At 40.6% G+C, this 144,179-nt stretch overlaps 1 protein-coding gene across 1 annotated transcript; it reads left to right on the forward strand.

The window, feature by feature from the left end:
• The first annotated feature begins 47,384 nt into the window (after positions 1-47,384).
• Positions 47,385-51,535, forward strand: LOC142985933 (uncharacterized). The gene is made up of 5 exons (XM_076134174.1): positions 47,385-48,181; positions 48,740-48,966; positions 49,417-49,531; positions 49,646-49,873; positions 51,283-51,535. The coding sequence occupies exons 1-5, from the start codon at positions 47,385-47,387 to the stop codon at positions 51,533-51,535; spliced, it is 1,620 nt and encodes a 539-aa protein (XP_075990289.1).
• Positions 51,536-144,179: the final 92,644 nt, after the last annotated feature.

Here is a 144,179-nt window from a genome sequence, read left to right on the forward strand (position 1 = left end):
CAGTTACCCCAGAACATAATGCCATACTTCAATAGAGGATAAACATAACCATGATATGCTGTTAAGACAGCCGGTTGGTTAGCAGTCTTTGACAAATTATAGAGTGCGTAAGAATGCTGACTAAGTTTTTTACAAAGCAACTCTGCATGAGATTTCCAATTTAAATTACAATCAATGTTTAGTCCTAAAAATTTTGTTACCTCTACACTTTCTATTACATGTCCGTCATAATTAATGTCAATAGTATTATTTATATTTAGTCTGTTATTAAATGTCATTAAATTAGTTTTGTCTATATTCAATTTTAAATTATTTAATGTCAACCAATTATTGCTGTCATGTAAAGTTTGTATGATGTCATTTTTTATTTGTATTTTGTCAGTACCTGTAAAGACTATAGTGCTATCATCAGCAAAAAGAAAAGTTTCATGGTTGGTCGCCCTAGGAAAGTCATTAATATAAATAATAAATAAGAGAGGACCTAGGACACTGCCCTGAGGCACACCAAATGTGACATTTTTGCACTCAGAATCATAGTCCTCAACCATTTGGCTCTCGACACACAATTTTGTTATTCGGGTGATTTGTTTTCTGTTGCGTAAATACGAATTAAGAAGATCTAAGACGTTGCCCCTTATGCCGTAATTATAAAGTTTATTTATCAAAATATCATGATCCACAAAGTCGAACGCTTTAGATAAATCCATAAATATGGCACTGGTTTTACATTTTCTATCCATATTAGTCATTACTGTTTTCAAAAAGTTAAATATTGCCATGTTGATGCTTTTATTTTTACGAAACCCGACCTGTTCTGTTGCAAATAAATTATTGGTTTCAAAATAATCATACAAAGAATTATGAATAACTCTCTCGAATACTTTAGAAAAGATCGGTATTAATGCTATAGGTCTGTAACATCCCATGTCCATCCTATCATTTTTCTTAAATAGAGGTTTAGTTACTGTTATCTTCAGTTTTTCAGGGTACACTCCATGAGAGATACATAAATTGACAATGTGGCTTAACACTATCGATATTTTTGATGACACATGTTTTAAAATTCGAGTAGATATATCATCATACCCAGTGCTATTAGTCATTTTTAGATTTAAAATAATTCTATTAATGTCATCAGGTATCGTGGGTTTCATAAAAAGTGATTTAATTGTTTTGTCTATTTTTGAAAAGTGCGGGCCATTAGCTAATTTTGTAGCTTGATTTATATAATAATTATTGAAACAGTTGGCTATTTGTAAAGGGTCCGTTATGATGTTACCATTATTGTTAATTTGTACTATTTGTTTTTCAGGAGCCTTTATACTGTTTTTATTTATTATATTCCAAGTAGCTTTGGACTTATTTTTAGAATTTTTTATGTAAAAATCATTCTGGGCTTTTTGTGTCAAATTTATGATCCGTCTTAATCTAGCTGATAGTTGTTTAAAATTGGCCTTATTAGTTTTGGTTCGGTTTTTACGATATTTCCACAAAAGTTTCCGTTTTCGTTTACAACACAGTTTGATTCCTTGTGAAATCCACTTGGGTCGTGGTTTGGCATATACTTTTCTTTTTACTACAGGAAAGCATAAATAATAAAATAGACTGAATAACTCGTAAAAAGTATTAAAAGCATATTCAGGATCATCACTATCAAATACATCTTGGAAAGAAAGGGAACTTATGCACTCCTGAAATTTCTCGATATTTTCTCTACTATAGTCACGCCGTTTAATATACCAGAATTTTAATAAGCATGTGGGTTTTACAGGACATTTCAACAGAATCGCCTTATGATCCGATAATGCAAACTCATGAGTCTCAGCTACACAACCTCGTAAATTAAAAAGAAAATTATCAATGCACGTTCCGCTAGCGAGACGAGTGGGTGCGTTTACACCAATTTTTAAATTGTATGACCAAACTGTCTGCATAAACTCATTTGTGGAGAATGATTTTTCTAAAATGTTTATGTTAAAATCACCACAAATTATGACCTTCTTTTTGCTAAGGCACACACGAGATAGTAGCGATTTAAGATTTTTAAAAAAATTATTTAGATCGTGTAGACTAGATTTCGGTGGTCTATAAATGCATATAACAAAAAGTTTATGTTGCAGGAGCTCAATACCCGAGCACTCAAAAATGTTCTCTATGCAATATTTGTCGATGTCTGGAATGGGTAAGAACTCAAGTGAGTTATTTACTAAAATACATGAACCACCATATCGATTCTTCCTACAGTAAGTCGAACCTATAGTGTAGTTCGGAAGTGTTAATACTGCTTTGTCATCACCAACCATATTGTGCTCAGTAATACACAATACTCCGATGGGCTTATTCATATCGTTTAATGATTCTAGAGCTAATATTAATTGACTAGATTTGGACATAAGGCCAGCTATGTTCTGATGAAGTATGTATATTTCATTATACACGAAAAAAATTATGTCCTTCCCTATTTGTATGTGTAGGTGTTGTACTCGTATATGTAGAAGTGTCATTCGTATTAAAGTCACATGAAATACCATTACATGTCATATCAGTTTGTACACCCTTATCAATTAAAGTTAAATTATGTTTAGTAATGAACATATTCTTAGCACTGTAAGTTTCATATTTATGTTTATAATCAATATGCAAAAGTTCCTTTAGAAGCGCCTGACATATATGAAGAGGAAAAGAAGCACGCCGTGGCAAAAAACTGCTATACCTCATGTCAACAAAGTCAATATTTACATATTTAGAACATACACTCCTTAATTCATAGTTTAGTTTACGTTCGTTTAAGTGACGGTTGTATGGAACCTCACTTACAATAATATTAGTGTTGGTCATTTTATCCACAAAACGTCTAAAAGAAAATAAAGCATCATAAGGAGATTTGTCATTAATCCCTCCAAGAATAATAATAAAGTCGTGTTTATTGAAGCTAGATATTTCATTCTTGTCATTCAGGATTTCTGACAAGGGTGCTCCAGATTTCCAGTAGCAGGATACTATAAACTTGTCACCTATAAGCCTTTGAAGAATACTTCTTACTTTGTAACCTTGTTCGTCTCCTAGAATTAAAATTCGTCTTGTGTTCACTGGAGGTTTCGACTCTTGGTGGGTTAAATCTGGTATTTTTCGTGATGTTAAGCTATTCTCTGGTAGAGTACATTCTAAGCTCGACAATTGTACTGGTTTTTCACTCTGTTTTGGTGTTAAAGTTTCTATGTCCTGTTGTTGTTTGTTTGAAGAAGTTTGTATATTTTCGGTCACAGTAGTAGGTTGTTTAGTTAAGTAAGTTTTCTTCTTTCTCTTATTGCATGATCGTGGGGTTAAATTTGTTTTGTCTAATGGTGTAGTAATTTTCTTAAGTGTTTCAATTAATTTATAAGATTTTTCTAAATCGTTTTTAAGGCGACAATTCTCAGTATTTAGATTTTCAATTTCCGTATGAGCACTCAATAGTTCATTATTTAATGTATCAATTTTATGGGTGAGATCATTGATCACTTGGGAATTATTGTGTGAGGGATCGGGTAGGCTCATCATGGTAGAATCAAACAAAGATGAATGCTCCGATAAATTGCAGATATCCTCTTCAGAGTTTACTCTGTTGGTGTTACGGAAAGTGACATTGCTCGTATCCATCGTTATTATAAATTTGTATGGTAACGCCCTCTTGTATTAAATCAAATTCCTGTATGTAATGAACTAGTTAGTTAGATCACGTAGTCCAGACAGTTGTCAATAGATGTCACTCAGTTAAGTCAAGGGGTAGTGAACTTGACCAGGTGGTTTAGTTACTTGTCACTAGATGTCACTTTTAACTAATTATACGAAAATACTCATCAAGTTCTGCTATCTCTCTATATAAACAGCTGCCCTCTCTTATGGGTTATATGTCAACTTTTGGCTTCAACGGTGGGATTTTCAAAAGTTATAGTTCGGCTATTGGACACTGGAGGTGTAGTGTTTTATTTATATTATTTCTAAATGTTGGATGATATTAACACTTCAAATCATTTATTATGATAGCCTTTTAAATCAAGATAAGCCGTCTTGTTTGGTTCTTCAGTTATTTTTGGTTAATAGTAATTATAATGGTAAATACATACAGTAGTTAGCGCAGTGATTGTGCCTTGTCATCCACTTTTGAAATTGCTTCTAATTGCTTCGTAGGTTCCAATGAGTGTAGATAACGTTTGTGCACAGGGTTTCACTTATAATTGACACTTTTATATACTTGTTACAAGAGTTTTTGTAGTATTTATATTTATAAGAGATTATTTTAAGATACACTGATAGGAGTCGATGTTTACTTAATCGCGCCCTCTAGCGGAGTTCATCGTATCATCACAGTATGTCCTTGCAAACTTGTTGTATATAAAACAAAATTTAGGGACTTTCACAACAAATAGCGATAGACACAATTATAACACTAGAAACAGACACAAATTAGTAGGTCCCCATCATCGTTTACACAAGGTGCACAATTCGTTTGTGGGTCTCGGCATTCGTTTCTTCAACAAGCTTCCCAAGCACATCATTGATTTACCCCTGCCTAAATTCAAAGTTGCAGTTAAGGAACATCTCGTTAGGAAAGCTTATTACAGAATTGATGAGTTTCTAAACGACAATAGCTCTTGGGATTAGTCGCTCGCTTGATTAGGATTCTTTGAAATTAGGGAACTTTGCTATAAATTGTATAAACTCAGTAGAAGTAGGTCTAAATATTGTAAAATATGGGCAATTAATGATGCAAATAGGTGATGTTACGTACAACTTGATTTTAATCATAAAACTGACACTTTTTTCTTCTATAATGTTACAACCAATGTGCTCACTTGCTGCCCATATTCTTATTATCACATGCTAGTAGGTGCTCCCAACATACGGTATGATCAGAGACTAATTAATAACCTTGCTATATTCATTTTCCTTAATAATTGACTATTAGTCTATATCGCTGATTGTTGGCAGCTCCTCGCATGATCAATTATTGTATCAACCACATTGTAAAACTTTTGGCGATTGAAAAGAGTGGCCGTGAGTTTCTCGCTAGCTCTTCTCATAAGGCTCTACCCCCTTTCCGAGCTAGTGGTAGATTCAGTAATTGTAACGACTATCATAAGTGTCAATATTTGACCTAAATGAATAAATGATTTGATTTTGATTTTGATATATTTCGAACGTTTCAACTGAATTTCATCATTAGTATGTATAACTATGTCACGAATCATATCCTTAGTTATAAAAATCGAAAAGCAGTCAACTGGTTCCATAATGTCCCTCACGCTATTAGTTGGTCCCTGTATTACATGCACGATATTTCTAGCTGGGGTTCTTGTATTCAACGATTCAAAAGGTTTCGAAGACCATTTATGTCCATTTTTCCCTCTAAGATTACGAGCTGGTGGAACAATTATACGTCGCGAATCTGTAGAACTGTTAGATGTACCTGGTATTTCTTCAGTTTCTGAATCAGACGATAAGATGACACCGCTTCGGCGCTGCTGTTGTCGTAAACCAATTGGTTGGACGTCATCATCACTGTCGGAATCTGTCGGAGCCGTTTCCTCAAATTCCACGTGATCCTCGACATCACTAAGCCCTCATCTCCTTGCTGAGTGCTAAAATTATCATTGTCCGAATCAAATGAATTATTCAAATAGTCCTCAATTAGCCGATCATCCATTCTGAAATAAAATAAAACAATATGTAGTAAAATACACGTAATTATACACTTTGAACAATAAAATAAAATGTATCTAAAAATAATAACTTATGTATAATGCTATTACATACTTACTTTCAGTTTATAAAACCAGAAATTGTCAAAAACTGTGTTTCAAAAATAATGTCCAATCTCGTCAATAGTAACACTATTCATAACTATTCGTCTCTCAGACGATCAAAGGTCTATAACTTATTTATTAGACGTCACCGCGAGGCAAGTGCGCTCGCAACACTAGCCGTCGAATGATCTAGGAAGGTACTTGAGAGGACAGCTTTCTATCTCTTTCACTCGAAACAATCGAAACAAATTTTTGTTTGGTGCGGTCTGTGAGACGAATGGTTATGAATCTAGGGTTAATGCTATCCGTCGCTACTAAAGGAATATTATTTAAATATATCTGAACATTTTGCCTTCTATGTCCCCTACTGAATAAGCAAATCTGTGATTTAGACGCTGATAATTCTAAGCCTATTTTAGATATCAGCTCTACAATATGATTTAAAGATAATTGCATAATATTGATATCGTCACCTATTTTCCCTGAACTAACAAAAAGTGCAAAATCGTCGGCGTATTGACATATTTTTATCAAATTACTACTCTAGAAAAAAAAAAAGATTTCATGAGTTACAATATTGAATAGCAAGGGTGAGATCGGATCTCCCTGTGCAAGCCCTCTATTCGTCCATCTTATGAGATCACCCTTCTCATCCGTGTCATTTTTAACAATTAAATGTCTTTCCTTAAGAAATTCCCACAAATAGTTACATATTCGCGAAACACAGGTTCAGACAAGTATGAAACGAACGACAAGTGCCGGGCGGCGCGTGGCAGCGCGTGAATGAAACAAAAACAAAACTAGATATATTTTGCCGGCACGTGCGAGTGAGAAAACTGCGAAGATATTTTTTCGTTTGATCATTTCATTACTTAGCGCCAGTGCCGCCAGTGCTTAGAGTGACGAATGTTTTGTTTGTTGTTATTATAAATTACTGTCAGTGATCATTTGCGTGTTGATAAAGAAGAGTGAATGTAATTTAGTTAGAAAAAGTGTACTTTGCAGTGTAGTAATTAAAACCATATCATGGAAGACATGGAAACGGATTCCAGCGGTCCTGATGTGAATCCATGGCCACATTTGACTGAGTATGTGGAATTTGCATCCAGATCGGGCCAGCAAATACTTTTTGCGTGTAAGCGGTGCTTGCCGAAAGACACCAAAATAAAAGTTCATTTATCAAGCCTGAATAATTTGAAACAACATGTAAGAAGGGTACCTACATGAGTCACAGTACGTACAGTTTGAAGAGATTGTTAAGGCGGGCTCTAACCGGGGCATGATAAAAAGGAGAACTCATTCTAACGATGATGATAGCACAAGTAGCAGTAATCCTACTAATCCCGTTAAAAGAAGAATACAACAGGGTCGACAGCTGAACATCGGGGAATCGTTCGGGATTGCAGCTACTGGCAGCGGTGTACCCCAAGCCAAAGTGGAAAAATGTATAGTAAAGGAGAATGCTCAAAAAAAACCCAGGCTGTACACAAAAGTTATGTAACTCAAAAAATTAGTTATACTGTGTAATTGAATTCCCAATGTTTACCTCTATCAAATTCGATGGCTGAACATACTATTTTGCTATAACTTTTCAGTAGGGGTTTTCAATATATTTTTATATTTTTTAAATAAGTTACCTATATAAATGTTTAATCTTTTTTGAGTCACACATTTTTAATATAGGTATGTAACTGAGTTACAAATTAAAAATATTAAAAAATATATTTTTGAAAAATGAGTCATCATCACCAGGTCATATATGTCCCCACCGAGGGGCACGAGCCCCCCCTCTTAACAAAGAGGGGGATCAGGTCTTAGTACACCACACTGGTCTAATGCGGGTTGGCAGACAATTGGAGGGCTATTATAAGGTAGAAAAGTGTTGTCATGGTGGTAGATTGCTAGCCTATAGCCTATGAAGCACCAAACCCTTCCATCCCTCTACTGACTTTTGCAGTATGCACGGGAAGAAATGCAGCTGGTACCTTCTATGTACTATGTAGTGATAGAATATAATTATTTTATTGTTAATTATTTAAAAAAAATCACAGTTCCATTAAAATTAATTATTTATTAGTATAAGATATTTACTTATACAATTATATTATTCAAAAAATAATCATTGTGATGAATGTTTGAAAAATATTTATATTTAAATTCACCTTTTAAATAGTAGATAATAGCAAAAAATAGTATTTAGCCATCGAATTTGATAGAGGCGAATATCTGGAATTGAATCACTCAGTATCACTAAAATTCTGAGTTACACACCGTTTGTGTACGGCCTGGGTTTTTTTCCCATACATTTTGAGCATTCTCCTTTATTTGTTTCAAACATGATTCCTTTACATGTTGTCGAAAGCAAGTCTTTTGGTGCGTTGATAAAAACGTTAAACCCGAGCAAAAATTCAATTTCAAGAAGAACTTTGGGTAGACGCATTACTGACGAACACATTAAATTGAAGCAACACCTGATTAGGTGAGTAACTAAAATAAATACCTATTTTCTATTTATTTTTAACAGATAAACGTCGCCTTACGTATACCTACGTAGGTATAATTTTATTTGAAAAAAGTTAAAATAATTAGGGGTTCATAAAATAGGTATGCATGCATATGTTACGGCTAAAGGTAGGTGTGAACATAAACTTAAGATTAGCTGGCTAAACTTAGGTTTATATTCGAGAAGCAGCTAAAGTTCGATATCATGTTAGCTTACGTCGTAATATTCCATCATTAGCCGGCTAATGTGCACATTAACCGAAACGAAACGGATAAAAACGTACTTGATGGACGCGCCGGGCCGGCGGAGGGCTTGAGGGGGCGGTGGGGAGACAACGCGCGCACACGTGGCAATGTTTGTGTTTAGTATTGCGTCATCTTTCGTTGCGGTTGATTGTACGTACTTGCAATGTCGGCGTCGCACAATCTCGAAACGCTTAAAACGAAGTTTGACAGTAAGTTTCGTGAGTTACTAACATCAAAACGAACTGATAATAGTTTTTATTTGAGTGATGAACAGTACGATAATGTAATTCAAGAAGTCAGGTCAGCAAAACTCGCCGCTAAGCGTTCAACATTGCAGTATCGACGATTAAAAAGATTTGATGTTTGCACTATTGGCGGCGTAGAAAAGCTAATAGCACCAGTGGCAGGACAAGGCAATAGTATTTTGTATTATGTGAAAAATTCAGACCTGTTTGATGTGTTGCATACCATTCACATTGATACGGGTCATGGTGGGCGGAATCGCATGATAAATGAATCAAAAAGAAAGTACAAGAATGTGACACAAGAAGGAATATTATTGTATTTAAGTTTATGTGAATCCTGTCAAATGAAATTAAAAACTAACAAGAAAGGAATAGTCGTCAAACCAATAATATCATCCGAAATGAACAGCAGGTGTCAAGTTGATTTAATAGACATGCAGAGCAGTCCAGATGGTGAATTTAAATTTATTTTAGTTTACCAGGATCATTTAACTAAATTTGTTCAAATTCGCCCTCTACGTACAAAAACGGCAGTGGAAGTGTCAAACGTGCTTCTTGACATATTTTGCATATTTGGCGCACCATCAATTCTACAATCTGATAATGGGCGCGAATTTGCCAACAGCATTATAGCAGAATTATGCAGTAAGTGGTCAGGCTTGAAGATGGTACACGGCAAACCTCGACATAGCCAATCGCAAGGCAGCGTTGAACGTGCCAACCAAGATATTCAAAACATCTTGATGACGTGGATGAGTGATGCAAAATCCTCAAAATGGTCGGAGGGTCTTAAATTTGTACAATTAAAGAAAAATTTAGCCTATCACGACGGTATCAAGAGAACACCCTACAGAGCGATGTTTGGTAGTGAAATAAAAGTGAGTTTAAAATCATCATCTTTGCCTAATGAAGTAACAAACCAACTAACAACGGAAGAAGACCTACAAAAAGTGATAGGTAGATAACTTTAAAGAAAACGAGTTGAACGATGAACAACAGACCTCCGAAATTCATACCTCAGAAAATATCTGCACCCTTTGTGAAGAACATGGCATTTTAATTGACGACATGACATGCCCTCTTTGTTCAAAAGAAGCAGATATTGAACATAATCGTTTAGAAGCGAAATTAAATTTAGAGTACCAAGCCATTAAAATGAAACAAAATTCTGCAGCAAAGTTTCCAGAATGTAATATAGGAGATACAGTAAGAGTAAAGATACCGGAAGTAGACCGAGGCCGAGGTGATTTTAGGAACATTTTATTGACAGTCTTAGATAAAAATGAAGACGGACTTTATAAATTGGGCAACGAAAACGGTACGATCGAGCAGTTTTTTTCACGAAATCAGTTTACAGTTTGTGAACAAAAATTCGTAGAATTGGAAAAAGTGTCGTCAGTGAAAATGACTATTCGCCAGCTTGCTAATGAACAGTCAACATCAGATGGACAAGGATTTCAAAGATGTCATTGCAAGACAAAATGTGGTACACGCAAATGCCGCTGCCGAATAAATAATGTTCTTTGTAATTCGAAATGCCATTCTAGTTTATCATGTTCCAACAAATAGCTCCATATTATTTTATAATTGTGACTAGATATTGTTAAGTAATTAACACTGAAGAAGTTTTATTTTGTAATTTTAAATACCTACAGAAGTATCTGTAATGAACAAACAGTTCCTTATTATTTTATTTGAATGACTAAAATTTTAACTAATTAATACTGCAGAAGTTTTATTTTGTTATAAGTTACATTGAAGTGCTAGTACTAGTTGATGTTGTTATTAGTAATATTTGATTATTTTATTTTAATGATTGGGTAGATATTGTTTTAAGTAATTAATATTTTGTAATTGTAATTTTGAATACCTACATAGATAGGTACATTAAAGTTTGTGTATTGAGAGAGATTATTTTTTAATTAAAGATTCCGTGTCAAAATAGTAAACATTATTACATTGTTTCCTTTTTCATTTCCTTCTACATTTATAGCCAAGGGCCTGCAGTTACACTTAAGTTTAGCCGGCTAAAGATAGAAGAAACCAACATTAAGACCTCCTCGAAGATAAACCTAAGTTTAGCCGGCTAATCTTAAGTTTATGTTCACATCTACCTTTAGCCGTAACACATATAAATATGTATATAATTTTCATTTATTATTAGTGTCATTTTTTTACGTGATGTATTTATAATTTTAATTTCAGTTTACTTGGAAAAATTGATTGGGTGGCAACGACGGCTGACTGTTGGTCAGCTCACAACAAAAGTTATTTGGGTATGACAGTTCACTGGTTAGATGCTATCACAAGAGCCAGAATGCATGCAGTATAAACGTGCGTACGCCTAAAAGGTCATCATACATACGACATCCTGGCCCAAGCAATGATAGATATTCACTATGAATTTCACATAGATAAAAAAATCACAAGGTTAAGTCTATTTTTATCTCAAAAATTATATCTAGAGGTAATAATCCTGAAGTATTTATTTTATAGTAAAAAATAACATTGAATTATTAATATGTATGTATGTATTTATTTTTATACACGTTATTTTAATTATTATTATTAATTATTTTTTTTCGGAATGTAATGATCTTTATGATGAAGCAGCCGTAGGCTACCTTAAAAAGCAGGCCTTATTTTATTTTAGGACTACTACGGATAATGGCAGTAACTTTGTAAAGGCATTTGTGCAATTCGGCTCGGAGATCGACATACTTCCAGAGTTGCCATCATGTGATTTAGAGTCTGAGTTTGACCCTGATATTGCCAATCTTCTAAATACAAACTTAGAAGAAAATGATGATTTAGAATTTATTTCAGTAGAAAACATTCTGAATGCTCCTGATCGTCTCCAGTGCAATGAAATCAATGAACAGGTATTAGAAAACTTTAATACTTTGCCAGTTCACATGAGATGTGCTGCACATACGTTCAACCTGGTCGCTAGCAAAGATGCAGATGCTGCTCTACAAATAACTGTTTTCAAGACTCCCTACAGAAGTGCCTTATCCAAGGCACGTACTCTCTGGAATCAGCAATCACGCAGTACGGTAGCAGCAGATAGCATTCACGCTGAATTAGGCAGACGACTTGTCCTTCCAAATACGACGAGGTGGAACTCTCTGTATGATGCTATTGTCGTTCTCAACAGTATATTGGAAACAAAAAGGCCTTCTCTTCACAGGGTTATGACTCAACTAAAAATTATAACTTTCAATGACCAAGATGTGACTGTAATGAAGGAGTACGCAAAGGTAATTTCATATATGTATATAGTTTAATTTAACGTTTTAGTAATGTTATTTTCTTTCCACATTATATCAATACTTATATTAAATACTTATTTACAGGTTATGGCACCTGTCGCGAATGCCCTCGATCGTATCCAAGGAGAAGCTCAAGCATATCTCGGATCACTACTACCGACGATTGCAGCAACTGTCTATAAATTAAAAAATATTAAATCTAAGGGCCTAGTAAATTGCACACCTTTAGCCAATGCCTTATTAAATGGCATAGAGAAAAGGTTTGGTCCACTTCTGAATGATGAACAGTGCCTACTTGCCGCGGCATTTCACCCAAAGTTCCGGTTGATATGGCTGGAAACGTATGACAGCAGTAGAGTGGATGCAGTAAGAAAGGGTATGGAAAAAAAAATAGAAGATGCTTTAAGACAAGAAGCAGCGGAAAATTCGAAGGACAGAGATAGTTTAACTGGCGGAGGGAGCAATGCGAGTAACAACGATGATGACGAGGAGGAAAACTTTTTCAATTCTGTGACTCAGTCTATAGAAAAACCAAAGAGCTCCAACTCTTTAAAGAGTAAAGCGCAAAGTCTCGTTAAAATGTGGCTGGACATGAAAACAATAGACTCGTTCAACGATGCTGCATTTCTCGGGGAACAGATATTTATAAATCTATTTATGAAATACAATACTGCTATACCCTCAAGCGCTGCAGTTGAACGTCTGTTTTCCACGGGTAAAGACATTTTAACACCAAAACGAGCGTCGCTTTCAGACGAGAACTTCAACATGTTAATGTTCATGAAGGGGAATATGCACCTTATGCCCGACGATTAAATTACACATTTGAATTATACAAGTATTTTGTTTTATTCCTAACCTGTTAACTTCCAGAACCTAAACCAACAAGTTTTATAAGTTCACTAACGCAACGACATAAAAATGCAATTTTACACATATTAACGGATAAATGATTAACGTCAACTTGCGTTAATTCTTCCGAAATGTAACGCTTTAACGTTTAACGAAGCTAACTTTTTTTGTAGCGGATTAACGATTAACGAAGTTAACTATTTGATTAACGGTGCCCAGCTATGCTAGTGAGTCTAAGGCTGACGGCTGTGTGCGTAATCGTGTCTGTGTGGCGCGCGTAGGTACGCGGCGTGACGTCGACCGCCGCCGGCGCGGTGTCGTTGGCCGCGCGCGAATCGCTGATAGCGAATTTATACGTTGTTTTAATCCATTGCTGTTTTTTGTGAAAAACAGTAATATGACGGATTTTTTTTTCATATTCATGTTGCATTGTGTAGTATTAACGAAATAATACCAAAAAAAAATTAAAAAAGCGCGTAAAAAATCGGAAAAATCAAGAAAAAAGCGATGAAAATTTTCAACGCCATAAGTACCAGAATCGTGTCTAAAATCATTTTTTTTCGTTTTCGGTAGACCGTCTGTTACACCCTGTATATAAAGATATAAAAGTGTATATAAAATGTATAGGTGTGTAAATGTGTATATCGCTTAAGACAAGTAAATATTACGAGAGTAGCCTACAAGTTTAATGACTATTTTGAATGTTTGTCGAAATTGAATGTAAATAAAATTGTACTGTTTGCACTTCCTCTTTGTAAAGGTTTGCCACAGGAAGAAATTAATATTAGGTCTAATTTAAATGTGTTTATGCATAATCTGACATTTCAAATTAATGGTATTAATTATAATAAATTTTGACACTAACAGGATTGTTAGTAATCTATGCTAATATAATAAAGCTCAAGAGTTTGTTTGTTTGTTTGTTTGTTTGTTTGAACACGCTAATCTCAGGAACTACTGGTCCGATTTGAAAAATTCTTTCAGTGTTAGATAGTCCATTTATCGAGAAAGGTTATAGGCTATATATCATCACGCTACTAACAATAGGAGCAGAGTATCAGAGAAAAATGTTTAAAAAAATTTGACCCATTCTCTCTTAATATTATATGATGCAAGCGAAGTTGCGCGGGTCAGCTAGTCTATACTAATATTATAAAGCTGAAGAGTTTGTTTGTTTGTTTGAACGCGCTAATCTCAGGAACTACGGGTCTGATTTGAAAAATTCTTTCAGTGTTAGATAACCCATTTATCGAGGAAGGTTATAGGCTATATATCATCACGCTACTACCAATAGGAGCAGAATACCAGTAAAAAATGTTTCGGAAACGGGGAAAATTTTGACCCATTCTCTCTTATGTGACGCACGAATTAAGTAAGCGACAACGAAAGTATTAAAAAAAATAACTTTATTGCGACAGAGTTACAGCTAAACAGTAATTAATTTAATCTTATGAAACATTGATCTTATATACTAACTTATTGCTAACGTAGTTCATCTTCCAACGTATTCGGATATGACGCACGTCCTAGATAATCGATAATGCTGACCAAGCAATCGAATCTTCTAGAAATATTAATTATAATACATAAGCTAAATACTTATTGGCTGACAAAGCTAATCTTAGTAGATTGGGGTTCCTGAACTCCTCCCTCCCTAAGAGAGAAATTATCCGAAGGTGTCGCAGACGGTTTCGGAGAATTTCGACAAAAATTTATAAACTGAAATTTATACAATATTAAGAAAATTATTATTATTATAATAACTATATATATACTCGAAAATGGTCCATACACTAATTTTTATTGTTACTATTTGCGTTGTATTGTCTATTTCACTGAATTTTGCACTTTGTAACACTTCTCTTACGTCACTAAAGTCCACATTTGTTAGGTCCACCTTCTTTGATCCTGTCTGGATATCCTGTTGCAGTTCCGGCATTTGGATGAATGGCAACTGAAGACTGGAATCTGTAGCGTTTGTGGTAGCGGTAACGATGACTTCACCTATTTGTGTCTCGCATTGTTGACCAGGTGTCACGATGTAAGTCCCAAGAACATTGTACTTCATAATTTCCGCATTGCAATTCTCGGTGATGATGAGATTTTCTTCTGAGTAAACCAACCATTGGTTATCAGTTACTTTTTGTACCTTAGTTTTCTCAATTTCAATCCGGTTCTGTATGCAGTTTTTGTAGTTGTTCTTCATCAACATTATTTGTTCGATGCAGGTCTCAGTTGGATATTGTGCAAAATTCGTTTCATCGCAGAGAAATCTGTCATTTTCAATCTCGGAACAAGGGCTTACCACGGGCATGTATTTCAATCTATTCACCATTAGATAAGGGTATTTGGGTATAATAAAACTAACTTATTCTTATTTATATATGACTTAAGTATGATATTACGTTCTAATTTTATTAAATTACTTTTACTAACTGGATTTATTGTCCTAGAATGTTTAGCAATTACTTCTAACGTATTAAATAATTCTGTACTATTCATGATAGATTGGTGCAATGTATTTAATTTGCTGAAGGCTATTGCCGTCTCAATCATTTGAATAAATTCATAACAAGTTCGAAAGTTACTTAAAATTTGATACATGGTATTTAATATTTGGAAAAGTTTGTTAAACCTAAATTCCCGTTCAACTATTTTTTCCATATCATTAGTATGTAAACTCAAGTTTTTGATATTTGAATTTATTATTTCAGAAGCATTTACTAATTTATCAAAATGCATTTATTTTTGCATTGATGATACTTTTCGTTCGACAACATGCTCTTTATTTTGTAACATTTTAATTTCACTGTCATATTTAATTGCATCATCTTCGTCTAAATTACCAGAAATTGCTTTTACAAATGAACCTAATGGATTAAACAAAGCGCGTTTACTTTTATAATGAAAAGGTAAAATGTGGTAAAATCTATCCTTGGTTAGTTTAGCTAGATATTTTATTTGACGCTCTATTCCTGCGGTTTCATTACTTACTCTATATTCTTTAATATGTATTTTTAAATTACTAAAATCCCGAATGTTATTATCTATTTGAACTCCTACTGATTCTAAATCTATAGTTTTGTATATAGTCCAATAACTATTCCTCTTCACTGCTACTCCATCTTTAGCGATGCTATCCCCGGACTCTGACCGAGGTTTTGGAGGTCCAGCGTGAATGCTGACACCACTAGTACCAGAAGTACCAGGCACGATCTGTGGAGGACGTTTCACATTTTTTATCGCTACTCTAGTTGTCCTTTTCTTTAATTCTACGGGTACTATATTACGTTCAATTTCACCAATAACTTTTGCCTTTTCATAGCGCGGTATCCTTAGCTTTCCTAATTCTAGTATCTTTCATATAAATATCATCGCCCGTCTTAAAGTCTGGGATTACTTCACCACCTTTTTTATTTATTACTTTAATTTTGTCTGATTCTAATTTTTCTGTTACTAATTCATACAGTACTTTAAGGCGTTTTCTATGATCTAACATTAGTTTCTGAGTTAAATTCTTTTCTCTATCAACATTAAATACATTATCTGAATAAGTGTGACCAAATACTAACTCAAAAGGTGTAAAATCTGTAGCTGAATGGATAGTATTGTTATACGCCATAATAGCATAAGTCATAACGGATGCAGCATCCTAATCGCTTTTATCATATTTTGCTAACCGATAGATCTCAATAATGGTGGAATGAAATCTTTCCACTACTGCCATTGAACTGGGATTATTTGGAGTCCCTATATGAAGTTCAATTTTATATAAGCTTAGCATTTCTTTGATCAAAGCGTTATTAAATTCTGTACCCGAATCACAACATTTTTTTCTAGGCAAACCATACATACTAAAATACTTAATTAATGCCCTAACTATCTCTGGTGTACTGTAGGGAAGAGAGTAATGGAAACAACGAATGATTTAATAATACTGTTTATTTATTAGGAAGCATTTGATTTATATACTCTTACAACTATACACACTTACATCTACATTACATCTCCCATATAAAAAAAAAAAGAAAAAATACTGTGTTACATTTTTTTTTCTGAACATTCTTAGGTACTACATACTATTAATAACAAAGCTTCGTTACATTTAAATTATTATTCATTTATTCAACTTATTATCAAGACAATCATACGATGAACTAAAAATAATATTATAAGTATACTGACATACTATTACATTATAAGTTTACTAACTATTTAGAAACAAAACAAATTAATTACAATTAAATGCTACTATAATATAAATTCGTCCTATTCTTATGGACTAAATCTATTTTACCTTTTTTTATTATTTCTACATTAGGTGACAAATCTCTTACAACTACATATGGACCAGAATATATTGGACTCAACTTATTTCCTGTTTCCTCTTTTAACAAAATCTGGTCATTAGGCTTATAAATTATAGGTTTTATATTTAAATCATATTTCATTTTTCTATTGACCTTTTGCTGTAATAATGTTTTACGGGCTTTATTCTGAGAAACTTGTAGCCTATATTTTAACTCTAGTGGATAATTGTCATGGTTATAAAGTGGTTCAACAGATGCTGATAAATTACTCGGCAGATTACATTTCTTTCCGTATACCAGTTCAAATGGAGTATAATTAGTAGCACTATGCACTGAAGTGTTATACGAGAAGCACCAGTAGAGTAACCACGTGCTCCACGTTTCAGGATAATTATCGCACTGTATTCTCAAAAATGCCCCCAAATTTTTGTAAGCATTTTCCAAGGCTCCAATACTCTCATGATGATACGCTGTGGAATTTAGTTTTTTTATATTTAACAATTTACAAACCTCTGACATTGTTGTGTTGATGAATTCCGCTCCTCTGTCGGTCGCAATACTTGTAGGAACACCATGCTTAAGAATACAATTTTCTATGAAAGCTTTTGCAATTTCGTTAGAACTTTTCGAAACGAGTGGACATCTATACTTATACTTATACTTATTACTTATTACTTATATAATTATATAATTATAATATTATTAATAATTTATAATATTATTAATAATTTATAATATAATATAATATAATATAATATAATATAATATAATATAATATAATATAATATAATATAATATAATATAATATAATATAATATAATATAATATAATATAATATAATATAATATAATATAATATAATATAATATAATATAATATAATATAATATAATATAATATAATATAATATAATATAATATAATTATATTATTATTATTATATTATTATATTATTATATTATTATTATTATAATATTATAAAGCTGAAGAGTTTGTTTGTTTGTTTGTTTGTTTGTTTGTTTGAACGCGCTAATCTCAGGAACTACTGGTCCGATTTGAAAAATTCTTTCAGTGTTAGATAGTCCATTTATCGAGGAAGGTTATAGGCTATATATCATCACGCTACTACCAATAGGAGCAGAGTACCAGTGAAAAATGTTACAAAAACGGGGAAAATTTTTAACGCTTATGTAACGCAAGCGAAGTTGCGCGGGTCAGCTAGTGCTAATATAAATTTTGATAGCTCACATTGCATAGTTAATATAAACTAGTCCCAAAAATTAAGGGATATAAAAAAAGAATCCAAATTTTTGGGTGATTTTCAACAAGCTGTAACTCCGAGGAAAATGGTCGTACAGAAAAAAATAAAAACAACAAATTGTAGCTCCAAGTGTCTAGTTTTTAGATATGACCATGAAATTTTTTTGTCATCGCCAGGTCTGGAGAAATCCTACGAAAACTACCAAAAAAAAGTTTTTCCAAATTTTTTCCCTCCTAAAAAAAGGTCCACGGGCTTCAACATTTTTTTTTTGATTCTTTCGTTCTAAAGTTCTTTTAGAAAATTTAATCTTCTTTAATTTGCCGTATTCAAAAAGCCTGTACGACGATTTGTCACGGAGTTATCGTCAATCAAAGCAAAAAAGTTATTTTTGACTTTGATATTCAATAACTCCGGAAATAATGATTGTATAGGAAATCAAAGGAGGGTTTTGAAAACTGCACAATATTCTCTATAAGAAAATGTAAACATCTTTTAAGAAGCAATCGCAAAGCAAATCGCGTGCCTATGCTCACTCCACGACATCGTCGAGCCCGATTGGCTTATGCGCATGACCATCACGATTGGGGTCGTAGACAGTGGACCAGTGTCTTATGGTATTATTTTGGTAGTTTTCGTAGGATTTCTCCAGACCTGGCGATGACAAAAAAATTTCATGGTCATATCTAAAAACTAGACACTTGGAGCTACAATTTGTTGTTTTTATTTTTTCTGTACGACCATTTTCCTCGGAGTTACAGCTTGTTGAAAATCACCCAAAAATTTGGATTCTTTTTTTATATCCCTTAATTTTTGGGACTAGTGTATATGAATAATTATATCTATCCTTATCTAATGGTCCTACAATATCTAAGTATATTTTTTCAAAGGCCGTATGTGCTGTGCTAGTTACAACCATCGGCTCTTTGGTATAAGTACTATGTTTCTGTGTCTGACATTTGAGACACTTTTTGACAAAATCTTGTACATCTCGCTCCATATTGGGCCAGAAATAATATTGTTTAATAGTATTTAACATTCTTCTAATACCCGCGTGGCCACTCGTGGGTAATAAATGAAAGTCATTGATAATAACTTTTATATCATCTTTATCGATAATTCTTTTGACATCTTTTAAAACACAAATTCGCGGTCCGGACCACATTAAATCATTTTTTATTTCTTTGATAACTTTTCCTATATTATGTGTGTATTATTGTATTATTTTTAATAAAATAAATCTCATCAATATCATATGAGTTACAATATTCCCCGAGCTCCCTTACAAATGCGGCTGGCGTCAATTGTAATCGGGCTGCCGGGTTTATAAACAATGTCATTTGAGACGACACATAACAAAATGTACCTACGCTACTTAATCGCGTGTTATCATTATCAATAAGTAATTTATTCCACTGAGACCTACTAATGAATCTCATTTCTATACATTCTTTTGACTTACTATGCGTTTCCACGACTTTTGGGTGATCAGACCAATTATCAGTAGAAACCATATCGTCCGAAGGAATGTTTTCTAACAATTTCCTTTTTTGTCCTCTCGTCATTACGTTTATAACACATTCATGCATCTCTTTCAATTCTTTTGATAATGCGTCTGCAGCCGCATTAACTTTCCCAGGCACATAATTTATTTCATAATCATATTCATCCAAAATTAGTCTAAACTTTAATAATCTACTTGAGGGATCTTTAAGATTAAATAGATCGACGGTCCCTACGTACAATAACCTAATTGCAAAACGCAAATTTTACAGGAGAGCGGTTTGAAGTTTCAAACACTTGTATCTCAAGTTCTATCAATCGCAGAGCTATGAAATTTTGCACGAAGTCTTTATTTGTTGTCTTTTATGAGAAAATAAAATAAAAACGTTTAAATATATTCATTTTATGTTCCATTGGTCACAACCGTCGTTTTAGATCGGAAACATTCCGACTAGCATTTACCTAAGTGGTACTTACTGATCTTTACATGGGGGATTGAACAACGATCTAAATTGTAACTGCCTTTTACTAAATTTTACGTTGAGTATAATATTAAATTACGGTGTTTTCATACTGGAAGCCATGAGGTATGGGCTGATAATAAAATAAAAAGAAATATTTTATAAACTTTTTTTATTAAATTCACAATAGGCAACCTTTTTCTTCATCATAGAGATATAAAATATGACATAGTAATAATATTGAGCAATCATAATTAGGTACTTGTTGAATATGGTTGCTCGAGAAAAATGTTTCAAGTATACATCAACACTTCCAAAGAAGGAATATGAAGCGGAGATCGAGAAGGATCAAGAAGCATACACGTTAATATGCCTTTACTTAGAATCTCATCTCTATCCGTATGTTCAAAATCTTACTTACGCAAAAGAAGTGTGGGATGCATTGATAATAATTTTTGAAGACAAGGGAATAAATAGGCGCATAACTCTGATGAATTGTCTCTTGGATGAGAAGCTGGAAAACCACCGATCTGCTGTCATGAGTCACGCTCAAAAGCGTAAAGAAATCAATCAAAGTTTCGATGACGATTTGGTTGCCGTGGTACTTTTGCGAGGTATACCGACCATTACGGATGGCACTAGAGCATTCAGGAATGAAGATTACTTCTCAAAATGTTCGGCAAAAGCTTCTACAAGAAGATAGCGCTCAGAGCTCTTCAAATGAATCCTCGTCGAACTCGGCTTTAGTAGTGAAGAAACAAAACAAAACAAACAACTGCTTTTAATGTGGAAAGAAAGGTCATAAGAAGATTGCCCGATGCTGGACAAGGATGTGGTGCACGCTTACCAACGGTTTCCTCGAAGTCGAAGAAAGTTGCGTTATGCTGTTCAAGTGTTCACTGTCGGTGCACACATCCTTCAGCCCCTCGACGTTTTATCTCGATAGTGTAGCCTCGACACACATGAGTTTTCAGAAGCAGTGGTTTAGAGACTTTAAGGTTACTGATAAGAATGTTGTGACGTGTGCAAATTATGATAGAATGTCAAGTGAAGGCAAAGGTGATATTATAGTTAATGTGAAAGGAGTTTTGTTAACTGTAAAAGATTGTTCCTTTGTGCCCGGCTTGAAAGTTAATCTTTTGTCGGTATCTAAGTTGGTACAGAATGGATGGAGAGTTATTTTTGATTCTAATGGCTGTAGGATGTTTCACCAATCGATAAGCGAGATAACGAGTAAACTTGTGGTTACTGCTAGTGAAGTCTCAGGTTGTTGTTTTGCTATTTTAGATGGTGCTTTGGCTACGGTTCTAGTTGAACTAACATAAACAACATGCCTTAATCTACGATGCCAAAGTGCCAACGAGTCGGCACTTTGGCATCGTAGATTAATGTTAACTTGAATGATTTACGGAAGTTGCCTAACATCGAGGTTGGAGGTAAAAGTGTAATGGAACCTTGTGCTACTTGTATAAGAGGTAAGGCACATAGATTACCTTTTCCAAAGGGTGAAGCAAGGCGAGCGAAAGACAAACTCAGTTTATTACATGCTGATTTGTGTGGTCCCATGTCGGAAGGTTCTTATGGTGGAGCTCGTAACATGTTCGTAATAGTAGACGATTTCACTAGTAAATTTCTTTCTCAGGGAGAAGTCTTAAGCTTTAAACTTTTTCAAAGACTTCGTGAGGCATGTGGAGAACGAAACACATCTGACAGACCCAGACAGTATTGAAGATGCGGAGGAGAGCTCAGACTCAGCAAATGTGGATACAGATCCTTGTGTTGAATCTGTGGAGCCTGTAAATTCAAATGAATCTGATGCTGAACATTGTGATACAAGAGTCAGAACAGTAAGTGTGAATATCGAGGAAGAGCCTAGGTATCCTTTGAGGAATAGGCTTCGTAGCGTACAAAGTGGACTATATTGCTACAACAGTACATGCAAGTTAGAGGAAGAACCACGTTCGTACAAAGAAGTCCTTCGAAGACCTGATAGCCATGAGTGGATAGCAGCGATGAAGCGGGAGTTGGAGTCCATGAAGGAACACGATGTTCGGAAGGTGATTGAGAAACCCCCTGGAGCCAAAGAGAAGACGTCGGTTGTGGCGATTCCAATATTTCTGCTATACTTGAATCTGACAGTATTTTATCACCGAGCAAATTTGAAGCTAATGGAGCCGAGGGTGGCGTAGGACTCCTTTTTGCATGGATTTGAGCCAGATCTTAGTGTTCATCTTTTGATGCTAGCGAAAATGGACCCGAAAAAAATAACAAAAAACAACGTAAAATAACAGAAATGGTAATTACTTACATTTTAAATTAAATATTCCCGATGTAAAATAACTTAAGTGGCAGTTACTTAAAACAGTAGTATATGTTCTCCCACGTAATAACACTTATGTAACACTTAAGACTTTTTGATTCAAAACATTCCCAAGTAAAATAACGTCACTACCAAAAGCGACTAATAACGTCGGAATTGAATAAAGCTTGTTCAGATTACCAAAAAAGTAATTTAAGTTGATAATGTAATTAAAAATAAACTTTTTACTGACTAATAATTAAAGTTGAAGAAGGTACAATAAAATAAAACGTCAAATTCAACATACCTGATGATATTTTGATGGTTTTACCTTTATCTTTTACATTTTTCATTTTCTTTTTTGCGCGAGCGCAACAAGCCCGCATGTGGGAGTTACGGGGGAGGCGCGCGGGGGTGTTGTAGACTTGCCAATGTAAAATGTCTTAACTCTCACTAGTGACATTTTACACTGGAAGTGTTGTAGTTCTGGGGTTTGTCGAGTGTTGATTTAGGGTAGAATTAAAGCATTTTTACTAATTTTTCTTTAATCAATCGAAAGTATATGACAACCGGAAGGTCACGGAAACAAAAAAGGCAAATCCCGTAAGTACCACTTGAGAGAATGTACGTAGGGACCGTCGAGATATACTAACGGCTTATGGTCAGTATAAATCTTAAACTTACGCCCGTATAAGTAAGGTCGAAAATGTTTTACTCCCCATACTATAGCTAATAGCTCTTTCTCTATAGTTGGGTAATTCTTTTCGGCTTTATTTAAACTTCGGCTAGCATAAGCAACCGGTCGACCGTCCTTGTTAGACAATACGGCGCCTAAGGCATACCCTGATGCATCTGTTTGTAAGGTGAACATATTATCTTCGCTAAAATCAGGATATTGTAGTAATGGAGGTGATATTAAAGACTCTCTTAATTTTTCAAAGCTAATTTGACACTCTTTATCCCATTTAAATTTTATATTCTTCCGACATAAATTATTTCAAGGATGCGCTATCTGCGCAAAGTTTGTGATAAACTTTCTATAGTAATTCGAAAACGCGACAAAACGTTTCACCTCATCTACTGTCTGCGGAACTGGATAATTTTTAATTGTATTAATTTTTTCGGGGTCCGGCAGAATACCTTTATCTCAAATTACATGGCCTAAATATAGCATATCTTTCTTTAAAAACACGCATTTAGATGCATTTAGTTTTAAGTTTACTTTCCGAAGGCGTTCAAAAATATCTATTAAATTTTTATTATGTTGAAATAAAGAATTTCCATATACGGCCAAATCGTCTTGATACACGAGGCATTTTTCATAGTTCAGACCCGCCATTGCTATGGTCATCATTCTGGAAAATGAACTAGGACTAGTTTTCAGACCCATAGGCATCCTAGTCATTTGATACTGGCCATAACAAAAAGATGTATATTTTCGACTTTCTGGATCTAATTCTATATTATAAAATGCTCGATGAAGGTCCAAATGGCTAAAATAAATACACCCTGATAGAGAATCTAATATCTCTGTTATGTTGGGCAGTGGGAATTTATCATTTTCGATGACATTATTGAGTTTTCGGTAATCGATAACCAATCTCCATTTTTTCTCGCCACTCGCGTCTATCTTTTTGGGAACTAATAATATCGGACTGGACCAATCGCTTGTGCATTGTTCTATTATACCATCTGATAACATGCTATCAAGTTGTTTTTTCACTTCAGCCTTTTGTGAATGAGGTAATCTATAGGGTTTAACAAATACCGGTTCTGCATTAGGCTTCAAACGAATAGAATGTTGATATATGTGTGTAGTCGTTAATTTATCCCCTGGCAAAAAGAAAATATCGGGATACTTGGCACAAATATTTTCGATAGACATCTGTTCCTCTTTATTTAAATGACTAAGATTCAACGACGAAAATATCCTCTTTACTCGATCAGTCGTTTTGTCACACTTATCAAAACTACAAACATTGTAATCGGAGGCGCTATGTATAATAGGTTGTAATCTATTTATTACCAACTCTTTCTCGGTAGTATTTAAAATCTGTAAAGGTATCTTCCCATCTGTAGGTTTGACTAACGAGCTAGCTATATACACGCCTTCGCGTAACTCAGACGAACAAATTACGCATTCTTCTAACCTATTTGTTTGTATAAAGTGAATCGACTCTGACCTCGGTGGTATAATAAAAGAGTTCGCATAATTATTATCATTCGTACTAATAGGTAATGTTATAATGTTTCCATCTAAGTGATGCAAAGTTAGGCTGTTGTTATTGTAATCTAGTAATGATTTATGCTTTCGTAAGAAATCATCTCCAATGATTCCGTTCATCGAACATGGCAATGTTTTAAAAACATAGAATCTGTGACTAAAGGTGACATCATTTGTAACTAAATCTAAATACACATATCCTATGGCCTGTACTATGCCCCCAAGTCCATTTATGTCTGTAATTTTAGCGTAAAAGGGAATGTTTTGTTCAACAAGATGTTTATGCTTGATGGCCGAAATTGACGCACCGGAATCAAGTAACCAACGATATGGGCAACCATTTACGGATAGTAATATGGTCGTGTTATTATTACATGAAAAAATAGTTTTTACGTCTTTATTCACGAAAAAACTGATTTGGGCTTTTAGACGCATTTTCGTCAGTCATGACACGCATAGAGCCTGAATTTTGTGTCCACTTGTTTCGATCATTAAAACGAAAAGAACACCTACCTCGATTGGGTCGATTATTTGATGTGTTGCGCCACGAACCTCGTGATTGTTGACCTCGGCCGGCTCCCTGTTGATTCACGTACTGTCTCAACGGCACGTGACCTCTGTTGGTGTGTCCCCTGAAAGTCCGACTACGCTGAAAGTAGTTACCCCTAGCTTGCATGTAATTTTGATTATATTTGTGTAACGTTCTAATATCACCATGCGACGTAGAAGGCGTCGAAACCTCCTGCTCTACAGCCATCTGGATGGCATCCTTGAGGGAGTTAAAATTTCGGGCTGTAACAATAGTACTCAATCGACGGTTTCGCAATCCGCCGGCAAATTGCTTTACAGCTTGTTTCTCATTAATAGTCTTTAAAATTTTATATGTTTCTGGTTTCCCTTCTGATTGCGAAATGGTCAAATCTACAAACAACTCAGTTATAGCTTTACCATAGTCATCAATTGACATATTATTTTGGGACAAATTGTGTAACTTAGATTGCAATGCCGCGGAAGACTTAGTCGGCAAAAGTTGACATTTCATATCCTTAAGCAGTTCATCCACTGAGTCATAGGAAGGACACAGTTTTAATTTTGCAGCCTGAGACAAGCGACTTTTTAGCACAAATGTAATTAATAGCAGCTTTTTCGATTCTTCGTCTAACATAGTGCTGTAATAATCTATGCTATCAATCATTTGTTTGATAGTAGATTCTTCACTATTACTAAGAACAGGAATTAAGTTAAGTGCAATTTTAAGCTCAAATTTAGCCATTTTTGACAAATTTTCTTCCTCACTTAAACTTTCAAAATCAGAGCTATGACTACTACTTCACATAATTCTCTTATCTCTAAATACAATCTGTTAATTTTAATACGAAATTCATAAATTAAATTTAATTCTTCACTTTTGAAATCTTTAACTTTACCTTGAATTTCTTGTATAATTTTTTCAAAACATGAATATATATATATCTTGATTCGCTTAATTTCTTATAACATACCTTAGATTCTTGTCTCCGCTTAGGAACAATTTTAACTAAATATTGTCTTATTTTACGTAAGTCTTTGTATATTTTATTTAGTTCTTCAGCCATATACCACTCATTGTTTGCACTCGTATATAAACGCAACGCAATTACACTTTTCCGTTTCAAAATTACGATTTACTTATTTATTGGTACACTTTGACGCGCACATTTACAGGTATTCTGATGAACGATGCTCCGACGACGTCCCGACCATCTCAAACCCCTAAAGGCCTGTTGGTTCATCTCCTGCCGCATCCAACGAGTATGGCATTTTTTGTATGCTTTGAATCCGAAAAACAGGACAGCCGCTCCAACAATGCAAATAATGACCACGGAGATTATTGTCTGGGTACTCATATGCTGACCAATTTCTTTCAATTGAGCATTGTTTCCTCCAGCACCAGCAGCATTCTGGACCAGGAATACGTCTGCTTTTGATTGGTAAGACCGACACATGTTCGAAACTAAAGGAAATTACTTTGCATGTTTTTATTGACTTTTCTAAGTAAAACTATTTTTAATGTAAATTGCCAAAGTTACTGGTAATACTGCCCGAGCTAATAATGTAAGACAAAAGATTTGAGTCGTGTCAGGTACCCACAGGACAGGCTTGCCTAGTGTGGGGCCACAGGATATTGTTTTACCATTGTTAATATTTTTGGCAATAAACTAATTTTAATTTTTTTTTAATTTTTTTTTTATTGCCGTAACAGTCTCCTTCATATTTGTCCACCAATAATGTCTTTTAAGTTTAGCTAAAGTTTCTTTAATACCTCTATGACAGGTTTTCCCGTCATGATATTTCAAAATAACTTCTTTTTGATCTTCCTATGACTCTGTTAAATTTATAACCCTTTCTGTACACTCTGTTAACTTAACTGAATCCTTTTTAAATAACTTTTTTACCATGTTTGAAAATGATTTTCTAAAAGCTGGGTGTTCAAAATATATGAAGTATTTATGTTTTGGGTCTATATACTCTTTCAAAAAGTCTTTAACTAGATCATCATTATTTGTCGGTAAATGAACTTCGAGAATTCTTTGTTTATTATTTGAAATATCTTTTACAAGTAATTTATTTTTAAGCCATGAATGTACTAGAATCTGCTTTGATTTAGTATCAACAGCTTCGTTTAAAATGGGAATACCTTCGTGTTCTCTATTTGAAACTGAATTGGCGGTGACTCCATCATCAGAATTTGAAAGTTCTATTGTTTCTATTGGAGGTTCGTCAAATTGCAATTCATCTTCAATGATTTTTTGTATTCGTTCTTGTCTATCTCCTACATTTACAAATATCGATTTTAAATCATCGTCAATAGCGTTAATCTTAATTCTAGATAACGCATCGGCATTTGTATTTTGCGGCCCTTTCTTATACTTAACTTCGTAATCATATTCTTCTAACCTAAGTCGCCAACGTGTAAGCTTACTATTGGGTTCTTTTAGTGAATACAGCCATGCTAATGGTCTATGGTCTGTAAATATAGTAAATTTTTTACCATATAAATACGGCCTAAAGTGCTTAACTGCCCATATTATGGCCAACAACTCCTTCTCTATAGTGCTATACCTAATTTCTGTATCACTCAATGTCCTACTAGCATCAGCTACAGGCTTATCTGAACCAATTGTCCCTTGTGACAATACAGCCCCGATTGCAAAATTGGATGCATCAGTTGTTAAAATAAAACTTTTACTAAAGTCAGGGTATTGTAACAAAGGTGCATTCGTTAAAAGCTTTTTACAGGTCTCAAAGCTTTCTTTATATTCGTCATTTAGTATTATTTTACGACCTTCTTTTAAACAGGCTGTCATTGGTCTGGTTACTTTAGCGAAATCTTTAAATCTCTAAATTTCCTGTAATAACCGATAAGTCCTAAAAAGCTTTTAATTTGTGTAACGGTTTCTGGTATAGGATATCTTAAAACTGCATCTATCTTGTCATTATTTGGTTTCTGACCCTCACTTGTAATCGTATGACCTAAATATAGCACTTCCTTTCTAAGAAAGTGTGATTTATCGAGCTATACTTTCAAATTTGTTTGACGGAAGCGGTAAAAAACTGCCCTAAGTCTCTCTATATGCTGATCTAAGCTTTTTGACATAATTATGACGTCATCAAGATATACCAGGCAATGCAAGCCTTGGAGACCTCGTAAGACGTTATCCATCGCTCGCTGAAACGTTGCGGGCGCTGTCTTCAACCTAAATGGCATTCTGTTAAATTCATAATGCCCTGAAGGTGTACTGAACGCGGTTTTCGCTCTATTCTCTTCCTGGACTTTCAGTTGATGGTACCCACTCGCTAAATTGAGGGTTGTAAAGTAGGTGCTCTTCCCTAACATATCAAATAAATCATTTATGTTGGGTAAAGGATACTTGTCATCGATTGTTATTTCATTTAGGCGTCTATAGTCAACTACCATCCTCCATTTTTGTTGGCCTGATGCATCTATCTTTTTAGGCACCAGGTGTACGGGAGCACTCCAGGGAGAATGCGATTCCTGGATAATGTTATCCCTTAACATTTTTTCTACCTGACTCCTAATTTCTTTCGTTTGAACTGGAGGTAACCTATGTGCTTTAATATTTATAGGATCTTCATTTTTTGTCTTAATTTTGTGCTTAACCTGGTTTGTGAAGGTTAATGGAATATTTTCACAATAAAATATATCCTTGTACGTGGGCCACTACTTATATTTTGAGCCTAACTATGAAAAACGGTAAACGTGTGAGTGAAAACTACTTTATCGTGTTCTTGGGTATTCTTATGCATGATCTAGATAGATTTTTATCCGATCGAAATATTTTTTTAATATTTTTTTTTCGTTCCCGAAGACCCCTCAAAAGCAGGGTGTTTAAAAGCATAACCTGTTTCTTGAGGCGATGAAAAATCACTGTTTACGGTATTTATTTTTGACGTTTTGGATCTAAATAAAGTCATTTGATGTCAAACTGTAACGGCATTACGAGAACTCATTAATTAGTTTTTTTCCGGCTGTTTTTAGCCGGCTGTTTAGCGAGATGCGTTACGGCCGGCATTGTTTTTATTGAGCTCGACCTGTAGGACTTTGTGATTTTTCCATATTTTAAACCAGTCTTTAGGTAAATTTTTGGCTGTAAATCAATAAGAATTAACCATTCTACATTTTTCTTAAAGCACTTTTCACCGTAACAAAGTTTTTATAAAAAATCAAGGGACCATTTGTTCCGAAGTGCTTCAAGCGCGAATATTTTTTTCTGGATTTGGTTCGTCTTAAGGCTTCCATAAAGTCGACTGGTGTTTATTTTTGGGCTCATGCGCATTATATCCTAAATCGTTGTTTTATCACAATTTGATACACGTATTTTGAAGTCAAACGATGGACTTTTCAAGCATTTGTTTGCACTAATCGGCGCGAGGTCTTTATTGAATGGTTGTAAAAAAAAAATTGGTTCATTTAGAAAAAATCTTCTAATCGGAAATGTTGTTACCTAATATTTTAAATCAAAGAGTGGAAATAATGTTTAGGGTTGTGTCATTCTTTTTTGTATCAGGAAACTAAAATGCATAATTAATTTTCGCACAGCATCAATTTTTCCGGAGACAACTGGTGACCTTGGACGACCTTCAGGAATTTCATTGGTGATGGAAAAATAATCATGATAGAACTCTATTTATTGGCGTTTTAAATTTTCAAAGGATCAGACTTTATCACCAAAATAATAAATAAGTCGATATAGACACGACTGTTTCTATAAGTCACGTCGAAAGTCGTAAAAAATATTTGCACGAAAATGTTAACATCCTAATGCCATTTTCCCGCACACTTACAATTTTCGATCGACGGTATTGAAAATATTTTCAGCGCAGATTTCAAAACTTTCTTAGGAATGTAGTAGTCAAAAAGATCAAACTTTACGATGAAAACGCCAAATGGGGTCTAAAACAATCAGATTCGTCAAGGCTCAAAATATAAATAGTGACCTAAGTATTCCCTACAAAGTCCTTCAATAGCCATACGTTCTTCTAAATTCATATGATCTAACTGTAATTTTTGTAAATTATTTGTGAGTAATCTATCTATCTCTATATTATTATCTGTAAAATTAACACTAACAGATGGGTTCTGTATATACGGGTCGACCTTGAAAGGTCCTGTAACCACTAAATTTTTATTTTGATTACTATAATTCTGGATAACAGTTGTTGCATAACCTTTACTACACTTAACTAATGCGGCGGGCATTCGAATCCCTTCCGTAAACTGCTTAAAATCTAACACAGCTTCCCCGTCTAATAAATTGACCGGAAGTCTTACCCTAAGTTCGCTACGAGGGGGTAAATTGTATACCTCTCTCATAGGCGGCGAATAAATTATAGGAACATTAGTATTTTTTAAATGTAAAACCTGATTTTCCATATTAATTTTAGCCTGTAATTGTTTAAGCAAATTACTAGGTACCTATTAACCCATCGTACCTATCGTCAACACTGTAAACATAAAATTTATGAAATTCCTTACTACCAAAAGTAACCGGTAACGGAATAAATGCCGTTTGACTATGAACGCTCGATGCGTGAGTGCTAACAACTTCGAAAGGTTCATACTGTAAACGATTTTTAAAATACTTATTTGCTATATACGGGCTTATAAATGACCTAACACTCCCCGTATCTATCATAAAAACAGCCTTTAATTCTGGTAACACTATATGTGGTAAATTTAAACGTTTATTACAATTTATTTTTGTTCGTTCCCTAGTGTAGAGGCCATTATGCAAAAATTTTCAGCCCCGGAATCGTCAGGGGAAAATTCCTGACATTCATTATAAGAATTATCTAAACTCTGTTCATTATTACTCGAGTTATTTATATAATTAACACGTCGCGAACTCGCAGTACGCATGGTGACGTCGGTATTCGAACCCGACGCAGACGCTTGCGCTGCAAAAGGCGACCTGCGCGGTGCATCTGTCACGAACTGTTGACTCGATTGAGCAATCGGCAACGGTGACCTACTTAACTGCGGTGACGAGTTATTTGTATTTGTATGATTAAAATTATAAGGATTGTTATTATGTTGCTTAAAATGTCTAAATTGATGCGAATTGTTCGGCGTAAATGAGCTGTTTGTGGTACTATTCGGTGCATGTGTACTTGATACGTTATGCGAATCCTTCCTAGTGTTAAAATTAGACATATTTTGATTATTAAAATTAGAAAAAGTCGGTCTGTTTATCCTACTAAAGTTACGTCTATCGTTTAATTTGGAATCATAAACTGTCTGGAAGTTTTGTTCCTCTAAAACTATTTTTAACGCATCCTCTAAGGTTGTAACGTCACGTAACCGAACTAATCTAACCAGGAATGGCGGTAAATTAAACAAGAAAACATTCATCGCTCTATTACTGTAAATGACTTGTTTTGCCTTACGTAAAGAATCATCAACAATAGTCTCTGATATTTTAGCGAATAAAACACTTCTCATGTGTTGTAATCTATGGCAGAAATCTAAATAACTTTCGCCCTTATTCATTTTACATGATTCTAGCTCCATTGCTAAACGATCTTCTGTGCGTGGGTCGCCGAAGTGTTGATTTAACAACTTCTTTAGCTCATCCCACGTATCTATACAGTCTCTTTCGCCTACCAAACTGGCTGCTTCGCCCGACAATCGACTTGTAACTACATGGAATAAATATTCGTTTTGAGCTACGCCTCCTTGGAAAGTAGACAAAATGTATTCACACTTTTTGATAAATAAAGGTAATGTTCTAGCGTCGCCACTGAATATGGGTATGATTTTTACCATTTCCTGTGGGACACGGGTTACGCTTTCCATTATGAAAAGATATGTAACTACAGAGAGAAAAAAAACTGACAAATATGCTACTAAATTCTACTACGCTAAACTATTAAAACAACTAAAATCTATGTTAATATTATTATGGCGTTGTCCAATCCCTAATAACACACATAGACTTATTACAAGGTTGGGAAACAAATGGAAGAACTGATAGGAAGGTGAAAAGATTTACTCACAATTCTGCAGCCAGCTTCATGCTCCCTGAATCACTGCTTGGCTGTAGCTGGTCCTCTCTCGTACTCGAAGTGGCTTCTCAATAAATTTCTTTGTTCGGCGATCTCTGCTAAACCGTAGAAACGGACGTCGACTGCTTCTAGTAGAATTTTATACGTGACAGACTGACTACAGAGATCCTACCGGCTGCGCCAATTAAGTAAACGACAACGAAAGTATTAAAAAAAATAACTTTATTGCGACAGAGTTACAGCTAAACAGTAATTAATTTAATCTTATGAAACATTGATCTTATATACTAACTTATTGCTAACGTAGTTCATCTTCCAACGTGTTCGGATATGACGCACGTCCTAGATAATCGATAATGCTGACCAAGCAATCGAATCTTCTAGAAATATTAATTATAATACATAAGCTAAATACTTATTGGCTGACAAAGCTAATCTTAGTAGATTGGGGTTCCTTAACTCACGCGAAGTTGCGCGGGTCAGCTAGTTGTTTCTATATTACTGGAAAAGTACATCGATTCAAACGCACAGTTAATAACACAAATGAACACAAGTATAGTCGAAGTAAAAAGTGAATTGGCTGATTTAAAGGTGTCGCACAAACAAACAAAAAAAATTATTACCACCAACGCAGTAGACATTAGCTTATAAATTCAAGATATTCAATCTACCACGATAAAACTTGCCTCAGAACACAGTAATATTGTAGTGAATCACTTCTATTGTTTATCAACGTAACCGGCACGCGGGTACATCTCTATTGTTTTTCAACGTAACCGGCACACGGATACATCTCTAGTACTCACTCACTCTCCCACGCCGCGCGCACTTCATTAGTTTTTAAGGTTATGTGTCATGTGAATGAGAGAGTCAGGCGCCTCACTCAACCTCTTCACTAGTCATATTAGTTTATATGTATTGTCCTGCTCTTCATTGGTGACCCCATTGAACAACGCAAGCATGATGGAAGAAAAGGACAACACTGACAGCAATCAAGGCAACGTGGCCACGCCGGAAAGTTTTCGTGTGGGAGTACGCATACCGCCATTTTATGTCGAAAAACCGGGCTTGTGGTTTAACCAAATGGAAGCGCAGTTTATGCTCGCTAATATCAAGTCAGACGATACCAAATTTTACTACGTAACTGGCAACCTGGATTCTCAATTTGCCTCCGAAGTAGAAGATATTATCGCAAGCCCTCCACCCACCGGTAAATACGAAAAGCTTAAAAGTGAACTTATAAAACGGCTTATAAACGGCATCACGTGAACGAAAAATCAAGCAGATGTTGACACATGAAGAGCTTGGTGACAGAAAACCGCCACAGTTCTATCGACACTTACTCAACTTAGCCGGACCAGGCGTACCGGAAGAGTTCCTGCGGACAATATGGGCGAGTCGACTTCCCAGCAGTACGCAAGCAATCGTAGCTTCCCAGACGAAGACGGACATGATTGAACTAACTGAATTGGCTGACCGGATCCACGACGTTGTCGGCAACCAGGTCCCATCAACTTCAGCTATCTCTACTACTGGTTCTTCGGGCTAGCAACAGTGTAAACACCGAGATTGCCGCGCTCTCTAAACAGCTGGAAAAGTTAGCGGATAAAGTGGAACGATTATCTCGACCGCGAGGACGATCCCGCAGCTGCACGCGTCAGCAGTCAACTACAACAAGGTCGCAGTCTAGCTACAGTAAATTCCCGCAGTGCTGGTATTATCAGAAGTTTGGAGACCGAGCCAATAAGTGTTTGAAGCCATGCGATTATTCTACATCGGGAAACGCGCGGGGAAATCAGTAATAGCGGCCAACGATTGCCCGAGTGCTGGTCGCTTATTTGTCACCGATCAAAGGTCAGAGGTACAGTTCCTGGTCGATACTGGCAGCGACCTCTGTGTTTACCCCCGATCGGCGCTCTCAAGACGATGTGAGAAGAATAATTACCAATTGTGTGCCGCAAATGGAACGGCTATTAATACTTACGGTTTTATAGACATTAAGTAGAACCTAGGGTTGCGCCGTGACTTCATGTGGAAATTTATTATAGCCGATGTAACAAAGGCGATAATAGGCATAGATTTTTTATCGTATTATAACTTAGTTGTTGATTGCAGGAATCAACGTCTCATCGACAACAATACAACGCTTTCCACCCCGGCTTAACCTGCCCGGCGTTCTGACGACATTTCTTCAATTAAGGTAAATCTTGGCAATTCCGCATACACACACATACTAAGGGAATTTCCCGACATCACTCGTCCACCAGGCATTCACCGCACTCTCAAACATAACACAGTACATCACATACGCACCACTCCCGGACCGCCAGTGTCATGTTCACCTCGCAGATTGGCGCCGGACAAATTAAAGATAGCCAGAGATGAATTTGAGCCTATGTTGCAGTGTGGTACCTGTCGAGTATCTGAGTCACCCTGGTCTTCACCGCTACACTTGGCGCCTAAAAAGATGCAGGTTGGCGTCCCTGTGGTGACTACAGAATGTTAAACGCACGTACCATTGCAGACCAATACCCCACCCGACATATACAAAATTTTGCCCACAGTCTATCTGGCTGTACGGTTTTCTCGCAAATCGATCTTTTGAGGGCCTATAACCAAATTCCTGTGCATCCAGATGACATACCGAAGACAGCCATCACGACGCCGTTCGGTCTTTTCGAATTCCCCTACATGACTTTGGATTTCGAAATGCCGGACAGACGTTCCAGCGCTTCGTGGATGAGATGCTAAGGGGTCTAGATTTCACGTACGCGTATTTAGACGATTTCCTGGTCTTCTCGAAAGACCAAAAGACCCATGAATGTCACTTACGTCAGCTGTTCACCAGACTCAGAGATTACAGTATGGTTATCAACAGTTCTAAATGCGTGTTTGGAGTGTCGGAGGCAAACTTTCTGGGCTATCACATCTCGGCTAAAGGTACTAAATCGTTGCTTTCCAAGGTCGAGGCCGTACAAAAGGGGAATGCCCACTCTCCATACTCTCCCAGGCCCAAGATGGACATCAAATATTACTATAAAAAAATTGTGTTTTAAAATCTTAATAGTATAAGATATCTGAAAAATACATTCAAATTGCCGCCACTATTTTTAAAATGTTTTAAAACAACATAACATTTGAGGTTAATGTTCTATGAGAAAAAGTGTTAGACTATAACATAAGGTTCTCCTTTGTGAAATGCTTAATTATTTTTTTGATTATGATAAAATAGGTGTTTGCGCGTTCCTAACATAGGTAGATTATTCAATTGCGTTTATTTCCGTCATTGTATAAAACGTTATCGACCGGTATCCAAAATCGAATGCAGTCGTGATCCTTGATGCAAGCCAAAGTTGTCGTTGAAAGTGAGCACAAAATCCGTAAAACACAGCAAAGGTCGTTGGTAAAAATCCGAATCAAGTCCATATAACAAAAGCAGGTCGTATTAAAAGAAATCAAAGAAAAATCTAAACAGCATCCACATTGAGCGTAAACAACAAGTGAAGTGTCAGATGCAATTCAGTGTTGTCAGTATAACAAAACAATTCTAACATTAAATTGATTTATCGATTTATTTTTCATATAAGAATCGATACTTGATTTATTTATTTTTTTACGATAACGCATCTTGTTAGTTATAATTATGTTATATTTTAGTTGGTTTTAAATTACAATACCAGTATATTGCAGTGAAATTACCGGTAAAGTTATTTTATTTATTTATAAACCGATTTAAATCGATTGATAATTGATTATAATTTAATAAGATTTTGAAGTTGGTAATATTTTGCCAGCGTTGTAATCAAAAATGTTCATCATAACTTTCAATAATGTTACTTTTTTTTAAGAATTCTTCTAGATTATTGTGGCGCTTATTTGAAAGAAAGTAAGTTCATATTTTATTATAGCTTAATTTATGCTTAAAGTAATTTTTTTCTAGCTTGCTGTCCACTGGTGGCCTGCAATGGGCATTCCCCTTTTCCTGTACCTAAAACACTAAGGGAACTTCGTAGATTTTTAGGAATGTAAAATTTTTATCGCAGGTTCATCCCTGAAGCAGCTTCTTACCAAGCACCCTTAAATGCTCTGCTAACAGGTTCAGTAAAGGGCTCTCATCCTGTTACCTTTTCTTCACAGGAGCACGAAGCTTTCCAGAACTGCGAAAAGGGCCTATGTCAAGCTGCGTTACTTTCTCACCCTAATTGTAGCAGCAAGCTGGCGTTGGTAACAGACGCTTCTGACAAAGCTATCGGCGCGGTCTTGCAACAATTGAACGAAGAAGCATGGTAACCTCTAGCCTTCTTCTCCCGTAAGTTGACTTCAGCACAGGTTAAGTATTCTCCTTAGGATAGAGAACTCCTCGCCATTTATGAAAGTGTTAAGTATTTTCGCCACATGTTGGAGGCTCGTGACTTTGTAATTTATACCAACCACAGCCTCTCACATATGCTTTCAATACACATAAGCTTAAGTGTTATTTTTGACGAAATTGTTCAGTATGTTTTAGGATTCGTTAAAAAAGGAGATTTGACTAAGAAAATACTTTCTTTGTTTAATGATGGCTCCTAACACATTACGGGAATTCTCTCTTAATATTTTGCAATGGAATTCGCAAAGCATTAAGCCCAAAATCATTGAGTTTGAATCAATTTTGTTTAAAGGTCAAATACACATAGCTATAATCTGTGAGACATGGTTAGATGAACATAGTTTTTTAAGCATATCCCAGTACAATATTTATAGGAAAGATCGATGTGATGGGTATGGGGGTGTGGCAATTATGCTACACAAATCTATCACATCTGAATTAAAAGTATCTAGTATCCATAACACGGGCATTGAAATATTGCATGTCAAGATTAATAATTGTAAATATCTCGAAAATATAGTTTAGTCTACTGTCCATCCTCAGTCCAAACGACGCAAAGCGATTGGGATGAGTTATTTTCTTTGTGCTCTCACAGAGCGCTTATAGTTGGTGACTTCAATGGGCACCACTCCAATTGGTCCTATAAAACCGATGCAAGAGGCATGCAAATTATGGATTCGGCGCTAGAAAATGGATTTATATCTATCAATGATGGTAGTGCCACTCGGGTTAAAAATGTGGGCAATTTATTACAACAGTCATCTCCTGATATCACCTTTTCTTCATCCGATATAGCTATTCATTTTTCTTGGCGAGTGTTGAGCGAAAACTTGGGAAGTAATCACCTAATGATAAAAATTAAAATAAATTATAGGGATTCAATTATGTTTAGTAAACGTAATTGTAAAAAAGCTAATTGGTTGGAGTATCGTAAAGATATAGAACGGTTATTTCTTGACATTGATTTCAATATATGCGACCCCCAGATAATGTATAAGAGTCTTATTTCCATAACTAGCTGACTCGCGCAACTTCGCTTGCGTCACATAAGAGAGAATGGGTCAAATTTTTCCCCGTTTTTGTAACATTTTTCCTGGTGCTCTGCTCCTATTGGTAGAAGCGTGATGATATATAGCCTATAACCTTCCTCGATAAATGGGCTATCCAACACTGAAAGAATTTTTCCAATCGGACCAGTCGTTCCTAAGATTAGCGCGTTCAAACAAACAATCAAACAAACAAACTCTTCAGCTTTTATAATATTAGTATAGATTAATAAATCTGCTGATAAAAATATCCCTGTAATTAAGTGTTGCAATAACCCACAAAATAATTTTAAACCTACGCCGTATTGGGATCCTCATCTTTCCAAAGTTGTAGCCGAGCGAAGGCTTGCGTTGAAAGAGTTTAGACGTAACCCGACGCCGGCTAACTTAGCTGTGCTGGAGAATAAAATTTTGAAAGCTAAACAAGAAATTCGACAAGCCAAGAGAAATTGCTGGCAAGCATTTTGCAGTTCTATTGATGGCAATGTAACTTCATCAGAAATGTGGCGCAAGATGAAGTGGATGAAAGGTTATCGACAAGCCTGTTATTTCGTACCTATGGATAAAAAAATAGAGCTCTTGCGCAGTCTAACACCTGATTTAGCTCTAGTCTCTAAACCATTATTTTGTTCAAATAATGCTTTATTAGAGACGGAGTTTACATTGCAAGAATTAGAGTCATGTATTAAAAAGAAGGATACCGCTCCTGGAGATGACAATATCTCGTATTCTATGATTTTTAACCTTCCAAATGTCGCTAAAATATTTTTACTCCGTATATATAACATCATTTTTTATTCTGGATGTATTCCTTATGAATGGCGTAGTATTAAAATAGTGGCAATACCTAAAGTAGGAAATATTTCAAAATCTAGACCAATTTCGTTAATATCTTGTCCATGTAAGATTTTCCACTTGATGCTGGCTAAAAAGTTTGAATGGTTCATCGAACATAACAGTATATTATCCCCCAATACGACTGGTTTTCGGAGAGGCCGATCATGCTTAGACTCACTCGCACAGTTAATCACTAATATACAAATATCTTTCATTAAAAACACAACCACCTTAGCGTGTTTCTTAGATATTGAGAACGCCTACAATAACGTCTCAATTAGCAGTGTGGTTAAAATCATAGCTGGGCACCGTTAATCAAATAGTTAACTTCGTTAATCGTTAATCCGCTACAAAAAAAGTTAGCTTCGTTAAACGTTAAAGCGTTACATTTCGGAAGAATTAACGCAAGTTGACGTTAATCATTTATCCGTTAATATGTGTAAAATTGCATTTTTATGTCGTTGCGTTAGTGAACTTATAAAACTTGTTGGTTTAGGTTCTGGAAGTTAACAGGTTAGGAATAAAACAAAATACTTGTATAATTCAAATGTGTAATTTAATCGTCGGGCATAAGGTGCATATTCCCCTTCATGAACATTAACATGTTGAAGTTTTCGTCTGAAAACGACGCTCGTTTTGGTGTTAAAATGTCTTTACCCGTGGAAAACAGACGTTCAACTGCAGCGCTTGAGGGTATAGCAGTATTGTATTTCATAAATAGATTTATAAATATCTGTTCCCCGAGGAATGCAGCATCGTTGAACGAGTCTATTGTTTTCATGTCCAGCCACATTTTAACGAGACTTTGCGCTTTACTCTTTAAAGAGTTGGAGCTCTTTGGTTTTTCTATAGACTGAGTCACAGAATTGAAAAAGTCTTCCTCCTCGTCATCATCGTTGTTACTCGCATTGCTCCCTCCGCCAGTTAAACTATCTCTGTCCTTCGAATTTTCCGCTGCTTCTTGTCTTAAAGCATCTTCTATTTTTTTTTCCATACCCTTTCTTACTGCATCCACTCTACTGCTGTCATACGTTTCCAGCTATATCAACCGGAATTTTGGGTGAAATGCCGCGGCAAGTAGGCACTGTTCATCATTCAGGAGTGGACCAAACCTTTTCTCTATGCCATTTAATAAGGCATTGGCTAAAGGTGTACAATTTACTAGGCCCTTAGATTTAATATTTTTTAATTTATAGACAGTTGCTGCAATCGTCGGTAGTAGTGATCCGAGATATGCTTGAGCTTCTCCTTGGATACGATCGAGGGCATTCGCGGCAGGTGCCATAACCTGTAAATAAGTATTTAATATAAGTATTGATATAATGTGGAAAGAAAATAACATTACTAAAACGTTAATTTAAACTATATACATATATGAAATTACCTTTGCGTACTCCTTCATTACAGTCACAACTCACATCTTGGTCATTGAAAGTTATAATTTTTAGTTGAGTCATAACCCTGTGAAGAGAAGGCCTTTTTGTTTCCAATAGACTGTTGAGAACGACAATAGCATCATACAGAGAGTTCCACCTCGTCGTATTTGGAAGGACAAGTCGTCTGCCTAATTCAGCGTGAATGCTATCTGCTGCTACCGTACTACGTGATTGCTGATTCCAGAGAGTACGTGCCTTGGATAAGGCACTTCTGTAGGGAGTCTTGAAAACAGTTATTTGTAGAGCAGCATCTGCATCTTTGCTAGCGACCAGGTTGAACGTATGTGCAGCACATCTCATGTGAACTGGCAAAGTATTAAAGTTTTCTAATACCTGTTCATTGATTTCATTGCACTGGAGACGATCAGGAGCATTCAGAATGTTTTCTACTGAAATAAATTCTAAATCATCATTTTCTTCTAAGTTTGTATTTAGAAGATTGGCAATATCAGGGTCAAACTCAGACTCTAAATCACATGATGGCAACTCTGGAAGTATGTCGATCTCCGAGCCGAATTGCACAAATGCCTTTACAAAGTTACTGCCATTATCCGTAGTAGTCCTAAAATAAAATAATGAATGAATGAATGAATGAATGAAAAACTCTTTATTGTACATAAAGGAAACACGGACAAACTTAAAATAAACTTAAAATAAAAGTACAATTGGCGGCCTTATCGCACAGTGGCAATCTCTTCCAGGCAACCATTGGATGGAGAGATATAAAAGCAGTTGAATGAAGGAGGGCAGTACAAATGAGTGTAGATAGTGGATATATAAATATTGACATATACGTATATAGAAGAGTAATATAAACATACATATATATAAATGATACACAAATAATTTATTTAAAATACATACTTAATAAATACATAAAATAATTAATTAATTTTGTAGCGAAAGGTAGTGTTCCTTAACTTGTTTTTTAAAAATGGGTAAGGATTGAGCACGTCGTATTGACACTGGTAGTGCATTCCACAATCGCACAGCTTCAACAGAAAACGATCTATCAACAAACTTTGTGGAATGCACTGGCATCTTCAATCTTAAATTTTCTGATGATCGCAGGAGTCTTGAATGCGTGTCATGCAAGAAATCGAAACGTTCTTTAAGGTATGGGGGCGCTAAGGGATTAAACAATATATTGTACAAAAGAGAGAGAATGTGAGCATTCCGGCGTGAACGTAGGGGTAACCACCTGAGCTTATGTCTGTATTCAGAAATATGATCATACTTGCGTAAACCAAATATGAATCTAATAAAGAAGTTTTGAAGTCGCTCAAGTTTATTCAATTGGTCCTCGGTGAGATCAAGATAGCTGACATCAGCATAATCGAAAACGGGAAAAAGAAGGGATTGTACTAACGCAACTTTAGTCGTGATGGGAAGAAAATTACGCAGTCTGCGCAAAGACCCCGCCGAAGCGAATATTTTGCGACTGACGTGTTGGATTTGAGGAACCCACGACATCTTCTTATCAATGAAGATACCCAAATTCTTGACTTTGTCACTGTATGGGATACCAGTACCGTCACAAGACACGGGGGGTATCAGTGACCAGTCGATTCTCGAGATCATTCTCGAACTGCCAACAACAATTACCTGGGTCTTATCCGGGTTGACCTTTAACCCGTACGACTTGCTCCAGTCACAAATTCGCATCATGTCGGTGTTTATAGTTTGAACAGCTTCCGTCAACCTATCTAGAGGAGCGTGGGAGTAAATCTGTAGATCATCTGCGTAGAGGTGGTAGGAGGAAGTCAAGTAGTTAGAAATTGAGTTGATAAAAACTGCGAAGAGAAGAGGGGATAAAACGCCGCCCTGCGGAACGCCAGCATATGACGGGCACCATGCGGAGATCGTGTTATCGATGCTGATACGTTGCCGGCGCCCAAACAGGTAACTACGAAACCAGTCAACCGCTGTTGGAGATACGTTAAGAGAGCATAGTATCCCGAGAAGTACATCAAAGTCAACAGTGTTAAAAGCGTTGCTAAAGTCTAGCAATGCAAGCACTGTTAGATGACCACCTTCCATTGCTGACCTAATATCTTCCGTAATATGAACCAGGGTTGTGGTGGTACTGTGACCGGGACGGAAACCAGACTGGAGTGGGTTAAGGAGTTGATTTTCGGAAAGAAAGGAACTAAGCTGATCATGAACGAGGCGTTCAAGAACTTTAGACAGGAAAGGTAGGATAGAAATGGGCCGGTATTCAGAGAAGGATGAAGGGTTACATTTTTTAGGTAGAGGTGTGATTTGGGCGTCTTTCCAAGCTGATGGGAAGATGCCCCTGGAGATGGAGAAAATAAGGATATGACAGATGACAGGGAGTATCTCATCAAGGATAGGAAGGATCATATTACGGCTGACGCAATCGGTACCTATTGCATTCGAGGTAGTAGATAGGATGCTTTTCTTAACGTCACAAGCAGCAAATTGATGTAAGTCAAATGGGAAGCAATCGGGAGTCGAACTTAGTGAAAGAGAATTTGGAGTATTATCTTTTAGTAAGGGGTCAAAGTTGGGTAGTGAAATGCTGGCTTAAAGCGTTCAGATCGAGAGATTTAGGAATCGTGTCGTGGCGCGATTTGCCGACTCCCAATGATCTCAGAAATTTCCAGACTTTGGCTGGAACTCCGTTTTCGACAGATGCATGAATATGTCGGCGTTGTGCATTCCTACACACCTTACTGCAGTGATTACGTATTGCAACATATTTATTCCAATTAGCGTTGGTTGGACGACATTGAAATTTCGTTTTAGCAGCAGCTTTCTTGGAGAGTAATGATTTAATGTCGTCCGTCAGCCAAGGTGACGGAAGATGTTTCACTCTTATTTTACGCAATGGTACATGAGTGTCGTAGAGTTTTATCAGACTGGAGGTCAATAGCTCAACTTTCTCGTCTACATTTTCGGAATCAAAGAGAGAATCCCAGGCAATGTTGTTGACATCCGCACGAAGATTTGCCACATTCATTTCACGAAAGTTGCGCTGCACCAGGATTTTAGGTTTATGTTTCGGAGGTCGGACACGGTAAGACAAGAAGAGGAGGTCATGATAGGAAAAAGCATCTGCTGAACACTGACCATGCTTGGAAACACGATGAGGGGAAGAAATAAGGATAAGGTGTCGTTGGCCGCGGGTGAACAGCTGACAGCGAATTTATACATTGTTTTAATCCATTGCTCTTTTTTGTGAAAAACAGTAATATGAGGGATTTTTTACATATTCATGTTGCATTGTGTAGTATTAATGAAATAATACCAAAAAAAAATAAAAAACGCATAAAAAATCGGAAAAAAAAACCGATGAAAATTTTCAACGCCATAAGCACCAGAATCATTATCTAAAATATATTTTTTTTTATTTTCGGTAGGCCATCTGTTACGCCCGGTATATCTTTTCAGAAGGCGTTTTTTATTTTTATAATCTACATCTGCAGGCATTTGATCAATTGTTCTATGTTAAGTATGATTATATTTATAGACAACATTATTAAGAGTACCATCTATCCATTTATAGTTTCCTTTTAAACTAAATTCTTTATACAGTTTGGATTTCAGGGTACGGATAAAACTCTTAACTATTGAAGCTTTTTTTGTTGAAAATGTTGAATAATGGTTAATATGAAGTGTTATCATAAGATTTTTAAATTTATTGTTATAAAATTCAGTCCCATTATCCGTTTGCAGATTTTCAGGCACACGTCCTTTGTTTAACAACATCTTGATTTCAAAGGAAAAGCCCATGCGTATTTCGAAAATGTATCAATAACAGCAAGAATAAATCTAAAGTTTTTCTTAGAAATTGATTGCATGTCAATTAAATCCGCTTGCCATAGATCATCAGTCTATATCTTTCATGATAACGTGTCTTCGTTAAAAGTTCACTCTTGCATTTTTATGAATTTCGTTGACCACATCGGCTTTACTTTCATGTTTTCTTTTTGTCTTAGTTTAATAATGCCTCTTAGCAAGTTCTATGTAATACTAAATAAACACTATATTTTTCTTACTAATTATTCTTTAATAACACCAGCTTCCTTTAATTCTTCGATTATTGATAAAATTTCGTTATCGTGATTTGAATTGCCAGCATCTTTTGACGCAACTAATAATTGCAATCTCTCAACGAATTCATTAGGGTCATCCCAATATACTAAATCAGTGTTTTTTTTTTTGTATTCCTTAAGCTTTGGTAAGTTTCCTCCGAATTTAGAGGGAACTTTGTCATTAAATATTTTTGAAAACAATGGTCTGATGATTGCACGGTATTTTGTTCCTTATTACCTCTTATTTGACCATTAGGATTAAAGTCTCTTTTATTTGCATTTGTAAAATCTATACTAATATTATAAAGCTGAAGAGTTTGTTTGTTTGTTTGAACGCGCTAATCTCAGAAAGTACTGGTCCGATTTGAAAAATTCTTTGAAGAATGTTAGATAGCCCATTTATCGAGGAAGGCTATAGGCTATATATCATCACGCTACGACCATTAGGAGCGGAGTAGTAACGAAAAATGTTACAAAAACGGGGAAAATTATGACCCACTTTATATTCTCTCTTACGTGACGCAAGCGAAGTTGCGCGGGTCAGCTAGTGTAGCATATTAGTGATGCGACTCGAGTTCACTTTTACTCGAGTGATTCGAGTGATAACGAAAAAAATACTGTTCGAGAGAGAAAATTGTCAATTCGAGTTCACTCGGACTTGAGTCACTCGTTCGCCACTCGATTAAATAAACAGGTTTAAACCTGCACACATTTGCAACGCGACGGCGGCGTGACGACAAGCTAACGAATGTTTTGACTTTTATCGTGATAAATATATGTGTAGGACTTAAAAGTTATTGGCGGTGTTAATAAGTGTTAATTGTTATTAGTTTTAGACAAAATGAGTGACGATCAAAACTCGGTGACGAAAAAATCATTGGTATGGAACTATTTTGAAAGAAAGTTAACCGAAAAGAAAGTGATATGTAATTTGTGCAAAAAACAATGCAAGGACTTTAGAAATACAACAAATCTGATTACACACATTCGAGGTAAACATCCACAGCAGTATAACGAAATTATTGAAAAAAGAGAAAATTCTAGTGTTAATTTAAATGTAAACAGTAATAATCCTGGCGGGTCTTCTTTAGACAATGACAAGCTGAAATCTGCAATCAATGATGATTATAATTCACAAAGAAAGAGAACGTTCTTCTCTAAAAAAATTCTGTATCTTTCTCTAAAAAAATCAGAAGGAAATTGACTCTGCTTTGGTTCAGATGATTTGCACGGATTTACAACCATTGCAAATTGTAGAAAATAAAGGATTCATAAACTTTGTACACACATTAAATAGCGATTATGCTTTTCCAAACAGGAAAATACTGTCAGAAAAATATTTACCAGAATTTTATCAAAGTCATCGTATTTCTTTATTCTATATTTTGAATTCAGTAAAGGATATAGCTATAACGACCGACATGTGGAGCTCAGACAGCAACAAGTCTTATTTAACAATAACTGCTCATTTTATTTTTAATTCCAAGCTTTATGCACGCACTTTGACCACCACAGAAGTCAAAGACGCGCATTCGTCTTTAGTAATATCAAATGTTTTGGATGCAGCTTTCCAAGAATGGAAAATTTCAAATAAGACTGTGACTATAGTCACTGATAACGCCAGTAATATGAAAAATGCAATTTCGAATTATTTACAAAAAAGGAACCATTATTGCGTGGCGCACACTTTAAATTTGACAGTGATGGACTGCAAAAAATCTAATGTCCCCTTTACAGACCTATTATCAAAGTGTCACACCCTGGTAACATTTTTAAGCAAATCATCTGTTGCTGAAATTCAGCAACAGATGAACGCACCTGTAATTAAATTAAAGCAAGAAGTGATTACCAGATGGAACTCTAGCTTTCTAATGATGGAAAGACTAATTAAGACTAAAATTTCATTATCTGCAGTTTTATCCACGCTCACTTCTGCCCCAGAAAATTTATCTGCCAGTGAATGGGAGCAAGTAGAAGACTGTGTAAATATATTAAAACCCATTGAGCAATTGACGAATATACTTTCAGGTGAAAAATAGTAGTAGTAGTAGTTCCCGAGATTAGCGCTTTCAAACAAACAAACAAACAATCAAACAAACAAACAAACTCTTCAGCTTTATAATATTAGTATAATTGATTAGTTTGAACAAGTCTTTTATCATCTATTCTATTTAAAACTAGCTGACCCTGCGCAACTTCGCTTGCGTCACATAAGAGAGAATGGGTCAAAATTTTCCCCGTTTTTGTAACATTTTTTATTGCTACTCTGCTCCTATTGGTCGCGTTATATTAGCGTGATGATATATAGCCTATAGCCTTCCTCGATAAATGGGCTATCTAACACTGAAATAATTTTTCAAATCGGACCAGTAGTTCCCGAGATTAGCGCTTTCAAACAAACAAACAAACAAACAAACAATCAATCAAACAAACAAACAAACTCTTCAGCTTTATAATATTAGTATAATAATATTAGTATAATTAGTATAATAGTATAATATTAGTATAGATTCCTGTGAATACAATACATGTTTGCTGGATTTTATCATATTCATCTTACATTGTAAAGTAATATTCATAATCTTAAATAAAACTCTCTTATAATTGGATATTTTCAAACTTTTTGTAGCAAGCTTTGATACTCCTTTGGCTGTATTAATCTGCGTTTTTATTGACCTAATACAATAGAGTTTTAGAATAGAGAATTAGAGCTCTCAAACCTGTGAATTAAGTTATTACGTCGCCACCTAGTTCATCTTTAAACAAGCCGGGAATTTTATTATTTACCTTTGGAATACCGTAAGGATTATTAAAATTAAAGTTACTTATATCAAATTTTAATATATTTTCTTTCAAATCCTTATAAAAGTTTGTGTATGTATAAAGTATAATAAACTGTCAGTATCAGTACAACATAGTGTAATGTAGGTATATGTTAAATATTTCTAGAAAAATATTATATTAGTTTGTACGTAACGTCAGTGCATCCAGTCGGAATACACGAGTTAAGCAAGCAAGACGTGTTTCTATTTTCTCCTTCCCCCGCGACAGTTCAGTGGCGACGAGTATAAAACTGACTTATTAATTTATGAACGTGTGCAATAATTACGCAGTACGATGACTATTGGTAAAATATCGGCGTTTGATGTAAACAAGGACGATTGGCGGTTATATATCGAACGATTGGAGCAGTATTACCTAGTAAACGAGGTGAAAAGTGAGTTATATGTACCGACATTAATTACACTTATGGGGGCAGAGAGTTACGAACTTTTGGTGAATTTGTGCACACCGGTTAAACCCAAAGACAAAACTTTTGCGCAGATTGTCGATGTGATGGAGAAGCATTTACAGCCTAAGCCAAGTGAACTCGCGGAGAGATACAAATTTAGGAAACGGGCCCAGCAAATTGGTGAAAGTATCGCAGAATATGTCGCGATATTAAAGAAGATGACCAAATCGTGTGAATTTGGCAGTTGGCTGGAAGAAAGCCTGCGGGATCAATTGGTATGCGGTATTTGTAGTGAGACGATTCGCCAACGGTTATTCGCCGAACCCAAGCTAGACTTTGCCAGAGCATACAGCTTGGCGATTAGCTTAGAGTCAGCTGAAAAGGATGCGGCGAGCGTGGTTCAAGGTCACGAAAGGGCAAGCGGTGACACGACAAAAGTCGATTGTCATGCGATAGGTGACACAAGATGGCGCCGGAGGGGCGCGGTCGCGGCAGGTGCAACGGGCAGGAAGGAAGAAGCGCACGATGTGAGCGGGTTGGCGCGGGAGGCCGGGCCGCGAGGCGTGCGCGGCAACCGCCAGCACCAGCGAGCGCGCGGCCCAGCGGTGTCAGCGCCAGCAGAGTCGGCTGCGCAACGGAAGTGTGCGGCGTGCGGTGGAGCGCATGCCGCTGCGACGTGCAGGTTCGCACGTTATGTATGTCGCGTTTGCAATGCGAAGGGGCATCTCCAGCGAATGTGTCCGAACTTGTCGAGCCACGGGCAGTATTGGGCGGAGGCATCAGCTGACAGCGACGCAGATAGTGGAAGCGATCTCAGTGCGGAGGTAATAAATATTGATTGTAATCGGTTAGATTTAAGGCAGTGCAAACCCTTTATGATTAGTTTGTTAGTTCACAATAAAGAATTACGCATGGAATGTGATACTGGCAGTGCGATTTCGTGTATTAGTTACGAAATGTATCAGGAATTATTTAGTAGTTTAACTATAAGGAAATGTAACATTATTTTACGTTATTACACGGGTGAATCAATACGCCCGGTTGGTTTTATAACCCCACAAGTTTTATATAACAATAAAGTTAAGCACTTAGAGTTGTATATAGTTAAGAACGGTAAAACTGCTTTACTAGGTAGACAATGGATGATTGAACTAGGTATTGAGGTGCCGACAAAGGTTAAGTCAATCGATGTAAACAAAATATCAGACGTGGATTTCAATTTAGACGTATTCAGTTCCAGATATTGTAATGTGTTTGCGGACGGGCTGGGCCGTTTCACCGGGCCGCCGGTCAACATTTCCGTGCGCCAGGGAGCGCGGCCGGTGTACATGCGCGCGCGCCCACTGGCGTACGCGCTGCGCGAGCCGGTTGAGCGGACCCTGCAGCAGCACGTGCGGGATGGCATCCTCACTCCCGTCGAGCGTTCCGACTGGGCCACACTGATTGTACCAGTGCTCAAAAAGGACGGTAACATCAGAATATGTGCAGATTATAAATTAACCTTAAATAAAGTTTTAGAAATTGACCGTTACCCCCTTCCACGGGTAGAGGACCTGCTAATTCGCTTACACGGGGGAAAAAGGTTTAGTAAAATTGACTTATCACAGGCGTATGCACAATTTACTTTAGATGATTCAAAGCAGTATACAGTTATTAATACACATAAGGGCTTATTCATGTATAATCGTTTAGTGTATGGACTATCATCGAGTCCGGGGGTATTTCAGCGTCGTTTGGAGGAGTTGTTCGCAGATTTACCGCGTGTGGGGGTATTTTTAGATGATATTATTATTACGGGATTTTCGGACGCTGATCATATACAAAATTTACATAAGGTCTTTCAACGTTTGGATAAATTCGGGTTGAAAGTTAAGAAAGAAAAGTGTACTTTTTTTGCGAAATCGGTCACGTACTTAGGATACGTGATTAGTGAGGACGGAATTCATACTTGTCCCAATAAAGTTAAGGCTATTTTAGATGTACAGCCACCCACGAACGTGGCAGAATTACGATCGTTTATAGGTATGATTATGTATTATTCTAAGTTTATTAAAAATTTAAGTACCATACTTGCCCCGTTATATGAATTATTAAAGGCGGAAACCAAATACGTTTGGAGTAAATCATGTCATAGTGCATTTCAAAGGGTTAAGGAAGTGCTGGCGAGTAGTGAAGTGTTGATGCACTACTCGGCCGAGCTGCCACTAGTACTGACTGCGGACGCCAGCAGCGTCGGCGAGGGCGCCGTAATGTCGCAAGTGACGGCGGCCGGCGAGCGGCCCGTCGCATACGCGTCGCGCTCGCTCACGGCCGCGGAATGTAACTATTCACAAATTGATAGGGAGGCGTTGGCTATTATTTACGGAATACGCAAGTACCATCAATACTTGTACGGTAGGAAGTTTAAATTAAGAACGGATCATAAACCTCTTACATATATATTCGGTGATAAAGTGGGTATACCAATTATGTCAACCTCGCGATTACAACGTTGGGCAGTCCTGTTGTCCGGGTATGATTATGAAATAGAATACGTTTCATCCAAGAACAACTGTGCCGATGCTTTATCTCGTTTGCCGTCTAAGTTTTGTAAAGATCACACAATACAAGAAAAAACTTACGTCAATTTTGTTGAAAACTTCCTACCGATAACAAACTGTGATGTGAGTAAGGCTACTTCTAAAGATGTTACACTTAGTAAAATTAAGGTTTACATAGAATCCGGTTGGCCGCATGCTTGTAATAAGGTCGAGCTTAAACCATTTTTTCTTAGGCAGAATGAATTATATATAGAAAATGGTTGTATTATGTGGGGCTATCGGATGATTATACCTGAAGCATTGAGACAGATAGTTTTAAAGCAGCTACACTGTAGCCACTTAGGTATAGTCAAAACAAAAAGTTGGGCTAGAAGTTACGTGTGGTGGCCGCGTATTGACGACGATGTGGAGGTCATGTTCGCAGCTGTGAGACGTGCGCGTTGGAGGCTGACGCACCGCCACGAGCGACGCCTCAACACTGGCCGTATATACCTCAGCCGTGGACACGTCTACACATAGTAGATTTTTTGGGACCATTAAAGGGGAAGACATTTTTGATATTGATCGATTCCTCGTCTAAATGGCTTGAGGTTTTTGAGACACCGCACACCAATGCCACAGCTATTATTAAAATTCTTAGGGCTACCTTTGCCAGATTCGGCCTTCCCGCGGAATTAGTGTCTGATCAGGGACCCCCATTCACTAGCAGAGAATTTACTGAATATAAAATAAACCGTAACGGAATCAAGCAATCTTTTTCACCCGTGTACCACCCTTCGTCGAATGGTGCTGCGGAAAACGCGGTGAAGTTATGTAAGCGTGCTATTAAAAAATCATTTAGGGATAATGTTGATTTAGACGCCGCGTTGCAGACCTTCCTATTAACTTATAGAAATACTATACATAGCACCACAGGTGAAAGTCCTGCAATGTTATTACAGAAACGTAGGTTACATTCACGTTTGGATTTACTGAGGAGCGATCGAGCCTTACAGGATAAAGTACAGCTTACACAGGATAGACAGGCTCAGAACGCGGTTGGTGTAAAGCGTAATTTTGAACAAGGTGATATAGTTTGGGCTAGGGGTTATGGTCCGAAGGACAAATGGATAAAAGGGCAGGTTTATGATAGGGAAGGTTCTCGTAGATATGTTGTGGAGAGTGATAACGGTCAATTTATTACGCGGCATGTTGATCAAATACGTCATCGTAAGTCACATTTGTCTGATGTTATTTGTCCTAGTACAGAGACTGACTCGGTGGTGAATAGGGGTGAAAATGTCATTTCACCGCGCAGGGAGGAGACGGTGGATAGGAGTGGAGATGACTTAAACCAACAACTCAAAGAACGTAGAAATACTATTGAACCTTTAGTTAACGATGGTAACTCTCCTGATAAGTCAGCTCCACCCTGTTCGCCACTTCCAGAAGTGACGGAATTAGCACCGAAGCGAGTTCGCAAACCAGTAGTTCGATATGGTTTTGAGTTTGATTAAATTTCGTTAAGATTAAGTTACTTGTAAGTTTATATTAAATGTGTCCATAACATATAAGTTAGATTTCATGGTGGAGGTGTAATGTAGGTATATGTTAAATATTTCTAGAAAAATATTATATTAGTTTGTACGTAACGTCAGTGCATCCAGTCGGAATACACGAGTTAAGCAAGCAAGACGTGTTTCTATTTTCTCCTTCCCCCGCGACAGTTCACATAGTTTAACATTTTCACCGTACTTATATTAAATGAAATCATAATGAAAATTATACATATTATTATGATCATACTTGCGGAGGTTGAAGATGAATCGGATGCAGTTGTTGAGAAGGCGGTCAAGTTTGTTCAGGAGATCTGCATTCAGGTCGAAGTAACATTCATCACCATAGTCGATCAGTGGAAAGATTAAGGTCAACACAAGCATTGCTTTAGTCGTGGATGGAAGAAAGTTTTTGAGACGATACAGAAACCGCAGTATACCAGTGACCCTCTTGCAAACGTTAGATACTTGAGCTCTCCAGCTCAGAGTTGAATCCAAGTAAAGGCCAAGATCTTTTACAGTAGGAGTCAGTTCTATGCTTGAGCTATTAAATACGACCGATGGTACTAAAACGTGACCTAGCCTACTGATGCTGCGATGACTGCCTACGACTATAGCCTGACATTTGTCAGGGTTAACAGCCAAACCGAACTTCCTAGACCAACACTTAATTTGATCAAGGTCACTGTTTATCATGCCGACAATTGATGATATACAATCCACTGTTCCTTGCGCGTAGAGTTGCAAGTCATTAGCGTACAGATGATACGCACCCTGAAGATTTTCGGTTAGAAGATTGATGAAAATAGAAAACAATAACGGAGAGAAGATGCCGCCTTGTGGGACGCCAGAATCGAGTTCACGCCAGCTCGATGATAAGTCACCGATGTGAACCGACTGTTGGCGTCCTTTAAGATATGAAGAAAACCAATTCAGTGCACCAGAAGATATGTTAAGGTGAGAAAGGATGAAAAGAAGGATATCATGACTGACGGTATTGCAGGCGTTCGAGAAATCAACCAAAGCCACCACGGTGACTTTAGTGTCCTCCATGCCCGCCCTTATATCGCCAGTCACTTTAAGAAGTGCGGATGTAGTGCTGTGACCTGGTCTGAACCCAGATTGAAGTGGATTAAGCAGGTTGTTGTTTAACACAAACTGTGTAAATTGCTTGTGCACACAGGCCTCAAGCACCTTAGACAAGAAAGGGAGAATCGATATGGGGCGGAAGTGTGCCGGACGTAACGGGATAATGTAGGCTTTGCGCCACAGAGGAGGAAAAGAACCGGAGGTAAGGGAGAAATTTATGATATGAGAAATGGCGGGGAGCAGGTGATCCAATACCGTGACGATCATATGACGACTGACGTCGTCAGCGCCAGCTGCATTGGACTTACGAGGGTGGGTCAAAAAGTTCGCGGAATGGGGGGTAAAAAGTAAGAAATATAACACAAAATTATTTTTCGTTCTCAATATAATAAATTTAACCCATTTATGTCCCACTGCTGGGCAAGGGTCTCCTCCCGTAATGAGGGAGGGGTTAGGCCTTGAGTCCATCACGCTAGCCAAGTGCGGGTTGGGGACTTTGCATGCCCTTAATAAATGTTTTAAACAAATTTTTAGGCATGCAAGGTTTCCTCACGATGTTTTCCTTCACCGTTGGAGCATGTGATACGTGGACCACTACTTATAATATATTGAGCCTAACTATGAAAAACGGTAAATATGTGAGTGAAAACTACTTTACCGTGTTCTCGAGTATTCTTATGCATGATCTAGATAGATTTTTATCCGATCGAAATATTTTTTAATATTTTTTTTTCTTTCCCGAAGACCCCTCAAAAACAGGGTGTTTAAAAGCATAACCTGTTACTTGAACCGATGAAAAATTTATGTTTACGGTATTAATTGTTGACGTTTTTGATTAAAATTAAGTCATTTGATGTCAAACTGTAATGGTTTGGCGAGAAACTCATTCATTCGATTTTTTCGTCCACATATTAGCCGGTTGTTTAACAAGATGCGTTAAGACTGACATTGTTTTTAATAGAACTCGACCTGTAGAATCTTGTGGTTTTTCGATATTTCAAACCAGAATTTAGGCAAATTTTTGGTTGTAAATCAATAAAAATTAACCATTCTAAATTTTTCTGAAGGCACTTTGTGCAGTGATAAAGTTTTTATAAAAAATCAAGGAACCGTTTGTTTCGAAATGCTTCGAGCGCGAATAACTCTTTCGGGATTTGGGTCATCTTAAAGCACTCATAAAGTCGACTGGTGTTTATTTTTCGACTCATGCGCCTAGATCCTAGATCCGTGTTCTATCACGATTTGATACATGTATTTTGAAGCAGAACGATAGATTTTTCAAGTATTTATTTGCGCTAATCGGCGCGAGGACCTTGTCTAATTGTTGTAAAAAAAAATGGTTCGTTTAGAAAAAATCTTCTAATGGGAAATGTTGTTACATAATATTTTATATCTAAAAGTGGAAATAATGTTTAGGATTGCGTTATTCTTTTGATGCATCAGGAAACGAAAATCTCTCCGATGCGATCTTCACTCGATGAGTTTAAAACTTAAACTTTACAAATATAATATTCATTATAACTATTCATACATTCACACAACTATGTTCATACTATACAATGTTCTTTCTTCCGAGTGATGTGATCACAATGAGTTTAACACTTAAACTGATGTTACGCAGCGCGCGTCCCTATTTATATTCATAAACATTGTTTCTACAGTAATCTAGAATCAAACCGAATGATCAAGCGCTCCGTGCCGCACCGCGCGAGGTTCGAGAACGCCGCCATCTCGCTCGCGCGTAAGCGACTCACCTATATGTCTATCTCGTTCTTGATCTTTCGGGAACAGTCGGTGCGCTTGATCGAAGGATCGCCGCTGCTTACAATGTTCGCGATTGTTCTTTCGTACTATTATTATCGAGTAGAATTTTCTAATAATAATTTACTTATTTCTACGAACTTCTACAATGTTCTACGTGCGTGAATGAAACGTAATACACTCAGCGGCAGAAAAAGTGGCCCAAGCGCTTATCGTGAATTTGTAAACAAATTAAGTAATATATGAAAGATATATTGTTGTAAGTAGTTGCGAAGTGATCTGTTTAGTGTTATGAAGTGTTGAATTTCAGATTAATTTAAGTGACGGATGACTTTTTCTAACAATGTGTGTTAGAACTGAATTCAGTGTTGATTCGAGAGGTCAGTTGAATTCTGTATTTTGAAATATTGCTGCACGGAAACGATTTTCTTTGTGATTTTTATTGATTATTGGTCTATTTAGATTTTAGAAAAGATTTGAAGATGCCACTTACTGCTGAACAAGTGGCTTAGGTGGTCTTGTTGTCCGATCAGGGCCATTACCATTGAGAGGTGGCTGCATTTTTCAATGTATCGCGTACCACTTTAAGGTCTGCGATTAGGAGGTATCGTGAGACTGGTCTCTACACGCGGCGACTAGGAATTGGACGAACACGATGTACATCCGCAAGAGATGACCGATTTGTTAACCTCAAGGTGCTGAGAAACCGCTTTCTGACAGCGTTTGAGATTCACTAGAGGCTTCAAGCGGCACGCGGAGTCATTCTTAGTGAACGGAACATGAGGCGAAAGATAAAAGACCGTAATTTACAGGCAGGAAGACCAACCCGAGTACCAGAACTCGAGAGACACCATTGAGTTGCGCGATTACGATTTGATCGTAAACATGTGAATTGGCTATCGACCAATGGAGCAAGTTCTTGTTAACCGATGAGTGCTGAGTAGCATTAAGAGCACCAAATGGTCGTGAGAGAGTGTAAAGACGCCATTAAGGACGGTTTTTTCCCAACACAACACGTCAGACGGTCAGTTACAAAGGTAGGTCTGTTATGGTATGGAGAGGTGTATGTTTGGAGGCACGTACGGAGCTTGTCATCGTAGATCAGCGCCTAACAGCAGCCGGGTACATTGAAGAAATCTTCCAAGACCATGTTGTACCACTTATGGATTTCATTGGTCGGGAGGATTAACTCTAATGCAGTTTAATGCGCGCGCTCATAGCGCCCGCGTTGTGGAATCACACCTTGCTGATATCGGGATTCAAAAACTGGCTTAGCCTGCTCACAGTCCAGACATCAACCCCATAGAACATGTCTGGCACATGCTAAAAAACAGTGTATGCGCACTGCCCAACCCACCAGAATCACTTGGTGAGCGAAGAACCGCTCTAGTCAGAGTGTGGGATAAAGTTCTTCAAGAAGTTTTTAAAACATCCTCCAAAGCATGCCAGAATGCATGCAGGTCACCATAAATGCTAGAGGAGGTAACACGCGGTATAAACTAGATTTTTTCCTTGGTGCAGAATTAGGTTTTTGCAAAAACTTTCAGTAAGCGATTTCGACAAAAGCTGTATTTTTTAATTGTTCCCATTTTTGATTAAAAATTACGACTATTTAGTGTAAATTGTAACTAAACTTGTGTATAAACTGTTTAACTAATAGTTATAGCTAAAATAGTAACCATATATTGATATTCTAAAAAGTTTTATCGTAGTTTTGCTTTGGGCCACTTTTTCTGCCGCTGAGTGTATTTTATGCCTAAAAATGATTCCATCGTGCACAACACTAATATAACTGCACTATATAAGCACTAGTATAACTGGAATCACTGTCAGCTGAGAAAAAATCATCACTTTCGACACTGTCGTCGTGTAGCGACATAATAACAATATGAAATGTATAAAAATAATGTAAGTGATACTATAAATATACTTAAACAATAATAATACGTATGTGTGAATGTAAAAGTACAATCTTTACTAATATTATAAAGCTAGTTATGGTAACACCCACACCTTCAGCCTTAGATTAAGTTTAGAATATAGTTTATGCTTAGCCAGCAGAACGCTGACAATTCTTAGAAATAAGATAAGCCGGGCCCAACGGATATGTCTCTCCTGAGGGTCTAACTGTCGTAAACAAGTTAGAATGAAAACAGCCTCCGAATCGGCTACACATGTATTTTTCTGTTTAATTTCTCACTTTAATTTTAGTTAAATTAGTTTTTAAAAAATTGTTTCCCCGCTCCGGAAACAACAGTGGCGCAGCCGGTAGGATTTCACTCAGTTTTCATAGATTTTCCGTAGGAAACTCTAAATCGTCGCGCCGCGTGAATTTCGACGACGAGTGGAATCCGACGAATCAAACAAATAACTCTTGGTACGTAAACTTGAGTAAGAAACAGCCGGAATGGGAGTCGCAGTCGGTTGGTGAGTGAATTTTTTCGCCAATCCTCGTTCCGCTATCCTCCTATATCCTATATTAATATAATTACATTATTTTGAGATCGAAACTCTCTCATTATAACGTGTCCAATTGTTTGTGTTGAAAGTTCCATTGTTCTTATCTCTGTGCTATAAATAGAATATACAGAGTAGTTTAAAAGACAGAGAATACAAATCTTTTCTGTTATAATTATAAAATGTGTTTTAAATGTGTGTTTTTAAAAGTATAAAGTAACGTGTATGAGATTTTACACATATCTATCCACTCCGGCGCCCCCCCTAGAGACGGAGATTTTTAGTATGTTTATACTCTAAGCATCCTGAACCAATTTCTGAAGAAATTTCTTAGGATCCCTCTCACGCACTCTACACTTGCTTTTTTGAGCGGACTATTTATACTTTTTTTCAATTTGATTCACCTGTGTTAATTGTTATATTCTGTGAATTTTGTGATTTTATTCTTATATATGTCGAACCCTACTATCGAAACTGTTCCCACTGTCGAACAAATACCAAAGGAAATTATTTAGTTAATACCTTTATATAATGGGGATAAAAGACTGTAAAATCTTTATTTGAGAAAGTGTCAATACGTCCTTGAGCGATACAAGGGAAGCCATGAACAAAATCTTTACGTATATAACGTGTTAACTAGCCGTTTGCGAGACGCAGCCGCACTTCTATCAGAACGCGAAGATATTGTGACATGGACCACATTTCGGGAATTACTCATCCAACATTTCGGAGACCCACGTAGCGAAGCTTGTATAAATATTGAACTTGAATCTTTAAAAATTAAACCCGGTGAAAGTTATTTAGAATTTTGTAACAGAATCCAAAGTGTCCGATCAGCTCTAATGTCCAAGGTCAACATGATCGACGATACAGATTTGAAACGCGCGAAATCTTTTATCTATAACAATACGGCTCTGAATGTATTCTTGTATAATCTTCCTGAGAATATGTATACAATATACGTATTGTAAGACTTAAGGCACCCGAAACTTTGGAAGCTGCCTTGAGTTTAGTACTTGAGGAAGTTAATTTTTTAGAGCAGTATAATGCCAAAAACCGTACCCAAGGTCAATCTCATAGTTCAGGATCAAGGTTAGTAATGACTCCAGCTGGATATAAACCTTTATTACCCGGTAATATGAGTGCACCAAAATAAAATGCTTCAAGGTCAACCATCTAATGCATCAGCATCACGCTAACAATTTGGCTACGTACCCCAAACACAACAATTCGGGTACGAGGCACGCCAACAGTTTGGATATAAGCCACCTCAACCGTTAAGCCACTGATCGACGGACGAGTAAGACCGCGGTTTTAAATACCGACGAACCTGGCTCGCGGCTCGTTGGTGCTGATCGATTAGCAAGCAAAACAGTCGCAAACATGTCTTGTTCCGAGTCTGAAGCCTTGTGTTATCTCGCCATAGGATATTACGCAGTTATGAAAAAAAAAAGAAAACGCCCTAAAGTTTGGGTTAAAAGTTGGATTGAAAAAAGGCAAGCCGAGTAAAAAATATAGCACGACGACGAGCCGCGAGCCAGGCTCGGCGGTATTTAAAACCGTGGTTTTGCAATGATACACCGGCGAGCTTTACCGACGAGCCATAAAACCGCGGTCTTACTCGTCCGTCGATCAGTGGCTTTAGGCTATAGACCACCTGTGCCGCAAAAGTTTGGCTATAGACCACCACAACCTCAACAGTTTGGCTATAGACTTTCACAACCTCAACCGTTTGGCTATAGGCATCCTCAACCTCAACCATTTGGATATAAACCACCACAACAGTTTGGTTATAAACCCCCTACTAATTTTAATGTTCCTCAACAACAAAAACCGCAATTGCAAAACACAGACGTTTCCATGCGTACAGCACAGCCTTAATCAAATGAGCCACAAGGTTTCAAAGTAAATGAATTATGTACCGAATATTATGAGCCTTATTACGAAGAGTATTACCCTAATTATAACGATGAATATAACTATGACTTAAATTATTATGACGAAACTATTCATTGTGAACAACAAACGGACACTGAAATTCGGGATGAAAATTTTCAGGAAATAGCCTCGAACAGCAAGAAAAAAAAATTAAAATTACCTTATGTTTGCATAGAAGAAATAGACGCGAAAATGATGATAGACACGGGTAGTATGCGCTCTTTTATTAGTCCTAGGAAAGCGTACGAATATTTCAGTGACTATATAAGCAAAGAAAATTTCCACGTAGTCAGTACACGTTCTACTAGTGCCCATGACAAAGTTATTAAAATACCACTTTTACCTACTTTTGTTAGTAACGACTGGCATAAGTTCTTTGTATACGATGTCGCTATAAGATATGACGGACTTATTGGTAATGATCTATTACAACAATTAGGCGCTGTTATTGATCTGAAAGAACAAACCTTACGAACTAATTCTACTAGTATTCCAATTATTAATAATAATTTAAATTATAAAATTAATATACAACCACGTTCAGAACAACGTGTCAAAATACCAGTAGACCAATATTCAGGTGACGCTATTCTTGACTATCATGACTTTCAAAATGGACTACGAATGCCAAGCGCGATAGTAAATTGTGATCACGGATATACATTTACAATCATACAAAATACTTTAAACTGTCCCAGACAATTGACAATTACATGACCTTTTTCAGTGACGCCATACAATAACTCTGAATGTAATATTAATTTTACTGCAAGCGACTCTACCATAGAAATAGACATATTACTCGAGGAAAATTTAAATAAATTAAGACTCGACCGACCACGCTTATGACGAAGAACGTTATAAAATATGTGTACTTTGTAAAGAATACAAAGACATATTTTATTGTGAACAAATTCCTTTGACATTTACAAATCAGGTAAAACATAATATACGTACAAAGAATGAAGACCCCATATACATTAAACCTTACAGACAGGCACCTTTCGTTCAAAATGAAATTAGTAATCAGGTAGAAAAGTTATTACATAACAATGTCATACAAGAATCGCATTCCCCATGGAGTGCTCCAGTTCACCTAGTCCCAAAGAAAAAAGATGCATCTGGCGAAATTAAATACAGAATGGTTATTGACTACAGACGACTGAATGACATTACTATTGACGACAAGTACCCCTTACCCAATATCAACGATCTTTTTGACAAGTTAGGAAAGAGTGTTTACTTTACTACGTTAGATCTAGCAAGTGGGTACCACCAAACAGAAGTAGAAGAGAAGGACAGACAGAAGACTGCTTTTACCACGCAAAATGGTCATTTTGAGTTTCTCAGAATGCCATTTGGACTTAAGACTGCTCCGGCGACTTTCCAACGTACTATGGATAACATACTGCGCGGTTTACAGGGACTGCACTGTATGGTTTATTTAGATGACATCAAAATTTACGCAAATAGCCTTGACGAAATGATAAACAGACTTAAAATTGTATTTGACCGACTTAGAGCCACCAAAATGAAAATTCAGTTAGACAAATCAGAATTCTTGCGCAAAGAAGTACTTTATCTTGGACATACCATTACTAAAGACGGTCTAAGACCCAACAACGACAAAATAGATGCTGTACTCAATTACCCATTACCCAAGACTACAACTGAGATAAAAAGCTTTCTCGGTCTAGGTTACTATCGACGTTTTATAAAAGACTTTGCAAAAATTACTCAACCATTGAACGCCTGCTTAAAGAAACAAAACAAAATTATTATTGACCAAAAATACATAGATGCATTTAATCAATGCAAGGAACTTCTGACACACGCACCACGAACTTCTGACAACGGATGCGTCTAATGTCGCCTTAGGTGCTGTGCTATCGCAAGGACAGATTGGTAGTGACAAGCCCATTGCCTATGCTAGCCGAACTCTCAGTGATACAGAATCACGTTACAGCACTATCGAACGTGAACGACTCGCTATCATTTGGGCAGTGAAACATTTTAGGCCCTACCTATACGCTCGAAAATTTTATATTTACACAGATCATCGCCCCTTAGTTTGGCTTCGATCACTCAAAGACCCTAGCAGTAAACTTACTCGATGGCGATTATGCTTACAGGATTACGATTTCGAATTGATCTACAAGAATGGTAAACAAAATACAAATGCAGATGCTCTCTCCAGAATCAAACTTAATGCGTTATCTTCAGACGACGAAAATCAGTCTATGGCAGTTAATGTTGATGAAAAGGAAGATAATCATTTAAAAGAATACGTTAAAAATGTAGTTGAAGACATAGAAAAGCTAAGTGGAAATAAACCGGAAAGAAAAAGTTCATCAACGATAACGATATCTGATTCTAGTCGAACTGCGTCATGTAGTAGTCCTATAGAATTTTCTAAAAATATTAGAGACAGTAACCAAGATAATAATGATTATCCGATGCGATCAGTATCCAGTTAATCAGACGGAACTATTCATTCAGCTGTAGAATTAGAATCAACTGGAATACCTATATTACATGAAGCAATATAATATGAAGAAAGCATGAAGAAAATATTAATATTTGATTGGGCTTGGTGTCCAAGCCCAATCAAATATTAATATTTTCATGGCTTAAAAATCAGATGCATGCTAACAATTTATCACGCGAAAAACGAAAGATATTAGAAGTTTAAAAATAATCCCGAATTGGTAAAGGAATTCCTAGAAAAATACGTTTAACCAAAACTTAAGTATTCTATTTACTTTGAGTAAGATGAACATCGTAAATTATTTAGCAATACTTAGGTCACTACTTATATTTTGAGCCTTTACGAATCTCATTGATTTAGACATCAATTGGTGTTTTCATCGTAAAGTTTGACCTTTTTGACTACTACTCTCCGAAGAACGTTTTGAAATCTGCGCTGAAAATATTTTCAATATCGTCGATTGAAAATTGTAAGTGTGCGGGAAAATGGCATTCGGATGTTAACATTTTCGTGCAAATATTTTTTACGACTTTCGACGTGACTTAAAGAAACAGTCGTGTTTATATCGACTTATTTAATATTTTGGCGATAAAGTCCGATCCTTTGAAAATCTAAAACGCAAATAAATAGAATTCTATCACGGTTATTTTTCCTTCACCAATGAAATTCCTGAAGGTCGTCCAAGGTCACCAGTAGTGTCCGGAGAAATTGATGCTGTGCGAAAATGAATTATGCATTTTCGTTTCCTGATGCATCAAAAGAATAACGCAATCCTAAACATTATTTCCACTCTTAGATATAAAATATTAGATAACAACATTTCCCATTAAAAGATTTTTTCTAAATGAACCATTTTTTTTTACAACAATTAGATAAGGTCCTTGCGCCGATTAGCGCACATAAATGCTTGAAAAATCTATCGTTTTGCTTCAAAATACATGTATCAAATCGCGATAGAACACGGATCTAGGATCTATGCGCATTAGCCGAAAAATAAACACGAGTCGACTTTATGGGTGCTTTAAGATGAACCAAATCCAGAAAAAGTTATTCGCGCTCGAAGCATTTCGAAACAAACGGTGCCTTGATTTTTTATAAAAACTTTATCACTGCACAAAGTGCCTTCAGAAAAATTAAGAATAACCATTCTTAATTTTTGATTTACAACCAAAAATTTGCCTAAAGTCCGGTTTGAAATATGGAAAAACCACAAAATCCTACAGGTCGAGTTCTATAAAAATAATGTCAGCCTTAACGCATCTCATTAAACAACCGGCTAATATGTGGACGAAAAAATCGAATAATTGAGTTTCTCGCAATACCGTTACAGTTTGACATCAAATGACTTTATTTTAATCAAAAACGTCAACACTAAATACTGTAAACATTAATTTTTCATCGGCTCAAGTAACAGGTTATGCTTTTAAACACCCTGTTTTTGAGGGGTCTTCGGGAAAGAAAAAAAAAATTAAAAAAATATTTCGATCGGATAAAAATCTATCTAGATCATGCATAAGAATACTCGAGAACACGATAAAGTAGTTTTCACTCACATATTTACCGTTTTTCATAGTTAGGCTCAAAATATAAGTAGTGGCCCACGTATAATAATCGATTTATTCAAAAAAGGTACAGTTAATTTCTATGAATGTACGGAAAGGTTTATTTTTATAGAAGACGAGAAAGAACAGAAGGCATTAATTTTGAAACATCATGAAGGAAAGTCTTGCCACCGTGGTATAAAAGAAACGTTAGTTAGATTGCGTAGAAATTATTATTGGGATAGATTGCAGGAAGCCGTAACAGCTGTAATAAATAGTTGTGAAGCATGTCAAAAAACAAAATATGATAGAAAATCTATCAAACCTGTTTTACAACTAACGCAAACCCAGGACGCGCCATTTCAAGAGTTATTTATAGATCTGTTTAGTATTGAAGGTAAAACTTATTTAAGTAACTTAGTAGTAACTTTATCATTGACGCATTCAGTAAATTGGGTCAAGCAATCGAAACTCAGGGAAAATCAACTCCTGAAGTAACGAGAGCACTATGAAATATTTTTCATATTACGGTACTCCACAAAAGATAAGCTCTGATCCCGGTACTGATTTTGTAATGAACTTATTAAAGAATTTTTGAATTTACACAAAATAGAATTTCATATTGGAACACCAAACAATCCTAATTCGATGGGCCTTATCGAGAGGTTCCATTCTACTTTAATTTAAATATACAGATTGGCTAAATATGACCTGTTTTGGCATATAATCATACTATTCATTCTGTTACTGAGCTTACTTCATTCGAAGTTGTTTTCGGGCACACTGACTCAACTAGCCCTTTTGGCATAGAATTAGATAAGCGTTACTTCCAAAAGTTAGTAAAAGATCATGCAAAAAGAATAAAAACTTTATATGAACACTTAGCGGAAAAAATGGTTACTATTAAAGAAAATAATAGAGCTAGGAAAGGTGGTGAAGGCGATGTAAAGTTTAAAGAAGGCGATACTATTTTTGGTAAAGATGTAAATAAGCGTAAAAGTAAGGATAAGCCCCGAACTTATATATTATAATACAAAAGCTAAGGTCACAGGTGAAGCAGAGAGAAACTTTTTGCCCATAAAAATTGAAGATAGAGATACTAAAATTCCTATTAAAAATATAAAACGCCCTCCACAGGTGCGTCGTGTTACTGATGACAGTGACAATGCCGTCGCTGGCCCTTCATCTGCAAACCCTTGAAGGAAATCCAGGAATACTGCCGGTGAAACAAGGCCAAGCATATTTCCAAACCGATCATTGGACTATTGTAAAAGCTATCAGTCTTGAACAGATTTATAAAGATTTACAATATATCTCTACAAACTATCAAAAACTTTGTAATTTAATTGATTGGAATGCATCATATTCACAAGAAATCTTTAGTATAAAATTACATACAGAGTCTATACGCGATATAACCTTGGAAAAGTATCCGTCTGAACGCTTCAAGCGTGGCCTCATTAATCCATTAGGTTCTATTATAAAAATTATAACCGGTAATCTAGACCATGATGATGCTTTACAATATGATAAACTTATTTCAAAACTAAATCACAATGAAATCATTATATCTAAAAAGATAACTCTGGTCTCTAAAATGTTTGATAGCTTTATAAATATCACTGAAACAGTTGAACAGAATACAGTTAATTTTCATAACAGATTGACTAAAATTGAAGTACTAATTAAAGATTTAACTGTCCAACAAAATAATTGGAATTTTCTAACTTATGTAGTTGGGTTATTCAATGTTTTTTATGAGAAGCTTTCGTATTATACCTATTTATTAGATTAAGTGAAATTGAAACTGCACTAGCACTAAGCAGGATATCCATTTTACATCAATCAATTGTAAACTCTTCAGAACTTTTATATCATTTAAAATTAATATCTGAATCTGAGAGTCTAGTATATTGTCCCAATGAATCAAACTTGTTAAAGATAGAAGAGATTATAAATGTCAAAACTTTTATTAAAAATAATCAAATAACATTTATAATGGAGATCCCACTTACTGACTACTTACTGCTACTTATAATTATTATAAAATATATTCCTTACCAATATTCCATGAATCTGATAATAAAACCCTTACTATCTTCCCAAAATACCCCTACCTATTGGCGAAAGAAAGTACATACTTACCAATCGTAATACCGTGCCGATCATTCTCTGCTGGCAGCCGCTTCCTGTGCACTGCAGAAAATCGAATTCCTTACTATGAATTTACCTGTATTGAGCAGCTTATGAATTTTGAAGATGACCTTTCTCGCTGCAAGCAACACCCAATCCAAATTGAAGAGGTCAGGGTCCAGCAAGTTTCCGTTGACAATTGGATTTTGTACAGTAGACTGAGGACTACGCTAACAAAACATTGCAACAATGTGGTTAGCAAGCAGCTCGTATTTGGTACTTACTTTATGACCATTGACGAATCCTGTGAATTGGAGATCCGTGGCATTCACATCCACCATCGCATCCTCGTAGAAACAGAAAGAGTGGAAAGAATTCCAATTATCACCTTACCCCAGTTACGAGCGAACGCGTCTCTATCCAGTACACGTGCACTTAACATGAAAGACGTAAGCTTGGATGAAGTTAAATATATGGCGTACTCATTAAAATATAGTGAAGTGATTGAAAGTGTTTTTGATGAAAATAAAAGAAGCTTCAGTGCGTCTTTAGTGTACGTAACTTTAGGTTTAGTCATATTAAGTATTTTTGTGTTTTCCCTTTATGTGTTTCGGCTCAAATTGTTGAAATATACATGTTATAAGAAAAATTATCGGAACCAATCTCAAATCGATTCTCCCGATAATTTTCCTCTTAAGGTCGGATGAGTTATGGTAACATCCACACCTCAGCCTTAGATTAAGTTTAGAATATAGTTTATGCTTAGCCAGCAGAATGCTGACAATTATTAGAAATAAGATAAGCCGGGCCCAACGGATGTGTCTCTCCTGAGGGTCTAACTGTCGCAAACAATTTAGAATTAAAACAGCCTCCGAATCGGCTACACATGTATTTTTGTATTTAATTTCTCACATTAATTTGAATGAAATTAGTTTTTAAAAACTTGTTTCCCCGCTCCGGAAACAAGAGTACCTAGCTAAAGAGTTTGTTTGTTTGTTTGAACGCGTTAATCTCAGGAACTACTGGTCCGATTTGAAAAAATCTTTCAGTGTTAGATAGCACATTTATCGAGAAAGGCTATAGGCTATATATCATTCCGCTACGACTAAAAGGAGCAGAGTACCAGAAGAAAATGTTACAAAAACGGGGAAAAAAAATATTCTCTCTTATGTGACGCAAGCGAAGTTGCGCGGGTGAGCTAGTACCGTAAAACGGGGTGAATAGAAACGATTTTCAACTTTGTCCTAAAAATTTGTTGCGAATAACTTGTTATTTTTATTGTCGGGTTATTTTATATCATGTTCGGCGACATGAAGAAAGAGCTAAAACCATATTTGTCCAAAAATATGCATAATTTTACGATATTTCCTTAAAAAAATGGTCAATTTCTATTCACCCAGCGATAGGGGTAAATCGAAACGACCAAAGGGATGAATGGAAAACTGTTAGGGCTGCCAAAGACGACTTATCGAACATGCTGAAAAGGGAGGTTGTGTGTTTAAAAATTGAAATAACCGTTGATAATTACACTAACTCAAAAAATAAAACAAGATAACCTAACTCACTTTCATACTATATGCAGTAGATTGCCGTTATAACTTTGATACAATGATAATTGTGAATCTCAGAAGATAAATAACTAATAATTTTTCATTGTTTATGTTAATTTTGTTTACAGTTTTTGACAACCCTATTTATTAATCTCTATTGACCCCTCACTCGTTTCTATTCACCCATTACGCGTTTCTATTAAACCCCACTATGTTTCCATTTACCCCATACTATAGTTCTATTCACCCTTCAAGCGATTCTATTCACCCCGTTTATACAAAAAAATTACTATTTCTGTGATTTAAACATATTTTTAGGTTTAAAAATGTTTTTTCAATTAACAATATTGTATCTTTATAGATTAATATACACCTAAAGAGATAAACACTTCAAACAACTTGTTGAGGGTGTGGACTGTATAATAATAACTCTCTTCGTGGCTTCAGACTTTATTCTTAATGTTCCTTCTTCCGATGTTGAGTGTGCACTAACTTCCGTACAAAAATGCAGGGGTATTTATTCTAAATCCATAACCAATCACAATTTAGTAATAATTTTAAGAATTATTCTAACGACGATTCTCGTCCCTGATTGGTCGACGCGTTGCGATGCAGCGACACGTTTCCTTTTAAGGCCGCGCGTCCTAGCCACGCCACGCCGTCTCGCGCAGAACCATTTCCTTAAAAGGTAACGCGTCGTCGACTGCACGCGTGCATCGGTCGCGCGTCGTTCGACCAATCAGAGACGAGATCGAGATCGGTTATCGCGACCATTTATGGTGACGTTTTGCTCGTCGTTAACAGCTCTCCCCCCGGCGCAGCCCGCGTGGCCTTTTCTACTTCCATAATACGACGAGCTTCCTGACGGGGCGTCGAAAGACTTCGGTCTCGGTCCTTTCTTCGACGATCCCTCTTCCGCCGTCGCCTCCGGGGTGTATTCGGTCGACGATACCGCTGAGCCGGTCTGACTTTCTCCTTTTCATTTCCTCCTGACTTGGTGACATGTTCAGCTTGGCGTGAGCGCTTACTTAGTTGTCGTCTTTCTGTGGGCACAGTAGGCTGACAATGTTCAGGTATGACAGCCAGGTGACAATTGACTTGCTCACTTCTGCGATGGTCCGGTCGTCTCGAAGCATTACCAGAACTCAGACTTCTCTGGATTGCTTTCCCATCGGTGATCGCGCGAGTCTGCCCGCATACTTCTGCTTGAGCTCTTCTTTCGGCGTTTCTATCCAAGCCGAGTGTCTTGTTCTGACTTTGTTCTTCCTCTAGGTCAGTCTAGGTGCATTTTCCTTGTTCCGTGTAAATCTGAAGTTCGGTCACGTAGCACCATCGAGTTGTTCAAGCTCCATCCGCGTAGTGTTGATCCCGTAGTCCTTGTTTCTTGCCTTGTGTTACAGACTTGTTGTGGCGAATCAGACTTTACCACAACGTCGTCGACGTATTTCTTCTTGATTATAGCTCTTGCTCGTGAGAGTCTGCTGTCTGTTTACTCGTCAATCTCTCTTGCTGAAGCGATTGCTCGTTGCCCGGCGTTGCTCGCTCGTGGTTCAGATGCGGTGCCGGGTGCTTCTTTTGAACTCTTCTCTACGAAGTCACGGAGCTGTCTGTTTTCGCCCCGTTCTGTTTCGTAGACGTGCAGTACCTTCTCTGTATTCATCATCAGATGGCGCGGTGCGGTTCCATGCACCACCCATCCCAGTTGCGTCTTGGAGGCGGCAGGTTCGTTTGGGCCTCCCACTCGTAGCTCTCGGGAAACTATATGTTCCCAGTGGTCAGATCCCACAAGGATACCGGGTCTTGCTAGGTGCGTGCGCGTATCTGGTGAGGCGTGGTCATCTTTACCCCATGAATGTGCAGAGTGACCAGCTTACTGTCCTTTTCGCTCTGGTTCATATTTACGCCACGTAGATGTAGAGGTCGTGTCGGTCCTTCGGCACCAATTATCGTAGCGAGGTCTTCATCTACCAGGGTGATGGTGGCTCCTTCGTCCAGGAGTGCGAATGTCTTCACCTCCCCCCGTGGTCCGGCTACGACGACTGGGCACATCTTGAGCAGAACATCTCGCGGTCCGGCTGCAGATCTATGCGCCACTGACATCACGGCTTCTTGTACAGCTGGCTCTGGTTCCGTAGTTGCAGCTTTTTCTCGCGTCTGGTGCAGCGATGCGTGATGTGGGCGACGGCACTGGCTGACGCCGCAGGGCTTCGCATTGCAGTGCCAACGTCGATGTGTACTCTGTGTGCACTTGAAACATATCTTATTCTTGCGGACGAAATCCCAACGCTGATCGGTGGTCCACGCCTCATACTTGGGACACCGAGTCAGCACATGATCTGCTCCGCACGCTGGACAGCCGGGTTTCACTTCGCTGTGGTCGATGACTGTGTATACTGTACTCGCCTTCTTCCTGTGCTCGCTGACGACGGTCTTAAACTCTTTCTTCGATGCGGGTGTTGATCCTACAGATGGCGCGTATGAGAACTTCAACGCCCGATCTGCTTCTCGCATGAGAAAATGGGACAGCAACACGATCTCAGGGTCCGTGGTCTCCTCGTGTTCACTCGCGTAGTCGCACCATCGCGATCGAAGATGAGGGCTAAGCTTCTCCAGTACTTATCGTGTCAGCAGCGGGTTGTACAGATATCCTCGGCGATCTATGTTTTCAAGTACACAGATGGCGTTCTGTACCTTGATCGCGAAGCTGTTGAGTTCTGTAGCGGCTCGCTACATACAGCGACATCTACTGGGACCAGCGCGCAACCAACCACCACGCGCAGTTTGACTGACGTCACAAGTCCTAGATCGCGCTATCGAAGTTTGCATTGCAACTGACTATATATACAAGTTCCCGACTACAACAGTCGGGCAGCCTAGGCCCACCAGGCACGATCACCTCGCCTGGTCGGAGGATCCTCCCTTTGTGTTGGAGGAACATGATCACCTCGTTCCTCCACAGTGGTGACCCCGACGTGATTGGAAGCAGCCTTCACGAAGATCAGACCAGCAGCAGCAAACCTTCTCACCCTCATCACTCCTCACTCCTACAGCAGCAGTCGTACAACTCCAGCCAGCATCTTCGGCCACACCAGGGCACTCCACGAACATGTCGCTCACGCACATGACTGGCATACCCTACGGCCTCAGCGGCATCCAACCTGGGCATCATCGTCATCTGTTGCAGAAAGCTTGTAGACCGGTCCTATTTTGGTCTAACTAGCTTCCTTGTAGGTCCCAGACCGCTCTCAGGTGCAGATCTGGTTCCAGGTCTTCGTCGATCGGCACCAATGCAGCTGTAGTAGGTCAGCTCCACCTCGTTGCAGGTTCCCGGCCGCTCTCCGGTGCAGGCCAAGTTCCAGGTGTTCGACGCTCGGCGCTGATGCAGGTGCAGCAGGTCAGCAGGTCCTCGGCCGCTCTCAGGTGCTCCCGGTGCCGCAGGTCGCGCTCCGCCTCGTCACAGCTCCCGGTGCCGCAGGTCGCGCTCCGCCTCGTCACAGCTCCCGGTGCCGCAGGTCGCGCTCCGCCTCGTCACAGCTCCCGGTGCCGCAGGTCGCGCTCCGCCTCGTCACAGCTCCGGTGCAGCAGCTCAGCTCCCGGTGCCGCAGGTCACGCTCCGCTTCGTCACAGCTCCCGGTGCCGCAGGTCGCGCTCCGCCTCGTCACAGCTCCGGTGCAGCAGCTCAGCTCCCGGTGCCGCAGGTCGCGCTCCGCCTCTTCACAGCTCCGGTGCAGCAGCTCAGCTCCCGGTGCCGCAGGTCGCGCTCCGCCTCGTCACAGCTCCGGTGCAGCAGCTCAGCTCCCGTGCTGCAGGTCGCGCTCCGCCTCGTCGCAGGAGCAGCTTGACCCCGGTGCCGCAGGTCACGTTCACCCTCGATGCAGGTACAGCAGCTGCTTCGTCCTGGTTCTGATGCAGGTGCTGTAGGTCCGTTCTGACCGTTGCAGGTTCGGGCTTGACCGATGGCGGGTTTGTGCTTGACCGCTAGCAGGTTCGGGCTTGACCGCTTGATCTTCAGTCTTGAGGTACTTCTTCGAGCTGGTACTTCCTTCTTCAATTCCGGCTCGAAGGACCACTGTTGAGGGTGTGGACTGTATAATAATAACTCTCTTCGTGGCTTCAGACTTTATTCTTAATGTTCATTCTTCCGATGTTGAGTGTGCACTAACTTCCGTCGAAGTCTTCACAGTGCCCCTTACGGGACACGTGGAGCCAACATCGGGACCTGGTAGGTCCCCTTGTTGGGGTGTTTTGTTCGCCGCCCCTAAACTTAGGGGCGGGTGTTTGGGTGTGGGGGGGAATTTCCCCCATGGCGGGCGAGTGCCTACGGCCCTGGTCGCAATATGCCCCATAGGAGGCCCAACGAGGGGGCGCCAGCCAGGGGGGAGGCTTTATCGATCCTTACTCCCTGCGTTTAGGGCCGAGGCGGTGTTGTGTGGATTGCATGTAGGATGCGGGGCGAGACCGCCCCGACGTGATGAGAGCCCCCGTCTCCTGCGGCCGAGGCGCGTATCGCAGAATATACGCGGTCGTCCTCGCAGGCGGAGAAGGGCAACTGCGGCGGGGCGTGGCTGCCGCATCGCGCAGCGAGGGCGCCGGGCTTGCCGCCTTGATGGCGGAGGGCCCAGCGCAGGTCGATGAGTGGGCGCCGCGCTCGACCTAGAGGGAGCGCGGCGCGTCCTGTCGGTGTTGCACCGGGCTCTACCGCCGAGGCAGGCGGCGGGAGCCCGGTGCACGGTGAGTCAGTCCGGTGGGGCTGTCGCGCTCGGTGCGGGCCACCTGGGCCGCACCTGGGGCTTGGCCGCTGGCCTCTGGTCGCGGAGGGACGTCCTCCGCCTGTGTGGTCGCGAGCAGGTCGCGTGGTAGTCTCTTGCGGTCGGGTGGCCGCGCGTGCCATGGCGCTATGTCCCGGATATGGGCCAGGTTTGACGCGTCGGCACGCGCGAACATGGAGGCGGCGAGGCGGCGCACGAAGTCGTCCAGGCTCTCGACGCGGAGATCGCGTTGGATGGTGGTATTCCTCACGTACCTTGGGGCGCCGGCGATGGTGCGCAGCGCAAGAGATTGTTGCACGCGCAAAGCTCGCCGGCTCTTCTCGTACGTGAGGGCATACCACGCAGGTGCTGCGTAGGTGAGCCGGGTGCGTATGTAGGTCTTATACACACCCAGCTTCACTCTCGTGGGGAGGTGTGAGGAGAGCACTGGACGAAGTATGGCGCGGGCCGCGCGGACCTGTGCGACCACGTTTTTGGCGTGCGGCGTCATGGAGAGGCGGCGGTCAATAGTGACGCCCAGGTACTTGGCCTTGGTGGCCCAATCTATGGTCTGGTCGAGGAGTTGTAGCGGCTGGGGCTCGATCAGCCTCCGCGAGAAGGAGACTGCCTGCGTCTTTCCCACGTTCACGGACAGTCGCCACTGCGACAGCCAGGCGGGGAGGAGGTCGAGGGCGCGCTGCATCTTGACGGCGGCGTGGTACGGATTCAGCGACGTCGTCACGTACGCCGCGTCGTCCGCGTACAGCGCGAGGTGGGCCCCCTCTGGGGTCGGTATGTCGTCCGTGTACGTGGCGTACAACGCAGGCGAAAGGCAGCTGCTCTGAGGAACTCCGGCAGCTGCTGGTCTCGGCGGGGAGAGAGCTCCTTCAACCGCTACTCGGTAAGTCCGGTTTTCCAGGAACGACTGGATTATCTTGATAAGGCGACGGGGCTTTAAAGCTTTAACGCTTTTTCCATGTCGAGGAATACTGCACACGCGCTCTCCCTTTTATTAAGGGCCGCAGTGATGTGGTGCAGTACCCTCGACAGCTGGAGCGTCGTGCTGTGCTCAGCACGGAACCCAAACTGCTCTGGTCTCGGCGTGATGTGGGGTGACAGGGTTCGCAGCAGGAGTTGTTCGAACACCTTCGAGGTGGTGGGCAGCAGAGTGATCGGCCGATAGCTCTCAGGCTTCAGGATGTTTTTCCCCGGCTTGGGCAGCATGATAACGCGGCCCTCCTTCCAAGCTGTGGGGAAGGTGCCCGTGCGCAGGACGCCGTTGTACAGGCGCGTCAGCGCTGCCACGAATTTGTGCGGCAGGTGACGCAGCGCTGCGTTGGAGATGCCGTCCGCGCCCGGGGCCTTCCTGGGCTTGGTCCGCGCTATCGCTTTACGTACCATGGCCGGGGAGAAGTAGACTGGGTCTTCTTCTGAGGCTATCGGCGTGGCGAAGTAGTCTCGAAGGTGTTGCTCGACTGCTGCGACGTGTTCCGTGTCGGCAGTTGGGTTCGGGGAGAATTGACGCTCCAGGTGGTCGGCGACGATGATCGCTCGGTCTTCTGCTCGGTACCTGGGGGCCCCGTCGCTGTGGAGCAGTGGACGCACCGGAGCTGGGATGTTGGTGAGTCGGCGGCAGAGTCTGTGCATCGAGGACCAGTCGTCGGCGGCCTCGGTGATGGTGTGCTCCCAGCTCTCGGCGGTGTGGAGTTTAAGCTCGGCCTTTACTCTGTCCGCTAGCCGGTTGAGCTCTGTTTTCTGCGCTGGACAGCGCGTGAACTGCCACTGTTTTCGCAGTCGTCTCTTGGCGACGATGAGGCTTCTAATGTGAGCCGGCAGGGGGGTGTATCTACGCCCCTGGGTGGAGTGCGTGTTCGTCGCCGCTTCGAGGGCGCTCTTTACAGCGGCAGTTATGTCCGTGGCCAGTAGCTCAACATCGGCGGCGGTATTGGTCGGCCGAGTCGGCGTGATCGTCTCCAGTCGTTCCTGGAATTTGGTCCAGTCCGGTTTGGGACGTGGCGCTTGGGGGGCGAGACGTGTGGGGTGCTGCTCAACGACGACGAGTACAGGCTGATGGTCCGATTGTAGCTCGTCGTCAAGCACCTGCTGAGTGATTTGGCAGTTCATGGCGGCGTTGTGGACCAGGATGTCTAGTACGTCGGGGGTAAGGTTCACGCTGTCCGGGTAATGTGTGGGTACCTCCGGACCTGCGACTGTGTACCCCCGCGCTTCGGCGTCGTCGTGGAGTCGTACACCTGCCCTGTTTCTGGTGGCGCAGTTCCACGCTGGGTGTTTGGCGTTTAGGTCGCCTGCGATGACGACCGGTGCGGTGGCGCTCATTAGGTCGCCGATGTCGGCCACGTTGAGAACGGGACCGGGCGGGCGATAGGCGGCGAACAATTGTAGATGAGCGCCACCGTGGTGAAGTTCAACACCCAGCGTGTATATGGTGTTGAAGGGTCTCAAGGGAAGCTGCTGGTGTACGACTCTGCGCTTCACCAGAACTGCCAGGCCGCGGTAGCACCTGAAGCACGGAGACGTCTCGTCTTTCCGATAAGTGAGGTATCCCGGGAACTTAATTTTGTCTGCAGGGCCCAGGAATGTCTCACTTATCAGCGCCACGTCAATGTCCTGTTCCTGCAGCAGGGGGCGGAGGAGGGCGGCCTTTCCCACGAGGCCACGGGCATTCCAGTGGATGATCCTCAGGGGCTTATGCATAGGGCGCATAGACGCGTCATGCCCCTCAGGATCACCTGTTTTATGCTGGAGGTGTCGCTCCCCGCTCTCAGTGCGAGGAGGACGTCCTGGAGCACCTCCAGCGCGGTCTCGATGGCGGCGTCGTCAAGAGGTTTGCCGCTCTCGTCTTTCCGTGGTTTCGTGGAGGGTGTCGCCGCGGGATCCCCGCGTCCCCCTGTCGCGTCCCCTGTCCCTGCCGCGGAGTGATCCGCCTTCCTTCTAGTGGTTGTTGCGACTTTGTGGGCAGGCGCAGTCTTGACGACTTGGTTTGGCCCTGCGCCTTTGGTCGCAACAACAGTGGGTTGCGGCGGCGACACTTTTTGGCCGCCCTGTGGTGTTTGCACCTCTTCCGGTGCCTTGGAGTCTGCATCTGTCGCGGGGCGGGACTTCCTTCCGCGCCTCCGCTTTCTCCGCCCCCTTTTTGAGGAGGGTCCGGGTTTTCCGCGCTCTGTGGGAGCATTCGCTGCTGCCATAAGCGATGCCCCCTGGGGCTCCATGTCAGGGTTGACAGTGGGAATCGTTGGCCTCTCGGTGGCAGCTTGTTGCCGGCGCGAGTTCCCACTGATGGCGACCGTGCCCGCCTTCGTGTTCCGGGCCTCCTTCCGGAACACGGGACACTTGATGTTGTTTGCGGGGTGTTCGCCCCCGCAGTTTATGCACGTGGCGGGCTCGTCCTTTGGACGTGGACATTCCCGGGCGGGATGCTCACCGCCGCATCTCACGCAGGCCATTGTCCTGTGGCACTGGTGAGAGGAATGCCTAAACTGTTGGCAGCGGTGGCATTGGGCGGGTCTCCTCTTACCCCGCCAGACCTCTATCTTGACGCCGGGGATGCCGAGCATCTCGTCGACGTTGAAGATCCCCGGCGTCAGGTCCTTGGTCCTCTTCAATATGGCGAAGAGGATGCACCCGGGTCGGTCGCCACGAGCCCGTATGTTTTTTACATATTCGGGCTCGTACCCTAGAGCGCGGAGCTCCTCCTCGACCTCGTCGGGGGTGGCATTTGAAGGTAGCCCCCGGATGGCTATCTTTAGGCTCCTCTCCGCTGGCAGTGAGTAGGAGAACCACGACACCCGCTCACTCTTCTCCAACTCAGTGAGGTACCGCTGGATGAGGCGGTACTCGTGGTCCTCCGTCGGCGTAAATCTAATGCCCTTGCCGAATGGGCGGGCATTTGCGGCTCTGCCCAGGCGCGCCTTGAGCTCCTTCAGGTGGTGGGCCCAGTTCGGCAGGTGCTCTACTACCAGCGGAGGGTAGCGGAGTTTCCTGCTAAAATCCTTGTTTGGCGGCTGGGGCGGCGTGCTGCTGGAGGCATCTGCAGTAGCCGTAGTCGTCCCGGAGGCTGCGTCTCGATCGGTAGTCGCGTCAGCGGTCGGTCCGGCAGGTCGGGCCGAGCACGCCAACACAGCTCGGTATGAGCGTGCTGGCTGCGGGGACACGGGCGGTGTGGGAGCGCGCGGCGCGGCTTCGGCGCACGGTGCGGCGGCGGCGCGCGCTGCGGCGGGCGGTGCGCACGCTTGGCGCGCGGTCGGTTTCGCGGCGGCGGCGGGGTGGTTAGCGGGGCGCGCGGGGTGCGCGGGCGCGGGCGGCACTCGCTTCGGTAGCGGTGCTGGCTCCGCGGCGGTCGGGCGTGCGGCGTCGCTCGGGCGCGCGGTCGCAGGCGGCACGCGAGCCGGCGGCGGCATGGCGCAATGGCGCTTGGCCATCGCTGCCGTTTCCTCTGGGCTCCGGGGGCGCCTAGAGGGCGGTTGAGGCGGCGGCGGGGTTTCGTCACCCAGGCGGGCCGATCGTCTGGCGTCCAGCGCCGACGTGGAGTGGGCGCGCGCAATCGGTCGCGCGCGCCTCGCCAAAAACATAAAAGTGTCCGGCTGCGGACGCCAGCGGCACCTACCTGGGTTTCCGGAGGCGGCGGAGTCCAGGGACATCGATGAGCAGGCTCTCGACGACATCTCTGAGTCGGGGGCGGCGGGGGACTCCCTCGCGTCATCACGCGGGGCGTCGTCCTCCGTGTCACGAGCACGCACTGCACTCACTTCACTCGCGGCACTAACACTGGTGTCACTGTCACTTAGCGTACGCGAGGAGGGCGCAGGGCGACCCGCGACGGTCGGGCGCCTGCTGCGGAGCGCGTCGATGCTCGGCCACGCGGGCCGGCCGCGGGGTTCGCACGAGGCGCGGCGGTTACGGGGTTCACACGCGGCGATGTAGGGCGCGTGGGCTCCTCCGGTGTCCTGCGGGAAGACCCCGGGCTGCCGGTCTTGGCGGTTGGGCTGCATTGTGCAGCCGGTGCAGGATCGCGGACCTCCTGGTCCGGATCCATGATGAGGTGTGGTGGTCTGTCTTCGGAGTGGCCGCGACCCCAACGGCGATAAAAATCCTTGCGGAAGGCCGGGAAGCACAGGCTCGCACACGGGCGGCCTCGGTGTACACGGTGGCGTCGAATACAGACGTCACCGCGGACACCGCGGCAGTGACCGTGCGCGAGTAAGTGGAGTCCGGGCGGCGCGACGCGGCGAGAAACAATACGTGTGCTCGCCTCGACGGTCCGAGGCGCTCCCCTAACTTCCGTACAAAAATGCAGGGGTATTTATTCTAAATCCATAACCAATCACAATTTAGTAATAATTTTAAGAATTATTCTAACGACGATTCTCGTCCCTGATTGGTCGACGCGTTGCGATGCAGCGACAGGTTTCCTTTTAAGGCCGCGCGTCCTAGCCACGCCACGCCGTCTCGCGCAGAACCATTTCCTTAAAAGGTAACGCGTCGTCGACTGCACGCGTGCATCGGTCGCGCGTCGTTCGACCAATTAGAGACGAGATCGAGATCGGTTATCGCGACCATTTATGGTGACGTTTTGCTGTCGTTAACACAACTCATTAGAATCCTACGTTAAATCCAAAGTTTTGGAGGTCTATATTAAGGCATTCGAGGACGGTTGACTTTGAAGCATTTTTTTGGGTATAAATATCATTTTAAACATTAAAACAATTATGACACCGCAGAGAAGTAATATCGACGTGTAATCATTTCAAATTTGGACTAAATTCTTCAACGAGGAGTACTCAAATATTGGCCTTGAAAACTTTCCTGATTTTTTTTCTATTCACCCCGCGAATTCTATTCACCCCGTTTTACGGTAGTAAATATAGTAACTAAATTTAATAAATTACATAATAAAATAAAAATATTTATTTGTAAAATAAAATAAAAAAGCAAAAAAAAAAAAAAAAAAAACAAAATATAACAAAACGTTAAACCATCTGCCGGTTGTGAAAATTAAATGTTACAAATTATTAAAATGTAAGATGAGTAAAAAATAAATAAAAGATAAAAAAAAAGCTAATTCAGGCACAAAGATATTAAATAACATTAAATTACAAAAAATGTTTTTGCAATTGGCAAAAGAAGAGAAATATTGTAACCGGCAGGTAGATAGATAGTTGAGTAAGTAAAACATAAAATTGTATAAATTGGATTAAATAACTATTAAAATTAAATTAAAATATGTAGAGCAGAATTATTGTTTCTTCTTGTTGCAACTGCTGCTGAGACATTGTCGTCCCAGTTTTCTGATTTTCCCAGGAACTTTAATGTGGTCCATATTAATGCTCAGAGTGTTCCGGCCCATTTCCCGGATATGCTGGCTACTTTCGACTGTACACATATTCATGCAATACTTGTTTCTGAGTCTTGGCTTAAACCATGCTTAGTCTCCTCGGCTTATTCGCTCCCAGGCTATGAACTTATTAGAAATGATCGCGCAGTGGGAGGTGGGGGGGAGTGGCTATCTATCTTAAACAAAATATTCCCTTCACTATAGTTAGCAAGTCACCACAGCCCCCACCACCAAATGCTGGCGAGCATCTTTTTCTCGGAATTGAACTTCTTCACTCTAAAATCTTGCTCGGTGTTTTTCATAGTCCTTCTTTACGTGTAGATTACTTCACTTCTCTTGAAATTCTGTTAGAAAATTTTATCCCCGTGTACAGTCAAACCATAATCATGGGCGATTTCAACACCTGCCTCCTTAAAAATGATCACCGTTCCAGTTCACTCCAATCCATCGTTGACTCCAATAACCTCTCTATACTTCCTCTTAATGCTACACATCATTTTCCAAACTGTACTCCATCTTTGCTTGACCTTATCCTTATTTCTTCCCCTGATCGTGTTTCTAAGTACGATCAGTGTCCTGCAGATGCCTTTTCCTACCATGACCTCCTCTTCTTGTCTTATCGTGTCCGGCCTCCAAAACCTAAACCTAAACAGCGCAACTTTCGTGAAATGAACGTGGCAAATCTTCGTGCGGATGTCAACAACATTGCCTGGGATTCTCTTTTTGCTTCGGAATGTGTGGATGAGAAAGTTCAGTTACTGACCTCAAACCTGATAAAGCTCTATGACACTCATGCACCATTGCGTACAATTAGGGTGAAACATCTTCCGTCACCTTGGCTTACGGACGACATTAAGACACTACTCTCCCAGAAAGCTGCTGCAAAAACGAAAGAACAATGGCAAGTTTTTATCTAAGTGTTATATGAAGCGTCTACAAATGGGACACGTGCAAAAGTTAGTAATTAATTTAGCCCTTTTTTATGATGAAATTAACTTTTTCGGTAAAAGCCTAGCTTAAATTATTTACAAAATAAACTTTTACTTGAATACGTCCACATCCAGTGGACATAATCTTTTAGTCAGTATTACCACTTACAAAATGTTTCAAAATTATTATTTTGTTTTTAAATATCAAAAAACGATTATTAAGTGAACGTTAAAAACAAATCACATAGGTTTTGCTAAAAAAAAATAACAAATATAATTGATAGGTGTTTTAGTTACATATTTTATTATTAATGTTGTGATTAATAGTCAAGTATTATTAGATGAAAGTGTAATGGCAGCACTAAAAAAAATTTTTTTTTCCTTCCGTTGTTTAGAGTGATGTTGATAATCAATTATTTTCACAATGATTGATCGATTATGACAAATATATAATATGAAAAGAATAATCCATTTATAATAGCTTGTTATTTTAAGCAATTTTATTAGCATATTTGATTTGTTTGCAATAATAATATGTACTTAAATATATAAAATAAAACCTCAAATAGCATTACAGTAATCACTGACGTTATCATTACAGCATCCACAAAAACTTCCTTAATCAAAAGTATTTTTAATAGTAAGTCGCAATATAACAGTAGTTTTTTTGGTTTTTAATCTTAATAATATCGTTTAAAAAATAATTAATTCGATTATATTCTATAATCGATTATGACTTCAATTATTTCAATAATCGATTAATTGATGATTGATTATCAGCATCACTAGTTGTTTACTTTGTTGTGAACTTGTTAGTTAGCTTTGCTAGCTACTGGTGTTACGATTGCTTTCTTGGTTTATCTTCAGTTTTGACTTGCAAAATACAATGGTACCTTTGTATGATTGAATAATTAGAATTTTAAAGTAGGTATAGTACCTATCTATTTTTAACATTACTTACCATTTGTTTGCTGCATATACATCAGATTTTTATACAAAATTGTAAAATAATGCATTGTCTTTGCTCTCACGTAATCTAAATCTGTTTTTTAGACATAAATAATGTAGAACAGCAATTTACATAAGTTTTTTCATGATATAACCTCAAAATATAAAATTGATCATATTTTTTTCTTGTGGCCCTCTCAAACCAAAAATCTTAATGATTCTGTTTAAGTTAAAGAAACATTTTTTCATTCATAGACGCTCCAAAACGATGTCAGGTAAAACTTTGTATGGAGACTTGCCATTGTTCTTTAAATGTCGTCCAACTGATGCTTATTGGAAAAAATATGTAGCAATACGAAATCACTGCAGTAAGGTGTGTAGGAATGCACAACGCCGACATATTCATGCATCTGTCGAAAACGGAGATCCAGGCAAAGTTTGGAAATTTCTGAAATCATTGGGAGTCGGCAAATCGCGCCAAGACACGATTCGTAAACCTCTTGATCTAAACGCTTTAAACAAATACTTTACTGCATTACCCCACTTTGACCCCATTCTAAAAGATAACACACTAAAATCTCTTTCACTAAGTTCGACTCCCGACTGCTTCTCATTTGAATTTCATCAATTTGCTGCTTGTGACGTTAAGAAGAGCATCCTATCTACTTCCTCGAATGCAATAGGTACCGATTGCGTCAGCCGTAATATTTATGATCCTTCCTATCCTTGGTGAAATACTCCCTGTCATCTGTCATATCCTCAATTCCTCTATCTCTAGTGGCATCTTTCCATCAGCTTGGAAAGACGCCCAAATCACACCTCTACCTAAAAAATGTAATCCTTCATCCTTCTCTGAATACCGGCCCATTTCTATCCTACCTTTCCTCTCCAAAGTTCTTGAACGCCTCGTTCATGATCAGCTTAGTTCCTTTCTTTCCGAAAATCAACTCCTTAACCCACTCCAGTCTGGTTTCCGTCCCGGTCACAGTACCACCACAACCTTGGTTCATATTACGGAAGATATTAGGTCAGCAATGGAAGGTGGTCATCTAACAGTGCTTGCATTGCTAGACTTTAGCGACGCTTTTAACACTGTTGACTTTGATGTACTTCTCGGGATACTATGCTCTCTTAACGTATCTCCAACAGCGGTTGACTGGTTTCGTAGTTACCTGTTTGGGCGCCGGCAACGTATCAGGATCGAAAATACGATCTCCGCATGGTGCCCGTCATGTGCTGGCATTCCGCAGGGCGGCGTCTTATCTCCCCTACTCTTCGCAGTTTTTATTAACACAATTTCTAACGTCATAACTTCTTCCTACCACCACTACGCAGATGATCTTCAAATTTACTCCCACGCTCCCTTAGATAGGTTGACGGAGGCTGTCCAAATAGTAAACACTGACATGGTGCGAATTTGCGACTGGAGTAGGTCGTATGGGCTAAAGGTCAACCCGGATAAGACCCAGGTGATTGTTGTTGGCAGTTCGAGAATGGTCTCAAAAATTGAATGGTCACTGATACCCCCGGTGTCTTGTGACGGTACTTTAGATTTAGATTATAAAGCTGAAGAGTTTGTTTGTTTGTTTGTTTGTTTGAACGCGCTAATCTCAGGAACTACTGGTCCGATTTGAAAAATTCTTTCAGTGTTAGATAGTCCATTTATCGAGGAAGGTTATAGGCTATATATCATCACACTACTACCAATAGGAGCAGAGTACCAGTGAAAAATGACACAAAAACGGGGAAAATTTTTAACACTTATGTAACGCAAGCGAAGTTGCGCGGGTCAGCTAGTAGATTATAAAGCTGAAGAGTTTGTTTGTTTGTTTGAACGCGCTAATCTCGGGAACTACTGGTCCGATTTGAAAAATTCGTTCAGTGTTAGATAGCCTATTTATCGAGGAAGGCTATAGGCTATATAACATCACGTTACGGTCATTAGGAGCGGAGTAGCAACGAAAAATGTTACATAAACGGGGAAAATTTTGACTCATTCTCTTAGGTGACGCAAGCGAAGTTGCGCGGGTCAGCTAGTATGTTTTATTTATAAAACTCAGTCTTGATTTTTGTCTACAACTTAACCACCGATTCGTGATCAGTGATAGTCGATTCAAACACATAACATACAGTGTCCATTTTAGTTTTGAGGATCATGTGGTCCAAACACGTAAGTCCATGTCGAGTTGGCAGAACATGGCCAGGGAGCATACCATGGCTGGCTAAGACGTTTAAATATGCAAATGAGCGTGAGTCGAGACTGTTTGGGGCAATATCTATGTTGATGTTACCACAGAGGATAATGTTTTTAAATGTACATATTTGGGTTTGTAAGGAGTTGATCTATGGAGTCTACGAAATTAGTGATATTGTGTTGGCTAGGGGGGCGATAGATACCGATGATACAGGTGGCTTGTTCTAACTTAAGGGTAAGACAGTTGGCATCCGAGACTGAGAGTTCTTCGCAAACCACGTGAAGGTGTTTATTGTAATATATAACAACTCCTTTATTCTGAGATCTATTAAGGGTTGTAATTGCGTAACAGTAATTGTCGAGAGTGGGTATAGACTTAGATGACTGTAGCCAGCATTCCGTAAGAAGGTACTAAAAAATCCCACGGTATTTCCGATCATTGCAGTAAGGTAGAGAAGTTCGAAAAGTTGCGATTAATGCTACGAATGTTTTGTGATAAAATGTTAAAGCTACGATTACTCTTGAATATATGATTTTTGGCATTCTCTATTTCACATGAAATGGTTTTCGCTACCTCTAATCTATCCAGATCTAAGTTCACTGTTTCTATAATATTTTGCATATTAGTAATGTTTTATAATGAATTTGTTTTTAAGTTTTCGGTCATGTCTGGATGAAGACATGACGCTGTATAAAATTTCGAGTGAACTAAGATCTGGTAGATGATTAGCTATAGGGTAGATAGCGAATGTGAATGACAAGGACTCGCATGGATTGATTGTCTGTTTGTTAACGTGTGTGAGTGAGTGTGTTTGTTACACGTGGGCCACTACTTATATTTTGAGCCTAACTATGAAAAACGGTAAATATGTGAGTGAAAACTACTTTATCGTGTTCTCGGGTATTCTTATGCATGATCTAGATAGATTTTTATCCGATCGAAATATTTTTTTTTTCTTTCCCGAAGACTCCTCAAAAACAGGGTGTTTAAAAGCATAACCTGTTTCTTGTACCGATGAAAAATCAAGGTTAATGCTATTTATTCTTGACGTTTTGGAACTAATAAAGTCATTTGATGTCAAACTGTAGCGTATGGGGAGAAACTAATTTATTCGATTATTTTCGTGCACATAACAACCGGTTGTTTAACAAGACGTGTTAGGGCGGGCATTGTTATTATGGCACTCGACCTGTAGGATTTTGTAGTTTTTCCATATTTTAAACCAGTCTTTCGGTAAACTTTTGATTGTAAATCAATAAGAATTAACCATTCTACATTTTTCTAAAGACATTTTGCGCCGTGACAAAGTTTTTATAAAACATCAAGGGACTATTTGTTTCGAAGTGTTCGAGCGCGAAAAACTTTTTCTGGATTTGGTTCATCTTAAAGCATCCATAAAGTCGACTGACGTTTACTTTTCGACTCATGCGCATAGATCCTAGATCTGTGGTCTATCACGATTGATATGATACATGTATTTTGAAGCAAAACAATAGAATTTTCAAGCATTTGTTCGCACTAATCGGCGCGAGTACCTTTGCGAATTCTTGTAGAAAAAAAATTGGCTCATTTAGAAAAAAAACTTCTAAACGGAAATGTTCTCCCCAAATATTTTATATCTAAGAGTGGAAATAAGTTATAGGATTGTATCGATCTATTGATGTGTCAGGAAACGAAAATGCATAATTAATTTTCGCACAGCATCGATTTTTCCGGATACAACTGGTGACCTTGGACGACCTTCAGGAATTTCATTGGTGAGGGAAAAATAATCATGATAGAACTCTACATATTAGCGTTTTAAATTTTCAAAAGATCGGACTTTATCACCAAAATAATAAATAAATCGATATAGACACGACTGTTTCTATAAGTCACGTCGAAAGTCGTAAAAATATTTGCACAAAAATTTTAACATCCATACCATTTTCCCGCACACTTGCAATTTTCGATCGACGATATTGAAAATATTTTCAGCGCAGATTTCAAAACTTTCATAGGAATGTAGTAGTCAAAGAGGTCAAACTTTACGATGAAAAAACCAAATGGGGTCTCAAACAATCAGATTCGTCAAGGCTCAAAATATTAGTGACCTAAGTAGTATGTAAGTAGATAATTTTGCAATACATTACTAATTTTATATAAAATTTATACCTTTCCAAAAGATGTCCAGGCTGCAGCCAGCTTCTTATTTTTGACATGTAGCCATGCCGTGTAGAATATTTTTCAAGCTCGGTTTGTGAGGGATTCAGAAATAAATATAGTGCGCAGTTCGCCAGGTAATTTTATAAGCGTTGTATTCAACTGTGGCTCCTTATTTTGTCGTTTTAATTTGTTGTACGTCCTTGTTGTGGAGATAAAAGAATCCTTCCTTCTTGATGTATTAAAGTCAACAATTATTGTTTCAGATTTATGTATATATCTTTGATTTCAGATTCACAAATTGACGGTTGTAACGCTAATGTTGACCCAATATTTTGAATTATATCGATGAGTGATTTCTTAGTTTCGAACTTCAATAGTTGTGGAGAGTAGATTTCTTTCTTGAAGGTCTAATTGATTCTCTAGGGTGTCTAATCGGTTCTTGTATTCCTTGTTTTCAAGTTCTAGGTTATTGATTTTAAGCAATAACTCATTGTGGTGTCAAGACATAGTATCCACCGTTTTTTGGATTTCTTCGTTTTGAGCGGTGATGGTACTTTTTATCTTGTTGTGCCAAAAGCTCGGTAAACATTGCTTTCAACTCGGAGGTAGAGGAAGGTGGCGTAACGTCACCAAAGTTACGTTTTTGACGTTTAGTTATGTTGAAATAGTTCCCTGCCTCCGTCATACAAGTTTCATTTATTGCTGTGTCGGAGTTATAGTGTATCGTAGGGTTTGGTGATTTTAAGTTAGATTCAGTGGAGGGCGGCGAGCGCTGTGCAGACATCCTGCAACACTACGTAGCCAAATAAGTCGTTGGTACCAGGATTGCAGTGACGAGAAGAGGTAACGCACACGCCGACAAATCGAACTGGCGACACCACACTGTTTACGACTACGTATGACACTAGAGATACCAGGATCGCACAAACTAGTAAAGGGTATACACTTGTCCACGTTGCGTGAGTCATAGGGGCGGGGTCACCTTACGCTGGTTACGAATCGCGCTGTAGAAAGGCGGAGACACTTGCTTACGTGCTGCAGATGGGCGGAAACACGCGCAGGCTGGGTGGAGTAGTCTTCATCCAATGCGCTGCGCCCGGGTACCAGGATCTCACAGATACGAAGAAGATGTACGGTTGACTTGGTCAGAGGTAGTTCGATTTGCGGACCTCTTTACTATTTATGCACTCCTATTTTTTTTCGGTGAATAAAACTGTTTAAATTTATTATTTATATTTTTGCAATAAAAAATAGAAGGGTTTGAGAACACGTTAGCACCTTGCGGCGGTCCGAGGGGAAGGGCGGGCATGGAAGATACTAAAGTCACCGTGGTGGCTTTGGTTGATTTCTCGAACGCCTTCAATACCGTCAGTCATGATATCCTTCTTTCCATCCTTTTTCACCTTAACATATCTTCTGGTGCACTGAATTGGTTTTCCTCATATCTCAAAGGACGCCAACAGTCGGTTCACATCGGTGACTTATCATCGAGCTGGCGTGAACTCGATTCTGGCGTCCCACAAGGCGGCATCCTCTCTCCTTTATTGATCTCTATTTTCATCAATCTTCTAACCGAAAATCTTCAGGGTGCGTATCATCTGTACGCTGATGACTTGCGACTCTACGCGCAAGGAACAGTGGATTGTATAGCGTCAGTTGTCGGCATTATTAACGGTGACCTTGAGCACATTAAGTGTTGGTCTAGCAAGTTCGGTTTGGCTGTTAACCCTGACAAATGTCAGGCTATAGTCGTAGGCAGTCATCGCAGCATCAGTAGGCTAGGTCACATATCAGTACCACCGGTCGTATTTAATGGCTCAACCGTAGAACTGACTCCTACTGTAAAAGATCTTGGCCTTTACTTGGACTCAACTCTGAGCTGGAGAGCTCATGTATCTAGCGTTTGCAAGAGGGTCACTGGTATACTGCGGGTATCGTCTCAAAAACTTTCTTCCAACCACGACTAAAGCAATGCTTGTGCAGACCTTAATCTTTTCACCGATCGACAATGGTGATGTATGTTACTTCGACCTGAATGCAGATCTCCTCAACAAACTTTACCGCCTTCTCAACAACTGCATTCAATTCATCTTCAACCTCCGCAAGTATGATCATATATCTACTTATGCTCCCAGCTTAGGTGGCTGCCTATTCGTGAGCGTCGTAATTTACGTGCACTCACGACTCTCTTTTCTTTTCTCTAATAATCTTCTTCTTCTCTGTCCATCACACACTTCTGGGTCTGTCAACTCTTCTTTTCCTGTCCAATCTGTCTTATTATGGAACGTGCTCCCTCTTAAAATCGGGATGTCCACTAACCGTCTTACGTTTAAGAGCAAAGTTCGGGATCTCTTGCTAAAACAAGTTGCAGAATCGTCACACTTATCTTAGTTTGTATTTATGAATTATTGTATACTAGCTGACCCGTGCGGCTCCGCTCGCGTGAATGTCGTGTTGTTGCATTCGTTGCAGCTCACTCAGACCAAGATACTTTCAAAATAATTTATCTACCTACATGCAAATGCTTTAACAACTTTTTCGCTTTGACCTATCCTTCTGTCCGAACCCGTCTTCTCTCATGTTCCTGTCGGCGCCCGCGTACCTACCTGCTATGTAGCGTACGCGTATGGAACCGCGCTAAAGTTCTTCACCCGCGAAATCATGTAGGTATCTACGATGATACGGCCGGCGCGAGCGCCGCGTTAACCATAATTTTATATTCATAAGACATTGTAGATAATTTAATTTTACCTGTCATCCCGTCATATGATACATAATGCATAAAAAATTTGATGGACATTAAAATTTTAAAAAAATAAAACAAAAACAAATAAGTTTGATGCATGTTGTAAAATGGATTGCAACGCCATCTATGATGTGTATGTGTAAACTCAGGTTCTTATGAAATAATGCACTTTGAAATAAAATGAATTGCAACGCCATCTATTATATGTACCTATATGTAAACTCAGGTTCATATGAAATAATGCACTATGAAAAAAAAAAATTAATTATACAAAAATGTTTAAAAAATGCTAAAAAAGTATTTTGAATCGTAAAACAGTCACAAAAAGTCATTGTATCCGATGATGTTTGATCCCAAATAAAATAATGCACTATGAAATAAAATTTATATCAATTTCCACAAAAATCTAAGCTAAATCCATAGAAAATGTTTACAAAAACGTAAAACAGTCACAAAAAGTACTGTCTCCGATGAGGTTCGATCCCACACCAAAATGATTGTATATGGAACAATAAACCAATGCGCCACAGCGACGCTTAAGAAAAAACCTAAATTATCGCTTATATTTTTATGTTACCTGTGTACGATTTTTACTACAAATTTGCAATTTTCTAGAAAATTAAACAATTTTATGAGATAAAAAGTATCCTATAAGTTACTCCACTACTTATTCTATGCATATACCAAATTTCAGTGCATTCTATCCGGTAGTTTTTACGTGATAGCGACACACACAGACGGAGGACAGACAGACAGACAGACAGAAAAGAAAATTATAAATTGCAGATTCGGTATCAGTATCCGTTACTAAACATCCCCCATTGTTTTTTTTTTAAATATATTCAATGTATAGAATTGACCTCTCTACAGATTTATTATAAGTATAGATATATAGATATATGTCGGAGCGCCAGCATCGAGGCGCTATATCTTCGAACAATGTAATTAAAATTAGCTTGATTTGATTGTTAAGAAATAATTTAATGTAACGGAAACGTCAAATGTTTACACTTGGGTGTGGTCGGTACAATGTTGGTAACACAGGCAGATGACGGTTGGCATGTGACAATAGACAGCTGTCATTCGGAGGTATGATGGTTGGAACGTTAAGTGCGGTTAGAGGATTCAACTTTCGAACTCAAGGGAAAACGGTTGTTGCCACGTTGTACCGAACTCACCGCGTTTCTGCCTTGCATCCAGCTAGATCGGTTAAATCCTAGTCTATTTTTGTAATGTGATCATTGTAACGGACAAATACACCAGTGAGCTTAGTCTAGTGCGTATTATTTTGGACTATTCGCCATGACTGACTAATCTGATAGCGAGGTATCCCATATGCCTTCGATATCAGAAGTTAAATGTCAGGATACAAGCCCCACACAACACACCTTGCCCGTATATCAGAACTGGGATGAGAAGACCACGCACCACGTGCTTCGAACTTTAATGCACCACGTACTATGGGATGAGAAGACCACGCACCACGTGCTTCGAACTTTAATGCACCACGTACTATGGGAATTGAAGACCACGTACCACGTACTGTGGTATATGAAGACCACGCACCACGTGCTATAAACATAAACGCACCACGTGCTATGGACATCAACGCACCACGTGCTATGACATTAACGCACCACGTGCTATGGGCATCAAAGAACCATGTGCTATGGACCTTAACGAACCACGTACTTCGAACGTTACCACACCACGTGCTCCGAACCATGACATTAGTGATGACATGCTTGTACGTGCTATGAAGACATCAGACATCTTTATCGGCTGAGCTACGACTACCCCATCTTGATCCCGATAAATCCGATGTGGATGCACGATCATGGTTTTCTACCGCAGCCCTGTGTATCAACGATGAACATGATTATGGTGCGAAGCTAATGGATGCTTTGAGCCGTGCTTTGAAGGGACAAGCTTCCACGTGGCTGTCGACGATATCTTTTCCTGGAATGACGTTTAGTGACTTTAAGGAGCTGTTTATACAAAGGAAACCACAGGAAGAAGATGTCAACACCCTGGGCAAAGCCTGCTGTCACCTGCTTCCGCTGCCAGGAACAAGCCACTACGCATCTAATTGCCCGCAACTACGCAGTCACGAGGGAAGAAGCAACGTAAGCAGTGACGCCGGTGCAGCCAAGGAGAGACGGGTTGACCTGTGCATTATGAATGCACCTACTGGAATCCTACGCCATAACGGTGAGCAGTTTTCATTATGATTCTGGCACAGAATGTTCTTTAGTGAAGGAGTCATAAGCTTCCAAGCTTTGTGGTAATAGATTTGATAACAATGTAGCTATGATAATGTATAAGGTTGCGAGACCATTAGACATTATGTTGGCTGGTGATGCTGAACCTGAGGCTGAAAATTTTGCGATTGGGCGACAGCAGGTATTTATAAAAGTAGAGCTAGGTTGTATGAGCTTTATTCCATGAAACAGTTCAATTTTAATCCTAAATTTCTTGAATACGTTAGGAACTATTCAAAAATTTTTAAGAGAACTTGTGTTGCTGCTAAATCCTTACACTTAAGCAACAAAATTAAAAGCTCAGACAATACGATCAAAACCACATGGAATATCATTAACAACGAAACAGGTCGTGCTATCCAGCGCGAAAATAATTTTGAAAGTAAATGACACGATTATCACCAACAACTTAGAGGTTGCTCAGGCGTTCAATACTTTCTTCGCTAATATTCCCACAGCTACAACTAGCTCCTTGAATTCCTGTCCTGCCAAGGCAGAATGTTTACTTCGAAATAGTGTAGAAGAGTGTGGTAGTGTTTTTTTCTTCAAACATATCAACTCTAATGATGTAGTTAAGGCTTTTAGGTCGCTCAACTCCAAAAAAACACCTGACCTCTGGGGCATCTCTGTTAAATTAGTAGAAAGTATCATCCTGGAAATAGCCCCCCATTTGGCTTTAATATTTAATAGGTGCGTAGATGCTGGTGTGTTTCCGGACTTAATGAAACACAGTAAAGTAGTACCACTCTTTAAGAAGGGATCTAAGAGTGAGCCCAGCAATTTCAGGCCCATTTCCATCTTGCCTGCGGTTAGCAAAATCTTCGAAAAGGTCATATTAGAGCAGCTCGAAAGTCACTTTAACTCGAATCAGCTATTTCATGGTAAACAGTATGGTTTCACAAAGGGTAGGTCAACAATCGATGCAGGTATTTCGCTCGTCAAGCATATCTATGATGCTTGGGAGACATCCCAGGACGCCATTGGGGTGTTCTGCGATCTCTCCAAAGCATTTGACTGTGTCCAACATAATACGCTCCTTAGGAAACTAAACCACTACGGAATTAGGGATACAGCGCTCGATTTACTTGCGTCATATTTGAGTAATAGGATTCAAAGAGTAGATATCAATGGTGTAAGGTCTTCAGGTTCAGTTGTTTCTCTCGGCGTGCCTCAGGGTTCGATACTCGGTCCGTTTCTTTTTCTCGTATATATAAACGATCTCCCCTTTCAGGTGCAGGACTTATGTGATATTATATTATTTGCAGATGACACTTCACTCATTTTTAAAGTAGATCGTTCGAAGTCTTGTTTTATTGATATCAATAGTATTCTTGAACAGGCCCACAACTGGTTCACTTGTAATAATCTGTTATTAAATTCTAACAAAACTAAGTGCATTAGGTTCACTATGCCCAACGCGAGGAATTTAGGTACTAACATAGTCGTAAATGGGCAAACTATCGATTTGGTAGATTCGGCAACTTTTTTAGGTATCAGTCTGGATAGCAAGCTCCAATGGGGCACTCAAATAGCGCATCTCTCGGGGAGACTCAGCTCCGCCGCGTACGCAATCAGAAAAGTAAGACAGTTTGCTGGTGTGGATGCGGCAAGACTGGTTTACTTTAGTTATTTTCACAGCGTCATGTCTTACGGTATATTACTGTGGGGTAAGGCTGCTGATATAGATGTTATTTTTGTCTTTCAAAAAAGAGCTATCCGTGCAATTTATAGTTTAGGAGCGCGAGACTCCTTGAGAGAGCTTTTTGGGCAGATAGGGATACTGACGGTGTCATCACAGTATGTGCTTGCAAACTTGTTGTATATAAAACAAAATTTAGGGACTTTCGCAACAAATAGCGATAGACACAATTACAACACTAGAAACAGACACAAATTAGTAGGTCCCCATCATCGTTTACACAAGGTGCACAATTCGTTTGTAGGTCTCGGCATTCGTTTCTTCAACAAGCTTCCAAAGCACATCATGGATTTACCCCTGCCAAAATTCAAAGTTGCTGTTAAGGAACATCTCGTTAGGAAAACTTATTACAGAATTGATGAGTATCTAAACGACAATAGCTCTTGGGATTAGTCGCTCGCTTGATTAGGATTCTTTGAAATTAGGGAACTTTGCTATAAATTGTATAAACTCAGTAGCAGTAGGTCTAAATATTGTAAAATATGGGCAATTAATGATGCAAATAGGTGATGTTACGTACAATTTGATGTTATTCATAAAACTGTCACTTTTTTCTTTTATAATGTTCACAACCAGTGTGCTCACTTGCTGCCCATATTCTTATTATCACATGCTAGTAGGTGCTCCCAACATACGGTATGATCAGAGACTAATAAATAACCTAGCTATGTTCATTTAACTTAATTGACGTTTAGTCTATATCGCTGATTGTTGGCAGCTCCTCGCATGATCAATTATTGTATCAACCACATTGTAAAACTTTTTGGCGATTGAAAAGAGTGGCCGTGAGTTTCTCGCTAGCTCTTCTCATAAGGCTCTACCCCCTTTCCGAGCTAGTGGTAGATTCAGTAATTGTAACGACTATCATAAGTGTCAATATTTGACCTAAATGAATAAATGATTTGATTTTGATTTTGATTTTGATTTTGATTTTGACATTTATCAGATGATCAAGCAATTCAGAACATCAAGCGAGCTGCAGAGTTCGACAAGGTTCGTTTCGATAGGATTAAAGCTAGCTTGAAGCCTTTCTCTGTTGGAAGTTACGTTCTTTAGCAAAACGCAGAACGTAATCAGACCAAACTTGACCCCACGTACAAAGGTCCGTTTAAAGTCGTAGAAATCTTAAAAGCTACCAGTCTCTGGTATGTTTCGAAAGCCTTAAACTTAAATCGCACATACGAATACGCTCTCAACCGTTTTAGGAGAATGCCCCACAGTATTTGCGAAATTGACGATACTGACTGTGACAAGTAAAGGTATTTTAGGTATAGACTATAGAGCATTAATCTCCCTTGGTCATTTCAAGTAACCCACCTATTTAAAGATCTTAGCCTTTTAACCCAATGTGAGAGACTTAATCAGACGCTGAGTGTAGAGGTTGTCTTGAAAAGTCATTAACACCATCAGACGCCAGTTGGGCTGTCTTGAAGTGTAATATTGGATAGGAGGCGAAGCTTTCTTAATGTCTGCTGATAATTTAGTTTTTGTGAATGCTTGCGATATCCAGTCGTGTGAGATTCGCTCTGGCGAGAGGATCGACTTTGATGCTGTTGATACTGACGTGCCGTTGGCGAGTAAAGGTTTGTTGGTGGATATCTTGATATCTTTTAAGAGTTCCTTTACTAATGGTGTTCCTATTAAACGTGATGTAGAGTAACACTATTCAACCAATTTACATGAAAACGTTGCGTGATAACTGTGTTGAGATATCGTCACTTGGTGCAAGTGGCATGAGTTACTATCGCTTGATTTAGGTGATAGTGACGCCTAGTTGTGAGATATCGTCGCTCAATATAGTGGCATGAGGTACTATCGCTCGATTTAGGTGATAGTGACGCCTAGTTGTGAGATATCGTCGCTCAATAGAGTGGCATGAGTCACTATTGCTCGATTTAGGTGATAGTGACGCCTCTTTGTGAGATATCGTCGCTCAATAGAGTGGCATGAGTTACTTTCACTCGTTTAAGGTGATAGTAACGACTGAGGCCCGTGAATTGATGATAGGCGGTGGAAGAGTTGATTTTAGCGTATAGACTAATTGGTTTTCAAGTTTGGTTATGTGTGGTGTGTGAATACTGGTCAATGGTCTGTGTATTGTTAGATGATAGTTTATTGTGATGTAAGATTAATCATGTGAGAATAAAGATTCGCCCTGTAAGATTTGTTTTGTGTGAAGACTCGTACCCAAGTGAGTTAATCAGGATAGGCCGAATGGAGATACTCTGGTATTGCAAATGACTTTACTTTTTCAGGAGCATCACACAAGGACGTGTGACATGTCAAGAAGCGCCAGCATCGAGGCGCTATACCTTCGAACAATCTAATTAAAATTAGCTTGATTTCATTTATTCATTTAGGTCAAATATTGACACTTATGATAGTCGTTACAATTACTGAATCTACCACTAGAGTAGAGGTAGAGCCTTGTGAGAAGAGCTAGCAAGAAACTCACAGCCACTCTTTTCAATCGCCAAAAGTTTTACATTGTGGTTGATACAATAAATTGATCATGCGAGGAGCTGCCAACAATCAGCGATATAGACTAAACGTCAATTAAGGAAAATGAATATAGCTAGGTTATTTATTAGTTTCTCATCATACCGTATGTTGGGAGCACCTTCTAGCATGTGATAATAAGAATATGGGCAGCAAGTGAGCACATTGGTTGTGAACATTATAGAAGAAAAAAGTGACAGTTTTATGGTTAATATCAAGTTGTGCATAACATCACCTATTTGCATCATTAATTGCCCATATTTTACAATATTTAGACCTACTGCTTCTGAGTTTATACAATTTATAGCCAAGTTCCCTAATTTCAAAGAATCCTAATTAAGCGAGCGACTAATCCCAAGAGCTATTGTCGTTTAGATACTCATCAATTCTGTAATAAGTTTTCCTAACGAGATGTTCCTTAACAGCAACTTTTAATTTAATAAATTTTACCCATTACTGTCCCACTGCTGGGCAAGGGTCTCCTCCCGTAATGAGGGAGGGGTTAGGCCTTGAGTCCACCACGCTGGCCGAGTGCGGGTCGGCGACTTTGCATGCCCTCAATTAATGTATTAAACAAATTTCTTAGGCATGCAAGGTTTCCTCACGATGTTTTCCTTCACCGTTGGAGCATGTGATAATTATTTCTAATACACACATAACTTCGAAAAGTCATTGGTGTGTTGCCTCGGGTTCGAACCTGCGACCACTTGAGTGGGAGGTGTCAACTTATACCACTCGGCTATTACTGCTCTATATGTATATATAACTTTGAATTTAGGCAGGGGTAAATCCATGATGTGCTTTGGAAGCTTGTTGAAGAAACGAATGCCGAGACCTACAAACGAATTGTGCACCTTGTGTAAACGATGATGGGGACCTACTAATTTGTGTCAGTTTCTAGTGTTGAAATTGTGTCTATCGCTATTTGTTCTGAATGTCCTTAAATTTTGTTTTATATACAACAAGTTTGCAAGGACATACTGTGATGACACCGTCAGTATCGCTATCTGCCCAAAAAGCTCTCTCAAGGAGTCTCGCGCTCCTAAACTATACATTGCGCGAATAGCTCTTTTTCGAAGGACAAAAATAACATCTATATCAGCAGCCTTACCCCACAGTAATATACCGTAAGACATGACGCTGTGAAAATAACTAAAGTAAACCAGTCTTGCCGCATCCACACCAGCAAACTGTCTTACTTTTCTGATTGCGTACGCGGCGGAGCTGAGTCTCACCGATAGATGCGCTATTTGAGTGCCCCATTGGAGCTTGCTATCCAGACCGATACCTAAAAAAGTTGCCAAATCTACCAAATCAATAGTTAGCCCATTTACAACTATGTTTGTACCTAAATTCCTCGCGTTTGGCATAGTGAACCTAATGCACTTAGTTTTGTTAGAATTTAATAACAGATTATTACAAGTGAACCAGTTGTGGACCTGTTCTAGAATACTATTGATATCACTAAAACAGGACTTCGAACGATCTACTTTAAAAATGAGAGAAGTGTCATCTGCAAATAATATAATATCACATAAATCCTGCACCTGAAAGGGGAGATCGTTTATATATACGAGAAAAAGAAACGGACCGAGTATCGAGCCCTGAGGCGCGCCTAGAGAAACAGCTGAACCTGAAAACCTTACACCATTGATATCTACTCGTTGAAACCTATTACTCAAATATGACGCAAGTAAATCGAGCGCTGTATCCCTAATTCCATAGTGGTTGAGCTTCCTAAGGAGCGTATTATGTTGGACACAGTCAAATGCTTTGGAGAGATCGCAGAACAGCCCAATGGCGTCCTGGGATGTCTCCCAAGCATCATAGATATGCTTGACGAGCGAAATACCTGCATCGATAGTTGACCTACCAATTGTGAAACCATACTGTTTACCATGAAATAGCTGATTTGAGTTAAAATTACTTTCGAGCTGCTCTAAGATGGCCTTTTCGAAGATTTTGCTAACCGCAAGCAAGATAGAAATGGGCCTGAAATTGCTGGGCTCACTCTTAGATCCCTTCTTAAAGAGTGGTACTACTTTACTGTGTTTCATTTAGTCCGGAAACACACCAGCATCTACGCACCTATTAAATATTAAAGCCAAATGGGGGGCTATTTCCAAGATGATACTTTCTACTAATTTAACAGAAATGCCCCAGGTGTTTTTTTGGAGTTGAGCGACCTAAAAGCCTTAACTACATCATAAAAGTTGATATGTTTGAAGAAAAAAACACTACCACACTCTTCTACACTATTTCGAAGTAAACATTCTGCCTTGGCAGGACAGGAATTCAAGGAGCTAGTTGTAGCTGTGGGAATATCAGCGAAGAAAGTATTGAACGTCTGAGCAACCTCTAAGTTGTTGGTGATAATCGTGTCATTAACTTTCAGTTCAAAATCATTTTCGCGTTGGATAGCACGACCTGTTTCGTTGTTAATGATATTCCATGTGGTTTTGATCGTATTGTCTGAGCTTTTAATTGTTGCTTAAGTGTAAGGATTTAGCAGCAACACAAGTTCTCTTAAAAACTTTTGAATAGTTCCTAACGTATTGAAGAAATTTAGGATTAAAATTGAACTGTTTCATGGAATAAAGCTCATACAACCTAGCTCTACTTTTATAAATACCTACTGTCACCCAATCGCGAAGTTTGAGTTTCCTATTGTTATATAGTATGGTTTTCTCTTTGAAGATAGTTTTGAACTTGGATTCAATAATGTTGAATAACGATGTGTAAAGGTTATCCGGGTGTTCTTCGGTGTCGTCTAACTTCGTCATAGTACTAGCTATCTCACTTTTAAATAATACTAAACGATCCCTAGTAATGGGCCTACAAGTAATTTTCTTTAACCTATTATCTACCCTAACAGGAAATATAGCCTTCTGTCCACAATGGTCCGATGTTAATTCACTTAAGATTTCCCTACCTAAGCATTCGCAGTTGCAGAATATATTGTCCAAGCATGTAGCAGAATGTGCAGTGATTCTAGTGGGCTCATTAAACAAAAAAACTGAATTAAATGATTTAAACGCTATATACATACGTATATATATATATACGTTTGGCGCAGTGGTTTAAGCGGTCACCTCGCCGCAACAACCGTAGCGCCGCGTGTGGTGGGTTCGAATCCTACCCGGGACAAATCTTTGTGTGATGAGCACGAGTATTTGTTCTGAGCCTGGTTGTCAATTTATCTATATAAGTATGTATTTAGAAGTATATAAGTATGTTTATCAGTTATTTGGTTACCATAGTACAAGCTCTGCTTAGTTTGGAATCAAATGACCGTGTGTGAGTTGTCCAACAATATTTAATATTTAATAAATAATGACTTAAGTCTCGTACTAGTCGATGATTGCTCAAGTAAATTTACATTAAAATCACCACACACTACTACATACTTGTTGCTTATACTTAAACGTTTTAATATGTCCTCCATTATCGACAAGTAATTTAACAATTACTTTAATTAGACAGTTACGTTAATCACGTAGTTGCTAGCCAGTCCAAGACTGAAAGTATTATGGGAAATCAGTATCAATTTGTATTTATTATTGTTACTAAGACAGAACGTCCCGCGCGCGGTCACCCCCCCTCGCGGCGTCAGCTGACAGCGCTCGGTCGCGGTCGCACACATAGAAACGCCGCCGCTTCACGACGCCGTGTAACGACGAGCCGCTTCTATGTGTTCGTGCACGAGCGGTCACTCACACTACAAAAAAGCAAAAAAATAAGTTGTCCAAAAAAAAATTTTTTTTCGGATTCGTGATCAGATTCATGGGCAGTATCGCCTCCCAAAATATCACCAGCTATTTTGAGAAGACCCTATATATACAAACTACTATGTGTCGCTCTAGCTCGACACAGGAAACCTCAGCAGTGCGTTCTATTGACAAATTAACTATGTCCCTACGTTCTTTACATTTAATACTGTTAGCTACCATAATCAGTGAACCACCATGTCTAGCTTTGTTCCTAATATACGCACTAATAATTGTATAAAACTCATTGTTTATTGCTATTTGTTCCGTGTGTAGCCAATGCTCAGTTACACAGAAAATACCTACATTATGTTTTTGTAAAAACAATTCTACTTCTAATTCCTTGCTGGATAAACCTTGTATGTTTTGATGTACTAAATTTAATGAGCCTAGTTGTTTATCTATTGTCCTAACTCTCAGTTTAAAGAATCGGATACATTATTCGTAACCTTGTCGCTAACTACACTACCTATACATTTAATCACAGTATTGTTAGAATAACTACACAATACTGGGTCGTCCCTTAACCTAAACTGCGTTATAGCACCTATAACTGTGTTAATATTATAAACTAACAATGTAGCAATTTGTCGTTTGTCCGATCTATTAAGAAACATAATAATAATAATAATAAGCCCGCAGGGCACCTTGAGGCGAGGTGACGGGGAGTAGCGACCCCGCGGTACCTGAGTGCTCCAGGGGGAAGTCACCCTTCCTCATCTCCGGCTTGCCTTAGTTGGCTGGTCGGAGTGAAAACTTACGAGGAAGCGGTCCCCCGCCTCTGGCTTGCCTTCATTGGCCGTCCAGAGTGGAGTCGCGAGAGCAGAGCTCCCACTCTGTTCGGAGGACGGATGCTGAGCGTAAGTGGCTAGTGGGCCAGTGAAGCCGGACCCTCAGGGAGCAAATGATCTGAGTTTAACGTCCAGCGAGGCCTCTCCGTCCTTCAGCCGCTTACGTCCCTGTTGCCCCCTTGTTGCTACTAATGCGACTTGTTTAGGGTGGCCCAGTTTGTGAGTTGGCAAGTCTCCACCTGCCATTTTTACATGTTTTCAACATTGTTATCGGCAGGCGCCATAGTCCCTATAGATCCCCTGGTTTCCAGTTCATAAACACCCCATCCCAATAGCCCAAGTAGATTTTTTCCATTCGTTTTTCCATAGTTCCGCACAGTCCGGTAATTGTCCTTGGGTGCATTTTGTAGTGTAAACAGGGATAATCACCGGATTGCGACACCACACATTATTGAAAGATTAAAGCCGTCTAAAAAGGGCCTCTACGTGTTGGCTTCGGCCCCACGCACGCCTTCCAAATGTCCGGGACTCTCTAGTCCCGAGATAAAAAAGAGACGTACATAATTATAATAATAATAAGCCCGCAGGGCACCTTGAAGCGAGGTGACGGGGAGTAGCGACCCCGCGGTACCTGAGTGCTCCAGGGGGAAGTCACCCTTCCTCATCTCCGGCTTGCCTTAGTTGGCTGGTCGGAGTGAAAACTGACGAGGAAGCGGTCCCCCGCCTCTGGCTTGCCTTCATTGGCCGTCCAGAGTGGAGTCGCAAGAGCAGAGCTCCCACTCTGTTCGGAGGACGGATGCTGAGCGTAAGATGGCTAGTGGGCCAGTGATGCCTGAGCCTAGCAAAGGCGCGTGAGCTGAGTTTAACGTCCAGCGAGGCCTCTCCGTCCTTCAGCCGCTCACGTCCCTGTTGCCCCCTTGTTGCATTCTGAGCGACTAGTTTGGGGGGCCCAGTTTGTGAGTTGGCGAGTCTCCGCCTGCCATTTATACGTGTTTTACATTGTTATAGGCAGGCGCCATAGTCCCCGTAGATACATAGTTTTCCAGTCCATCAGCACCCCATCCCAATAGCTCGAGTAGTTTTTTCCCATTAGTTTTGCCATAGTTCCACACAGTCCGGTGATTGTCCTTGGGTGCATTTTATAGTGTGAACAGGGATTATCACGGGATTGTGTAACCATACATTTGAGAGATTAAAGCCGTCTAAAAAGGCCTCTACGTGTTGGCTTCGGCCCCACGCACGCCTTCCAAATGTCCGGGACTCTGTAGTCCCGAGATAAAAATAAGACGTACAAATAAAAATAATAATAATAATAACACTCCACGGACGCCACCCACACGATCTGGAACAGGCACACATAGACACTATATCATCCAATAAATGGCTCCAAACCGGCAACCTTTTCCCTGAAACAGAGGGCTTCATGATAGCCATACAAGACCAAATAATCAATACAAGGAATTATAGGAAATATATCATAAAAGACCCCACAATTACAAACGATAAATGTCGTAGATGTCATAGCCAACCAGAAACTATACAACATATAACAGGAGCTTGCACAACACTCACACAAACAGACTACACACACAGACACAATCAAATAGTCAACATCATACATCAAAACCTCGCACTCAAATATAACCTCATACAAAACACAAACACACCATACTACAAATACACACCTGAAACTGTTCTAGAAAATGCATCATACAAAATATACTACGACAGAGCAATACTTACCGACAGAACCATACACTTTAACAGGCCCGATATAACACTACAAGATAAAATAACAAAAACCACTTACCTGATAGATGTAGCAGTCCCCAACACTTACAATATACAGAAGACCATCACTGAAAAAATCAGTAAATATGTAGCGACTTGCTACATACAGCGACATCTACTGGGACCAGCGCGCAACCAACCACCACGCGCAGTGTGACTGACGTCACAAGTCCTAGATCGCGCTATCGAAGTTTGCACTGCAACTGACTATATATACAAGTTCCCGACTACAACAGTCGGGCACGATCACCTCGCCTGGTCGGAGGATTCTCCCTTTGGTTGGGGGAACATGATCACCTCGTTCCTCCACAGTGGTGACCCCGACGTGATCACGCGGCACATCATGAGCGGTTCCGGAAGTGATTCGGCAGCCACGGCGATGTCACAAGATGGCGAACATGTAACCATGCGCCGAAAGCGGAAATTGCGGAAATGGACACTACTCGTAGATGACGAATCATCGCCCAACCCAATGAAGACGAGGTTGAAGGTGCCTTCCTTTTCCCCTGAGGATCCAGAAATATGGTCATATTAATTTAATTTTAAATATAGGTTTGCGTCGCGACTTTCCTTGGCGATTTATTGTAGCCGATGTTACAAAGGCGATAATAGGTGTGAATTTTTTATCCCACTACAACTTAATGGTGGACGTGCGCAGTAAACAGCGGGTCGTAGGGTGAGATTTCCTACTTATTATCGCCCGTAGGAACGGTCTCACGCGGGGAGTGATGTAGCGTAGCTACTTTGTTACTTACATTTTAAACTTATAACTAACTCAAATTATAACTTAAATTGTATTACATTAAATTAAACTTATAACTAGACTATGTACAGAAACCTAAAACTAATATAAACAACTATTGTATAATCTATATAAGTACAGCACATTTTAATCATAACACTAGAGATGTCCGCACGGAACCTGAATTTCACGGAGGCCGAATTAGCGGCCGAAGCCGAATTCAGTTTCCCTGCACGGCACTAATATCCACAAAACATATTTCGCGCTAATTTTACTTTTCATTAATATTCATAAAAATAATGTTCTACAAACACAATGACATCTTCATTTTTTTGCATATGTTTAATGACATTGTTGTTTTGAACGAATGTCCACGCGCCGGCCGCCTGCCGACCCTTGTGACGTCACGCGGCTACCTGCGCGGGCGCCTTGCACCGAGATGTACCTCGGGGCGCGAGCCGCCGCTAGTCGACCGTTAACACCATTCGATGCGACACGCATGCCGAACGTTGCTCACTTGTCCGCGCGCTAAGTCTTTCGCGATCTAAATTTAACGCTGATGAACTTTCTTAGCTTAATCCATCGCTCATGTTATTTCTCTCCTTCTGTGCTGTGCTTCTTAATTACTTTTGTGTGCTGTACGCTCTTACTTAGAACTTTATTTAAGCTAAGTTGCAAATAAACTATTATTTACCAGAAAGCGCAGTTTATTTAGTGGTTGGTCTGGAACAATCCCTCCAACGCCACATTGGTTATTGTATAGCTACATCACACCGCAGACAACAAGCACCTCGCCCCGACTCACTGGGGACACTTCACCGCACACCGCACACCGCACACCGCACCTCTCCGACTCACTGGAGTTAGCGGCATACAGTTCCGACTCACTGGGACTAGCGGCATACAGTTCCGACGCACTGGGACTAGCGGAATTCGAGTTCCGACTCACTGGAACTCATCAATGCATGGCACTGGAGAGACTGACTGACATGAAGAGAAGATCGACCTACGGTCTGAGGGGGAGTGATGTAGCGGCTTGCTACATACAGCGACATCTACTGGGACCAGCGCGCAACCAACCACCACGCGCAGTGTGACTGACGTCACAAGTCCTAGATCGCGCTATCGAAGTTTGCATTGCAACTGACTATATATACAAGTTCCCGACTACAACAGTCGGGCAGCCTAGGCCCACCAGGCACGATCACCTCGCCTGGTCGGAGGATCCTCCCTTTGTGATGGAGGAACATGATCACCTAGTTCCTCCACAGTGGTGACCCCGACGTGATTAAAAGCAACCTTCACGAAAGAGCAGACCAGCAGCAGCAAACCTTCACACCCTCATCACTCCTCACTCCTACAGCAGCAGTTGAACGACTCCAGCCAGCATCTTCGGCCACACCAGGGCACTCCACGAACATGTCGCTCACGCACATGACTGGCATACCCTACGGCCTCAGCGGCATCCAACCTGGGCATCATCGTCACGCTACTCTGACGCACCCAGGGCACCGCAACGCTTCGTCTCGACTCACCGCAGACAACAAGCACCTCGCCCCGACTCACTGGGGACACTTCACCGCACACCGCACCTCTCCGACTCACTGGAGTTAGCGGCATACAGTTCCGACTCACTGGGACTAGCGGCATACAGTTCCGACGCACTGGGACTAGCGGAATTCGAGTTCCGACTCACTGGAACTCATTAATGCATGGCACTGGAGAGACTGACTGACATGAAGAGAAGATCGACCTACGGTCTGAGGGGGAGTGATGTAGCGGCTTGCTACATACAGCGACATCTACTGGGACCAGCGCGCAACCAACCACCACGCGCAGTGTGACTGACGTCACAAGTCCTAGATCGCGCTATCGAAGTTTGCATTGCAACTGACTATATATACAAGTTCCCGACTACAACAGTCGGGCACGATCACCTCGCCTGGTCGGAGGATTCTCCCTTTGGTTGGGGGAACATGATCACCTCGTTCCTCCACAAATATGCAGAGCTCAAAGACGAAGTCGCGAGGATCTGGAAACAAAATAAAGTTTATGTTGTTCCCATAGTTGTCTCTACCACTGGCGTCATCCCTAAATACCTCCATCAATGCCTGAAAATTATTGACCTTAAACCATCTACTTATATAATTATCCAAAAAGCCGCTATCTTAAAAACCTGTAGAATAGTTAGAAAGTTCCTGCAAATAGAAGAAAATGACATCACACCACATCACACGACAACACAAACATAAACTCACACACCCAGCATTCACTTGGTGTACACCCGTAAATGCAGGTTATACCAGCTCATGAGCTGAGATTAAAAAACCTTTACTCAAAATAATAATAATAATAAGCCCGCAGGGCACCTTGAGGCGAGGTGACGGGGAGTAGCGACCCCGCGGTACCTGAGTGCTCCAGGGGGAAGTCACCCTTCCTTATCTCCGGCTTGCCTTAGTTGGCTGGTCAGAGTGAAAACTGACGAGGAAGCGGTCCCCCGCCTCTGGCTTGCCTTCATTGGCCGTCCAGAGTGGAGTCGCAAGAGCAGAGCTCCCACTCTGCTCGGAGGACGGATGCTGAGCGTAAGTGGCTAGTGGGCCAGTGATGCCGGACCCTCAGGGAGCAAGTGATCTGAGTTTAACGTCCAGCGAGGCCTCTCCGTCCTTCAGCTGCTCACGTCCCTGTTGCCCCCTTGTTGCTATTTATGCGACTTGTTTAGGGTGGCCCAGTTTGTGAGTTGGCAAGTCTCCGCCTGCCATTTTTACGTGTTATTAACATTGTTTTCGGCAGGCGCCATAGTTCCCGTAAATTCCTAGTTTCCCGGTCCATAAGCACCCCATCCCAATAGCCCAAGTAGCTTTTCCCTTTAGTTTTGCCATAGTTCCACACAGTCCGGTGACTGTCCTTGGGTGCATTTTATAGTGCAGACAGGGAGAGTCACCGGATTGTGTTACCATACATTATTTAAAGATTAAAGTCGTCTAAAAAGGGCCTCTACGTGTTGGCTTCGGACAGACTTATAGAGACTTATAGACTTATAGAGTCCCGGACATTTGGAAGGCGTGCGTGGGGACGCACGCCTTCCAAATGTCCGGGACTCTATAGTTCCGAGATATGAAAGAGACGTACATAATAATAATAATAATAATACAAACTTTAGAAATGTACAAAATTAACCCCACAATTATAAAATTTTTAGAATCCTCCATGAAAAACTGGAAAACTGTACTAAAATTAAATCAACACGCCACATCAATAACCACCGAACCAATTTGTATCCGTCGAGGTATCTATCAGGGGGACGCTCTAAGCCCACTTTGGTTCTGCCTAGCCTTAAACCCTCTCTCTAGTCTATTAAACAATAGTAATGCCGGATATAACTTAAACTCTATCAATAGCCAATTTTCTCTAACTCATTTGTTATATATTATATGGATGACATAAAACTCTTTTCGAGCAATAAGGACGATATTTTCAAATTAGCAGACATAACCCAAGAATTCTCCAAAGACATTTGTATGGAGTTTGGAGTGGACAAATGTAAAATTTTATCAATCACAAATGGCCAAATAGAGAACAATACATACGCCCTAGAAACCGGACAAAATATTGAACCCATGGATAACCACAGTACATACAAATATTTAGGATTTAAACAGTCTACAAAAATACACCAAAAAGAAACCAAAGCAGAGCTCACAGCCAAATTTAAACAACGTCTTAACCTAATTCTTAAATCTCACTTGAATTCGAGAAATATTGTTAAAGCAATCAACACTTTTGCTATCCCTATACTCACTTACTCATTCGGAATTATCAATTGGTCACAAACAGATCTTAAAAACCTCCAACGCACTATTAACACACACATGACCAAACATCGCAAACATCACCCTAAATTATCAGTTAAGAGACTCACACTACCACGTAAAGAGGGCGGCAGAGGACTGATTGACATTCAAAACCTACACAACAAACAAATAACATTACTCAGAACATACTTTCACACTAAATCACAAAACACACCCCTTCATAAACACATCACAGACATAGACATCAAACTCACACCACTTAACCTACAGAACAGAAGCACGCAATCAAACGAAACACTCATCACCACAGAACATAAAATTGCCAAATGGGCTGGAAAGTCTCTCCACGGAAGACACCGAACCGACCTTAGCCAAAGCTACGTCGACAAAGAGAAGTCGAACGAATGGCTTAAGAAAGGGGAACTGTTTCCGGAGACCGAAGGCTTTATGCTAGCCATACAGGACCAAATTATTTTAACTCGGAACTATAACTTACTTAACGTCACAAGCAGCAAATTGATGTAAGTCAAATGGGAAGCAATCGGGAGTCGAACTTAGTGAAAGAGAATTTGGAGTATTATCTTTTAGTAAGGGGTCAAAGTTGGGTAGTGAAATGCTGGCTTAAAGCGTTCAGATCGAGAGATTTAGGAATCGTGTCGTGGCGCGATTTGCCGACTCCCAATGATCTCAGAAATTTCCAGACTTTGGCTGGAACTCCGTTTTCGACAGATGCATGAATATGTCGGCGTTGTGCATTCCTACACACCTTACTGCAGTGATTACGTATTGCAACATATTTATTCCAATTAGCGTTGGTTGGACGACATTGAAATTTCGTTTTAGCAGCAGCTTTCTTGGAGAGTAATGATTTAATGTCGTCCGTCAGCCAAGGTGACGGAAGATGTTTCACTCTTATTTTACGCAATGGTACATGAGTGTCGTAGAGTTTTATCAGACTGGAGGTCAATAGCTCAACTTTCTCGTCTACATTTTCGGAATCAAAGAGAGAATCCCAGGCAATGTTGTTGACATCCGCACGAAGATTTGCCACATTCATTTCACGAAAGTTGCGCTGCACCAGGATTTTAGGTTTATGTTTCGGAGGTCGGACACGGTAAGACAAGAAGAGGAGGTCATGATAGGAAAAAGCATCTGCTGAACACTGACCATGCTTGGAAACACGATGAGGGGAAGAAATAAGGATAAGGTGTCGTTGGCCGCGGGTGAACAGCTGACAGCGAATTTATACATTGTTTTAATCCATTGCTCTTTTTTGTGAAAAACAGTAATATGAGGGATTTTTTACATATTCATGTTGCATTGTGTAGTATTAATGAAATAATACCAAAAAAAAATAAAAAACGCATAAAAAATCGGAAAAAAAAACCGATGAAAATTTTCAACGCCATAAGCACCAGAATCATTATCTAAAATATATTTTTTTTTATTTTCGGTAGGCCATCTGTTACGCCCGGTATATCTTTTCAGAAGGCGTTTTTTATTTTTATAATCTACATCTGCAGGCATTTGATCAATTGTTCTATGTTAAGTATGATTATATTTATAGACAACATTATTAAGAGTACCATCTATCCATTTATAGTTTCCTTTTAAACTAAATTCTTTATACAGTTTGGATTTCAGGGTACGGATAAAACTCTTAACTATTGAAGCTTTTTTTGTTGAAAATGTTGAATAATGGTTAATATGAAGTGTTATCATAAGATTTTTAAATTTATTGTTATAAAATTCAGTCCCATTATCCGTTTGCAGATTTTCAGGCACACGTCCTTTGTTTAACAACATCTTGATTTCAAAGGAAAAGCCCATGCGTATTTCGAAAATGTATCAATAACAGCAAGAATAAATCTAAAGTTTTTCTTAGAAATTGATTGCATGTCAATTAAATCCGCTTGCCATAGATCATCAGTCTATATCTTTCATGATAACGTGTCTTCGTTAAAAGTTCACTCTTGCATTTTTATGAATTTCGTTGACCACATCGGCTTTACTTTCATGTTTTCTTTTTGTCTTAGTTTAATAATGCCTCTTAGCAAGTTCTATGTAATACTAAATAAACACTATATTTTTCTTACTAATTATTCTTTAATAACACCAGCTTCCTTTAATTCTTCGATTATTGATAAAATTTCGTTATCGTGATTTGAATTGCCAGCATCTTTTGACGCAACTAATAATTGCAATCTCTCAACGAATTCATTAGGGTCATCCCAATATACTAAATCAGTGTTTTTTTTTTTGTATTCCTTAAGCTTTGGTAAGTTTCCTCCGAATTTAGAGGGAACTTTGTCATTAAATATTTTTGAAAACAATGGTCTGATGATTGCACGGTATTTTGTTCCTTATTACCTCTTATTTGACCATTAGGATTAAAGTCTCTTTTATTTGCATTTGTAAAATCTATACTAATATTATAAAGCTGAAGAGTTTGTTTGTTTGTTTGAACGCGCTAATCTCAGAAAGTACTGGTCCGATTTGAAAAATTCTTTGAAGAATGTTAGATAGCCCATTTATCGAGGAAGGCTATAGGCTATATATCATCACGCTACGACCATTAGGAGCGGAGTAGTAACGAAAAATGTTACAAAAACGGGGAAAATTATGACCCACTTTATATTCTCTCTTACGTGACGCAAGCGAAGTTGCGCGGGTCAGCTAGTGTAGCATATTAGTGATGCGACTCGAGTTCACTTTTACTCGAGTGATTCGAGTGATAACGAAAAAAATACTGTTCGAGAGAGAAAATTGTCAATTCGAGTTCACTCGGACTTGAGTCACTCGTTCGCCACTCGATTAAATAAACAGGTTTAAACCTGCACACATTTGCAACGCGACGGCGGCGTGACGACAAGCTAACGAATGTTTTGACTTTTATCGTGATAAATATATGTGTAGGACTTAAAAGTTATTGGCGGTGTTAATAAGTGTTAATTGTTATTAGTTTTAGACAAAATGAGTGACGATCAAAACTCGGTGACGAAAAAATCATTGGTATGGAACTATTTTGAAAGAAAGTTAACCGAAAAGAAAGTGATATGTAATTTGTGCAAAAAACAATGCAAGGACTTTAGAAATACAACAAATCTGATTACACACATTCGAGGTAAACATCCACAGCAGTATAACGAAATTATTGAAAAAAGAGAAAATTCTAGTGTTAATTTAAATGTAAACAGTAATAATCCTGGCGGGTCTTCTTTAGACAATGACAAGCTGAAATCTGCAATCAATGATGATTATAATTCACAAAGAAAGAGAACGTTCTTCTCTAAAAAAATTCTGTATCTTTCTCTAAAAAAATCAGAAGGAAATTGACTCTGCTTTGGTTCAGATGATTTGCACGGATTTACAACCATTGCAAATTGTAGAAAATAAAGGATTCATAAACTTTGTACACACATTAAATAGCGATTATGCTTTTCCAAACAGGAAAATACTGTCAGAAAAATATTTACCAGAATTTTATCAAAGTCATCGTATTTCTTTATTCTATATTTTGAATTCAGTAAAGGATATAGCTATAACGACCGACATGTGGAGCTCAGACAGCAACAAGTCTTATTTAACAATAACTGCTCATTTTATTTTTAATTCCAAGCTTTATGCACGCACTTTGACCACCACAGAAGTCAAAGACGCGCATTCGTCTTTAGTAATATCAAATGTTTTGGATGCAGCTTTCCAAGAATGGAAAATTTCAAATAAGACTGTGACTATAGTCACTGATAACGCCAGTAATATGAAAAATGCAATTTCGAATTATTTACAAAAAAGGAACCATTATTGCGTGGCGCACACTTTAAATTTGACAGTGATGGACTGCAAAAAATCTAATGTCCCCTTTACAGACCTATTATCAAAGTGTCACACCCTGGTAACATTTTTAAGCAAATCATCTGTTGCTGAAATTCAGCAACAGATGAACGCACCTGTAATTAAATTAAAGCAAGAAGTGATTACCAGATGGAACTCTAGCTTTCTAATGATGGAAAGACTAATTAAGACTAAAATTTCATTATCTGCAGTTTTATCCACGCTCACTTCTGCCCCAGAAAATTTATCTGCCAGTGAATGGGAGCAAGTAGAAGACTGTGTAAATATATTAAAACCCATTGAGCAATTGACGAATATACTTTCAGGTGAAAAATAGTAGTAGTAGTAGTTCCCGAGATTAGCGCTTTCAAACAAACAAACAAACAATCAAACAAACAAACAAACTCTTCAGCTTTATAATATTAGTATAATTGATTAGTTTGAACAAGTCTTTTATCATCTATTCTATTTAAAACTAGCTGACCCTGCGCAACTTCGCTTGCGTCACATAAGAGAGAATGGGTCAAAATTTTCCCCGTTTTTGTAACATTTTTTATTGCTACTCTGCTCCTATTGGTCGCGTTATATTAGCGTGATGATATATAGCCTATAGCCTTCCTCGATAAATGGGCTATCTAACACTGAAATAATTTTTCAAATCGGACCAGTAGTTCCCGAGATTAGCGCTTTCAAACAAACAAACAAACAAACAAACAATCAATCAAACAAACAAACAAACTCTTCAGCTTTATAATATTAGTATAATAATATTAGTATAATTAGTATAATAGTATAATATTAGTATAGATTCCTGTGAATACAATACATGTTTGCTGGATTTTATCATATTCATCTTACATTGTAAAGTAATATTCATAATCTTAAATAAAACTCTCTTATAATTGGATATTTTCAAACTTTTTGTAGCAAGCTTTGATACTCCTTTGGCTGTATTAATCTGCGTTTTTATTGACCTAATACAATAGAGTTTTAGAATAGAGAATTAGAGCTCTCAAACCTGTGAATTAAGTTATTACGTCGCCACCTAGTTCATCTTTAAACAAGCCGGGAATTTTATTATTTACCTTTGGAATACCGTAAGGATTATTAAAATTAAAGTTACTTATATCAAATTTTAATATATTTTCTTTCAAATCCTTATAAAAGTTTGTGTATGTATAAAGTATAATAAACTGTCAGTATCAGTACAACATAGTGTAATGTAGGTATATGTTAAATATTTCTAGAAAAATATTATATTAGTTTGTACGTAACGTCAGTGCATCCAGTCGGAATACACGAGTTAAGCAAGCAAGACGTGTTTCTATTTTCTCCTTCCCCCGCGACAGTTCAGTGGCGACGAGTATAAAACTGACTTATTAATTTATGAACGTGTGCAATAATTACGCAGTACGATGACTATTGGTAAAATATCGGCGTTTGATGTAAACAAGGACGATTGGCGGTTATATATCGAACGATTGGAGCAGTATTACCTAGTAAACGAGGTGAAAAGTGAGTTATATGTACCGACATTAATTACACTTATGGGGGCAGAGAGTTACGAACTTTTGGTGAATTTGTGCACACCGGTTAAACCCAAAGACAAAACTTTTGCGCAGATTGTCGATGTGATGGAGAAGCATTTACAGCCTAAGCCAAGTGAACTCGCGGAGAGATACAAATTTAGGAAACGGGCCCAGCAAATTGGTGAAAGTATCGCAGAATATGTCGCGATATTAAAGAAGATGACCAAATCGTGTGAATTTGGCAGTTGGCTGGAAGAAAGCCTGCGGGATCAATTGGTATGCGGTATTTGTAGTGAGACGATTCGCCAACGGTTATTCGCCGAACCCAAGCTAGACTTTGCCAGAGCATACAGCTTGGCGATTAGCTTAGAGTCAGCTGAAAAGGATGCGGCGAGCGTGGTTCAAGGTCACGAAAGGGCAAGCGGTGACACGACAAAAGTCGATTGTCATGCGATAGGTGACACAAGATGGCGCCGGAGGGGCGCGGTCGCGGCAGGTGCAACGGGCAGGAAGGAAGAAGCGCACGATGTGAGCGGGTTGGCGCGGGAGGCCGGGCCGCGAGGCGTGCGCGGCAACCGCCAGCACCAGCGAGCGCGCGGCCCAGCGGTGTCAGCGCCAGCAGAGTCGGCTGCGCAACGGAAGTGTGCGGCGTGCGGTGGAGCGCATGCCGCTGCGACGTGCAGGTTCGCACGTTATGTATGTCGCGTTTGCAATGCGAAGGGGCATCTCCAGCGAATGTGTCCGAACTTGTCGAGCCACGGGCAGTATTGGGCGGAGGCATCAGCTGACAGCGACGCAGATAGTGGAAGCGATCTCAGTGCGGAGGTAATAAATATTGATTGTAATCGGTTAGATTTAAGGCAGTGCAAACCCTTTATGATTAGTTTGTTAGTTCACAATAAAGAATTACGCATGGAATGTGATACTGGCAGTGCGATTTCGTGTATTAGTTACGAAATGTATCAGGAATTATTTAGTAGTTTAACTATAAGGAAATGTAACATTATTTTACGTTATTACACGGGTGAATCAATACGCCCGGTTGGTTTTATAACCCCACAAGTTTTATATAACAATAAAGTTAAGCACTTAGAGTTGTATATAGTTAAGAACGGTAAAACTGCTTTACTAGGTAGACAATGGATGATTGAACTAGGTATTGAGGTGCCGACAAAGGTTAAGTCAATCGATGTAAACAAAATATCAGACGTGGATTTCAATTTAGACGTATTCAGTTCCAGATATTGTAATGTGTTTGCGGACGGGCTGGGCCGTTTCACCGGGCCGCCGGTCAACATTTCCGTGCGCCAGGGAGCGCGGCCGGTGTACATGCGCGCGCGCCCACTGGCGTACGCGCTGCGCGAGCCGGTTGAGCGGACCCTGCAGCAGCACGTGCGGGATGGCATCCTCACTCCCGTCGAGCGTTCCGACTGGGCCACACTGATTGTACCAGTGCTCAAAAAGGACGGTAACATCAGAATATGTGCAGATTATAAATTAACCTTAAATAAAGTTTTAGAAATTGACCGTTACCCCCTTCCACGGGTAGAGGACCTGCTAATTCGCTTACACGGGGGAAAAAGGTTTAGTAAAATTGACTTATCACAGGCGTATGCACAATTTACTTTAGATGATTCAAAGCAGTATACAGTTATTAATACACATAAGGGCTTATTCATGTATAATCGTTTAGTGTATGGACTATCATCGAGTCCGGGGGTATTTCAGCGTCGTTTGGAGGAGTTGTTCGCAGATTTACCGCGTGTGGGGGTATTTTTAGATGATATTATTATTACGGGATTTTCGGACGCTGATCATATACAAAATTTACATAAGGTCTTTCAACGTTTGGATAAATTCGGGTTGAAAGTTAAGAAAGAAAAGTGTACTTTTTTTGCGAAATCGGTCACGTACTTAGGATACGTGATTAGTGAGGACGGAATTCATACTTGTCCCAATAAAGTTAAGGCTATTTTAGATGTACAGCCACCCACGAACGTGGCAGAATTACGATCGTTTATAGGTATGATTATGTATTATTCTAAGTTTATTAAAAATTTAAGTACCATACTTGCCCCGTTATATGAATTATTAAAGGCGGAAACCAAATACGTTTGGAGTAAATCATGTCATAGTGCATTTCAAAGGGTTAAGGAAGTGCTGGCGAGTAGTGAAGTGTTGATGCACTACTCGGCCGAGCTGCCACTAGTACTGACTGCGGACGCCAGCAGCGTCGGCGAGGGCGCCGTAATGTCGCAAGTGACGGCGGCCGGCGAGCGGCCCGTCGCATACGCGTCGCGCTCGCTCACGGCCGCGGAATGTAACTATTCACAAATTGATAGGGAGGCGTTGGCTATTATTTACGGAATACGCAAGTACCATCAATACTTGTACGGTAGGAAGTTTAAATTAAGAACGGATCATAAACCTCTTACATATATATTCGGTGATAAAGTGGGTATACCAATTATGTCAACCTCGCGATTACAACGTTGGGCAGTCCTGTTGTCCGGGTATGATTATGAAATAGAATACGTTTCATCCAAGAACAACTGTGCCGATGCTTTATCTCGTTTGCCGTCTAAGTTTTGTAAAGATCACACAATACAAGAAAAAACTTACGTCAATTTTGTTGAAAACTTCCTACCGATAACAAACTGTGATGTGAGTAAGGCTACTTCTAAAGATGTTACACTTAGTAAAATTAAGGTTTACATAGAATCCGGTTGGCCGCATGCTTGTAATAAGGTCGAGCTTAAACCATTTTTTCTTAGGCAGAATGAATTATATATAGAAAATGGTTGTATTATGTGGGGCTATCGGATGATTATACCTGAAGCATTGAGACAGATAGTTTTAAAGCAGCTACACTGTAGCCACTTAGGTATAGTCAAAACAAAAAGTTGGGCTAGAAGTTACGTGTGGTGGCCGCGTATTGACGACGATGTGGAGGTCATGTTCGCAGCTGTGAGACGTGCGCGTTGGAGGCTGACGCACCGCCACGAGCGACGCCTCAACACTGGCCGTATATACCTCAGCCGTGGACACGTCTACACATAGTAGATTTTTTGGGACCATTAAAGGGGAAGACATTTTTGATATTGATCGATTCCTCGTCTAAATGGCTTGAGGTTTTTGAGACACCGCACACCAATGCCACAGCTATTATTAAAATTCTTAGGGCTACCTTTGCCAGATTCGGCCTTCCCGCGGAATTAGTGTCTGATCAGGGACCCCCATTCACTAGCAGAGAATTTACTGAATATAAAATAAACCGTAACGGAATCAAGCAATCTTTTTCACCCGTGTACCACCCTTCGTCGAATGGTGCTGCGGAAAACGCGGTGAAGTTATGTAAGCGTGCTATTAAAAAATCATTTAGGGATAATGTTGATTTAGACGCCGCGTTGCAGACCTTCCTATTAACTTATAGAAATACTATACATAGCACCACAGGTGAAAGTCCTGCAATGTTATTACAGAAACGTAGGTTACATTCACGTTTGGATTTACTGAGGAGCGATCGAGCCTTACAGGATAAAGTACAGCTTACACAGGATAGACAGGCTCAGAACGCGGTTGGTGTAAAGCGTAATTTTGAACAAGGTGATATAGTTTGGGCTAGGGGTTATGGTCCGAAGGACAAATGGATAAAAGGGCAGGTTTATGATAGGGAAGGTTCTCGTAGATATGTTGTGGAGAGTGATAACGGTCAATTTATTACGCGGCATGTTGATCAAATACGTCATCGTAAGTCACATTTGTCTGATGTTATTTGTCCTAGTACAGAGACTGACTCGGTGGTGAATAGGGGTGAAAATGTCATTTCACCGCGCAGGGAGGAGACGGTGGATAGGAGTGGAGATGACTTAAACCAACAACTCAAAGAACGTAGAAATACTATTGAACCTTTAGTTAACGATGGTAACTCTCCTGATAAGTCAGCTCCACCCTGTTCGCCACTTCCAGAAGTGACGGAATTAGCACCGAAGCGAGTTCGCAAACCAGTAGTTCGATATGGTTTTGAGTTTGATTAAATTTCGTTAAGATTAAGTTACTTGTAAGTTTATATTAAATGTGTCCATAACATATAAGTTAGATTTCATGGTGGAGGTGTAATGTAGGTATATGTTAAATATTTCTAGAAAAATATTATATTAGTTTGTACGTAACGTCAGTGCATCCAGTCGGAATACACGAGTTAAGCAAGCAAGACGTGTTTCTATTTTCTCCTTCCCCCGCGACAGTTCACATAGTTTAACATTTTCACCGTACTTATATTAAATGAAATCATAATGAAAATTATACATATTATTATGATCATACTTGCGGAGGTTGAAGATGAATCGGATGCAGTTGTTGAGAAGGCGGTCAAGTTTGTTCAGGAGATCTGCATTCAGGTCGAAGTAACATTCATCACCATAGTCGATCAGTGGAAAGATTAAGGTCAACACAAGCATTGCTTTAGTCGTGGATGGAAGAAAGTTTTTGAGACGATACAGAAACCGCAGTATACCAGTGACCCTCTTGCAAACGTTAGATACTTGAGCTCTCCAGCTCAGAGTTGAATCCAAGTAAAGGCCAAGATCTTTTACAGTAGGAGTCAGTTCTATGCTTGAGCTATTAAATACGACCGATGGTACTAAAACGTGACCTAGCCTACTGATGCTGCGATGACTGCCTACGACTATAGCCTGACATTTGTCAGGGTTAACAGCCAAACCGAACTTCCTAGACCAACACTTAATTTGATCAAGGTCACTGTTTATCATGCCGACAATTGATGATATACAATCCACTGTTCCTTGCGCGTAGAGTTGCAAGTCATTAGCGTACAGATGATACGCACCCTGAAGATTTTCGGTTAGAAGATTGATGAAAATAGAAAACAATAACGGAGAGAAGATGCCGCCTTGTGGGACGCCAGAATCGAGTTCACGCCAGCTCGATGATAAGTCACCGATGTGAACCGACTGTTGGCGTCCTTTAAGATATGAAGAAAACCAATTCAGTGCACCAGAAGATATGTTAAGGTGAGAAAGGATGAAAAGAAGGATATCATGACTGACGGTATTGCAGGCGTTCGAGAAATCAACCAAAGCCACCACGGTGACTTTAGTGTCCTCCATGCCCGCCCTTATATCGCCAGTCACTTTAAGAAGTGCGGATGTAGTGCTGTGACCTGGTCTGAACCCAGATTGAAGTGGATTAAGCAGGTTGTTGTTTAACACAAACTGTGTAAATTGCTTGTGCACACAGGCCTCAAGCACCTTAGACAAGAAAGGGAGAATCGATATGGGGCGGAAGTGTGCCGGACGTAACGGGATAATGTAGGCTTTGCGCCACAGAGGAGGAAAAGAACCGGAGGTAAGGGAGAAATTTATGATATGAGAAATGGCGGGGAGCAGGTGATCCAATACCGTGACGATCATATGACGACTGACGTCGTCAGCGCCAGCTGCATTGGACTTACGAGGGTGGGTCAAAAAGTTCGCGGAATGGGGGGTAAAAAGTAAGAAATATAACACAAAATTATTTTTCGTTCTCAATATAATAAATTTAACCCATTTATGTCCCACTGCTGGGCAAGGGTCTCCTCCCGTAATGAGGGAGGGGTTAGGCCTTGAGTCCATCACGCTAGCCAAGTGCGGGTTGGGGACTTTGCATGCCCTTAATAAATGTTTTAAACAAATTTTTAGGCATGCAAGGTTTCCTCACGATGTTTTCCTTCACCGTTGGAGCATGTGATACGTGGACCACTACTTATAATATATTGAGCCTAACTATGAAAAACGGTAAATATGTGAGTGAAAACTACTTTACCGTGTTCTCGAGTATTCTTATGCATGATCTAGATAGATTTTTATCCGATCGAAATATTTTTTAATATTTTTTTTTCTTTCCCGAAGACCCCTCAAAAACAGGGTGTTTAAAAGCATAACCTGTTACTTGAACCGATGAAAAATTTATGTTTACGGTATTAATTGTTGACGTTTTTGATTAAAATTAAGTCATTTGATGTCAAACTGTAATGGTTTGGCGAGAAACTCATTCATTCGATTTTTTCGTCCACATATTAGCCGGTTGTTTAACAAGATGCGTTAAGACTGACATTGTTTTTAATAGAACTCGACCTGTAGAATCTTGTGGTTTTTCGATATTTCAAACCAGAATTTAGGCAAATTTTTGGTTGTAAATCAATAAAAATTAACCATTCTAAATTTTTCTGAAGGCACTTTGTGCAGTGATAAAGTTTTTATAAAAAATCAAGGAACCGTTTGTTTCGAAATGCTTCGAGCGCGAATAACTCTTTCGGGATTTGGGTCATCTTAAAGCACTCATAAAGTCGACTGGTGTTTATTTTTCGACTCATGCGCCTAGATCCTAGATCCGTGTTCTATCACGATTTGATACATGTATTTTGAAGCAGAACGATAGATTTTTCAAGTATTTATTTGCGCTAATCGGCGCGAGGACCTTGTCTAATTGTTGTAAAAAAAAATGGTTCGTTTAGAAAAAATCTTCTAATGGGAAATGTTGTTACATAATATTTTATATCTAAAAGTGGAAATAATGTTTAGGATTGCGTTATTCTTTTGATGCATCAGGAAACGAAAATCTCTCCGATGCGATCTTCACTCGATGAGTTTAAAACTTAAACTTTACAAATATAATATTCATTATAACTATTCATACATTCACACAACTATGTTCATACTATACAATGTTCTTTCTTCCGAGTGATGTGATCACAATGAGTTTAACACTTAAACTGATGTTACGCAGCGCGCGTCCCTATTTATATTCATAAACATTGTTTCTACAGTAATCTAGAATCAAACCGAATGATCAAGCGCTCCGTGCCGCACCGCGCGAGGTTCGAGAACGCCGCCATCTCGCTCGCGCGTAAGCGACTCACCTATATGTCTATCTCGTTCTTGATCTTTCGGGAACAGTCGGTGCGCTTGATCGAAGGATCGCCGCTGCTTACAATGTTCGCGATTGTTCTTTCGTACTATTATTATCGAGTAGAATTTTCTAATAATAATTTACTTATTTCTACGAACTTCTACAATGTTCTACGTGCGTGAATGAAACGTAATACACTCAGCGGCAGAAAAAGTGGCCCAAGCGCTTATCGTGAATTTGTAAACAAATTAAGTAATATATGAAAGATATATTGTTGTAAGTAGTTGCGAAGTGATCTGTTTAGTGTTATGAAGTGTTGAATTTCAGATTAATTTAAGTGACGGATGACTTTTTCTAACAATGTGTGTTAGAACTGAATTCAGTGTTGATTCGAGAGGTCAGTTGAATTCTGTATTTTGAAATATTGCTGCACGGAAACGATTTTCTTTGTGATTTTTATTGATTATTGGTCTATTTAGATTTTAGAAAAGATTTGAAGATGCCACTTACTGCTGAACAAGTGGCTTAGGTGGTCTTGTTGTCCGATCAGGGCCATTACCATTGAGAGGTGGCTGCATTTTTCAATGTATCGCGTACCACTTTAAGGTCTGCGATTAGGAGGTATCGTGAGACTGGTCTCTACACGCGGCGACTAGGAATTGGACGAACACGATGTACATCCGCAAGAGATGACCGATTTGTTAACCTCAAGGTGCTGAGAAACCGCTTTCTGACAGCGTTTGAGATTCACTAGAGGCTTCAAGCGGCACGCGGAGTCATTCTTAGTGAACGGAACATGAGGCGAAAGATAAAAGACCGTAATTTACAGGCAGGAAGACCAACCCGAGTACCAGAACTCGAGAGACACCATTGAGTTGCGCGATTACGATTTGATCGTAAACATGTGAATTGGCTATCGACCAATGGAGCAAGTTCTTGTTAACCGATGAGTGCTGAGTAGCATTAAGAGCACCAAATGGTCGTGAGAGAGTGTAAAGACGCCATTAAGGACGGTTTTTTCCCAACACAACACGTCAGACGGTCAGTTACAAAGGTAGGTCTGTTATGGTATGGAGAGGTGTATGTTTGGAGGCACGTACGGAGCTTGTCATCGTAGATCAGCGCCTAACAGCAGCCGGGTACATTGAAGAAATCTTCCAAGACCATGTTGTACCACTTATGGATTTCATTGGTCGGGAGGATTAACTCTAATGCAGTTTAATGCGCGCGCTCATAGCGCCCGCGTTGTGGAATCACACCTTGCTGATATCGGGATTCAAAAACTGGCTTAGCCTGCTCACAGTCCAGACATCAACCCCATAGAACATGTCTGGCACATGCTAAAAAACAGTGTATGCGCACTGCCCAACCCACCAGAATCACTTGGTGAGCGAAGAACCGCTCTAGTCAGAGTGTGGGATAAAGTTCTTCAAGAAGTTTTTAAAACATCCTCCAAAGCATGCCAGAATGCATGCAGGTCACCATAAATGCTAGAGGAGGTAACACGCGGTATAAACTAGATTTTTTCCTTGGTGCAGAATTAGGTTTTTGCAAAAACTTTCAGTAAGCGATTTCGACAAAAGCTGTATTTTTTAATTGTTCCCATTTTTGATTAAAAATTACGACTATTTAGTGTAAATTGTAACTAAACTTGTGTATAAACTGTTTAACTAATAGTTATAGCTAAAATAGTAACCATATATTGATATTCTAAAAAGTTTTATCGTAGTTTTGCTTTGGGCCACTTTTTCTGCCGCTGAGTGTATTTTATGCCTAAAAATGATTCCATCGTGCACAACACTAATATAACTGCACTATATAAGCACTAGTATAACTGGAATCACTGTCAGCTGAGAAAAAATCATCACTTTCGACACTGTCGTCGTGTAGCGACATAATAACAATATGAAATGTATAAAAATAATGTAAGTGATACTATAAATATACTTAAACAATAATAATACGTATGTGTGAATGTAAAAGTACAATCTTTACTAATATTATAAAGCTAGTTATGGTAACACCCACACCTTCAGCCTTAGATTAAGTTTAGAATATAGTTTATGCTTAGCCAGCAGAACGCTGACAATTCTTAGAAATAAGATAAGCCGGGCCCAACGGATATGTCTCTCCTGAGGGTCTAACTGTCGTAAACAAGTTAGAATGAAAACAGCCTCCGAATCGGCTACACATGTATTTTTCTGTTTAATTTCTCACTTTAATTTTAGTTAAATTAGTTTTTAAAAAATTGTTTCCCCGCTCCGGAAACAACAGTGGCGCAGCCGGTAGGATTTCACTCAGTTTTCATAGATTTTCCGTAGGAAACTCTAAATCGTCGCGCCGCGTGAATTTCGACGACGAGTGGAATCCGACGAATCAAACAAATAACTCTTGGTACGTAAACTTGAGTAAGAAACAGCCGGAATGGGAGTCGCAGTCGGTTGGTGAGTGAATTTTTTCGCCAATCCTCGTTCCGCTATCCTCCTATATCCTATATTAATATAATTACATTATTTTGAGATCGAAACTCTCTCATTATAACGTGTCCAATTGTTTGTGTTGAAAGTTCCATTGTTCTTATCTCTGTGCTATAAATAGAATATACAGAGTAGTTTAAAAGACAGAGAATACAAATCTTTTCTGTTATAATTATAAAATGTGTTTTAAATGTGTGTTTTTAAAAGTATAAAGTAACGTGTATGAGATTTTACACATATCTATCCACTCCGGCGCCCCCCCTAGAGACGGAGATTTTTAGTATGTTTATACTCTAAGCATCCTGAACCAATTTCTGAAGAAATTTCTTAGGATCCCTCTCACGCACTCTACACTTGCTTTTTTGAGCGGACTATTTATACTTTTTTTCAATTTGATTCACCTGTGTTAATTGTTATATTCTGTGAATTTTGTGATTTTATTCTTATATATGTCGAACCCTACTATCGAAACTGTTCCCACTGTCGAACAAATACCAAAGGAAATTATTTAGTTAATACCTTTATATAATGGGGATAAAAGACTGTAAAATCTTTATTTGAGAAAGTGTCAATACGTCCTTGAGCGATACAAGGGAAGCCATGAACAAAATCTTTACGTATATAACGTGTTAACTAGCCGTTTGCGAGACGCAGCCGCACTTCTATCAGAACGCGAAGATATTGTGACATGGACCACATTTCGGGAATTACTCATCCAACATTTCGGAGACCCACGTAGCGAAGCTTGTATAAATATTGAACTTGAATCTTTAAAAATTAAACCCGGTGAAAGTTATTTAGAATTTTGTAACAGAATCCAAAGTGTCCGATCAGCTCTAATGTCCAAGGTCAACATGATCGACGATACAGATTTGAAACGCGCGAAATCTTTTATCTATAACAATACGGCTCTGAATGTATTCTTGTATAATCTTCCTGAGAATATGTATACAATATACGTATTGTAAGACTTAAGGCACCCGAAACTTTGGAAGCTGCCTTGAGTTTAGTACTTGAGGAAGTTAATTTTTTAGAGCAGTATAATGCCAAAAACCGTACCCAAGGTCAATCTCATAGTTCAGGATCAAGGTTAGTAATGACTCCAGCTGGATATAAACCTTTATTACCCGGTAATATGAGTGCACCAAAATAAAATGCTTCAAGGTCAACCATCTAATGCATCAGCATCACGCTAACAATTTGGCTACGTACCCCAAACACAACAATTCGGGTACGAGGCACGCCAACAGTTTGGATATAAGCCACCTCAACCGTTAAGCCACTGATCGACGGACGAGTAAGACCGCGGTTTTAAATACCGACGAACCTGGCTCGCGGCTCGTTGGTGCTGATCGATTAGCAAGCAAAACAGTCGCAAACATGTCTTGTTCCGAGTCTGAAGCCTTGTGTTATCTCGCCATAGGATATTACGCAGTTATGAAAAAAAAAAGAAAACGCCCTAAAGTTTGGGTTAAAAGTTGGATTGAAAAAAGGCAAGCCGAGTAAAAAATATAGCACGACGACGAGCCGCGAGCCAGGCTCGGCGGTATTTAAAACCGTGGTTTTGCAATGATACACCGGCGAGCTTTACCGACGAGCCATAAAACCGCGGTCTTACTCGTCCGTCGATCAGTGGCTTTAGGCTATAGACCACCTGTGCCGCAAAAGTTTGGCTATAGACCACCACAACCTCAACAGTTTGGCTATAGACTTTCACAACCTCAACCGTTTGGCTATAGGCATCCTCAACCTCAACCATTTGGATATAAACCACCACAACAGTTTGGTTATAAACCCCCTACTAATTTTAATGTTCCTCAACAACAAAAACCGCAATTGCAAAACACAGACGTTTCCATGCGTACAGCACAGCCTTAATCAAATGAGCCACAAGGTTTCAAAGTAAATGAATTATGTACCGAATATTATGAGCCTTATTACGAAGAGTATTACCCTAATTATAACGATGAATATAACTATGACTTAAATTATTATGACGAAACTATTCATTGTGAACAACAAACGGACACTGAAATTCGGGATGAAAATTTTCAGGAAATAGCCTCGAACAGCAAGAAAAAAAAATTAAAATTACCTTATGTTTGCATAGAAGAAATAGACGCGAAAATGATGATAGACACGGGTAGTATGCGCTCTTTTATTAGTCCTAGGAAAGCGTACGAATATTTCAGTGACTATATAAGCAAAGAAAATTTCCACGTAGTCAGTACACGTTCTACTAGTGCCCATGACAAAGTTATTAAAATACCACTTTTACCTACTTTTGTTAGTAACGACTGGCATAAGTTCTTTGTATACGATGTCGCTATAAGATATGACGGACTTATTGGTAATGATCTATTACAACAATTAGGCGCTGTTATTGATCTGAAAGAACAAACCTTACGAACTAATTCTACTAGTATTCCAATTATTAATAATAATTTAAATTATAAAATTAATATACAACCACGTTCAGAACAACGTGTCAAAATACCAGTAGACCAATATTCAGGTGACGCTATTCTTGACTATCATGACTTTCAAAATGGACTACGAATGCCAAGCGCGATAGTAAATTGTGATCACGGATATACATTTACAATCATACAAAATACTTTAAACTGTCCCAGACAATTGACAATTACATGACCTTTTTCAGTGACGCCATACAATAACTCTGAATGTAATATTAATTTTACTGCAAGCGACTCTACCATAGAAATAGACATATTACTCGAGGAAAATTTAAATAAATTAAGACTCGACCGACCACGCTTATGACGAAGAACGTTATAAAATATGTGTACTTTGTAAAGAATACAAAGACATATTTTATTGTGAACAAATTCCTTTGACATTTACAAATCAGGTAAAACATAATATACGTACAAAGAATGAAGACCCCATATACATTAAACCTTACAGACAGGCACCTTTCGTTCAAAATGAAATTAGTAATCAGGTAGAAAAGTTATTACATAACAATGTCATACAAGAATCGCATTCCCCATGGAGTGCTCCAGTTCACCTAGTCCCAAAGAAAAAAGATGCATCTGGCGAAATTAAATACAGAATGGTTATTGACTACAGACGACTGAATGACATTACTATTGACGACAAGTACCCCTTACCCAATATCAACGATCTTTTTGACAAGTTAGGAAAGAGTGTTTACTTTACTACGTTAGATCTAGCAAGTGGGTACCACCAAACAGAAGTAGAAGAGAAGGACAGACAGAAGACTGCTTTTACCACGCAAAATGGTCATTTTGAGTTTCTCAGAATGCCATTTGGACTTAAGACTGCTCCGGCGACTTTCCAACGTACTATGGATAACATACTGCGCGGTTTACAGGGACTGCACTGTATGGTTTATTTAGATGACATCAAAATTTACGCAAATAGCCTTGACGAAATGATAAACAGACTTAAAATTGTATTTGACCGACTTAGAGCCACCAAAATGAAAATTCAGTTAGACAAATCAGAATTCTTGCGCAAAGAAGTACTTTATCTTGGACATACCATTACTAAAGACGGTCTAAGACCCAACAACGACAAAATAGATGCTGTACTCAATTACCCATTACCCAAGACTACAACTGAGATAAAAAGCTTTCTCGGTCTAGGTTACTATCGACGTTTTATAAAAGACTTTGCAAAAATTACTCAACCATTGAACGCCTGCTTAAAGAAACAAAACAAAATTATTATTGACCAAAAATACATAGATGCATTTAATCAATGCAAGGAACTTCTGACACACGCACCACGAACTTCTGACAACGGATGCGTCTAATGTCGCCTTAGGTGCTGTGCTATCGCAAGGACAGATTGGTAGTGACAAGCCCATTGCCTATGCTAGCCGAACTCTCAGTGATACAGAATCACGTTACAGCACTATCGAACGTGAACGACTCGCTATCATTTGGGCAGTGAAACATTTTAGGCCCTACCTATACGCTCGAAAATTTTATATTTACACAGATCATCGCCCCTTAGTTTGGCTTCGATCACTCAAAGACCCTAGCAGTAAACTTACTCGATGGCGATTATGCTTACAGGATTACGATTTCGAATTGATCTACAAGAATGGTAAACAAAATACAAATGCAGATGCTCTCTCCAGAATCAAACTTAATGCGTTATCTTCAGACGACGAAAATCAGTCTATGGCAGTTAATGTTGATGAAAAGGAAGATAATCATTTAAAAGAATACGTTAAAAATGTAGTTGAAGACATAGAAAAGCTAAGTGGAAATAAACCGGAAAGAAAAAGTTCATCAACGATAACGATATCTGATTCTAGTCGAACTGCGTCATGTAGTAGTCCTATAGAATTTTCTAAAAATATTAGAGACAGTAACCAAGATAATAATGATTATCCGATGCGATCAGTATCCAGTTAATCAGACGGAACTATTCATTCAGCTGTAGAATTAGAATCAACTGGAATACCTATATTACATGAAGCAATATAATATGAAGAAAGCATGAAGAAAATATTAATATTTGATTGGGCTTGGTGTCCAAGCCCAATCAAATATTAATATTTTCATGGCTTAAAAATCAGATGCATGCTAACAATTTATCACGCGAAAAACGAAAGATATTAGAAGTTTAAAAATAATCCCGAATTGGTAAAGGAATTCCTAGAAAAATACGTTTAACCAAAACTTAAGTATTCTATTTACTTTGAGTAAGATGAACATCGTAAATTATTTAGCAATACTTAGGTCACTACTTATATTTTGAGCCTTTACGAATCTCATTGATTTAGACATCAATTGGTGTTTTCATCGTAAAGTTTGACCTTTTTGACTACTACTCTCCGAAGAACGTTTTGAAATCTGCGCTGAAAATATTTTCAATATCGTCGATTGAAAATTGTAAGTGTGCGGGAAAATGGCATTCGGATGTTAACATTTTCGTGCAAATATTTTTTACGACTTTCGACGTGACTTAAAGAAACAGTCGTGTTTATATCGACTTATTTAATATTTTGGCGATAAAGTCCGATCCTTTGAAAATCTAAAACGCAAATAAATAGAATTCTATCACGGTTATTTTTCCTTCACCAATGAAATTCCTGAAGGTCGTCCAAGGTCACCAGTAGTGTCCGGAGAAATTGATGCTGTGCGAAAATGAATTATGCATTTTCGTTTCCTGATGCATCAAAAGAATAACGCAATCCTAAACATTATTTCCACTCTTAGATATAAAATATTAGATAACAACATTTCCCATTAAAAGATTTTTTCTAAATGAACCATTTTTTTTTACAACAATTAGATAAGGTCCTTGCGCCGATTAGCGCACATAAATGCTTGAAAAATCTATCGTTTTGCTTCAAAATACATGTATCAAATCGCGATAGAACACGGATCTAGGATCTATGCGCATTAGCCGAAAAATAAACACGAGTCGACTTTATGGGTGCTTTAAGATGAACCAAATCCAGAAAAAGTTATTCGCGCTCGAAGCATTTCGAAACAAACGGTGCCTTGATTTTTTATAAAAACTTTATCACTGCACAAAGTGCCTTCAGAAAAATTAAGAATAACCATTCTTAATTTTTGATTTACAACCAAAAATTTGCCTAAAGTCCGGTTTGAAATATGGAAAAACCACAAAATCCTACAGGTCGAGTTCTATAAAAATAATGTCAGCCTTAACGCATCTCATTAAACAACCGGCTAATATGTGGACGAAAAAATCGAATAATTGAGTTTCTCGCAATACCGTTACAGTTTGACATCAAATGACTTTATTTTAATCAAAAACGTCAACACTAAATACTGTAAACATTAATTTTTCATCGGCTCAAGTAACAGGTTATGCTTTTAAACACCCTGTTTTTGAGGGGTCTTCGGGAAAGAAAAAAAAAATTAAAAAAATATTTCGATCGGATAAAAATCTATCTAGATCATGCATAAGAATACTCGAGAACACGATAAAGTAGTTTTCACTCACATATTTACCGTTTTTCATAGTTAGGCTCAAAATATAAGTAGTGGCCCACGTATAATAATCGATTTATTCAAAAAAGGTACAGTTAATTTCTATGAATGTACGGAAAGGTTTATTTTTATAGAAGACGAGAAAGAACAGAAGGCATTAATTTTGAAACATCATGAAGGAAAGTCTTGCCACCGTGGTATAAAAGAAACGTTAGTTAGATTGCGTAGAAATTATTATTGGGATAGATTGCAGGAAGCCGTAACAGCTGTAATAAATAGTTGTGAAGCATGTCAAAAAACAAAATATGATAGAAAATCTATCAAACCTGTTTTACAACTAACGCAAACCCAGGACGCGCCATTTCAAGAGTTATTTATAGATCTGTTTAGTATTGAAGGTAAAACTTATTTAAGTAACTTAGTAGTAACTTTATCATTGACGCATTCAGTAAATTGGGTCAAGCAATCGAAACTCAGGGAAAATCAACTCCTGAAGTAACGAGAGCACTATGAAATATTTTTCATATTACGGTACTCCACAAAAGATAAGCTCTGATCCCGGTACTGATTTTGTAATGAACTTATTAAAGAATTTTTGAATTTACACAAAATAGAATTTCATATTGGAACACCAAACAATCCTAATTCGATGGGCCTTATCGAGAGGTTCCATTCTACTTTAATTTAAATATACAGATTGGCTAAATATGACCTGTTTTGGCATATAATCATACTATTCATTCTGTTACTGAGCTTACTTCATTCGAAGTTGTTTTCGGGCACACTGACTCAACTAGCCCTTTTGGCATAGAATTAGATAAGCGTTACTTCCAAAAGTTAGTAAAAGATCATGCAAAAAGAATAAAAACTTTATATGAACACTTAGCGGAAAAAATGGTTACTATTAAAGAAAATAATAGAGCTAGGAAAGGTGGTGAAGGCGATGTAAAGTTTAAAGAAGGCGATACTATTTTTGGTAAAGATGTAAATAAGCGTAAAAGTAAGGATAAGCCCCGAACTTATATATTATAATACAAAAGCTAAGGTCACAGGTGAAGCAGAGAGAAACTTTTTGCCCATAAAAATTGAAGATAGAGATACTAAAATTCCTATTAAAAATATAAAACGCCCTCCACAGGTGCGTCGTGTTACTGATGACAGTGACAATGCCGTCGCTGGCCCTTCATCTGCAAACCCTTGAAGGAAATCCAGGAATACTGCCGGTGAAACAAGGCCAAGCATATTTCCAAACCGATCATTGGACTATTGTAAAAGCTATCAGTCTTGAACAGATTTATAAAGATTTACAATATATCTCTACAAACTATCAAAAACTTTGTAATTTAATTGATTGGAATGCATCATATTCACAAGAAATCTTTAGTATAAAATTACATACAGAGTCTATACGCGATATAACCTTGGAAAAGTATCCGTCTGAACGCTTCAAGCGTGGCCTCATTAATCCATTAGGTTCTATTATAAAAATTATAACCGGTAATCTAGACCATGATGATGCTTTACAATATGATAAACTTATTTCAAAACTAAATCACAATGAAATCATTATATCTAAAAAGATAACTCTGGTCTCTAAAATGTTTGATAGCTTTATAAATATCACTGAAACAGTTGAACAGAATACAGTTAATTTTCATAACAGATTGACTAAAATTGAAGTACTAATTAAAGATTTAACTGTCCAACAAAATAATTGGAATTTTCTAACTTATGTAGTTGGGTTATTCAATGTTTTTTATGAGAAGCTTTCGTATTATACCTATTTATTAGATTAAGTGAAATTGAAACTGCACTAGCACTAAGCAGGATATCCATTTTACATCAATCAATTGTAAACTCTTCAGAACTTTTATATCATTTAAAATTAATATCTGAATCTGAGAGTCTAGTATATTGTCCCAATGAATCAAACTTGTTAAAGATAGAAGAGATTATAAATGTCAAAACTTTTATTAAAAATAATCAAATAACATTTATAATGGAGATCCCACTTACTGACTACTTACTGCTACTTATAATTATTATAAAATATATTCCTTACCAATATTCCATGAATCTGATAATAAAACCCTTACTATCTTCCCAAAATACCCCTACCTATTGGCGAAAGAAAGTACATACTTACCAATCGTAATACCGTGCCGATCATTCTCTGCTGGCAGCCGCTTCCTGTGCACTGCAGAAAATCGAATTCCTTACTATGAATTTACCTGTATTGAGCAGCTTATGAATTTTGAAGATGACCTTTCTCGCTGCAAGCAACACCCAATCCAAATTGAAGAGGTCAGGGTCCAGCAAGTTTCCGTTGACAATTGGATTTTGTACAGTAGACTGAGGACTACGCTAACAAAACATTGCAACAATGTGGTTAGCAAGCAGCTCGTATTTGGTACTTACTTTATGACCATTGACGAATCCTGTGAATTGGAGATCCGTGGCATTCACATCCACCATCGCATCCTCGTAGAAACAGAAAGAGTGGAAAGAATTCCAATTATCACCTTACCCCAGTTACGAGCGAACGCGTCTCTATCCAGTACACGTGCACTTAACATGAAAGACGTAAGCTTGGATGAAGTTAAATATATGGCGTACTCATTAAAATATAGTGAAGTGATTGAAAGTGTTTTTGATGAAAATAAAAGAAGCTTCAGTGCGTCTTTAGTGTACGTAACTTTAGGTTTAGTCATATTAAGTATTTTTGTGTTTTCCCTTTATGTGTTTCGGCTCAAATTGTTGAAATATACATGTTATAAGAAAAATTATCGGAACCAATCTCAAATCGATTCTCCCGATAATTTTCCTCTTAAGGTCGGATGAGTTATGGTAACATCCACACCTCAGCCTTAGATTAAGTTTAGAATATAGTTTATGCTTAGCCAGCAGAATGCTGACAATTATTAGAAATAAGATAAGCCGGGCCCAACGGATGTGTCTCTCCTGAGGGTCTAACTGTCGCAAACAATTTAGAATTAAAACAGCCTCCGAATCGGCTACACATGTATTTTTGTATTTAATTTCTCACATTAATTTGAATGAAATTAGTTTTTAAAAACTTGTTTCCCCGCTCCGGAAACAAGAGTACCTAGCTAAAGAGTTTGTTTGTTTGTTTGAACGCGTTAATCTCAGGAACTACTGGTCCGATTTGAAAAAATCTTTCAGTGTTAGATAGCACATTTATCGAGAAAGGCTATAGGCTATATATCATTCCGCTACGACTAAAAGGAGCAGAGTACCAGAAGAAAATGTTACAAAAACGGGGAAAAAAAATATTCTCTCTTATGTGACGCAAGCGAAGTTGCGCGGGTGAGCTAGTACCGTAAAACGGGGTGAATAGAAACGATTTTCAACTTTGTCCTAAAAATTTGTTGCGAATAACTTGTTATTTTTATTGTCGGGTTATTTTATATCATGTTCGGCGACATGAAGAAAGAGCTAAAACCATATTTGTCCAAAAATATGCATAATTTTACGATATTTCCTTAAAAAAATGGTCAATTTCTATTCACCCAGCGATAGGGGTAAATCGAAACGACCAAAGGGATGAATGGAAAACTGTTAGGGCTGCCAAAGACGACTTATCGAACATGCTGAAAAGGGAGGTTGTGTGTTTAAAAATTGAAATAACCGTTGATAATTACACTAACTCAAAAAATAAAACAAGATAACCTAACTCACTTTCATACTATATGCAGTAGATTGCCGTTATAACTTTGATACAATGATAATTGTGAATCTCAGAAGATAAATAACTAATAATTTTTCATTGTTTATGTTAATTTTGTTTACAGTTTTTGACAACCCTATTTATTAATCTCTATTGACCCCTCACTCGTTTCTATTCACCCATTACGCGTTTCTATTAAACCCCACTATGTTTCCATTTACCCCATACTATAGTTCTATTCACCCTTCAAGCGATTCTATTCACCCCGTTTATACAAAAAAATTACTATTTCTGTGATTTAAACATATTTTTAGGTTTAAAAATGTTTTTTCAATTAACAATATTGTATCTTTATAGATTAATATACACCTAAAGAGATAAACACTTCAAACAACTTGTTGAGGGTGTGGACTGTATAATAATAACTCTCTTCGTGGCTTCAGACTTTATTCTTAATGTTCCTTCTTCCGATGTTGAGTGTGCACTAACTTCCGTACAAAAATGCAGGGGTATTTATTCTAAATCCATAACCAATCACAATTTAGTAATAATTTTAAGAATTATTCTAACGACGATTCTCGTCCCTGATTGGTCGACGCGTTGCGATGCAGCGACACGTTTCCTTTTAAGGCCGCGCGTCCTAGCCACGCCACGCCGTCTCGCGCAGAACCATTTCCTTAAAAGGTAACGCGTCGTCGACTGCACGCGTGCATCGGTCGCGCGTCGTTCGACCAATCAGAGACGAGATCGAGATCGGTTATCGCGACCATTTATGGTGACGTTTTGCTCGTCGTTAACAGCTCTCCCCCCGGCGCAGCCCGCGTGGCCTTTTCTACTTCCATAATACGACGAGCTTCCTGACGGGGCGTCGAAAGACTTCGGTCTCGGTCCTTTCTTCGACGATCCCTCTTCCGCCGTCGCCTCCGGGGTGTATTCGGTCGACGATACCGCTGAGCCGGTCTGACTTTCTCCTTTTCATTTCCTCCTGACTTGGTGACATGTTCAGCTTGGCGTGAGCGCTTACTTAGTTGTCGTCTTTCTGTGGGCACAGTAGGCTGACAATGTTCAGGTATGACAGCCAGGTGACAATTGACTTGCTCACTTCTGCGATGGTCCGGTCGTCTCGAAGCATTACCAGAACTCAGACTTCTCTGGATTGCTTTCCCATCGGTGATCGCGCGAGTCTGCCCGCATACTTCTGCTTGAGCTCTTCTTTCGGCGTTTCTATCCAAGCCGAGTGTCTTGTTCTGACTTTGTTCTTCCTCTAGGTCAGTCTAGGTGCATTTTCCTTGTTCCGTGTAAATCTGAAGTTCGGTCACGTAGCACCATCGAGTTGTTCAAGCTCCATCCGCGTAGTGTTGATCCCGTAGTCCTTGTTTCTTGCCTTGTGTTACAGACTTGTTGTGGCGAATCAGACTTTACCACAACGTCGTCGACGTATTTCTTCTTGATTATAGCTCTTGCTCGTGAGAGTCTGCTGTCTGTTTACTCGTCAATCTCTCTTGCTGAAGCGATTGCTCGTTGCCCGGCGTTGCTCGCTCGTGGTTCAGATGCGGTGCCGGGTGCTTCTTTTGAACTCTTCTCTACGAAGTCACGGAGCTGTCTGTTTTCGCCCCGTTCTGTTTCGTAGACGTGCAGTACCTTCTCTGTATTCATCATCAGATGGCGCGGTGCGGTTCCATGCACCACCCATCCCAGTTGCGTCTTGGAGGCGGCAGGTTCGTTTGGGCCTCCCACTCGTAGCTCTCGGGAAACTATATGTTCCCAGTGGTCAGATCCCACAAGGATACCGGGTCTTGCTAGGTGCGTGCGCGTATCTGGTGAGGCGTGGTCATCTTTACCCCATGAATGTGCAGAGTGACCAGCTTACTGTCCTTTTCGCTCTGGTTCATATTTACGCCACGTAGATGTAGAGGTCGTGTCGGTCCTTCGGCACCAATTATCGTAGCGAGGTCTTCATCTACCAGGGTGATGGTGGCTCCTTCGTCCAGGAGTGCGAATGTCTTCACCTCCCCCCGTGGTCCGGCTACGACGACTGGGCACATCTTGAGCAGAACATCTCGCGGTCCGGCTGCAGATCTATGCGCCACTGACATCACGGCTTCTTGTACAGCTGGCTCTGGTTCCGTAGTTGCAGCTTTTTCTCGCGTCTGGTGCAGCGATGCGTGATGTGGGCGACGGCACTGGCTGACGCCGCAGGGCTTCGCATTGCAGTGCCAACGTCGATGTGTACTCTGTGTGCACTTGAAACATATCTTATTCTTGCGGACGAAATCCCAACGCTGATCGGTGGTCCACGCCTCATACTTGGGACACCGAGTCAGCACATGATCTGCTCCGCACGCTGGACAGCCGGGTTTCACTTCGCTGTGGTCGATGACTGTGTATACTGTACTCGCCTTCTTCCTGTGCTCGCTGACGACGGTCTTAAACTCTTTCTTCGATGCGGGTGTTGATCCTACAGATGGCGCGTATGAGAACTTCAACGCCCGATCTGCTTCTCGCATGAGAAAATGGGACAGCAACACGATCTCAGGGTCCGTGGTCTCCTCGTGTTCACTCGCGTAGTCGCACCATCGCGATCGAAGATGAGGGCTAAGCTTCTCCAGTACTTATCGTGTCAGCAGCGGGTTGTACAGATATCCTCGGCGATCTATGTTTTCAAGTACACAGATGGCGTTCTGTACCTTGATCGCGAAGCTGTTGAGTTCTGTAGCGGCTCGCTACATACAGCGACATCTACTGGGACCAGCGCGCAACCAACCACCACGCGCAGTTTGACTGACGTCACAAGTCCTAGATCGCGCTATCGAAGTTTGCATTGCAACTGACTATATATACAAGTTCCCGACTACAACAGTCGGGCAGCCTAGGCCCACCAGGCACGATCACCTCGCCTGGTCGGAGGATCCTCCCTTTGTGTTGGAGGAACATGATCACCTCGTTCCTCCACAGTGGTGACCCCGACGTGATTGGAAGCAGCCTTCACGAAGATCAGACCAGCAGCAGCAAACCTTCTCACCCTCATCACTCCTCACTCCTACAGCAGCAGTCGTACAACTCCAGCCAGCATCTTCGGCCACACCAGGGCACTCCACGAACATGTCGCTCACGCACATGACTGGCATACCCTACGGCCTCAGCGGCATCCAACCTGGGCATCATCGTCATCTGTTGCAGAAAGCTTGTAGACCGGTCCTATTTTGGTCTAACTAGCTTCCTTGTAGGTCCCAGACCGCTCTCAGGTGCAGATCTGGTTCCAGGTCTTCGTCGATCGGCACCAATGCAGCTGTAGTAGGTCAGCTCCACCTCGTTGCAGGTTCCCGGCCGCTCTCCGGTGCAGGCCAAGTTCCAGGTGTTCGACGCTCGGCGCTGATGCAGGTGCAGCAGGTCAGCAGGTCCTCGGCCGCTCTCAGGTGCTCCCGGTGCCGCAGGTCGCGCTCCGCCTCGTCACAGCTCCCGGTGCCGCAGGTCGCGCTCCGCCTCGTCACAGCTCCCGGTGCCGCAGGTCGCGCTCCGCCTCGTCACAGCTCCCGGTGCCGCAGGTCGCGCTCCGCCTCGTCACAGCTCCGGTGCAGCAGCTCAGCTCCCGGTGCCGCAGGTCACGCTCCGCTTCGTCACAGCTCCCGGTGCCGCAGGTCGCGCTCCGCCTCGTCACAGCTCCGGTGCAGCAGCTCAGCTCCCGGTGCCGCAGGTCGCGCTCCGCCTCTTCACAGCTCCGGTGCAGCAGCTCAGCTCCCGGTGCCGCAGGTCGCGCTCCGCCTCGTCACAGCTCCGGTGCAGCAGCTCAGCTCCCGTGCTGCAGGTCGCGCTCCGCCTCGTCGCAGGAGCAGCTTGACCCCGGTGCCGCAGGTCACGTTCACCCTCGATGCAGGTACAGCAGCTGCTTCGTCCTGGTTCTGATGCAGGTGCTGTAGGTCCGTTCTGACCGTTGCAGGTTCGGGCTTGACCGATGGCGGGTTTGTGCTTGACCGCTAGCAGGTTCGGGCTTGACCGCTTGATCTTCAGTCTTGAGGTACTTCTTCGAGCTGGTACTTCCTTCTTCAATTCCGGCTCGAAGGACCACTGTTGAGGGTGTGGACTGTATAATAATAACTCTCTTCGTGGCTTCAGACTTTATTCTTAATGTTCATTCTTCCGATGTTGAGTGTGCACTAACTTCCGTCGAAGTCTTCACAGTGCCCCTTACGGGACACGTGGAGCCAACATCGGGACCTGGTAGGTCCCCTTGTTGGGGTGTTTTGTTCGCCGCCCCTAAACTTAGGGGCGGGTGTTTGGGTGTGGGGGGGAATTTCCCCCATGGCGGGCGAGTGCCTACGGCCCTGGTCGCAATATGCCCCATAGGAGGCCCAACGAGGGGGCGCCAGCCAGGGGGGAGGCTTTATCGATCCTTACTCCCTGCGTTTAGGGCCGAGGCGGTGTTGTGTGGATTGCATGTAGGATGCGGGGCGAGACCGCCCCGACGTGATGAGAGCCCCCGTCTCCTGCGGCCGAGGCGCGTATCGCAGAATATACGCGGTCGTCCTCGCAGGCGGAGAAGGGCAACTGCGGCGGGGCGTGGCTGCCGCATCGCGCAGCGAGGGCGCCGGGCTTGCCGCCTTGATGGCGGAGGGCCCAGCGCAGGTCGATGAGTGGGCGCCGCGCTCGACCTAGAGGGAGCGCGGCGCGTCCTGTCGGTGTTGCACCGGGCTCTACCGCCGAGGCAGGCGGCGGGAGCCCGGTGCACGGTGAGTCAGTCCGGTGGGGCTGTCGCGCTCGGTGCGGGCCACCTGGGCCGCACCTGGGGCTTGGCCGCTGGCCTCTGGTCGCGGAGGGACGTCCTCCGCCTGTGTGGTCGCGAGCAGGTCGCGTGGTAGTCTCTTGCGGTCGGGTGGCCGCGCGTGCCATGGCGCTATGTCCCGGATATGGGCCAGGTTTGACGCGTCGGCACGCGCGAACATGGAGGCGGCGAGGCGGCGCACGAAGTCGTCCAGGCTCTCGACGCGGAGATCGCGTTGGATGGTGGTATTCCTCACGTACCTTGGGGCGCCGGCGATGGTGCGCAGCGCAAGAGATTGTTGCACGCGCAAAGCTCGCCGGCTCTTCTCGTACGTGAGGGCATACCACGCAGGTGCTGCGTAGGTGAGCCGGGTGCGTATGTAGGTCTTATACACACCCAGCTTCACTCTCGTGGGGAGGTGTGAGGAGAGCACTGGACGAAGTATGGCGCGGGCCGCGCGGACCTGTGCGACCACGTTTTTGGCGTGCGGCGTCATGGAGAGGCGGCGGTCAATAGTGACGCCCAGGTACTTGGCCTTGGTGGCCCAATCTATGGTCTGGTCGAGGAGTTGTAGCGGCTGGGGCTCGATCAGCCTCCGCGAGAAGGAGACTGCCTGCGTCTTTCCCACGTTCACGGACAGTCGCCACTGCGACAGCCAGGCGGGGAGGAGGTCGAGGGCGCGCTGCATCTTGACGGCGGCGTGGTACGGATTCAGCGACGTCGTCACGTACGCCGCGTCGTCCGCGTACAGCGCGAGGTGGGCCCCCTCTGGGGTCGGTATGTCGTCCGTGTACGTGGCGTACAACGCAGGCGAAAGGCAGCTGCTCTGAGGAACTCCGGCAGCTGCTGGTCTCGGCGGGGAGAGAGCTCCTTCAACCGCTACTCGGTAAGTCCGGTTTTCCAGGAACGACTGGATTATCTTGATAAGGCGACGGGGCTTTAAAGCTTTAACGCTTTTTCCATGTCGAGGAATACTGCACACGCGCTCTCCCTTTTATTAAGGGCCGCAGTGATGTGGTGCAGTACCCTCGACAGCTGGAGCGTCGTGCTGTGCTCAGCACGGAACCCAAACTGCTCTGGTCTCGGCGTGATGTGGGGTGACAGGGTTCGCAGCAGGAGTTGTTCGAACACCTTCGAGGTGGTGGGCAGCAGAGTGATCGGCCGATAGCTCTCAGGCTTCAGGATGTTTTTCCCCGGCTTGGGCAGCATGATAACGCGGCCCTCCTTCCAAGCTGTGGGGAAGGTGCCCGTGCGCAGGACGCCGTTGTACAGGCGCGTCAGCGCTGCCACGAATTTGTGCGGCAGGTGACGCAGCGCTGCGTTGGAGATGCCGTCCGCGCCCGGGGCCTTCCTGGGCTTGGTCCGCGCTATCGCTTTACGTACCATGGCCGGGGAGAAGTAGACTGGGTCTTCTTCTGAGGCTATCGGCGTGGCGAAGTAGTCTCGAAGGTGTTGCTCGACTGCTGCGACGTGTTCCGTGTCGGCAGTTGGGTTCGGGGAGAATTGACGCTCCAGGTGGTCGGCGACGATGATCGCTCGGTCTTCTGCTCGGTACCTGGGGGCCCCGTCGCTGTGGAGCAGTGGACGCACCGGAGCTGGGATGTTGGTGAGTCGGCGGCAGAGTCTGTGCATCGAGGACCAGTCGTCGGCGGCCTCGGTGATGGTGTGCTCCCAGCTCTCGGCGGTGTGGAGTTTAAGCTCGGCCTTTACTCTGTCCGCTAGCCGGTTGAGCTCTGTTTTCTGCGCTGGACAGCGCGTGAACTGCCACTGTTTTCGCAGTCGTCTCTTGGCGACGATGAGGCTTCTAATGTGAGCCGGCAGGGGGGTGTATCTACGCCCCTGGGTGGAGTGCGTGTTCGTCGCCGCTTCGAGGGCGCTCTTTACAGCGGCAGTTATGTCCGTGGCCAGTAGCTCAACATCGGCGGCGGTATTGGTCGGCCGAGTCGGCGTGATCGTCTCCAGTCGTTCCTGGAATTTGGTCCAGTCCGGTTTGGGACGTGGCGCTTGGGGGGCGAGACGTGTGGGGTGCTGCTCAACGACGACGAGTACAGGCTGATGGTCCGATTGTAGCTCGTCGTCAAGCACCTGCTGAGTGATTTGGCAGTTCATGGCGGCGTTGTGGACCAGGATGTCTAGTACGTCGGGGGTAAGGTTCACGCTGTCCGGGTAATGTGTGGGTACCTCCGGACCTGCGACTGTGTACCCCCGCGCTTCGGCGTCGTCGTGGAGTCGTACACCTGCCCTGTTTCTGGTGGCGCAGTTCCACGCTGGGTGTTTGGCGTTTAGGTCGCCTGCGATGACGACCGGTGCGGTGGCGCTCATTAGGTCGCCGATGTCGGCCACGTTGAGAACGGGACCGGGCGGGCGATAGGCGGCGAACAATTGTAGATGAGCGCCACCGTGGTGAAGTTCAACACCCAGCGTGTATATGGTGTTGAAGGGTCTCAAGGGAAGCTGCTGGTGTACGACTCTGCGCTTCACCAGAACTGCCAGGCCGCGGTAGCACCTGAAGCACGGAGACGTCTCGTCTTTCCGATAAGTGAGGTATCCCGGGAACTTAATTTTGTCTGCAGGGCCCAGGAATGTCTCACTTATCAGCGCCACGTCAATGTCCTGTTCCTGCAGCAGGGGGCGGAGGAGGGCGGCCTTTCCCACGAGGCCACGGGCATTCCAGTGGATGATCCTCAGGGGCTTATGCATAGGGCGCATAGACGCGTCATGCCCCTCAGGATCACCTGTTTTATGCTGGAGGTGTCGCTCCCCGCTCTCAGTGCGAGGAGGACGTCCTGGAGCACCTCCAGCGCGGTCTCGATGGCGGCGTCGTCAAGAGGTTTGCCGCTCTCGTCTTTCCGTGGTTTCGTGGAGGGTGTCGCCGCGGGATCCCCGCGTCCCCCTGTCGCGTCCCCTGTCCCTGCCGCGGAGTGATCCGCCTTCCTTCTAGTGGTTGTTGCGACTTTGTGGGCAGGCGCAGTCTTGACGACTTGGTTTGGCCCTGCGCCTTTGGTCGCAACAACAGTGGGTTGCGGCGGCGACACTTTTTGGCCGCCCTGTGGTGTTTGCACCTCTTCCGGTGCCTTGGAGTCTGCATCTGTCGCGGGGCGGGACTTCCTTCCGCGCCTCCGCTTTCTCCGCCCCCTTTTTGAGGAGGGTCCGGGTTTTCCGCGCTCTGTGGGAGCATTCGCTGCTGCCATAAGCGATGCCCCCTGGGGCTCCATGTCAGGGTTGACAGTGGGAATCGTTGGCCTCTCGGTGGCAGCTTGTTGCCGGCGCGAGTTCCCACTGATGGCGACCGTGCCCGCCTTCGTGTTCCGGGCCTCCTTCCGGAACACGGGACACTTGATGTTGTTTGCGGGGTGTTCGCCCCCGCAGTTTATGCACGTGGCGGGCTCGTCCTTTGGACGTGGACATTCCCGGGCGGGATGCTCACCGCCGCATCTCACGCAGGCCATTGTCCTGTGGCACTGGTGAGAGGAATGCCTAAACTGTTGGCAGCGGTGGCATTGGGCGGGTCTCCTCTTACCCCGCCAGACCTCTATCTTGACGCCGGGGATGCCGAGCATCTCGTCGACGTTGAAGATCCCCGGCGTCAGGTCCTTGGTCCTCTTCAATATGGCGAAGAGGATGCACCCGGGTCGGTCGCCACGAGCCCGTATGTTTTTTACATATTCGGGCTCGTACCCTAGAGCGCGGAGCTCCTCCTCGACCTCGTCGGGGGTGGCATTTGAAGGTAGCCCCCGGATGGCTATCTTTAGGCTCCTCTCCGCTGGCAGTGAGTAGGAGAACCACGACACCCGCTCACTCTTCTCCAACTCAGTGAGGTACCGCTGGATGAGGCGGTACTCGTGGTCCTCCGTCGGCGTAAATCTAATGCCCTTGCCGAATGGGCGGGCATTTGCGGCTCTGCCCAGGCGCGCCTTGAGCTCCTTCAGGTGGTGGGCCCAGTTCGGCAGGTGCTCTACTACCAGCGGAGGGTAGCGGAGTTTCCTGCTAAAATCCTTGTTTGGCGGCTGGGGCGGCGTGCTGCTGGAGGCATCTGCAGTAGCCGTAGTCGTCCCGGAGGCTGCGTCTCGATCGGTAGTCGCGTCAGCGGTCGGTCCGGCAGGTCGGGCCGAGCACGCCAACACAGCTCGGTATGAGCGTGCTGGCTGCGGGGACACGGGCGGTGTGGGAGCGCGCGGCGCGGCTTCGGCGCACGGTGCGGCGGCGGCGCGCGCTGCGGCGGGCGGTGCGCACGCTTGGCGCGCGGTCGGTTTCGCGGCGGCGGCGGGGTGGTTAGCGGGGCGCGCGGGGTGCGCGGGCGCGGGCGGCACTCGCTTCGGTAGCGGTGCTGGCTCCGCGGCGGTCGGGCGTGCGGCGTCGCTCGGGCGCGCGGTCGCAGGCGGCACGCGAGCCGGCGGCGGCATGGCGCAATGGCGCTTGGCCATCGCTGCCGTTTCCTCTGGGCTCCGGGGGCGCCTAGAGGGCGGTTGAGGCGGCGGCGGGGTTTCGTCACCCAGGCGGGCCGATCGTCTGGCGTCCAGCGCCGACGTGGAGTGGGCGCGCGCAATCGGTCGCGCGCGCCTCGCCAAAAACATAAAAGTGTCCGGCTGCGGACGCCAGCGGCACCTACCTGGGTTTCCGGAGGCGGCGGAGTCCAGGGACATCGATGAGCAGGCTCTCGACGACATCTCTGAGTCGGGGGCGGCGGGGGACTCCCTCGCGTCATCACGCGGGGCGTCGTCCTCCGTGTCACGAGCACGCACTGCACTCACTTCACTCGCGGCACTAACACTGGTGTCACTGTCACTTAGCGTACGCGAGGAGGGCGCAGGGCGACCCGCGACGGTCGGGCGCCTGCTGCGGAGCGCGTCGATGCTCGGCCACGCGGGCCGGCCGCGGGGTTCGCACGAGGCGCGGCGGTTACGGGGTTCACACGCGGCGATGTAGGGCGCGTGGGCTCCTCCGGTGTCCTGCGGGAAGACCCCGGGCTGCCGGTCTTGGCGGTTGGGCTGCATTGTGCAGCCGGTGCAGGATCGCGGACCTCCTGGTCCGGATCCATGATGAGGTGTGGTGGTCTGTCTTCGGAGTGGCCGCGACCCCAACGGCGATAAAAATCCTTGCGGAAGGCCGGGAAGCACAGGCTCGCACACGGGCGGCCTCGGTGTACACGGTGGCGTCGAATACAGACGTCACCGCGGACACCGCGGCAGTGACCGTGCGCGAGTAAGTGGAGTCCGGGCGGCGCGACGCGGCGAGAAACAATACGTGTGCTCGCCTCGACGGTCCGAGGCGCTCCCCTAACTTCCGTACAAAAATGCAGGGGTATTTATTCTAAATCCATAACCAATCACAATTTAGTAATAATTTTAAGAATTATTCTAACGACGATTCTCGTCCCTGATTGGTCGACGCGTTGCGATGCAGCGACAGGTTTCCTTTTAAGGCCGCGCGTCCTAGCCACGCCACGCCGTCTCGCGCAGAACCATTTCCTTAAAAGGTAACGCGTCGTCGACTGCACGCGTGCATCGGTCGCGCGTCGTTCGACCAATTAGAGACGAGATCGAGATCGGTTATCGCGACCATTTATGGTGACGTTTTGCTGTCGTTAACACAACTCATTAGAATCCTACGTTAAATCCAAAGTTTTGGAGGTCTATATTAAGGCATTCGAGGACGGTTGACTTTGAAGCATTTTTTTGGGTATAAATATCATTTTAAACATTAAAACAATTATGACACCGCAGAGAAGTAATATCGACGTGTAATCATTTCAAATTTGGACTAAATTCTTCAACGAGGAGTACTCAAATATTGGCCTTGAAAACTTTCCTGATTTTTTTTCTATTCACCCCGCGAATTCTATTCACCCCGTTTTACGGTAGTAAATATAGTAACTAAATTTAATAAATTACATAATAAAATAAAAATATTTATTTGTAAAATAAAATAAAAAAGCAAAAAAAAAAAAAAAAAAAACAAAATATAACAAAACGTTAAACCATCTGCCGGTTGTGAAAATTAAATGTTACAAATTATTAAAATGTAAGATGAGTAAAAAATAAATAAAAGATAAAAAAAAAGCTAATTCAGGCACAAAGATATTAAATAACATTAAATTACAAAAAATGTTTTTGCAATTGGCAAAAGAAGAGAAATATTGTAACCGGCAGGTAGATAGATAGTTGAGTAAGTAAAACATAAAATTGTATAAATTGGATTAAATAACTATTAAAATTAAATTAAAATATGTAGAGCAGAATTATTGTTTCTTCTTGTTGCAACTGCTGCTGAGACATTGTCGTCCCAGTTTTCTGATTTTCCCAGGAACTTTAATGTGGTCCATATTAATGCTCAGAGTGTTCCGGCCCATTTCCCGGATATGCTGGCTACTTTCGACTGTACACATATTCATGCAATACTTGTTTCTGAGTCTTGGCTTAAACCATGCTTAGTCTCCTCGGCTTATTCGCTCCCAGGCTATGAACTTATTAGAAATGATCGCGCAGTGGGAGGTGGGGGGGAGTGGCTATCTATCTTAAACAAAATATTCCCTTCACTATAGTTAGCAAGTCACCACAGCCCCCACCACCAAATGCTGGCGAGCATCTTTTTCTCGGAATTGAACTTCTTCACTCTAAAATCTTGCTCGGTGTTTTTCATAGTCCTTCTTTACGTGTAGATTACTTCACTTCTCTTGAAATTCTGTTAGAAAATTTTATCCCCGTGTACAGTCAAACCATAATCATGGGCGATTTCAACACCTGCCTCCTTAAAAATGATCACCGTTCCAGTTCACTCCAATCCATCGTTGACTCCAATAACCTCTCTATACTTCCTCTTAATGCTACACATCATTTTCCAAACTGTACTCCATCTTTGCTTGACCTTATCCTTATTTCTTCCCCTGATCGTGTTTCTAAGTACGATCAGTGTCCTGCAGATGCCTTTTCCTACCATGACCTCCTCTTCTTGTCTTATCGTGTCCGGCCTCCAAAACCTAAACCTAAACAGCGCAACTTTCGTGAAATGAACGTGGCAAATCTTCGTGCGGATGTCAACAACATTGCCTGGGATTCTCTTTTTGCTTCGGAATGTGTGGATGAGAAAGTTCAGTTACTGACCTCAAACCTGATAAAGCTCTATGACACTCATGCACCATTGCGTACAATTAGGGTGAAACATCTTCCGTCACCTTGGCTTACGGACGACATTAAGACACTACTCTCCCAGAAAGCTGCTGCAAAAACGAAAGAACAATGGCAAGTTTTTATCTAAGTGTTATATGAAGCGTCTACAAATGGGACACGTGCAAAAGTTAGTAATTAATTTAGCCCTTTTTTATGATGAAATTAACTTTTTCGGTAAAAGCCTAGCTTAAATTATTTACAAAATAAACTTTTACTTGAATACGTCCACATCCAGTGGACATAATCTTTTAGTCAGTATTACCACTTACAAAATGTTTCAAAATTATTATTTTGTTTTTAAATATCAAAAAACGATTATTAAGTGAACGTTAAAAACAAATCACATAGGTTTTGCTAAAAAAAAATAACAAATATAATTGATAGGTGTTTTAGTTACATATTTTATTATTAATGTTGTGATTAATAGTCAAGTATTATTAGATGAAAGTGTAATGGCAGCACTAAAAAAAATTTTTTTTTCCTTCCGTTGTTTAGAGTGATGTTGATAATCAATTATTTTCACAATGATTGATCGATTATGACAAATATATAATATGAAAAGAATAATCCATTTATAATAGCTTGTTATTTTAAGCAATTTTATTAGCATATTTGATTTGTTTGCAATAATAATATGTACTTAAATATATAAAATAAAACCTCAAATAGCATTACAGTAATCACTGACGTTATCATTACAGCATCCACAAAAACTTCCTTAATCAAAAGTATTTTTAATAGTAAGTCGCAATATAACAGTAGTTTTTTTGGTTTTTAATCTTAATAATATCGTTTAAAAAATAATTAATTCGATTATATTCTATAATCGATTATGACTTCAATTATTTCAATAATCGATTAATTGATGATTGATTATCAGCATCACTAGTTGTTTACTTTGTTGTGAACTTGTTAGTTAGCTTTGCTAGCTACTGGTGTTACGATTGCTTTCTTGGTTTATCTTCAGTTTTGACTTGCAAAATACAATGGTACCTTTGTATGATTGAATAATTAGAATTTTAAAGTAGGTATAGTACCTATCTATTTTTAACATTACTTACCATTTGTTTGCTGCATATACATCAGATTTTTATACAAAATTGTAAAATAATGCATTGTCTTTGCTCTCACGTAATCTAAATCTGTTTTTTAGACATAAATAATGTAGAACAGCAATTTACATAAGTTTTTTCATGATATAACCTCAAAATATAAAATTGATCATATTTTTTTCTTGTGGCCCTCTCAAACCAAAAATCTTAATGATTCTGTTTAAGTTAAAGAAACATTTTTTCATTCATAGACGCTCCAAAACGATGTCAGGTAAAACTTTGTATGGAGACTTGCCATTGTTCTTTAAATGTCGTCCAACTGATGCTTATTGGAAAAAATATGTAGCAATACGAAATCACTGCAGTAAGGTGTGTAGGAATGCACAACGCCGACATATTCATGCATCTGTCGAAAACGGAGATCCAGGCAAAGTTTGGAAATTTCTGAAATCATTGGGAGTCGGCAAATCGCGCCAAGACACGATTCGTAAACCTCTTGATCTAAACGCTTTAAACAAATACTTTACTGCATTACCCCACTTTGACCCCATTCTAAAAGATAACACACTAAAATCTCTTTCACTAAGTTCGACTCCCGACTGCTTCTCATTTGAATTTCATCAATTTGCTGCTTGTGACGTTAAGAAGAGCATCCTATCTACTTCCTCGAATGCAATAGGTACCGATTGCGTCAGCCGTAATATTTATGATCCTTCCTATCCTTGGTGAAATACTCCCTGTCATCTGTCATATCCTCAATTCCTCTATCTCTAGTGGCATCTTTCCATCAGCTTGGAAAGACGCCCAAATCACACCTCTACCTAAAAAATGTAATCCTTCATCCTTCTCTGAATACCGGCCCATTTCTATCCTACCTTTCCTCTCCAAAGTTCTTGAACGCCTCGTTCATGATCAGCTTAGTTCCTTTCTTTCCGAAAATCAACTCCTTAACCCACTCCAGTCTGGTTTCCGTCCCGGTCACAGTACCACCACAACCTTGGTTCATATTACGGAAGATATTAGGTCAGCAATGGAAGGTGGTCATCTAACAGTGCTTGCATTGCTAGACTTTAGCGACGCTTTTAACACTGTTGACTTTGATGTACTTCTCGGGATACTATGCTCTCTTAACGTATCTCCAACAGCGGTTGACTGGTTTCGTAGTTACCTGTTTGGGCGCCGGCAACGTATCAGGATCGAAAATACGATCTCCGCATGGTGCCCGTCATGTGCTGGCATTCCGCAGGGCGGCGTCTTATCTCCCCTACTCTTCGCAGTTTTTATTAACACAATTTCTAACGTCATAACTTCTTCCTACCACCACTACGCAGATGATCTTCAAATTTACTCCCACGCTCCCTTAGATAGGTTGACGGAGGCTGTCCAAATAGTAAACACTGACATGGTGCGAATTTGCGACTGGAGTAGGTCGTATGGGCTAAAGGTCAACCCGGATAAGACCCAGGTGATTGTTGTTGGCAGTTCGAGAATGGTCTCAAAAATTGAATGGTCACTGATACCCCCGGTGTCTTGTGACGGTACTTTAGATTTAGATTATAAAGCTGAAGAGTTTGTTTGTTTGTTTGTTTGTTTGAACGCGCTAATCTCAGGAACTACTGGTCCGATTTGAAAAATTCTTTCAGTGTTAGATAGTCCATTTATCGAGGAAGGTTATAGGCTATATATCATCACACTACTACCAATAGGAGCAGAGTACCAGTGAAAAATGACACAAAAACGGGGAAAATTTTTAACACTTATGTAACGCAAGCGAAGTTGCGCGGGTCAGCTAGTAGATTATAAAGCTGAAGAGTTTGTTTGTTTGTTTGAACGCGCTAATCTCGGGAACTACTGGTCCGATTTGAAAAATTCGTTCAGTGTTAGATAGCCTATTTATCGAGGAAGGCTATAGGCTATATAACATCACGTTACGGTCATTAGGAGCGGAGTAGCAACGAAAAATGTTACATAAACGGGGAAAATTTTGACTCATTCTCTTAGGTGACGCAAGCGAAGTTGCGCGGGTCAGCTAGTATGTTTTATTTATAAAACTCAGTCTTGATTTTTGTCTACAACTTAACCACCGATTCGTGATCAGTGATAGTCGATTCAAACACATAACATACAGTGTCCATTTTAGTTTTGAGGATCATGTGGTCCAAACACGTAAGTCCATGTCGAGTTGGCAGAACATGGCCAGGGAGCATACCATGGCTGGCTAAGACGTTTAAATATGCAAATGAGCGTGAGTCGAGACTGTTTGGGGCAATATCTATGTTGATGTTACCACAGAGGATAATGTTTTTAAATGTACATATTTGGGTTTGTAAGGAGTTGATCTATGGAGTCTACGAAATTAGTGATATTGTGTTGGCTAGGGGGGCGATAGATACCGATGATACAGGTGGCTTGTTCTAACTTAAGGGTAAGACAGTTGGCATCCGAGACTGAGAGTTCTTCGCAAACCACGTGAAGGTGTTTATTGTAATATATAACAACTCCTTTATTCTGAGATCTATTAAGGGTTGTAATTGCGTAACAGTAATTGTCGAGAGTGGGTATAGACTTAGATGACTGTAGCCAGCATTCCGTAAGAAGGTACTAAAAAATCCCACGGTATTTCCGATCATTGCAGTAAGGTAGAGAAGTTCGAAAAGTTGCGATTAATGCTACGAATGTTTTGTGATAAAATGTTAAAGCTACGATTACTCTTGAATATATGATTTTTGGCATTCTCTATTTCACATGAAATGGTTTTCGCTACCTCTAATCTATCCAGATCTAAGTTCACTGTTTCTATAATATTTTGCATATTAGTAATGTTTTATAATGAATTTGTTTTTAAG

The sequence above is a fragment of the Anticarsia gemmatalis genome, chromosome W, assembly GCF_050436995.1.
Source record: "Anticarsia gemmatalis isolate Benzon Research Colony breed Stoneville strain chromosome W, ilAntGemm2 primary, whole genome shotgun sequence".
In the NCBI taxonomy this organism is placed as follows: Eukaryota; Metazoa; Arthropoda; class Insecta; order Lepidoptera; family Erebidae; genus Anticarsia; species Anticarsia gemmatalis.

Bases quoted from the DNA above. Each gene is read 5' to 3' on its own strand.
- LOC142985933 (XM_076134174.1), top strand. From the start codon at position 47,385: ATGACTATTGGTAAAATATCGGCGTTTGATGTAAACAAGGACGATTGG. The intron at 49,532-49,645 runs GTATTATTCTAA...TGCATTTCAAAG, and splicing joins TCGTTTATAGGTATGATTAT to GGTTAAGGAAGTGCTGGCGA. The intron at 49,874-51,282 runs GTACCATCAATA...TATTTGTCCTAG, and splicing joins ATTATTTACGGAATACGCAA to TACAGAGACTGACTCGGTGG.